This window comes from Sylvia atricapilla, chromosome 1 (assembly GCF_009819655.1).
Source record: "Sylvia atricapilla isolate bSylAtr1 chromosome 1, bSylAtr1.pri, whole genome shotgun sequence".
NCBI lineage: Eukaryota > Metazoa > Chordata > Aves > Passeriformes > Sylviidae > Sylvia > Sylvia atricapilla.
The window spans coordinates 120152923-120297101 of record NC_089140.1 but is presented as its reverse complement, the minus strand read 5'-3'; the positions used below and the strand labels follow the sequence as shown (position 1 = coordinate 120297101).

Genomic DNA, 144179 nt, shown 5'->3' with positions numbered 1-144179 from the left:
TGAAACAGTAATTTCTAACTAGAAGGATGTGTTCCTGTTGCTGCTTCAAAAGTCACTCAGATGCCGAGACTTCCATGCCATACCTGTTTTTTTCCACTCCCTGTCCTGATGCTATTTGAGTAAATGTGGAAATTATTACAATTTTAAGTGGGTTTTCTAGTCTAAAATATGCTTGCAGATACAAAGGAGAAGTATTTTGATGTATACATAAACTCACAATTTTCTATGAATACTTCCAGGGAGAAAGAGAAAATGTGAATATTTAGAATTAAAATGAAAACTTTACAGATCAGGTATTTCATGTTCAGCTACTGTAATGTGCATCTTAAAGACAGTGTGCAGCAATCACGTGGATTTCAGCAGCTTTTATAGAGACATGCTCTTATAAATTTGGTCTCAAATTTGCCATGCATATTTATGTGATAGGTCGAACCCTAGGTGTATTTAGCAACACTACCGACACCGAACAGATCCAGCACTCAGCTTCATCCCCTTGACATTGGCTTGCAGGTAAGCTAGAGCTTCCCAGCAGAAGGAATGTTGTCTGTAAGAAGGATCGCTAAGCCAGTAGTGGAACTGCTCTACCTGTGTTTAAAAGAATTATGTTTCCTTAAGACAGTATTTTGATGAGGATTTTAGTCACCAACTCACCCTTTTGCTTCTGATATCTTTGATGGTTCTTGGCATGGAGCATTTCTGTGCAGCTCACATGCGTGTTCTGATAACTGTATGGATAGTAATCTCAGCAGATGGGACGTTCAAGTTGGCACTTAAATGTTTATAGTACTGGGTTGGGCTGTCACTGGTATTGCTCCTACATACAGAACAAACTCCTAGATTTAGTCTGTTATTTTACGTGGGATAATGAAATATAAATTCCTCCCAATTTCAGATTTCTCTGAAATATTCATTCTTATTGTTGTCCTATGGTAATAGAAAATACAATAGAATGACAAAGAAATCCTGTTTAAGTGCAACTTTCAGTTCTGTATATACTGACCTCAGATTAGTGGATTTCAGAAACATGATGTTTAAATTAATGTTATTTTGGTGTGAGTTTATATATGTGTCTGTGTGTGTCTGTGTGCATGGAATGTATTAGATTAAATTAAGTTATGTTCCAGCTTTTACTTGAGGAATATAATTTTATTAGTAGTTAATAATGTTAATGCCATGATTTTCTCATATTATGTTTACATATATGGCTACAGTAAAATCAAATTATATTTGCTGGGGGTAAGATTAGTCAGTCAAGGAGCTGTTTACAGGAAAAATTAAAATTCAGACTTGGTAGGAAAGGGATTCTTCTCTATTTCTGTCTGCCTTTCTGTAGCTGTACTGTCTAGACTGTCCTGGAAGTCGTAGACCCAGTGGTCTCGTGGTCCATGCACAGCACAGCAGCAGAGTCTGGCAGTGAATACAAAGCTTCATAGGGATTTCTCATCAATCACATAGAATTTGTCATTTCAGCATTTTTGGCATTCAAAGCCTTATATTCTGCCACCACCATTCACATAAGATGGACTTTTTATTGTACTGACAATGCACCTCTACAACTGTGCAATGCAGCAGATGCCAGAAAATTTCTTCTCAGTGTCTATGGAGGTCAGCTCCTACCCCAAAGCACAGGATTTGATTACCCTGATTACAATTTACAGAGCTATATAGGCTGATAATGTCACGTGTCAATGAATAAAATTGCTTGAAGATTAAAAAAACAAAAAAAGGTTTTATCTTTTTTTCTCATTCTATTTTAAAAGAAGAAAGTAGGAGAGTAAGTGATTTCAGACACACTTTCATACTTCCCTTATGCTGTGGAGTACTTTTAAAATACAATCTAGGTGTTGCATTTGGGCAAAATGAATGGGGATTCAAAGAGTGAGAGCTTTTAGAGTAAGCAGTGCTTTGGTGCTTGTAGATTCAGGAATTTGCTCTTGCTGAATGTGTGCTTAGTACTGCAGATATTTTTAGAAAATAAGCATGATCTATTTTTTATTTTATTTTTATTCTTAATAATTGGACATATTTTTCATGTTTGACCACCCTTTTAGGCCTGTAAATAATTTAAAAGATCTAAAAGTATCTCAGTATTCAGAATCAACTAGTTAAATGCTTATGTGCCTGGCTTTCACCTTCAGTTATATGTACATGAAGAAAGAATCTAAATTTAGGGTTGCCCTGTTCCACTTCTATTTTTCTACTCTAGTTTGAAGCATTAGTTTTTTGGGGAATAAGCAAGGTGTATTTAGTGGTAGGCTGATGAATACCTCAGGTCTTTGTCCTTTGCAACAATACCTTGAAGAGGGAGAAAGTGCAAGATCTATGTTATGTTTTTCTCTGGTTTTTGCAAGGCTTTGTAAAAGCTAAGTGGCACATCAAGCAGGTTTCTATAGTGCAGACACTGCATAAATCCTCTGCTCAGTCCCTGTAAGGGCTGCATGCTGCCATTATGCTTTCTATAAACAGAAGACAAGCACACTGCCAAATCCTTGCAGCAGTGGACATCAGCTCTTTCTGTTCTTAGCTTGTCTTGTTTAGTGATGCTCAAAGACTGTCTTATTTGCCAGTATTGCATCCGCTTTTGATTATCAGGAGCAAAGAGTATCTGGCACTTCTTGGTAGCTTGGAATCTCCATCTTTGCAATTTCTTCTCCATCTGCAACTTTTTAATGAAATAATTACCTCTGATGAGTGTAATTAATTTGACAGCATTTGAGTCTGACTAGTGAGACTTAAAGACAAAACCTACTCAGAATCAGACACTTTCAGAGCTGGACAGAAAAACAAGAGCCTCGTATGGCAGCTTGAAGAACCTCAGAGTGAGACTGGCAGAGAAGAGCAGGAGGTAAGTGTGTGCCACCAGATTGGGTTAGACAACATAACTTAGCGTGGTGTTCTGCTTCTGACAGGGACTTGTGGCAGACAGTTAATGACAGTAGAAGAAAGAGAGCAAATCCTGCTTTTGAGAGGATGGGGGATACATCCAAACATTGTGTTTAATGCTGTCCTTCACGAACTTGCTTTTGGATATGTGTGTGCTTTGATTCTCTGTAGTGGTAAGCTCCACAAGTTAATTATGCCTTTTCAAAGAATGTGGTTTTGTTGCTTTGTGCTTGCTGCATAATAACTTCAGCAAAAACTTGGAGTTGTTAAGTTTTCCTGGCATAAGAAATAATGACTTGTCAATCTCTGTTCACTTCCTGCAGTCTCTTTCCTGATTTGGTAGAATTCTCTTGTTTTCATGACACAAAAGTGTCTCTTCCAAGCTGAAGACCCTTATTTTTTCCTGAGGCTGCTGCTGAGCTTTGTGAGATATTCAAGATGTGAGCACTCTGGCTTTATGATGTTTTCTGTTTTACTCTGTGTTTCCTTCCTAATAATTTTAAACTCTACATCCACCCTTTTGGCTGCCATTGGCCATCGAGGCATTGTTTTCAGAAAATTATTGGCAACAACTGCAAGATCTCTTCCTTGGGAAGAACAGATAATTTAGCACTTATCATTGTCCATTCTCAGTTTGTCTTTTACTTTGTATTTATCAACACAGATTTTCACCAGCTCTTGTCATGTGTAGTCACCATGAAAGCAGTTTTCTGTGGGCAGATTTACTTTGAGCTGACCTGAGTTATTTAGCAAATTTATAATCTTGCTGTTTGTCATCTTTTCCAGGGTATTTATGTTTAATAGACCAGGTCATTTTGGAATTCCACTAGTAACACTGTGAAAACTGCCCACTTACTCGGTTCCATCCTTTAAATAGCAATTCATGACAGACCTTTTATTTTACCTTATGACAAATTGTTTAAGAGCTTTTGGCTTGTGAGAGCTTTTCAGAAATCTAAATATACTACATTAACCAAATCATCCTTATCCAAATAATCATTAACTTCTTACAGAAACGCAAGTAATCTTGACGTTATGACTTCTTTTTACAAAGCCATGCTTTCTCTTCCCCATTACATCATATTCCCATGTGCCTACCAATTCTCATGTTTATTATAGCAGCTGATTTGATCATGCTTCCATTGTTTTAGAGCTCTTGGGTGAACTCTTGAATCTGGCTGGTTTGTGTCTCTTCATTTTGTTAATCCAAAGCTTCTGCTGATACTTTGTTTTAGAGCTGTCTTCCCTTCTTGGATAGTGAGCATCATGCAAATAACTAATTTAGCTATTTCTGCAATGGTCTTGTCTTGATTGAATTTTCCTTTGGTACCACAGTTAAATGTTGGCTTTTTGCATGCTTTTCATGAAGTATTTATATTAATCTGAGATAATGAAAAATGGTTCTTCAGGGTTGGGGTATTTTTTGCCTTATGTTTTCCTGGGTTTGCATTTGAATCTACAGAACATGAGCCCTTTTCCGGTTTCAGGTATTTAACTGTAGTATGTAGCACTCAGCTTGTGTGATATCTCTGATGGACATTCAGAACCTTTCTCACTGAAGCTAATCAGTTAAAAAAAATCTTTGAAGCTGAAACTTTGTATGAATTTGTGTTGAACTAGGTTAAATAGTTTTTGCCAAAAAAAACCCAACAAAAAACGCCAAAAAAAAAACCAAAAACAAAACCAAACCCCAAACAAAAACCAACCAACCAACCAACCAAACCAAACAAAACCAAACAAAACAAAAACAAAAACAAGCAAAAAAAAAAAAAAAAAAAACAAAAAAACCAACAACAAAAAAACCCAACAAAAAAACCCACAACCCAAAAAACTGGGGGCACTGACATCAGTTGCAAATCAGGAAGATGTGATTCCACCCCTTCTCCACTGTTCTCTGTTGATTGTTCTTTGGGATGTTTGCCCGTGAAGGACAACTTGGGCCAAAGCAGAGGTGAATGAACACCTCAGCCTTGTGTTCAATTGTTCTACCCACTTGGCTACAGGTGAGCAACTTTTTCCAGACAAACAAGAGGAATGGTGCTTTCCTGGAGGAGCAGTTTGAATTCTAGCTCTAATCAGGCAGAAATGTGGTTTAAGCCCACTTTTGCATTCTTTGGCTTGTAAGACAGGGTTGTAGGAAACACCTTATTCAGCCACCTACACCCTTTTTCTGTTGTCACCCAATCTTTTTATTAAAAGGTCTGTCTCCAAAACTTTCTTCTCCCCTTGCTGGTAAAGTTTCTGGATAGTTCTGATTTATAGTCTGACTCAAAAGGGTTAGACAGATAGGTTTTGGGAGAATGGGAACATAACCTTCCAGAAAAACTTGCATATGGGAATGTATTTTGCTTTCTTTTTGGAACCTGCATCTCACTGACCAAGGAAAGATACTGCTGGGAAACATTCATTTGTTTATATAATATTATTTTAAGGTCAATTAGTAGCTTTTTGAGTTTCAAAAAATATATGTCTTTTATATCTAGGGGAAGATCAAAGACCCATTCTGGCAGGTGGCACAGAGAGAGGACAGAGAAAAGCAAGCTGTCACTTAAAGAAATTGCATCTTTAGTTTAGAGCAACATACAATGGAAGAGTAAATTTTAGAATTTTAATCCCATCTGTTCTAAAAGCAAATTCTGAGTGTTGAATTACTTAATTTACTTTTTAAAATATTGTACTTTTAAATGAAAAATGAATTTATTTAATACTCTCAATAAATAATTCAGTGACTATTTTTTGTTGTCTTTTGGTTGAACAGATGCACTTTTTGAAGATGAACTCTTATACAGGGCTTTGTTCCTGCTGTTAAAGATCAGTAACCAGTAAGATCTATTGAGACTCAGGCCTCAGGTAGTTTAGCACCCCTGCCTTCAGTGGGCACTTGCAGCCAGTGCCTGCTGCAATGTTGCTGAATAAATCTTAAAACTTGGGACTGAAAAGACAGACTGCATCATCACTCCTGTGCACTGTGCCTGAATCCCGAGCAAGTTGGCTGGAGTGCAAAATGTGGGATTCTGCTCTTACCTTGTGCTCTTTTCTTTCTCCACTTTATTCCTCCTTTTCCCATATCTGTTGCCTTCTGTTCAAGAAAAGTGTGTCCTAGTTAACAGACTTGACTCCTCTAGCATGTGAGTTGTGCATCCTCAACTGGCAAAGGTGCTAAAACCTAAGCCTTACGCTCTCTGGTACTAGCATAGTTTGGTAGATCTGAGAGCAGCTGATAAGATCATGCGCCCAACATGGTCAATATATTACAATTAAAGGTGGGCAGGTGACAGAAGCTGTTTCTATTTTAATTATAGCTCCTTCTACTATTGGTTTGTCTGGTTCTTTTCCTTCAATTACAAGAGATTGGGCGCCAGCAACATAGCAGCTCCAAATCCCTTTTCTGTCTCTTCCCAGGCTTCTTCCAGGGAAGAGTTAATCCAATGGCCAATGGATTATAATGACATGACAAAGATTTTATCCCCTTGTTGACCTCCCCATGAAATGTGTTGGCATATAGTGGGAAGAGAGCAAGAAGTGTTAGCAGAAAGGAAGCAGTTGTAATACCTTAAAATTCTGAAAGCATTAATTGCTTTTCTTTATTAAAGATTTAAACAGTCTGTGTGTGGATCGTTATGATGGTGGGGTGTGATGACTCCTTTGTACTTGCAATGCCAAGATGTATTGACTGCTTATCATGTAGTGAGAAGGGTCATTCCAGCACCTTTGAATCCCCAGGCCTTTTAGAGCATCTCTCGTGTGTTAGAGCTGTTACCTGCAAGTTAAGGTGTTCAGCGTATTGTGCAGGAGGAGGTTGTGGTGAGCAAAGGTGAGGAGGAAGGAGGGAACTGCACTGTGTAGTGTAATCCAGGACTGGGCAATTAAATGCTGTGGAAGATAACACTGAATGCGAAGTGAGGCAAATAAATTTGAGAAAAAAAGGATAAATCATTTGCTCCTCTTTACCTCCAACTGAAAGTACTCCTCCACTTACCTACCTTTCCCAGCCTTTGACTTCTCATTTTTGTTCTCACGTTTTACTGGCATGGAACGGTCCTTTATTTCAGTTGACTAAGGATCATAGCAGCACATACCTGAAAAATTATTTGTGCCTCTGAGGTCTGCAGTCTTTTATAACCTGCCATGAAAATAAAAATGGATGTTGAATATTTTTCCAGTGTGACTTTGAGAGTTATCAATTATGTACTTCTGCTGATGAGCATTTTGACTATTTGCTTACTTCACACTAATGCCAGATTTACACTGATGCTGTTTAGGTCATCGTGACTCCTTTCCTTGAGCACTGGTACACCTTTGGCTTTACTCCCATTGACTGTCAGCTTGTGCTAATAATAAACTGTGGATCTCAGCTGTTTTTTGCCAAAAAGCCAGTGCTCTTTTGGTGACTTTTTCTTTTTTTTCCCCCCCAGCACTCATCTTTTTCAACCACTGATGTTTTGTGCCGCTCTAGTTTCTCATTGTCAGTGGCTAAGTAGAAAAACATTATTTGCTGGGAAGTGTTCACAGGCGTTCAGCATTACAGACAGCTGCTAGAAATAGAAGTCCTGTCCTTCTTGTTTTTGCTGAGCAGTTGTGGATAGTTTGTGTCAAATGAACTCAGTGGGAGATTTTATGTTGTTGTTACTGCTGTTACTTAGAGAAGACTGCAAACTCTTGCCACATTTTTTATTGCACATGGCATTTACTGTCATAGAGTTCTGGTCTTAGTATTTTTCTTTTTACAGGGTTGCTTGGCAAATGCTTAGTGCTTAAATATATTTAATACCAAATCCTTGTGAGATACTGGTTTAGAGGGCATTATTATTCTGCCTGTAAGCCTTGCACCCTGCTGAGAAATTGCGAGAGTTACATTTATAAGTCAAAGAGGATTGTCAGAAACAAGTGCTGCTGACAAACCCAATGTGTTTTGTGCTTTAACATTTGTTTTCTGTGAGTAATTTGTAGGTATAAAAGTAACATTTGAGTAAATTAAGTGATAGGAAGTGTTACACAGGACCTGTGTAGGTCTGCCAAGAAAAATAAACACGACTGTGATGAAGTGTGTGATGGTGGTGTTAGCAGAGCTGTAGAGGCTCTTGGAGGGACGCTAAACAAGCATCATTGGGATCATAAACAAGCTGACCATGTGGCGTCCAGGAGCTGGGCTTCTGAATCAGATTCATTCTCTTAATCTACCACAACCTTTCATTTTACTGTTCATAAAGGAGTTTTAAAACTTTTTTTATTTTTATCAATTCTGAATCTGTCAAAATTGGAGGACTAGATGTAACATATGATGTGTTTAATCCAAGATCTTTGTGCTCATCCAAACCGTCACTAGAGATTTCATGATTGCTCTGCTGACACCTTTTAAACATCTGAGACTTCAGTAAGGAGGAAATGAAATTTCTCTGCTTTGAGATCTCTTTGTGTAATTGGATGTAATGTTCTGATAGTAAGGAGGGTTTTGTCATTAAGACACCAGTCTGACTGGGAAAGGAATCCTCTCCATGGCTGTCCTGCAAACTGCTTGTATGACTGTGATGCTGTGTTTTGTCTGTTCTTTGTCTGAAAAATGGGACAGTAACATTTTCTTTCTCATCATATTAGTCTAAATAATTTGAGCTAGTTGTGGTAAGCTTCTGTTATGTATAGACGTTGCACTAAGCAACATCTTATAGTTCTGAGCATTGAATTCATCCTTTTGAAAGTAAAGTGAGAGTGCCAGGCAAGAAAAGTGAACTACTCTAAGCTTTTCAGTAATCAAAAGGATGAAGCTCAAAATACTCCTGTGAAGATCTCTGTGTAAGTGCTCACAGCAACTGTATTCCAGTGGGCAAATACAAAACACACAGAGACTGACCCATATGTTTTTGAAGTGATAAAGATCTGAAGTCTAGATTTGAACACTATATTATCTGTCCCCATGGAGGGAATGGGAGTTGTGTTTGCAAAGCTAAAGCTGTGAATTTGATACAGAACTTTCTTCTATATTCTGTAAAAGCAGTAATTTCTCTTGAGGCATATTATTCTGTATGACTTCTTCCACTTTGTGAGGGCACACACTTTTTATCATGGTTGTAATACAGCTTATGCAAAAGGGTATGCTTTGGAGCTATTTAAATTCTAGAGCAATTATTTTCTATAGCAGACATTGACATTTTAAAACGCTAGGCACATATTTAAGTGATATGATTCACTATGCTTTCACTTGTCACATTTTATTCTCATCTGGTCAGAATATAGTGAGATATTTTGTGATAACCCAAATTATAGAATGTATTCAGTAGTTTTTTAGTATATTGAGTAGTTTAATAAAAAGCTGTACTGAGAGGCAAATGAAGAAAATGCCAGTATAAACAAATCAAATTTATATTTGATCTTTAGCTGCTTTTAAGATAGGACAAAGTTAGTAGTCTAAGTCATCTGCTGTTGCTACTGTGTACAAATGATACTACATGAACAGAGGGCTACATGATGCAATTTTAATAGCAGCAAGAATCTATCATCTTGTAACTTGATGGCTTTTTTAAACAATGCAAATTTTAGAATCGTTATTTTTAAATTATAAATATAAAGGTAGTTGCCGCTTTTATTTCTCCTATTTAATTTATATTTAAACTGTGCTTGCTCTATTAATCTTTGTTTCAAACATTAAATGCCTTCCTCATGGCAGCTGTCCATTCACTAGTACCATGAGTACTGGCATGTTAAGTTCAAAGTGGAATGTCTTGGAGAATGCAGATAATATATTTAGTTCCTGTCACCAGACAGCACAAGGCACCAGTGCGTCTCGTTCTCAGAAGAGAAAGACAGATACTTTCTCTGCAATGTTCTCCTTCAGTTAATATCATTTGGGAGGTTTTTTTAGCAGAAGTGGTAATCAAGTCTATCAGCATGATTTTTTTTTTCTGTAATCATTGGTGTTATGAATCCCTGGAAGAAAGTTTTAAACAAAAGAGTTTTAAAACCAGTGCCAGAAAGAATATGTAGGAGATAACATGGGGGTGGGGAGGGGTGGGGGGGTGGGGAGGGAAGGGGTGTTTGGTGGGGTTTTTTTGTTTGGATTTTTTTTCCAATGCCTAAATATATATGTGACAAAAAAAAAGCTGGAGCTGGAGTGGATGCAGGAGAACTCTGGGTCTGAATGATCAGCCATTTTAAAACAAATTATAGAAGCTTATAGAAGAGAAAACTTTCCCAAGAGCATACTGAAAGGCTTAATCCATATTTCTAGAAAATTGCAGCTGTCAGGCTTTCTTTTATTACCCTAGCAAAATGCTGTGTCAGGTGTTACAAAGAAGTTTGGCCAGGCATTTAGAAAATTAATAGCTTCCTTACATCAGATGTGTTAAATAGAAACATGTCTGGTTGCACAGCCAATTGTCATATTTTGATGTTCCTACTGAAAATTCTTTCTTTCACTGAATAAATTATGTTTGATAATTTAGGAAAGACTCGTCTTCATTCATGTAAAAAAACAGTTATAGGATGAGACCAATGATTGCTATGCCAGTCTTGCTGCAAATAGTACCAGCTGCTCCTGAGAGTGTGCCATTCAATCACAGGGAATTTCAGTGTGGAACAATAAAAAATTTCAAATTTGCCACAAGGAAAAAATTGGTATTGACAAATTCATATGTATCCACAATAAACTGTGTTCAGTTGTCCAAATTGGCGGCCAGTAGAAGTATCTTACACTGAGTTTGAGTAAGTTCAACTTTGTCCTAATAGGCTTTCCATCTTTCCAGAGCTTTCATCTAGCCATAGATTACTACTTGCTTTAACAGCTTAAACCTCAGATTTTATGAGTTTTATGGTTTTTTCAGTCCATGTTATGATTAACATATTGAAAACTGCACCACTGTAATGGTGAATTCTTTTCTTCCTGTGTGTAATTTCCCATGTTGAACCACATGTTTATTGTCTCTTGCCTTGTCATTGCACACCTCCAAGAAGAATCAGGCTTCATCTTTTCCTTATCTTCCTACAAGGAAAAAAAAAGCAGTAAGATTTCCTAATAACGTTCTCTTCTTCAGGCTGATCAAAACGAGTTCTCTTGGCCTATTCTCATATGGAATGTTCCCTCTAATCTTGATAGACTCCTGTCAGACCCTTTCCAGTGTCTTATACTGGGAAGGCCAAAACTGGACACAATAATTCAGATGCCGTCTCCTAAGTGCCAAGTAGAAGTGGGGAAAACATTCTATGATTTGCTGCTTGCACTCTTGCTAATACAGCCCCCTGTTCTTTGGCTTTCTTAATTTCTCAGAGCTGGTCTTCAAATGCTCTCTCGTCCTTTTCTGTAAGTCTGCACCCAGTCAGCTCCCAGCCTGCGCTGTTGCATGGGGGTGTTCTGTCCTGGCTTGGGACTGGGCATTTCCCTTTGTTGAACTCCGTGAGTTTCCTGCAGACCCATATCTCCAGCTTATCAACATCCCTCTGATGAACCGCAGCTCTTGTAAACTTGTAAACTTGTAAACTTTGCAGTCTACAAACTTGTTGATAGTATACACCACCCCTCTCCCTGTTTGTTTGTAAAGATACCAAACATTATGGACTGTATTATCAATGCCTGATAAGATGACATTGGCACCTACCTGTCAGATGGCTTTTTCATGGCTGATCATAAACCTTTAAGCCCAAATGTTCAGCCCATTCTCCACCTGCCGTATCTTCTACTTATTTGTCTGAAAGGACACCGTGAGAGGCTTGCAGACTCTTGACCACAGAGCCAGAGCCAGTTGTTTCATCTTGCAAACAATTAAGTCAGTTAAGCACAAATCGTCCTTGTTAAATCCATGCTGGCTATTCCTTTCTATCTGCTTGTCCATCCAGTGCCTAAAAATGGTTTCTGAAAGGATTTGTTCCATAATCTTCCTGGAGACTGAGGCTGTATTGTCCCAGAGTCTTCTTCTTCTTCTTGATGTTGATATTGCATTACTTTTTTATGGTCTTAAGGAGTTTCCTCTAATCATTGTGACCTCCCAGAGATGCTCAGTGATGCTACTTTCCTACCTTCATCCTTACACGCTCATGCCGTGTCTCTATACTCCTCATGAATAGCCTGTCCTTGCCTCCACCCTCTATGTTCTTCATTTTTGTGTTTAAGCTGAATGAAAGTGTCTTTTTCATCCATGCTGGCCTTCTGCCTTTCCTACTTAGATGCCTACATGTTGGAAAGGACACTGCTTTGGGGAGGTTGTCGAGGGTGAACCATCTTTCCTGTGACCCTCTGCTCCCGTGGGGTCCTGCCAGCAGGACTGAATGATCAGGTGAGGGAGTGGGGCTGGGCTATGTTCCTGATTTCGTCCATGACTGTGCAGTACCCCCTGCTAAATCTGCCAAACCTGCATTGCATTCAAACCAGGAGGCTCCCCACGGCAGCCTCCTCCCTGCCCTGCTAATGGATTTGAGACATGCTTCTTTGTCCCAAGATGAGTACAATTTTTGAAGGCCACTCTTATCCCTAAGCTTCAAAGGAAATAGCTTTAAATAAACAAGCATTTGCCGAGAAATTGGCAAGTTCTTTTAAGCAAAAAAGAAATCAAACAGTAAAACATGACTGCAGATTGTGGATGCAAGCCCTAGCTGGTTAGGTTGGGAAATTGATCTAAGTGTGCTCTTTTCTTTTTGTTTTCCCTTTGCAGAAGAATGTGAAGTAATTACTGTATTTTGAATGACTATTGTTCCTGTGTAATGCTTATGGCATAAACACACCCCTTGTCTTCTGAGACCATGATAGAATTTTATCAATTCCCAAGGGAAGTTCTTGCTTTTGAATGACCAGCAATTTTCTGTCAGTTTATCTAATTGATAATGTTTATGCCTGTACACTGTACATAACAGAAAACTGCTTTTGTGGCAAATTCTAAAAGCTGAAACTAGGCTACAAAATTTGATGACCGCAAAAACTAATGTAGCTAAACGCCAGGGCCCAAGTATTTTCCCATTATATAATGCACAAAACAAGTTCAATACCCACAACATTAAAACAATGCTTTTCCCTACTTCCTGGGATGCCTCTAGTTCCCTGCCTTTTATCTTGAGGATTTTTTATAAGTACTCCATTTGTTGCTCTTGTCTGCAGGGAAGAACATTAACCACTAAATTAGTAAATTTAATAATACAGTGACAAAAAGCTGTAACTCTTTGGTAACTGTCAGTGGACTTATCTTTGCTCACATTGCGAGATAGGTTGTGATAAGGAGTACAATACTGAGTTCATGATTGAGACATGAAGCTGAATATTGCAAAGACTGAGTTATGTAGATACAGGTGATAAAATGCAGTTTATCTGCCTTCTTCACCAGTTTATGCTACTGAATGCTAGAAGTAACATGGTTAATTCTGAAATTGTTAAGGAGGTACTTCAGGAACAATTACCAAAAACTAGTTTAAAATCTGTAGTCTCTTCTGACTTGCAGTCAGGTTTCCGTCAAGTAACTTCTGCCTTGTTGGCCTTAAGCCTGGGGATATGCTTAACAGAAAATGCTATTTGTGTTAAATTATTAAACCTTAGTTTTATAAGTAGCTTGCCTTATGTAGGGCTTAAACTGGGTCCATCAGAGATACTTCCCTTAAGGTCTTATATTTGCTGAACTGAGATGTAAGGTTTCAAAGTGACTTTATTTTCTAAACTATGCAAAAATAATAATGGTAAGAATAGTAATAGGCCTGAAGTTTCATCTCTTCTTGATCCTCTAGGGGTAAGAATTGGACTTAGTGGTTTCTGGAATGGTTGCGGTAGTTGAAACTCCCATCAAGCAACTTGAAGATCTTAATAAATGAGAGGTTTTAAAAGACTACTTAAGTTACAAAAGGGTGTCACTGATGGCTTTTTAAAAATAATATTATGCCAAAAACTTTTTTGGATCCTTGTGGTTGAGTTTCTCATTAATAAAATTTATTCAAGTATTCACAAAGGGAAAAATGAGGCATGTAGTTGAATATTAATGCAGTTGTTTTTCAGCTGTGGTAAGGCTGCAATTCGGCAGTATCCTTGATGAAGTGGTTGATTTTAAACTTTTTGTTCCAGTGACTTGCATTTTCTGTAAATCGCACCTGAGTAAAACATAAATTTTGGTACATGCATATATAATTATATTATAAAGTACATATGTATGTTATATATTTTAGGTAAACTGGGAAGATATTTAGAAAACTTCTCAGTAGTACTGTAAGTATATCTATCAACAGTAGAAAATGGAACTCAAGTTTGCATAAAAGAAAACTGATCTATTAAAGTAAATTTTGTTTTAAAAAAGAATTGAATTTTTTCAAATATTTGTCCCTAAACCCTTGCTTTAATTCTGTCTGTATAATCTTTTCATCTCAACAGAGGCAAAATGTTGCAATCACAAAAACCCCTCAAAATTAGTACATTGCATCTCCCAGAAGGAGACTTGTAAAAGGGACTTTTACACTTAACTTTTCTGGGTATCTGATTGAAAAAAAGATTATCAAGGAAACTCTGCTAGTGCTAGGACTCATTTTTAAGGTAGTTGATATTTCTGAACCCCAGCCAAGGTGAAGATTAGGCAGATGGTTTGTCACGCTGCTTGATTTTGCTTGATATTTGATTGTGACTTTTCAGGTCATACAGGGAAGATCTTCAGTATCAACCAAGTGTTAAACGAAAAATTCCAGTGTTATTATAATTAGTCCTATGAGCAAACGGTGCTTTTGCAGACCTTGCTTTTCTATTTACAAACTAGTATTAGTTTGTCATAATACAAACAACATGCATTTAGATAAGTGTGACGTCTAGAGCTCTAATCACAGTCTATGTATTCCTAGGTGAATGAAGAAATAGGTAATTATTTTTAATGATTGGAAGCTAATGCAAATATCATGAGAGAAACTATGACTTTGTTGAAATCAGCAAAAGGGTTACCGTTGATTTCAGAAGGACGAGCCTCCCAATTTTTTTTGCATCATTTTTGCTTACTTGAGATAATTCCATGACCCAAATTCTTCCCTTTTATATATATAGCAGTTTCTACCAGTTGATAATTAGTTTGTAGTGGATTAGTCTATTAGTCTGTTGTGCATTTCAAAGACTATAATTTTGAAGTCTATCAGATTAAAAGTAGACCTTTGGTGAAATTTATGAAGCTCAGTTTTCAGTAGCTGTCTCCTGCATAGATTTCCTATTATCTAAAATCTGACTGAGGTTATGAGGCAGACTTTCCATTTATGGGGAAGGATCTCTTCTCTTAGATGTCTCTGTCCCCTAGCACTGTAGAAGCTGCCCTCTGTCTATCAGATTCAAATGTTACTGAGCAAAGAATGACAAACACATGGCCTACATGACAGTAAAATTCTTGGGGGTTTTTCTTTTTATGTGAAGTTGGATTTTTGTTTGCTGTGGAATTGAAAAAAATAAAAATGAAAAAGCATAGTAAATGTTAACATATAACCTTTAACATAATAACATTTTTCTCATGTAAATATAAGATTTAAATAATAGGTATGTCAATTCAAACCTTTAACATTATCCTGTGTTGAAAATGCATGTTTGAGTAAAAGAAAATAGATGTCAAGTAGCATTCCATGGCATGTTTTTAAGATTCAGATCATATATATGTTAAAAGGAAACTTTGGATCTTTTACACAGTCTAGTTATGAAATTTATAACTGGGATAACACATCTTGGGACAGCAATTGCAAGTTATTTAAGATCCCAGAAGAAGTAAGATGGGGAATGTGGAGAAAGAAGGCGTAATCTCCACTGTGTGACTTGTGTGTCCCACATGTTTTGGTGGGAACTCATGCAGTATTTCTGTGTGTACTACAGCAGCTACTGAAAGTGAATTACTGATGTAATAGCCAGCATTAATAGTAAGAAAGAAATTTATTGGAAAGCAACTAATCAGGACTTCATAATTAAGGAAAAAAAAAAAAAAAACAAAAAAGAGCAGGTCCTAACCAACACAAAAGTGATGCAGAACCATAAAAATTTTGATGTTTTCAGGTTTATTTCTCTTTTTGTTATACTAAACAGTGCTAAATAGATCAATAGGCATTTAAGGTTCATCTGCAACTGTAAGTCAGATAGTTAAAACTAATTACACCTTATCCAGATATTTGTGGGCCATATTCTCACTTGCAAGGTGCCGTGTTTCTTTAGGTACGTCCCTGAAAATTAATGTACAGCATGATTGATTTTATTTGATATGATTTTCTCTTTCTCTATAAACACTCTGTGTGTTATGTAGATAACAATGTCTGGGGGATTTAGATGAGTGTGCCTGGAAGACAGTTTTAACCATCCTCTTTCAGATGAACCAGAAGGGACAGGCTGACTGTCTTGAGAAGCAGAAAATGTTTCTATGTCTAGTCAAGACATAGAAATTTGGAGGGATCAGTGACCTAATTAAAGAACATGAATTCTTCTAGTGTTGACGCCTAAAGTTCAAATGTTCTTTTTATACAGGAAACTCGCCTGCCTGGCTGCTACACAAATATTAAAACAACTCTGTGTGAGACCAGGTTTTTTGAGCATCTGGTCTGCAGCACCATGAGACAGTAGCTAAATCTTTGCTATGCAAGACCTCCTTGTCAATCTTGAGCTCAAAGATAGTAACCAATGTAATAGGATGTTTATTAGGGGAAAAAAATAATTAATGTATTGAGATAAGCTCCTAACAGAGACTACATTCTTCCTGCAAGTTGTTCTAGGATGACTACTGTGTTTTCTTCCTGAGTATATTCCTTTCAGGAAGAAACTCAGCATGCCTGCTAAAGTCATTTGTAGCCTTGTCTTCCATATAAATGAATCTCAAGGTTGAATGAGATAACTAATGAGTTGGACGATTTCATACTTGAACACCAGAAGAGATGTAGCTCCAACTTTCCTTCCTCTAATCCTTGGTGGCTTGCTTGTATTCTCATAACTTTTTCTCCCAACAAACTTCTCACTGCGTGTTTCTGGAAAAAAATACCTTATCGAGGGCTTATCCAAATCAAATCTACATCTTTACCACATTCACCTTGGGAAAAAAGCCCTTGCAAGACAGGAATAAAATATGGAAACTGTGGTTTCCAATGGTTCTAAATCTTTACATTTTTATAACTAAATATTAAGTGTCTGAAATCTAACTAATAAATTGAAAGCTTTCAAAATAACAACTAGGAGGTATGCTGTGCCTTATAGCACATGTTTTAAAAAGGAAATGACTGAATAAATTAAAACATAGGAAGACAATCTGAGTTACATAATAGCTATATATATTAAATCATTCAGGAGAAGTTGCAGCTGAACTAACACTCTGTAAAAATGAACTCTCTGTGGTAGACTCTTCACTCACTGAACTTATTTAAAATGTAACAGAGATGAGAAAATGGTTGTACAAAATGGAAAATTGCTGCCATGGAAGAGATATGTTCAGATTTATTCCTTCCAGAGGAGAAGATGATGATTCAGTTACATACAAGGGAGAAGCAATTAACTGTATCTTTCAGTTTAAATCTGATGCTTATTTGAAATTACATTTAACCCCTAACCAATTCTGTCCCTCTTATCTAAATGTTCATCTATAAAAGGAAGAAAGCATGATCTATTCATAGAGAAGACGTGGATGTAATTAGAAATTGTTTACGGTCTGCATAAATGCCAGGTCTAAATGCTTTCCCCATAAATGCTCATTTAAGCATCCCATTGATCATTTTTTTTTTCTCAAAATGTTTAATCATGTTTTCACTTCAAGTACATGACATGACTACAGCCCAGCTAAAATTAAAGTCTTAATAGCCTAATATGCAGTCCCTTACTGGGGCCCCCTTACAGACCAACCAGCCTTATGAATTCAGATCTTACTGTTTTATCTAAATTAGAAGCCAATGAGCTGGAACACATAATTTAATTTTATGATGCACTGAAAGTATTTCAGTAAGTAGTCATACCAGACTTCTACAACACTCAATCTCGGAAGGGCACTTACAGGTTGTCTGTAAAACAGATTTTAAAGGACAAAAGCTATCTCTTATCAGAAAATGTAGAAACATTTTTCATCTGGCAGAAGGGTACCTTTATTGTTTCTTAAAAACCTTAGTTTGAAAAATATTTTGCCATGTATCTACTCCAGTTAGTGCATGGAGAATGAGGTCTCTTTCTTTCTTCTCTTCTGTTTTTCAAAAATGATACTTGTCAGAGCTGCTTTCTAGTAATCTTCCTTTTGTAGCTGCTATAAAAATATTAGCTTTCATTTTGTCAGAGAAAGAAATATAGACATATATCCAATCCCCTATATTCATTTGCTAAAAGCATTAGTATTTCATTTTTGCACTAGAACTTACAAGTTCAAGGGATTGTCCACCCACGAATCCATGCATCCTGGAAAAATGAATTCCCTTACCAAGATGGATGCAATTGGTAATTCTGTAATCTACAAAACTTTTGCTACAAAAATTACTTTAACTGAATTTACTTATTTAGAAGAAATGCACAGAAAATAGTAATATTAATTGGAAGGAACCCATTGTATTTCCTGTCTTGCTTTCTAATCAGTAATTTAAATAATATCAGAGATATTTTGCTGAGATTTCAGAGAAGAGCTTTACTGTGTGAGATGGCTTGAGTGGTTGTTTTCTCTCTTCCTGGCTGTATGCTGCAGCTGGGGCAATGTCAGTGAAGGAGGAGAGCACAAATTCAGCGTGTCCTGTATTTCCCAATGTCTTTGATGGAGCAATCAAGTTTAATCCATTGCTGTTAGGCTCGTGAGAATGTAGAATTGGCTGAACTGTGAATACTTAAGTTCATTTCATTTAACAGGGTTCTAAATTTTAAACCAGAGGTGAATATACTTCTTCACTGTGGGAGCCCCATCCTAAAATCCCTAGGGATAAAAAACTGTCTGGAGTCCGTTGCATACTCAGGAGAATCAAAAAGAGAAGGAGTGTGATTTCCCAGTAAGAGGTGAAAGAAGAGTCCCGGTGCTCCGTAGAGTTGACCTGCCTTGCTTCTGAGTCCCAAAGCAGCTGAGGAGTGTCACCTTTAGCAAACTGGACTCTCCCGGCAATATGGATTACTTGGCAGCCCAACCTTCTGCTTGCCTTTCTATTTAGCTTACTATTTAGCAGGGAAATCCTTTGAACATCCACTTCTGTCTAGTACCACATCTTGGCCAGCCTTATCTGATTGCTTTAAGAATCTGAGTCAGCTTAAGCATTAACCTCAAGAGTAAATGGTCTCATTATAATCAGTGCAGCTACCAACAGGCTAAACTTATGGTTTGTGATTTAGGACCCTCCATTAACGGATGAATAGAGTGAATTCTAGTGGTTCCATATGTCCATTCATTTTTTATTTATTGAAGGGTACTGCACCAGCCACAGTTCAAACCAAGTAGCTTTACAACACATTATTATAATCTATTTGAGCCAGGAGCACACAGTATGTTGTGAGGTTAGACGCAAGCCTTGTTCATTTGAAAAAATACAGTTCATGTGGGAGTGAAATGAAAACATGTTTATTGCATTTAGAATTCCTCTATGTTCCATTCAAGGATTGAAGATTATTTATTTTGCTAAATTTTCATGAGTTTGTTCTATTAAAATCAATGCTTGAAACTGGGACTTACTATTTTTAGAGATATAGAAGAGTTTTGTTTAGAGACACTTATCAGGAATGGGAATACTCTGTTATATAGAAATCTAAGGAGGATAAAGTCCATACAGTAATTTAAGTGGTAGTGCTAAAAATGATACAAGACAATTCCTAATCTTGTTATCAATACTTGCTTTACCATTTATCTACAGGGAAAATTTCTTATATGTATATGTGTATGTATATGTGTGCATATATATATATATGCACATATTTGAGGCCCATGTGAGACTAATTATCATTGATCTGTGAATGAGAATAAAATAACCCTTTTACAATTTTCAATGGACTTTTTCTTCACTGCATTACATACCACCTGACTGTAAAATGAACAATCTTGATAGAAGCATGGATGAGAAATTCAACAGATTGTTTCTGTTCATTACTGTCTCTGAAGCAGAATCAAACATCTTAATTACCATTGTACCACTTATCTAACATGATGGTGGAGTTTGCTCCATTCCCATTTCACAGAGGGTAATTCACTGCTTTTTAGGAATCAGTAAATCACATTCTTCTTCTCAGTTTCAGTTTTCTTTCTAGATCCATCAACCGTAGATCCACTGAGCTCAGTTCTTTAAGCAATTCCTGATAGCTCACGTCTCCTCAACTTGATTGTCTGTGTTGCCCTTTGTAAGGTTCACATGCTGGGGAGGATTACTCTGCATGTCACAACAAGATAAACACTTTTTTTACACATATTGCTTAGATTTGATTTGTGATTGTCTCCAAAAACATTTCCCCACAGCTGCAACTTAACCAGTAGTGCCTTTCTCATATCTGTGCTGTATCTTGTTCAGATGTTGTAGGTGTTTTATGTATTAAGTATCATTTTAGTTGATGATAATTAGAAGAAATTAAAAGTATAGGCTCAATTTTCTCACCTGACATTTAGGGAATTCTAAAAATTTTCAGTGAGAATCTTGAATTTCAACTTTTTCTTTTATTTCACTTGATTTTCGTATTTTATGACTGTTGTTGAAATAAATGTTCAATACAGTGAAGCTTTACCACACCTAGAGTGAAATCACTCAGTCTGCATTTGAAATGGTTAAAACTTACATACTTTTTCAGGGCCTTGTGACTTTATTGCCAGTCCCTTTTTACTGGATTTTTTAGTGGAAGAATTGGAAGGACATTTATTTTTTCTGGTAATTTCTATACCCGATTTATTTATTTGTTTATGTATTTATGTATTTTATTTTGCCATCAGCTCTGGCATAAACTTTTGGTTTTGATTATGTCCCATATCACAGCCGTGTTTTTGCAGATATGCATTTGCATCTAACTAATGTGGTTGAGGTTGAAGTGGTGTACAGTTAAACATGTGTTTGTATCTTTTGAGAACTAAGTCTTTACTTTGAGGTCTCCAGGGAAGCAAACAGTCTGCTATCCTCCCTGGAGAATGTCTCATGCATTATAACAACAACAAATAATATGAGGAATGCGTATATTTTCTTATTCCAGCATATTATTCAAGTGCCTGCAGATTTCTTTGGCAAATACTTTTGTTGTCTGATGACCTTTCCATCATTAGTATGAATTTCCCTCCAAGGCAGGCATTTTTCAATCAACGGTAATTTGCATATAATTTATCAAGAGAAAAGAAAAACAAAATAATTTTATTTCAAGATTTCCCTTTGTTTTAAGTGTCATTAGCAGTTGTGACTAATCAGATTTTTACAATCTCATCAGGCGCTTTTAGAAAATCTCTATGAACTCATCTAGAGGATGCATTTATTCCTAAGTGTCCTGTATTGCATTACAGCACAGTAACAACTCACCGACTGCTACAGATGTTTATGTGAAATGCAATTAACACTCTGCCAATTTAGTTTTTATAGGGACACAATCAATTTTTATTCATTTTAAAGCTGGAATGCTTTCTTTTATTGTGTGCTGCCTCTCTGCTGATTATATAGCTAAACAAATTATTCTGTTTGTAGTAAATGGGAGTGTTTAGGCAGACAGTGCCATGGATCACATATAAAAAAGGAATGGAATATTTGGATTATGTAGAATTTGTAGGAACTAAGAGCTAATTTAAATGTGTTTAAGTTATCTTTATTGTCCTAAAAAGTCACATAAAAATGTGATTGCTGGTATTTAGAGACAGTTATTTAATCTCAGTTTTGATCCTCTGATGTGCTTAGTGTCCACAAATACCATGGCTTTCATTATTAGGGAAAAAGGAAACTCAGAGGCTCCTTGAACAATTACATTTTCTCAGGCACTTGACTTAGGTAAAGTGTTTGCAGTGAACAATGCTAAATTATTATAGAATAATCTTTGCTGCATAAAGAAACTCAGAATAAGTGGTATGCTCAGGAAACATGGAGATATTGTTGTAGGTAAGAGCTTTCAAGGAGTTGTGAAGAATGGAGTTTTCTGAATGGTCACTGTTGGGTAATATTTTTGGATATACAGGTGACGTCAAGTCAAGTAAACAGAAGTCAAAAAAAGATGACTGGAGGTGGCAGGAATGTAAAGTATTAGGGGAAAAAAATTGCTTAGAATGAGTTATCTGCTGCTCTTTGCAAAATTTTTGATAAAATTGGCTTCTTCTCACACAGAAGGCATTTTTTCTAGATGTTGGTTTGACCCTAAATAAACACCTCTTACCCTGGCCTTAGTGATGCAGAATCTGTAAAAAAAGCTCCTTCTTACTTTAGCCACATGCCCATATTACTTTCTATTCCTTCCTCACGCATTCCTTTGCTTTTCTTCCTTGACTGTTGGGATATGTTGATCTGCTCCTAAGAAAGCTTTTCAAAGAGTTGCCCCCTGCCTGGCCTCAGTGTGTCGAGCTGTGTCACCAGGCTGCCCACAGGCCACCTGCAGGCAGCCTGTGCTTGGGAGGGCACCAGGTGATCCCCTGGGCATTCCTGTTGTTTCATACTCCAGCAAGCAGTCTCAGCACTGTCCTTCTGCCAACACTGATGTCTCTTTGTGAGTGGATCCCCCTGATCACTTTTCTTTCTCATGGTCAGTTCTAGTGTTCATTCCTGGGATGTTCCCATCTCTTGTTCTTTCATTCTCCAACCCCCTTTCATTCATTGCCCCTTGCAGCCCTGCATCCCCATGTCCTGTCCTTACTAATCCTTAGCTTTCTTCCTTCCTCTGCTCGTTGGTCTGCCTATTCTTCATGCTTTTCTTAGCCACAGACCTTATTTTCTCTCTCAGCTACTCTTCTTTCCCTGCATTTGCATCAACTTCTTTCTCTGACCTTTGTAAATACAAGATAGAGAATGAGGGGAAGGAAGAGATCATTAAAAACAAGATAAAACCCATTCCTGACCTAATTTTATGAGACAGCCCTCAAAATTCCTCGAAGCATGCCAAGTGTGAACAGATTGGTCCATAGAACTGACTTGCTAAAATGTAGCATGTTGTCAAGTCTCTCCCATTAGCTGCAGTTTTCCTGAGTTAAATATTTTTCATGAGATTCATAGCAAAATTAATAATTGCTGCCCTGAAATAAATTTCATGTTCCTAATATATTGCTCGACTTAAAAAATTATATTTGTTTTGAATATGGGTGGAATTACTTTCTTTCTTATGATACTAGAAATGGCTGAACACTTTTGCTTGACATTTTATATCAGCTTGATATTGGGAAGCTGTCAATTTGTTGTGGGATTCGTTCACCTAGCAGTTAAAACATGTACACTTAAGCTTTCTAGGCTTCTACCAGCCAGGCTGGGAAGTAAGTTGAAAAGCCATTTCTTCTGCAACTGCCTTACTACCTTTTCCCTGTCAGGCTGCAAGGCTTGTAAGTGTTTTTATAGTCCCTGTCACTCAGAGAATGCTTTTATTGTGCCTACTGGCAGAACCACCTCTGTGTAACCTGTGTAACTATTAAAATACTTTTAGTTTCAGAGAACACAGAAAGCACGTGCATCCTATGTGTGTCTAAAGCCCACATTTATATAATGTGAATTTTTGCTGTGTATTTTACAGAGGTTTCAGTCTAACTCCAGATGTATGGGTGCTTGGAGGCAGTCTTGTCTTTTTATTTGCCTGTCAAGTGTTATGAATCATTGTAGTTTTGTTAACCATACCAATGTTAATTTACTTAGGATGCAGTACAGGTATGTTGCTGAATTTTCTTGACCTCAAGCACTGAGACAGAAATTCAGCTTAAAGCACAGAAGTAGTTTTCTTAAATTTAAACTGTGACTATAAATAATGCACATTCTTTTGTGTAATAAAATAATTGATATTTCCCCCCAAATTTAGTTATAAACTACTAAAGTTAATTTTTTAAATCCAAGATTTCTATAAAATGCATCGAAGAACTTTATAGAGGATCACAACACAAATCTAAAGAAAGTATTTACCATTTATATTAAACCCTTTACTTTAGATTGATCGTATAAGGATGTTCATGTGTTCAGAGCAAATGTACAAAGGTTTTGTTTTCTTTTTCCTGTGTTTTTCACCTGATCTGGCTTTTTGTGACAAGTAACAAAGAATTAGCACCTTTGGTGCTGAGACTAATGGCTCTCAATGCAGAGTTTTCTGAGGCCTCCCTGCAGACACCATGAAGGCTTCTCGTTTCACTTCTTAAAATTTATTAGTGTTCAAGTTCAGTGAAGCCTAGATGAATAATTGCAGAAAATAAACACCCCTAGGAAGTATGAACAAGGTGAGCTGTGGAAGCTGCTCTTACAGTGAAATCAGATGAGATCTGCATTTGGTTCTTTCATGTTTCTCCTGCAACTTTTCAAAGGGAAATGGTACAATGACAATGACCATTTTTAGTAGCATGCTGTAATTGCCACAGTTAGGACACAAACTACTGTGGAGCAAGCAAAAACAAAAGGAAAAAAGAAAAAGGCTGGAAATTACCAACAAGGACACTTCAATGAACACTTCAATGCACCTCAAATGAAAACCAGATGTTCTTTGTTAACTTCAGCAGTAAGCCTTCTGTTCCGATTGAGGAAATTGTACCTTCATTTTTTTTTTTTTTGTATGTTTAATAGATAATATGGCAGAGGTATGTTTCTATACCTTTCTGAACCTTTATGGCATATTTAATGTTGCTGATATAAATAACAACCCATGGCGCCGGACTTTTATCATTTGAACAGTACAGTGCTTTATTTAAGAAAGCCCTGTAACAAAATTTGCTTAGCAAATGGAAAATATTTCTGCAAAATCACTGTTGATAAACTACAAAAAACTACTATTTCCTTACCATTTCACTGCACCAGAAGGAATACTGCAAATAAGACGATGATGCAAATAGATTTTCAGCATAATTTTGATTCAATAGATCATAAGTACCATTTTTAGCTATCTATTCTCCAAGTTCTAGTGGGACTACCTAGGTCTGGCAAATCAGCTGCTGAGAGGAAACTAAAAAATTCCTGGGAGAATTAATTGCAAGTATTTATGTGCATGTGTGTATCTATATCAGTGCATACCTAGACATTCAGAAATATATAGCATTGCATATAATCCCTGGACTTTAAAAGCATGTTGGCTTGTAGAGCACCTACAGCTGCTAAGTCAGGTATTAGGTGCTTCAGTTACCCGTGTAAGCCTGCAGTTCTACTGCAAACACAAATTCAAGGACACTGCTGGAGCCTGGAAATGTTAAATCTTCAGCCTTTAAGGAAAGAGTTTAATCAGAGCTGATTCTGGAAACCCATAGCACTTTATAAGTTCACCTCTCATTTCTCCAGGTCATCAGGTTGCTTTGCAGCACATGGTGTGTGGCCACCTAAATCCTTGGTAGGTAGCGAGAATCCTGTCCCTGCCCAGAAATAATACAGATAATTTTCGTGTGCCATCTGTTTCCTTTCCCATGAGGAAAAGTGAAACTAGAAGCACAGAGAAGTCATGGTGAAACTATCTGCACGGTGTTTCATTACTTGTTGGACTGTGTTTCAGGGTGGGCTGCTGTTTGTTTTAGCTGGAGGTGAGGAATGGAGAAGAATAGTCAACTTCTTGGAGCTGCCCCTCTCCACTGTGTCTGAACATAGTTTTAGGATTATGTATATTGTACTATTTCATGAATTACTAATGTAATATGAATCATTACAATCTGCCAATCAAGGCCTACTGAATGGAAACGTACTGTAACATGCCAAGATCTACTGGGAGACAATTTAATTTATGGCCTATTGACTAAGATTTGTTACCATTTTCTTTTGGGCTTTTAATATATGCCAAGTAAGGCTTTGTCAAGACACTTGTTCTATAATAAGTGGTGTAGGAAGTCTGAAAGACTACCATGCAGTGGCTAATGCTAAGCAATATACTAGAGCTAGGTGTTCTGGCTTTGCGCATTAATTCCTCTGTAATTAATATTTAATTATTTAGCCATTTATCTATTCTAACAGTTAATAACTTAGAACACTAGGATTATAGGAAAATTCAGTTTGGAAGGCAATCCAGGAGGCTCCACATTCATCCTCCTGCTCAAAACAAGATCATCCATAAAGCCAGACCAAGTGGCTTAGGGCTTTATCAAGTCCAATCGTGAAAAACTTCTAAGTTTTTAACCTCGGGATGAAAAAGATTTTCCTGTTATACAGTCCAAAACTCCTGAGTTTCAGCATGTGCCCTCTGTCCTGGATCCCCCCACCAGGCATCAATCCATGTTAAGAGCCTGACTCTTGTCTTCTTGATGACCTTGCAGTTTCTGGAAGGCTCCAATTAGGTTCTCCTTTACCTGCTAAACTTGGAAGATACTGTGTAATTTATTCTACTAGCCAAGCCACATAATATTTTGAGAAATAAAGACCACATTTTAGCTTTTAAACCACTCTAACAGCTCTCTGTTGGCATGTTTAGGTCCTCTAGATTTTTTGCCCCCTTTGTTTGGACCATGCTCATCTGTGCTGTGCCAGTGTTGGTCTGACATCAGTGACTGGTTCTGAGTGTTGTGCCCAGAGGTTCAGTTTGGGGAGAACTAAAATATGGGGAGAGAAGTTTAGGTTGTGGATACTCAGAGTTCTGTGTTGCATGCGTAAGTTTTGAGTGTCTCTTCACATGATAGGGGTAATCTGGCGTTTATATTAAATCACACAAGGTTCCTCCAAAGGTCAGTGGCTCGGCTCTCTCCTCTCTTCTACAGTTCCCTCATAATCTATTCAGGAGGACATCCTGTCTTGGCATCCTTTTTGCTTTCTGCCCTTTTGATGGGATTTTAAACTTAAAATGAAAGTCAGATGTACAGAGCTACTGGGAACATGAGTTTATCTTCAGAGAACTTCTGTTTTGCTGATCTTCAGCAGATTATACCATTTAACTACTACTTAGTATTTCATAAAACTCCTAGGACATCTGCTCCTTGATGGCTATCTGATTTGCTGTGCATTTCTTTAGCACAGTTAATTTTCAACATGAGGTGTCTCAAAAATATGCATACTATGAAAAATGTCTCATCTATTTTTATGAACATTTATCTTTTTTTTTTTTTTTTTGCAAATGAATTATTCTCAGCTTTCTGAGGACATATTTCAAAGTTGTCATTGTTGTCATTCATATGTTGCTTCACATTCAAGAATACTTTTTGCCTGTGTCTGGATTAAGACTGGACTTAAGGGAGGAGGTGGGGGCATTCCCATACATGCTCAAAGGGAATTAAAGGGCGTGTCTTGTATTTGTTTCAAAGAAAAATGCTAATATTTACAAAGCACAATAATTTTATGTATCAATCCCATTTTTTACATTTCCCATTTGAAACAAGAGATCCTGTATAAGCCTAGAGAAAGAAGTAAAAATCTGTTTCTTTCCAGCCAGTAGTTTAAGAATACAGAACTGACCTGTCCAGCTGAATTAACAAGTTTGCAATCACCAGTTACAGCACACCAGAATTACTTTATGTAAGGTGTTGGAAAGACCAGATTCACAGATATTTTTGGAGCCTTTCTCATCTCTCACGACTTTATGCTTGGCTGCAACGTTTCTGTCCTCGTAGGACAGCTGAGAACTTGTTGAGCTGGGTTGTGAGAAGCTGAGGCTTTCGTAAAGTCTTAATGAAATATATCCAACAGGTCATTTCTAGTACAAACTGTTGGCAGAAAACATAAAGAATTCCTTGAGCGTCTCTGATAGTTTTTGTTTGGTATCTAGATTCCCCCCCGCACACGCAATTTGTATTATTTCTACTGTAAAGACTCATTTTACATGGTTTGGTGTAGAGATAGGAAGTTTTCCTTTTGATTTCTGTATTTGTGGAAATGAGGGGCAGTTTAGCATTTTGTTCTCATCCTTGGAAGACTTGTAGGAGGTTTAGTGCCACTTGAGACTGTGGAGGGATATACTAGATGGAGGGGCAGAAGAGCATGGGGAGGAAAGCGAGCAGATCTCCAGATCCTTCTAATATCAAAAGTTGTGATCATTTGGATTTGGCAATAGCTACTGATGAACAGGGTCAACGTATGGATAGATAAATAGTTTCCTCTTTGACCTGAGTAGTTGACTTTTGTTTGATTGCATCCCTACAGTGCCTTGGGAAGGGTTCATTTAGCAACAGGTAACCAGTCCAAGTTCTACAGATTTGGATCAGTTCTACCAGAGAATCCCTTCCATGCTGCAAGCAGGAAAAATATTAGTGTTTTGGTTTCTTTCTATTTTAAGTAGATTTTTTTTCTCCAGCGTAACTGAAGTTTTGTTGTTCATTATGCCAACTGGTATGTCTCATGGAGAAATGAGGTCATGGAAATCGGCTGGGGAAGGACTTCATAGCAGAAGGAAGGAGTCCAGAAATGGCAGTAAAACTGTGGTTTTTCATTTGGTTATTGAGGCCTATTAAGTTTATGTTTAACTGAGCAAACTTACAAGATATGGATTGATACACTGAGGAAAAAAAACCTCTGGGGTCATTCCTGTATTTCAAGTCATAATAATTGAAAGTGTAAATCCATGTGCTATTGCTTTGGTTTTTTATATAAAAGCTAGGCTGAAATACTGATTCATAGGACTTGTGGAAATAATAAAATATATGCTTATTTGGGAAGTCATTCTCTGGTTTAATTTATATCTTTTAAATAGGTCCTGCAAAGTTTATCCCAATGTCATCATAAATGAGATTCACTTCCTCTTGAAGTGATAATACTGCAGCAAAATTACATTCACAGCAGTAGATTTCAAAAGAAATATTAGATAAATTGCAAAATCCCCAAATGCACAATAACTTAGGCAGCGATGCAGTTTTAGAAATGAGTTTTGGTTTACCTTTGAGAGGGCCATATCAGATGTATTTCGTCCATTGCCTCCTAGTTCCTGTGCTTTGAGGTTCAGCAGTGCAGATGTGCAATAAGCAGAGCTTCACGAAGGCATTAACTGGTGCCAGGCACTGACTCCTCACTAGGAGATGCTGAGGTGTAGAATCGAGTTAGAAAGCAAGCTGCTGATGCAGCTCAGTTACAGTATTTCCATACTGTGCTCTGGTGATTTGGCTGTTTTAGAGTGCATGGAGCCACTGTTGTGCCACATGTGAATGTTAAATTTTGCAAGTACTGGGGTGTAGCATGAAAACTCTGACTGCCAAAGCTTGGGCTTTTAGGTGGCTGACAGGATTGCTCTTAAAGAAAAGAAGCCATGAAAATAGAAATTGTACTTCTTAAGTAGATTTCCTTCAAAATATCTCCATGTTACTTTCTTATTTGAGTCTTTTTTTTTCCCTTTTATGACTGATTGGAATTTTATCATACAGGCTAGGAAAGCAGGACCAGATTTCTACAGTGAGTAGAAATCACAGATTGTAATTCAAATCTATGGTATAATTATTATTGCAAAGTTTATAGAAGTCTGCTGAAGTTTCGGGATTAGAAAACTAGTTTCTGGAGGCAGGGGGAATGAATTTTGTGACTTAATAAGAAAAATAGGAGGTCCTACTCTTAGAAAAACAAAATTCCTCTGTCCCAAATGCCTTAAAATTTGGATACCGGTCAGAATATTTCAGCATTGAAGTTATGCTCCAATAAGATATTGTGGAAATGCAATCTGAAGAAGGAAAAAAAAATTACTACTGCATTTGTCCTGTATTTTATATAAAACAGGGGAACTCTCAATTTTATAATGCCTTGTGTGTTTTAGCTTGGTTTACTGGAGGTCTCTTTTACTGGAGATCTCCTTAGAGAAGATGGGAAGTGGATGGAGAACTTTATTAGCTCTTGAAGGACTATAATCATCAGAGATCTTACTTCCCAGCCATTTGAATTGAATAATCTGTAATAAAATGTACACAAATATTTAAGCAGATAACTGTGCCTGAAGAAGTTTGTTTCTAGAAAAGAACATCTTAATTTGAGTACATTATCTCTCAAACTCACTTCATAGACACCGAGAATATCTAACTCTCATGGAAATCAGGCTACTGGATTCTGGGCATGCTAGACAAAAAACGTAGCCACTTTCACTTTCTCAAGACATGTATATTTTTGTTTGTTTGTTTGTAAAGCAATAAATGGAAGAGGGTATCTTATAAATGGCAAAAAATATTTTGTGGTAATTTTTCTTAGGATCCTTTTGCAAATCGCCACTAGAATAAAAAACCATCCAGTTATTCCTTTTTGTAAAAGCCAAAGCATTAATCAGTCAGGCTATTTAACTGTAAGAATCTACAACAGTTGAGAAGGGAAGAGGCACTACATCTCTGTAATCACTGGTGAATGATTCATTTGTGTTAGTGTAAAATTAAACACCTACTTTTTATACAAAGTGAGGAACTGTTTGTGTTTTCAATGCTGAAGGAGGTGCTAAACCAAATAACCGAGCAGCAGCAAGAAAGCCAAATGGCATTGTATTTGTTCAGCTTAAGAAGGGGGTGGTCAAAAAACATGAGTAACAATAGTGAAAGCACTGAGACATATTTTTGTATGAGGTAACCAGTGAGTGTGGAAGTGTAAATCCCTCAGTGAACATATGTGAGACACAATGAGGTTTCTGCATTCTTTGTGTGAGTCACTGAGAAGGTGAAAAAAAACCAGACAGATACAGAGTATCTGGATTTTTCAAGAAAGGTTTAGATTCTCACAAGAAATTGTTCAAGAAACATATTAATGCTAAACTTCCATGTGTATTGAAAAGTGTCTGGGAGAGAAAAAAAAAAAAACAAATAGAAATAGGAGATTGATATCAATCATGCAAAACCTCTAGCATCTATAATAAAAGTGCTTTGATTAATATACTTATTAATCAACTAAAAATAGGATGACTGGAGAGATGGCAAATTTAAGACAGGATAATTTAGGTGAAGATTAGGAAAGGCTGAAGAACTCCTGTGGGACCTCATACAACTGGAAAATATGATGCAAACTATTTGGTACGACAACGTGAGCTGCTGTAGTCATGGCTCCTAGAGGCATTTAAACATAATGTTTGCAGCTCATTGCAGCTTTTGCTCATAGCATAGCATCAAACAAAAATTAAAATTGTTTCATTGATAATAGAAAATGTTTTCTTTGTGCAAGGGATAGGCCTGTGTGACAGAAGAGAAATCACTTTTAAGGTTCAGAAAGATTTAGAAGGGTACTAACAAAGGTAAAACAGATAATAAGAGCAGCAATAAAAATATTTATTTATGTATGTTACATAATCCTTATGTTTCAGAAGGCAAAATCATGGACAGCTGTATCCCTCTGTTTTTCAAAGAGAGTGATTGTTATCTCTCTGATAAAAATATCTGGTACCATCAGACAAACTGTAAACCTGCAGTGCTGCAGTGGTCATTGTGTCCAGGGTCTACCAGTAAAGATAAAAGTTTCTAAATGAGAATGCTTGTGAGTACAGGTCATTGAAAAGTGAAAGTTCAGATTGCAAACTCTTCCATTTAGCTTTTGGATATTTCACATTTATTGTGTGCAAGGTGACACTTCTCTCTTATCTGTAAAGATATAACCTTCAGTATTCATATTAATTCATAACTGATCACCTGCAAATGAGCTAACTACTTAGACTTGTATGGTTTTAGTATCCTACCCTAGCTAAGTGCTTCTGGAGACTTAAAGCTCAAAACTCAGCCCACTCAAAAAGCTTGTTAATGGGTCCCACGTGACACAGCTATCAATTTTTTAGTATCACATATACATGCTGTATCCATTATAACTTTCACTTAGGGGCAGGCTTGCCCTAACTGTTCAGAAGCTTGTAAGGCTTTGCTTTTATTTTTGGTCTGAAAAGAAGGGGAAAAAAATAACTGTACTATATGAGAGTGTAACTGCAAATTGCAAAAGGCAATATTGACTGTGTGTCTGGCAGAGAGAAGGCCTGATGCACTGCAAAGGCTTGCTAGATTCTCTCTCTGTTTTTAACATTTCCCGGGTTGTTTAAATGTGCATTGTAAGCAATGATAAAATGACAAGTTATCATTGATCTGTCCTTTCCTCCATCTCAGAGGGATTCATTAAATAATGCATGTACCCATGTGAATTACCCTTCTTCACTATACTATCCCCAGACCATTAGCCAAATATAGCATCAGCAGCATCTTTCAACCCCTAAGAACCCTTTGGCTTTCATTTAATTAAATTATCCCATTATGAAAACTCTTATAATGAGATTAAATTTAATTATTTATTAGACACTTATTTGCACTAGGGAACCTATCAATTATGCATGGTTGTGCTAAACATTTTTCAATCCATCACCTTTTCTTTTCATGGAAGGTGCAATTTATTAAGTGCAACTGAAGTACTGTAACAGAAGAGCTCCAGCAGAAATGTGTGTGCCATATTAGTTCAATTAATTGCAAATGTAATAGGAAAACAGAAATATGAAAATTTATCCTCTCTCCTTTTGAAATAAAGAACATTGAAAGTATTGCATATTTTGCAATTATTTGGTGCATCTCATTTTTACATCCTGCCAAATAAAGTTCATGGATAGTCATTTTAAATCATGATTTTGGTTTGGCATTTTGTGTGTTAATGGTTCCTACTTGCACAAAAATTCAGGCACAAAGCCTAATTAGAATAGTTCAAAGAAAGGTTTGTAGCACACAGTGACTTCTTGTTAAGTACACACAATAATTTCTTAATTGTTCATAGAAGACACTAATGTTCTCGTAATATAAATTAGACAATCATAAAGATTAGATTTTAGACAACTTGTTAAGTCATATAACCATAAAACATCATCAGTCACGTATCTTCTTGATAAGCGTTTGGATGCGAAGGCAAAAACTGTAGGCTCCCAATAATTGTTTTCAGCAGAATGACATTTTCTAATGAATTTTAAGAAGATATAGATGTCAATACAGCTCTGAGCTTTTCTTTTATAAGACCTTGTCAATATGTAATTAATTATTCAACTGGAGTTCTGTGTGGCTCAGGGCAGCTTTTCAAAGAGCTTTCTTTTATAAATCGCAAAGTCATCATAAGATTGCTTTTAGTTGATTCTCCTTTTTTTCTATTTAGAAATTGTGTGTGTATAGAAGCTCATGGACACGTGTGAGGTGGCATATGCAGTGCAATGATAAAATGAGGAGCAAGAGACTTTTTAGTAACAGTGGGCTTTAGCATATGCTTTTAATACATTGCAAAATTCTGCCTTGCTTTTAATGTGCTCGTGTTTCACGTTCAGATTTGAATGGGGGTCAAACAGAAAGATTTATTTCCTTTTTTTCCTCACTTATGCATGTAAGAGGATGTTTGCTTCATTAACTTTGAAATTCACTGGCCAAACAGACTGCATATTTTAGAGGATTTAAGTAAATGTGCCCCAAAGTTCACACAAATTACTATAGAGCATTTCAGTCCTCATCTTGAAGGAATGAGACATGATGCATCTGTTAATAAAAACAGAAGAGTACTGCTTGTATTTGGCAAAACAGTCATATTTTGTGCTTAAGACTTTATCAATGTCACCTGTTGTTATTATTTGGTACTTTCTTCCTGAATGTCAGGATAGTTAATTAAATCTCAGTGTACCCTAGTGGGTTTCATAGGATGGCTTTATTCCTGTGAGGGAGATTACATTCATTAGGACAACTTTCCAGACGATATTCAGAATGTAAGTTTGCTTCTTGGTATGCTGCTTTTGCCAGCTGAGAATTTACTTCTTATTTTTCCAGAATAACCACTCATCCCCCATTTGGATAGATATGGTCATGTGTAAAATTGGTGGATAGTTACACAGAAGCTGTTTCTTCTGTTGAAGTACCAAGATCATATAAGCAAGTGGTGGTACCATAACTAGTAATTTTTGGTTTCTGACACTTCCTCTGCAGAACCAAACCTCTGAATGAAGCTTAAAAATAGTGTCTAGAGGAAAAATTTTGCAACATTACAGTACAATGAGATTACCATCTGCAAATCCTTGAGTAGTAAAAGGGTGAGTAAAATCTACATCTCCTCAGTCTAAAAGCAGCATTTTAATATACTTTTCAGCAAGTTAGAGCAAAAACTTCATTTTAACTTGGGCAAAGATTGCTGTATTTTACATTCTGAAACCTTGTTGCTGCAGTTTGCTGTGGAACAGCCCAAATTTGTCTGTGTTGGGGGCTGGTAAATTGGCATTGGTTATTCTCATTTTTCCCACTGTATAATCAATTGGCAGCTTTGAACTCTGCTTTGAAATCTCCTTCAAGGATCATGTACACTACACACTACATTATGTTAGCAAATAATTTTAAATGCATACTTGAGACATGAAAATGAGATTAAAATAAAAATGAACATGAAATGGCATGCTTGAGATATGACATCTGTCAGCCACCTGCTGAAATTATAGCTATCCTGTCAGGCCAGATGTACTGGTAGGTGTACCCAGTTTTTACACCTATATTGCATGAAAGTTTCAGTGTTTGCAAATTGACTGTGGTTGCAACTCTCCATATGCTCCTCTCTTTTATATGTGATGATACTTTTTTTAAGTGGTACCAAAAAAGTGAGATTTCTAAGAGCTTCAAATGCTGAAGCATTACAGGAATCCTTAAACCAGCTTATATTGTGGAGCAGGGCTTTTTTGATACATCTTCTCAATACTTTGAATACAAGTTTTAACAGTTTTAATTGAGCCAAGACAAGGAAAAGTGGAATTTTAGTGATGAATTCAGCATTGGTATCATGACCTTGTAGGCAGGCTTTTTATTTACAGCTTGTTAAAGACTTTCTTCAAATTCCTTTATCTTTTGCATTTAATAAAGACCACCATTTGTAGAATAATGCATTGGTATCAATATCTTTAAAATCTACCAATGTCAACTGTGTTCAGGTTTTGAGCTTTATTTTTAACACTGATGGTGAAAACATATGGCCCAGTCTAGTTGTTTCTAATCTCTGGTCACTTGTCTTTATCAATAAAGGGCAGAATCAATTGAGTATGGTTCTGTATTAATATAATCTAAAAATGTTTTTAAAGAAAGATATTGAGTTTAGTACTAGTATTACTTAGAGACATGGAGTTTCCACCTTTGTTGCTTTTTTAGTGCTTTCCTCTTCCAGAACTGTTTTACTAGAAACAGGTTTCTGCAGAGGAGTTAAGATAGTAGTAAAAATAATGTTGTATAAGATAGTAGTAAAAATAATGTTGTATAAGTAGTAAAAATAAAGTAGTAAAAATAATGTTGTATAAGGGAAATTATATTAAAAAGGAAAAAAACTTGTTAAAGCTGGAAGGAAACATGGATTTTCAGAAAATTACAGGACATGGTAGAATTTTTAGGACATTCTAAATGCAAAGACTTTTCAGGTTTTTTATTCTTACAGCTTTTAACATATTTTTAGATAGGGAAGACTTTGTTTAGTTTAGGTGACAAGATTCCTGATTTGAGACTTGCTTGTTTCAGGAAAAAATCCTTTTCAACAGAACATTGATAATTTTCCCAAATCAGATAACTCTAGGTGGAAATAATCAAGGTATCTGGTCATTAAGTGAGGACTAAAGACTCTTGCTTCACCTCTCCCTGATGCAAACCTTTTTTTCCCCCCATTTTAGCCCTGAGGTTGCCAACAGTCTTCCCTTTTGTTTTAAAACAAGCTGACAGCCTCAGGCATTCCAGCAGACTGTGTAACAAGGCCTTTTCAAGACCTTCTTGGTGGAAAATCAGGTTATTCATGAGCTCATACATGGCGTCCGATCTTGTTGGCTTGTAGTTCTTTTCTGGTGGTCTCATCCTTCCTTGCATTGCTGTGGTGCCTTTGATTTTATTTTTTAGTATCCATCAAAGTGGACTGAAAGAATGGGTGAAGAAATATGCTCTTCATTGACATCACTCTTACTTATCTGCTGCCACATGGTGAAGATGATAAAGTCCACCTGACCCACATATGAGACAGCATAGTCCAGCTGTTGGCAGCATCAGGTCTGAGAAAAAAAATGTCAAACAATCTTTAATATAAATAAGAAGTGACTTCTTGGTTGCTGGTCCCTGACAGGAAGCTATGCACAAAGAAACCAGGGAAGGGTTTTTTGTCTGTAGTGTTGTCTTCCTTCCTTCAGCAGCTCAAGAGGATGAACCTGGTTTCTTGAGGTGCAGTTTTGCTTTTGTAGGTAGGGACTGAAAGGCTTTCATGTGACAACTGACAGATCTTACCCACTGGGGAACTGTCTTTCTATGTAAAATAGAGTTGCCTTGTCAGCAAAATCAAAAACTTCATTGAAATAGCTGAACAGAACTTTAAATGCAGATCAGGCGGTTTCTTGTTATAACCTGGTTTCCTAAAGGAAAAGGCTTTTGCAACCTCATTATTTGTATGTGTCTGTCTAGTTGCATGTCCCCTGATAGTAACTTTTCAATTTCTTGGGAAATCTCAATTCAGTCTGATGGAAAGCTAGCCAGCCTCACATGTGTCACACTCCCTTAAGTTTTAGGGAGACACAAGGATGGGTTGTGGAGAATGTGTGAAGGTGTCCTCAGCTGATGAGAGGCTAAAGACAAATGTATCTTTGGATGGACATCTGTGAAACTCAAGGCTAGGGCTGCCATGTACTGATGGTGGTATGGAGACACGCTGGTCTCCAGGACAGGCAAGCTGCCTTTTGGTCCTAAAGGGGTTGCTGATGATACAACCCCTTGTGTTGCATCACATCACTCTCCCCAGACTGGGGTTTTGATAAGAGGACTTGCACCCTAAAAGCCAGACCCTTTCCTCTCCAGAACTACACCAATCTCATCAGCAAACCTCTCCTTCTTCCCTGCCACTTGATTCTCTTTGCTTAAGCCACCCCAAGACCTTCTCTTCAAGTTTCTCAAGTGGAAGCTCCAAACCCATTGCGGCTGCTCCACCACTGGATTTTATCCTGACTCAAAGTGCTGCTTTGAGTCAGCTGAGCTCCCGCTGCCTGCCCGTGTTCATTGCCTCTGCCTCCATAGGTACTGGATGTCTTGAAGTTATCTGTGTGGGGAAAAAAGTCCTCCCTTCCCCCATTCCTGGTTTTTAGGAGATGTGAAAGAAACTGGTTAGAAGCAACAACTGTGAAAATTGAAGCCTGTGAGCTATAAAACAGAGGGAATCTCTGGCAAGGCCCTGTAAGTAACTCTAAGCCTGTAATTCTCTCTACTCACAGCCTGGCTCTAAAATACCCTGGCTGACCTTCCTGGCACATTGTGGGGAAGGTTCAAATATATTCAAATGCAAAAATCTTTCATTTATACTTGCTGTCATTAGCTTCTGGGGCTAATGTCAAAGCAGTTTTTGGACTGCTTGATGGGTTACGGGTTGATTATCTCTTACTCTAGTTTTAGTGGGTCTTTTGATCCTAGTTTTGTTTTGGTAATTGTACTTTTAATTATTTTAGAAGCTCCCAGGATACTGATACTCTATGCATCTAAAAGACATTTCAGCAAAAATATTAATGGAAATATCCTTAGAGATGAAGATTAGGAGCAGCACGAGGAATAGAGTAACTCTCATTAGGCTGGAGACTTTTTCTTCTGAGTATAAAATGCTAATGGAGCATCCTGAAGTGTCTGTATGAAAAGACTCTATGTCCCTTCTGTATTTATAGATTGCAGAGTGGGAGATGCAGACAGTGCATACCCAGAATTAGACAGTTATTTTAGATGGTGGAAAGCAGGAGGGAAATTTTCAAAATAGAATGTGAGAACATAACCATGTGACTTATTCAAATTAATAGGAACTGCATAGTGTAGTCTCTATGCACCACTTTGAAAATTTCCCTAGGTGTTTTTATGCAATCAGAATAATATGCAGGTGATGAAGCAAAAGCCAGTGTAAATACAAAGTGATCACATAATTTTGTATGTTTTTAATTATTGACATAAACTCCAATTTTGTCCAAAATAAACAATACATATGAACAAAGTAGCTAAACAAAAAAGAAAACTGTTTCAGCAATTATTTAGAAAGGAAATATTTTTTTAATTTACTTTCTAATGAAGTCACTAAACTTCCTTGCGCATTTAGCAAATATGTTTTACTCCCATGTATGTATAAACCCCCCCAAAACACAGATTACTGCGTCACTCTAGAGGAGATGTTTATGTCAATCAGATTACCAGACATCAAACAACCTTCTGGTAATATATCCAGAGTCTTATTTTGATCTCAGTATTGGGTTAAAATAAGTCTTTGTATTCTGAAGATTGTAGCTGCACTGAAGGATGATATTAGAAAGGTGAAGGAGGTAAAAGGAAAGGCCTCTGCATTTGCTTCAGAGCCCTTCTATCCATTGTGTCCTGTGTCCAGTTACTGTTAGCTTAGTAAAAGACACATGGTGCTTATCGTTAATTAAGTCATGAATGGTGTTAATTTTATTATCCACTGGGCTTTCATTCAACATCATAAATCCAAAGTGAAGTCCGTGGTTTCTGATTGTCAGTTCAGCTCAGGGAAAGAATGAAAGATGAAGTGGTTATGTCTGAAAACAAATATGATATACTGTCTGCATCCCCTCCAAAACTCAAGAGCCAGAGAACTAATTTCAGCTGTTAGTATATTACTGTACCACCTTGGCTTTCCCAGGACAGATGCAGCAGGTCAAAAAATGACAATGCCTGTAAAATGAGAATAATTCTGGGTCAATATAATGCTTAAAATCTGGCATGAAAAGTAGATATTCTGCAGCTTTCCCTGTCTACCAAGTGGTTTTCACATTTTGAAGTCTTGTCAAACCAAGCAGCAATCTTCCGCCAAATGGTTCCGTCACCAATTAGTCTGTCATGGGCCTTGTCAGTTCATCTTAACTTCTCTGCCCTATAGACTAAGTGCTGGATGCAAAAGATCAGAGAAAAGAAATGTTTTGCTTTCTCTCTGTGTAACACAGCTTTAACCCAAAGGTCCTCAATAGCTGAAGCTATGAAGCAACAAAATTCCTCCCCAAGACTCCAAACTCAAAAAAGAAACAATCACATCTCCAGCAGGACCAAGTGAGTCTCACACCCTTCCTAGCAAGATGTGGTGTAGGAATGGTTAGAGGGGTAAGGAGAAATATATAACAAATTGATCAGTATCAGAGAGAGTGATCCTCTACGTGTCACAAACAAAACACAAACACCTTCTTGATACCATAGAATATCTCAGAGAATAAATTCTCCTGACAAATAAGTGTGGGTATTCCCCCAGAGAAGAAGAGTTTTACTGGCTTGTGTAGAAAAAGAAAAACTGTAATTTGAGTAATGAAACAGTAAATTGTGAGAGCTGGAAAATCATGCAAGGTGAAGGTGGGCATCCTCACCTGTTGCTGGCAGCTCATGAACAGCTGGAGAGCAAAACCTTGAGCTCGTGATGCCACAGCAGTGTCCTCTCTGCCAACATAATTCAGAATATCACTGATTCCTTCTTCAGGGGTTCGGATCAAGAGAAATAATAGAGTGAACACAGAAGTGGTCTAATAAATACATCCACTCCTTTCTCTTATCTTCAGAGTCAAGAGGAAGGAAGTAAGAGTCTGAGATGCCTTAGGGCAGTCATTCCAGTGTGGGAGAACAAACTCCTGGGAAGGCATTTGTAATGAGGTTAGGGGCAAGACACTGGTGTGTTGGACAATGCATTGACTTCTCTGATAAATGTTTTCTGAAAAGTAATTTCAGAGCTAGCAAGGAATCATGTAAATGGAGAAATAATCAGATAAGTTGATCAAGAGTGAAGAAATTAAACAGTCTTTCAGGGTTCAGTTATGAAAAGATGATTGGAAAGCATTTACCAGTATTCAGCTAATGAAGTTGTAATTGCAGGCAGATGAGGAAATCAAACAAATTTTAAATGATAAACCAGTACTTATGATTTTTTAGACTTGGAGGAAGTCAAGACTTCCTTTTTTTTTTCTTTGTTTGATTTCTACTTTGTCAATCTGTTTTCACATTTCAGAAGTACATTCTTTGGGATTTTCAAATCATGGAGCTAACCCACGATCAATTCAAGTGATTAAAATTTACTGGATTTACTTCTTTCAGTAGAACCAACCCTATGGAGATGTTCATTTGGATAGCATGGCATTTGATTTTAGGCAGAGAAGGATGCTGTGGCTTATGAGTTCTTCTGGGATGGAAGGAAACACATTCTTATATGCTAAAGGAGACATTAAATGTCACTCCCTTGAGCACACATGACATCTGTGTGGAAATCTTATAAAGTCTGGGTATCACTAATTTTATTATATATTTGTTTATCACCTTTCCACTGATGTCTGCCTGTGTACTTTCATGTTTATTGACTGTTAGATGACATCACTGCTTTCTGATTGCAAATACTTTGCATTACTATTACTTCTCAGCTATTTGAGGGAAGATTTATCGGGAGAAAAGCTACACATGCTTTAAGCAGCACTAAATTTGGAAATTCAGCAGGTATCCCTAAGCTGTGTAATTCAGTTTTATTAAACTAGAGAAACTTATGTCTTGCAAAGTTACAAGCAAGCTTAGGCAAGCGTAAAAATTTAGCAAATCAGTGTCTCAAACCAATCTCTTAAATCTCTGTAATTTATTGGGTTTTTATTCATAGTCATGAATTTCTAAACCAAATGTAAACAGAAGTCTTCAAACCTCTTATTCAGGATTTCTAAAATCCACTTCTCTTACTAAATTAATAGGAAACATTTTTACTGCATATTAACTTACAGCTACTTTCTCACTGCCGTTCATTTCAAGTCATTTTATTGTACCCATTCAAATTTTGAGGAACTGGTGTCTTGGAGAACTGCAATGCATCCAAACATGAAGAGATAACTAGACCTGTTTCCAGCAGCTTGGACTGTGAGGATAGGCTCCAGCCAGCAGCACATAGCCCTCTTGAGGTCAGAAGGACAACTGATAAAGTTGCTGCTTTAGGATGCATGCTGAATGACTATATACTATTATTTACTTACTGACCAGAAAAATGAGAGGCAACTGCTGTAATTCATCAGCTTGTAGAGAAGGATTTGTATAAACCTCCTGCTGTGCTTGGTATACCAGGTATGTCTGAGGCCAGGTACTGTGATGCTGATTCTGTTTAATTCAAGCTTTAGAGATGCATACACAATATTTTATAGTATTTTGGAGGTGAAGATATTAAGAGTGTTTTCTTGTTGGAAAAAAAAAAAAAAAAAAAAAAAAAAAAAAAAAAAAAAAAAACACCAACTGAAAATGACTAGTATTTTATGAGTGAGGAAATTGGAGAGGAGAATTGCACTCTGGGGCTACCATTGGTGCTTTGTGGCAGCTTTTTTAGGTTTCTCAGAGGAACAACAGCCAGCTGAGGGGCAGCCACTCTCCATCCCTTTTTCAGCTGTTTCTGAGACCACCACACAGTTTCTGAGATTAGTTCTGAGTTCAAAACCATTCTAGATACAGTTAAGGGTTCAGGAAGGCAAGCCTTCATTCTGGATGCTTGAGGGGAGAGTAGGCACTTTGTCAGTGGCTGCAGGGGCTGGGTAATGCTTTAGTGTATGGCCAAAGCCCATTTGGGCTTGGTGGAGCAAGAGATGTCCTCAGCCAGGAAAATTTTATATTTCATTCCATAAAAGGAAGCCCTTGTGTTCCAGGTGCCATAAGGCATCGCATGCAGCATTCAGTCTCCAGCAGTTTAATTTTGGGATTTTTCAATAACCAGTCATCTGCAGTGGAATGCATTGGTGGAATATATTTCAAACTAATGCATTTTCAGGCTACTAAATTTTCCAAGGTGTCTCTAATTTATGCTTTTGTGCTTTCCAAAAGAGCTGTTAAAAATCAGCCTGATTACAAAAACTATCCTGCTTGTAATTACAGTGGCACTAGATTCACCAAAGACCAATAAGCATTTCTGAGTTGCACTCAACACATTCCTTATGCAGATAGCAGATAGATTGCAATTTTTTTAAAAATCAAATTACAAGAGTTAAAACCAGGTTACTAAACTTTGTTTTAAGTTCTTCATGCAGTTGTTTGCTGTTGTGTGTAGCTCTGTGTCCTGTTTCTCCTTATGATATTGCATTTTTTGGGTACCACTGCAAGAAAAGCATTCTGCCTCTACCCAGTTTGCAGCACCTGTGCTGTGTCTCTGGGCTCATAAACTGCCATCCAGTGCAAGATGCATTTTCATTTGTCTGTGCCTAGTTTAGCAACATTGTTTGATGGAGGTGGTTGTGTATGGAGATTTCTGTGCTGTGGAAGGCAAGGCATCCCTAAAGATGCATTTTCAGAACTTCCTCAAGTGAATCACTTGGGTGGATATGAATGCTTCACTCTTTTGGGCATGCAAGACAGAGAGGCAAGGTCACGGATTTGTGTTTTTAGATACTGGAATCACAATTTTGCTCCTTCTTAATTCTTGTGAAACTCACTTGAAATCATTGTTTTAACCTATTTCCCTCTAAATTAATGACAGGTCTGCATGGGCAAAATTTCTGACTGCTCTCTGTGATTTTTTTTTTCCCTTGAGCCTAGGTTTGAAAGGGATTTATCACTTGTGCTTGTGGGCTCAAAGTGTAGGTGTAATTATGAATAATTGGTTTCGGAATGAAATAATTATTAAGAAAGGCAGATTTTCAAGCAGGATATATATGTAGAAAATCCGTGTAATGCCCTTAATTAAAAAAAAAAAAATCCTTATTAGCAGCCTGGAAGTATCCAAGCAGTAAAAAGAGTTTAAGCTTTGTTTACATCTTGGCTGCAAGAGGTGCCTCTCTTTAAGTATTTAGATAAACAAACCAAAGCTGCTGTTTTCATTAGCATGTGACACAGAGCCCAGTTTCCTTACCTGAGAGAACGTTAAACTAAAATTCAGTGGCAGAAAGCAATTTGACCTCTTGCAAATATGAGTCTTGATAAACCTTACGCTATGGGGAAAAAAAAAAAAACCCTAACAAACTAACCTTCTAATTTTGTACCTATTGACATTGCTTAATAAAAACATCTCTGGTGCTGGTGCTTCTGGGTGTGTTTCCAATAGCAATGTGATTGCAAGGCTCCCTGGATAAAGTTACCAATCCTTTGAATTCTGACCTTCAGTCTAAAACAGCTTTAGAGGTTACTCTTTTTCCTTTTTGTGAGATTGCAGAGAAAAAGTTAATGCTGCTGGAAGGAAGCGGGGGAGGGAGCTGGGCTTGGAGATGAGAACTGGGTCTTTGAAGCCATCTGAGAAGTTTTCCTCTGGCCTTGATTTGTAACAACAAATATTGGCAGTCTGAGTCAGTAATTATACGAAGTTTCAAAATAGAGCCGAATCCTGTATTTTGAAACTTCTGTGAATACAATGACTATTGAGACCCAATTGGTTCCAAGGGAAATGATGATGTTGGGTTCAACAAAGTCTGGATTCTTGGGACAGCTGTAACCATCAAAACCTGAAAGTAGCTGAAGTTCATCATTGTGTCTGCAGGGAGGGGACACCTCGAAATTGGGTCCCTGCATTGAGTGGAAGTGTCTCTCTCCCCTGAGGATGAGGGTTTGGATGATCACCTTTGACTAAATGCTTAATTTTAGATGGCTACACATAGGTGAGAATCTAGTTTCTGCTGAACAAATGATGGTCATGGTATAATTACTGTAAGGTTTAGAAGAATTTAATTTGTTAAATAACTTAAAAACAGTTTCTGGGAAAAACATCATTGCAGATATAAAATAAATCACAGGACTAATTTTACTTAGACTTGCACTTTGTCCTTCCACTTTGTCTACAAGGCCCACAGTGGGGATAATTTATGCATGTCACTTTTAGAAGGTATCTCACTGTTCCAGATCACCATAAAAAAAATTTGTGTTACTGAATGTTTCAAAGTTAAGGATGTACATATTTACTGTATTCAGCTAATGCAAGGTTCATAATTTAAATGTGTGTTTATCAGTCACTTATATTAGTCATAAATGCAGGCTTGTCTTAATAATTTGTCAAAGTGAACCTGGGTTGCTGTTCTTTCAATTTTCTTTCTAATTCTAAATGCTTTAATCAATAATTATTTTCTCTAGATAATATTTTCAGGGGGTTTTTTGTGCAGCCTTATATGTCAGTAGCTGAAAAATTATGTAATAATTGGCAGAAATAACTAAAATACAGTAATGATCCACTGCTCCATCTACTGTTGAACAGTGACATGAATAACACTCCAGAAAAAAAAATACAGAATGCATTTAGGAAATTATAACAAATTGGAATTTGCAACAAAAAACCCCATTGTTTCTGTGGTTAGTGAACAAATATCTTTTTTCTTGCAGAGCAAAGTATTCTGAGTATGACTTTAATTCAGAGCTGAAAAACAAAGAGGAATTTTCCGTCTTCCTTTTCACCTTATAGGAGGTGCTGACAAAACTGGTTTTGTTCATGTTAGTGGGAAAAAGTTGGAGAAAAGACAGTCTAGGATTACTGAGCTGACTCATGTCATACAGTGCACTGCATTTATATCACTGCCAAAAATGTAAGTTACTGCTGTGAAAAAAAATTTGCAATGGTTTGTAAGTTCTACCTTTATTCTAGTAGCACTAAATGAAAGATGAGGAAGGCCTAAACAGTTGTGGGAGGATGAACCATGGAAAAATGGCATGTGTGTGAAATGATGTGTTTTATAGTCTTCACAGAACAACAGGACTTGATTATTTTGTCAGCTCACTGGTAATCTCTCATTTGTAGTGTGTTCTTCCTGCAACCCAGCCTCCCGGAGAGCTATGATCATAGCTTTTATCACCTGTTAGAATGTAGCAAGCTGCTCTTCCTCATCAGTGGTGCATTTGATTTGACTTGTTCATTTTTATAAGTAAATTATTATTCACATATCACAGTGAAGGATGATTATTTTCAAATTTTAGGCAGTTATGTTTCCATGCTGAGCTGGAATAAAAGCCTGAAAGTCAATTAGAAAAATTAGCTCTTTCTTAAGGAAGCTCACGGATTACAATTTACTCCTTTCATTTCACCCTCTATCTTATAAACAGATAATTCTTCAAATAATATTCTTCAGACACATCTATGTGGTCTTCAGCAGGACTTTTTTATAGTTACATGCTTATGTGTGTTTTAAGCAGAGGATTTTGTGCAACAAATACAAGTAACACTCCATTGATTTTTAGGTACTGTGGACAGTATTTAAAGTCCCCCCATAAAACTCTTGAAATTTATTGGAAAATGGAAGGTAATTTTCTATAGTTCAATTTAGCTAAGACACTGCTAAAATGAAGACTGGTGTAGTTGGAAAAGCTCCATTACTCTTAAATCTGGAGTGGATCTCAGAGCTCTGCCCTCAGGACATCACAGACCTGATGTCTCAGTCTTTAGGGAAAAGCCATCACTTTTGGGTAGAGCATCTACTTCAGATGATCTGGAGACCAAAGCTTTTCAATATTTTTGTGTGCCAATCATTCCCTTCATGAGATTTCTAGAAGAGACAACTAATGCAGAGTGTTTAGAAATACCCAAAGGGAAATGATAGTATTAGATACATCTAGGAAACCTTTCCTTCACCCTACCAAACTACTTTTGTATTTTGCAGTTAGAGTGCTAAGTATATATATGATTTACACTACTTGTAAAAAAGGTGTAAAAATAGTATATATATATATATATATATATATACACACAGTATTTTTTCTTCTCTTTAACATAGTGCTTTTAAGATGCAAGAAACCTACTGAGGCAACAAGCAGACTTTCACTTTGGAGAGTGAAAAATTGAGATATACTAAAGTACTGGCTTTCAAACTAGACTTTGAACGCTTCTTCTGTGGACAATCTGCATTTGTTTATATCGTAGCTGTCAACTATTTCAGAATCATATGTACATCATGCATTCATTCAAAAAAGCTAAAGCAGCATCTACTTGAGATTAATAAAAATTACTATTTCCTATTTTAAATTATGCTAAATCCTTCTGTAATTTTTACTGAAGTGATGAATTGAAAACAACTACAATTGCATGTAAACTAGTGAAACTAGCAAACTGGGGCCAGCAGTTCATATGTGTTTTGGTTAAGGATGATGGTTAACAGCACATAACTTTCCTTATAACACATTGCACACACAGACCTTAATTCAGTATTAGTTTTATTCAATATGTCTTGAAAGAATATAATTAAACTGTTTGTCATAGTCACACTGATAGTTACTGGACAGAACACTTAAAATGGTTGATTTCTTTACTATTTGTATTTACCAAGGTCTTTCCACTTTCACTCGTATGAGTACCATGAGACAATACAGGCTCCTGTCAAATGCTGCAAACTTCTGTTCCAGCCAGGGATGTCTCTAGGCAACAGCTGCTACGTGTAAGATAAAACTTGTATGGAGGCATAGGAGGGATATTGCTGCTTCAGAGGGTTCTGACGTTGCACTGCAGTTGTTTATGGGAAGTGCCAGGCGGTGGCTTTCAGGAGCAATGGGATACATACATCTTTTGCTTTAGTGAAGTGTGGTCTTCCTAGGCCTAATTCTGATATTAAATATTTCAGTAGTATTTCCTACTTGGAGACAAACATATGAACATCCCACTGTTCCATATCCATCTTACATCCCATTTTTGTTAATTACCAGAACATCTGTAATCGTGGCACCTAAGCACCCAGTAAATGTTGTGTTCCAGATGGACCCATTTTACTTGTGCTAAAACAAGTGTGTGACACTGCATATGAAGTTAAAACCATATTGCATGGGTAATGGTTTGTAATAATATACCCAGTAGCTTGTTGTGTATTTGATATTATGTAATAGGCCTGGTCCTTTACTTCTTAGGACTCTTGAGATGCCAGCTGCATTAATGGGAATGCAGAATCAGGGCAAATTTAGGCATGATGTAAACATATGCAAATCCCACTGAAATCTCTGTTCCAAACCCAGTGTTAGTGCAATTGTGGTTTGAAAATGATGTTGGGTGCCAGTGACCAACATCCCACTCTGCACTGATTTGGTATGCAGTTACTGGGAAGAACAAACCCCAAAAGATAAGTAAACAAACCTCTTTCAAGTAGGTTTGAAATCGGTGCAGTACTCAGCCGTCATAATTAGATTACCTATTGAAATAAAAAGAACTGCACTCACTTAAACCAAATGAGGATCTGGTCCACAGTATCAGCTGTAGGATAAGTTCATAGGTTAGACCCTATCACGGGGTAATGATATACACTAATCTGAAGTCCAATCTTCAGACATCAGATAAAGAACTTTAAGGCACTGTTTAATGGCTGTATAAACACAGAGGACCCTACTTTATCTCATATCCCCCATCTAGATCATTTTTATGGCTTCAGTTCTCATACTGCCTACATGCCATACTACAGAGGAGATTAAAAATTCAAAGGTGATTCTTTGCTTGCAATGCATCGTCAACACCCTTTTTCTGATCATCTTAGCCTCTGTGTAATTTATCCCATGTTTATCCTCACATCATCAAGCTCTGTACGTGTGTGTGTGGAGATCCGTCTTATTTTAATTAAATACAGAGACTGGGCACACTCCTGAAGTTATTACTCAGATATAACTCCCAGTAGGGACTACAAACTAAACAACAATAAACCTGTTTCAGTAATCTTTACATTTAAAATACTACAATTTACTAATACATTTGAGCTATTTAGCGGTTTTTTGCAATAATGGAATGAAATAGATTTATGCTGAAACTTGCATGCATCATTGAAATCACAGTCTTCTTTTTAAATATTTTTTTTTATTTCCATAGCATCATTTAAGTATCACTGTTTTTAAGAAAGGGTTTTGAGTTATATTTTCCTGTGTTAGATTGTACCTCACAACAACATGATTTTTTTGAGTTCTTCTAGGAAAAAAAAAAAGAGCTTCTGCTTCATTAAACTGTGTGCCTGATATTATTCATTTAATAGATGTAGCTCCTACAGGCAGTGAAGCAAGGTGTGTCTTTATATCTGATTGGGTAGGGCTTTTAAAAAAGAATCTTACTAACACTGGTAAAGAATTCAGTGGTAAGCATTTTCCAGAAGATGGTGGCTGTTCCAAAAAAGCGTATAGTTCAGAATGATTGCATAGCCTTATGTTTCAGGGTTTCAGCGACTTTTACCTGACAAAACTGCCTGACTCCGTAATAACTAATCTGTATTCCTTTCACAGTTTAATATAGAACACGACAAATAGTTTTCTTGGCACGAGATGTGGTTTGTGACTGTGAAGAAGCGATGGGATTGTGTTTGTGCTGGCTACGCAGACGGGCCCAATCGAAAGCTGCTTATTTTGACCTGGGTTCCCATATATGGTGTGTGACTGTCCCGAGATCCCTTTTCTCCGCTAAACAAAATGAAATCCTAGGTGCGTTCTCAGCTCGAGGTTGACTTGTAGCTTTGCAAACCGATCTGCTTCCCTGAAGTATTCCCAATATACTCGCTACAAAATAATGTCTCACTTACTGGGATGTAGTAGCCAGAAGATATTTCTCTTCTAGAAGTATTGCTTTCATTCACAGATTAGTTAATTGAAGGTAAGGATATATTAGCAGTGAATAACCACAGGTTTTTGTAAAGAGAAAAAAGGTTCTCTTTCAATCTGTTTATACAGTATAAAGTTGGGGGGTTTGTTGATTTTTGGTTTTGTTTTGGTTTTTTTAAAATTTAGTACTTTAGACCTGGCGTGGTATTAAGGCTTCTTTTTTGGTACTACAAATCGTTACGCTGTTTTCCTCATCATATTTGGATTATGCGCACTGGAAAAAAAAGTATAGAAAAAATTAGTGTTACGTGAAATGAAAGATACTGTCTGCATAGTGGAAATGCTCTGGAGAATGTTGGTCAAATTTTATTGCTATGTATGTTATAATGTTTTTTAACATAATGTATGTATTTTTAAAAGAGTAACTTTTTTTTTTTTTAAATTATGAGCAACTAAAAGTTCTGTAATAGAAAAGCATCATAAGCCCATTTCAGTTTAATGGCTTACTAATTAAATTACTTAATTACCTATTGATTGGTAAAAGCTAAGGTTACTTAATGCACAAATTTAACTCTATGCAACCATCTCTCCCTTCTTTGGAAAGATTTGTACGGTCTATAGAAACCTAAAATACAGTTTTAGTTTTTAAAATATTAGTAAGTGATTAGTGGTAATTAAAATACAAATTTGACTACATTTACAACTGGTTTTAGGCTTACAGATATTTAATGGTTTAAGTGGTTTAAACCATTTTAGAAGTTCTAGATGTTTTATTTAACAAACACCCTTCAATTGGAGAAGGCCAGCTTAAATAGTTTTAGCAGACCCTTTCTTTACAAGGTTGCAAGAATCTCAGATATTTGAGAACAAATCTGTTACATATCCAATCAAAACGGCATGTCCGGACGTGCACGCTGGTTGTGCGCTCTAAGAGCCACTATGAGTATCCCCATTTAGCTTCTCTCATTGATACAATGTTGGTGTAATTCCAGTGATTCTATTAGGACGGCTTTAGTTTAAACCCAGCTTACAAGAGGGGACGCGTCTACGCACAATTCAACTTTCTAAATGAGGAGGGATTTTCAGGATTTTTTCTGGGGTGAGGCTGGGAAGGTGTAAGGAAGGGGGGCCGTGTCGGCCGGCCGGGGGGCAGAGGGGGCGGCCGGGGGCGCGCAGTTTCCGCGGCGGAGCGCGGCAGCCCCGGCTGCGTTTTGCCCGAGCAGGAGGGTTTGGTTCACTTCGGACCGCGCAAGGCTCACTGCAGTTGTTGCTTTTGAACCAATAAGGTTGGGACAAGAGAATAGCTGCGGTTTGCATTACAGAAAACAAAAACAAAACCCAAAAGGAAAAGAAAAAAAAAAAAAAGGCAGAGAGAAAAAGAAAAAAAACCCCAACAACAACAAAAGGGCGAAGGGGAGTGAGGAGGAAAGCGGGCGCGGGAGCGGCAGCGTGCCCGCAGGCAGTGCCTGGGCAGACTGACGAGGCTGAGCACACAGACGGCGGGGCTGCCGCAGCCTCCTCGGCCGCGCTTTGTCCGCCCGGCCCCGGGGCGCTCCTGCCCCGCCGCGCCATGGGAGGCGCGGCCGCCGCGCTCTGACCCGCGGAGCTGCGCCGGCACCGTGAGTACGGGGCGCGGGCGCTGACGGCGGGGCAGCGGGCCGGGACAACCGGGGGGACGGCAGCGGGGAAAGGGGCCGCTGCGGCAGCCCAGGAGAGCCGGGACCCGCGGCGGCGGGGCCGAGAGGCGCGGAGGGGCAGCGGCGCTTTCCGCGCCTTGTGCCGCTCCGGAGCAGAGAGGCGCTCAATTATAAATCACTGGGCGCAGCAGTTAATTCTGGCCGTAGTTCAGGCTGGGGTTTGTAAGCTTCCCGCAAAACAGATGTTAGGAGGGTCTGTTTATTGTGATCAGCCAGGTTTGGGGATTCTCCCGTTGGATTTCTTCGAGTGCTGATGGTTCTGCAGATGGGAGTAACGTGATGGGGAGATGTTGAATGCGGGGTGGAAATAGACGCGTACGGCGCGAAACCAGCAGACCTTGTTGAAAGAGACATGAGAGCGTGAGAAAAATACTAAAAAAAAATTGGGAGGAAGAATGCCTGACAGAGACAGGAGTTTGACAGTGCTTTCTGAAGCAGGAAATCCTTTTGCCTAATATGTTTAAATTTTCCAAACACCAGAGAAAACATGCAGATCCCCACAGGAGAACTTTTCAAGATGACAGAATAAACATCTACACATCGGAAATATTTGACGTTTATTGACACTTTAGGTGGCTTATTTAGAACGGTGATCTTAGAACAAGGAAGTTAAAGACCTCCTGAGGTGTCATTAAATTTACGTCTTGCTTTTGATCAACCAAGACCCACCAAACATTCTCTCGGTGTTTCAAACACCAAGAGGAAGGACTGCCCTTTACACTGCAAGATTGATTCTGGAAAAGTAAAGGTGTTGGTGCGCTTAAAAATGTTTCTTTGAAGGTGGTTGAGTCTTGGCGTGTTTTTTTGCTTTCTTCTGTACGCAAACATTCAAAACTGAGGTAAGCGGAAGAGATAAGGGCTTTCCGGGAAAATAAAATGATAACCTGTTTCATGTAGTTTGTTTAAATTTAGAAATGAGCACCGGGAGAAATTTGGAATAAGAAGTGGAAATGTGGTGTAGTGTATCACTGGAAGTTTTTATCATTAGATACCATGTATAAAGATTATTTTATTTTCCAACCCGTACTGAGATGGTTCGCAAAACATCTGCCAGAACACAGACTACTGGTTTGAGGTGTCATATAAATTAATAATATGTATATGGATATGCATGTGTGAAAGTACATATATGTGTGTGTGTACACATTACAGAATTTTAGGTATAGAAACACATATGCACACAGGGTTTTCATGGTGCTCACAAACCCGTGACATGCAGTTTTTAGCCAAGCACCTCACTGCTGTCAGAGTTTTCCCAAGGCCTGGAGGGGTCTGGAAATGAGCAGCCATCCCCTCTCAGCAGTGCTGAGCAGTGACAGACGGCTTGAGTCATGCTTCACCTTAGGAGAAAAAAAGAATGAGTAATCATTTTGTTTGAATTGTAATAAGTATGAAATATTTCTCAGGAGCCAAAAAAAATCTTGGAAAAGCAGAAAGACATTCTTAAATGGCTGGTCATAGTAGAAGCATTGTCACATTGTAGTACTTCTTTCTTGAAGAGAAGAAAGTGTTGGGATTTCAAAATGTTTCATTCATGAGTGTATGAAATGAGCACACAGGATAGCACTTTAGAAGAATTTAAACTGGTAATTAAAAATTAAATAACTGCAATTACCTGCTTTTGCTTTAATAAGTACAATTTGTCTTTGATGTGACTATCTAGTGAAAAAGCCCAACCTCTTCCCTTGGAGCCCAGCGATACATGATTATTGGAAGAGTGAAAGCATTACCAGTTTTCCTGGGTTGCCAGCAAGGTGCCTTTCTGCAGCCAATTTGCATTTTAGTTTTGTAACATTTTGGCTGTTGAAGCCATTGTATCGGTAGATACTGACTGCATCCTTCTTTTAGGGAGGTAAAGAGTGCTGTTGGGAAAAAAGTCCCTTTCTCTCCCTCCCTCCACCCCTTCCTAAAAATGACAGATTTTTTTTTTTTCCTAAGGAGGAACACCCTCCTTTGAAAGCTGCTTTTATCTTTGAAATTTGTTTCTTTAAAGTAGAACTGCATTTTAAGAGAAGATGTGTGCGCTGGCTATAGTTTTCTGGGTTAAATTCTTATTTTCACTTCGAGAATTTCTTTTCAGCTGGAAAAATGTTTTAAATTATAGCCATTAAAAAAATTGCTCCTAGCAAGCAAAAATACTGTGGAAAAGCTGTAATTTAGACAAGTACCTACATTTTATTTGCTTTGTGCTGCTGAAATTTAGAATCCCTTCCCATTTACAGTTTACTTTTCACAGAACATTATTAACTTTTTGGCTTCATACATGATCTTCTGTCAGATGCTTTTGATTTGTAATTTAACAAAGTATAATAAACAGTGCAAAAGTCATGAATTTTCCTCTGCATCCTGAGCTCTGTGGTAGGGAAAATGTGATAAAATGTGTACCTTAAGTCTTGTTTGATGATCTCTCAAAGCAAGTTTGCCTTCTGGAAATAATTTCTGGGGTTGAAGAGCATGGTATTAACAGATTTAATGTGGCTATTCAATGGATTGGTGGAGTACTATGTGAGGTTTAACAAAATGAGAGAGACAAATTGAACATCAACAAAACCTACATCTGTGAAGAATTATAAATTTAATTAGAAAAAAGGGCAAACTTAAAAGACCTCATTAACTAATCAGAATTTGATGTTACTGATTTAAGATTCTTAAATGGATGAATTTTAAGTAGCTTTGCTATCATTGTCCTTTTTTTTCTCACTGTGTACTACATAGTGCCCAATCTGCAGTCTGTATTAAGGAGAAAGATGTGAATGTTACTGACAAAAATCAAATTATACAGTGTAATGTTTTTGAGGTATTAAGAAGAACGTGTATGCCATTTAGCATATAAGGCTTTTTTAGTTTAAGCAGAGCACTGAGTATGAAGGGGGTGTGACAGCTCCTTTTTTTTTTTTTTTTTTTTTTTTTTTTTAATGACCCATTTCTGTCTGGGTAAGGCAAAGCATTTCGGGTTTTTTCCCCCCACATTTTTTTTTCTTTTTTTTAGATGTGAGTTATGTTGCCAAACTTCGATTATCCAGAAACCTGTTGACAAAATGGGAATATATGAGAGAAAGCATAAGCACACACCACCCAGAAATGTTTTTATTCTATGAACTAACTGGTCGTCACAAGTGTGGTTCCTTACTACGTTGTAATTTTGTACTGCACATAAAAAACTGAAAGCATGTGAAGTGTAGCATTTTGTAAACTGTAACTAATTTCACTCACATCTGTGTCTAATTGTTGTCTGCATTCGCATTCTTGAGAGTAGATTTATTTTTCCTGGACCACTCTGTGGATTCAGCTGACCAGCCTAAGTGAGGATTAGTTGTTTTAAAGTTATTTTGATTAAAGAGTCATTTTTAAATTTGGTAACGTGCAACACATGGTTTAAATAATCCTTGAGACACAAAGGAATATATCTAAAGTATGTCTAATGAAAATGAAAATTGTGGATATGAACTTTCACAAATCATAGCGTGTTGGAGGACATTTAAGGTATATATTTAATTCACTTTGAATGAGCTGGTTATTTTTTTTTTTTAACCCTGTCCAACAAATACATAAATGAGATCTTTCTTGCTGTGCACATACATGAATATGTATATATGTATATAATGTATATATTTTCAAATGTACAGAAGTTACTATTTTTGTAAAAATTGGTACTTAAAATAGTGAGGATTACATTTTTTTTATTTTAATCATGTATGAATAATTGTGTAGTGCATGTTGGAAAATATCTTTTAGTTAAAGCATTCATTTGAAAAAGGAGGTTTTTTCTATTATAAGAGATGGATTTTAAAAGATCCTGTGCAACAGGGAGTGAAGATAGCTCTGTAGGCAAACTTAGTTCTCACCTATAATTTTTTCCAGGTGTTTAGAAGTAACAGCAGAAGCATATCCTAAGGCACTCTGCAGCAGTTTCTGGGGTAAAGAACTAAGGGGGGAAAAAATCCTGAAACCAAAATGCACAGTTTTGACTGTATCTGCTAGTCTAGTTTGATTTGGCATGCAACGATGTATTGAAAAGCGTGTTATGCAGTACTTTAAGTACCCAGTTATAAAAAGATTGATGTTTTTCAGCATGCATTATTGCATGCTTCTTGACATCATTTGTAATGTTCTTCCTTGCCTGACTGCCCCTAGCAGTTGTTTACTCTTGCTAGTAGTAATTCTGTCTGTGATTAAAAATAACAAAAAACCCACCCTACAGACACATAAGTAGGATTTGCTCGGATGATTTTTATGGCACTTAAAATGCCTCATCTCCCTTGTCTTTGCTCTGTGATCATTTAAGAGATGTCGGTTCAGGTTGAGTGGAAACGCACAAGAAAGATCCTCAGTGCAGACATTAAGAGCATATAGACCTTGCCCAGAGAAGCTTTCGTGTGCTTTTAACTAACAGTGCCTAGCAGTGTATTTCCACCTGAATTTTATCACCTGGTGATGATTGTTACTGGCTGGAGTTTGTCAGTAAAGCAACAGTATTTTTCTGATGGAATATGGAAACTATCACTCACCTGAGTTACAAAAGGCATAATTTTATTAAAGTCAAAAATTATCGGTGGGCTTCCCAGTGGAAAAAAGATTCCTTTTCTTCATGAGTGACCTCACAGGTAAATGCTACAGCTTCCTCCCATTTATTTACCCAGAAGTCTCATTTTAAGTAATTTTATTAGAAATCTCGTTAACAACTGGAATTTTTAGGAGTAAGAACTGTGCAATAATGCGTGGAGTTTTTATTTTAATTTGACCTGGCTGGAGATGGTCTTCTTTTAGAGATGGTCCTGTAAGGCTGTTGGCTATATAGCGAAGGTCTTTACTATCGGTAGGCTTTCCCCCTTGTTATTCTCTACCCCTCCCCCCAAAAATAACATCAGCATCTCCAGTTTGCCTTTGGGGTGGGCTTGACTTGGGGGGTTCCCTGTGGCCCAGGCGCAGAGGAAGGATGGCCAAGAGCAAAAGAAGAAGAAAACCGGTGTGATGAGGGCAAGGATCTGTCGAGCCCGAGGGAGAAAGGAGGGATGAGAAGAGGCAGAGCAGCGGAGGATGCTGAGGGGCTGGGGGCAGGAGCAGCTGGCGCGGCGGGGTTACCTTTGCGGGGTGCAGGGCAGAGCCGGGCCGTGCCGGGGGAGGGAGGAGTGAGCCCCTCTGCAGCTGTCACGGGCCCCTGATGAATCACTATCCCGTCACTTGGCTGCCGTCCCCTGGCGCGGGGAGGAGGGAGAGAGACCTGCCGGGGAAACAACAGTTAAGCCTTCAATTTAAAGACAATATGCCTTTCAGGGGCACCGCGCCCTCCTCCTCTCCCTTTGGGTTTAAAGGACAGAATTGTCATCCGTAGTGATATCCTTTCTTTAAATTAAGGCCTCATAGTCAAGTGGAGTAATAGAAGCTTCTGTTTGTTTCCCTGGTTTACAGGTGCAGAAGTCTCAAACCAGTTCAGATGTTGCTGTTTCCTCAAGCTGCAGGTAAGGATTTGACTGAAAATTGCTAATTTTTTGCAAGCCTTCTATTGTTTTTGTTGTTTTTTTTTTTTAACTTCAAGTGATAAGTAAAATATTTATTCTTGTTTCTCACATTAAGCAGATAAGTAAGTGTTGGGAGCGTAGCTTTTAAGTGTGTGCAACCAAGTCTGTAAACCATGAGCACCATGTAACCATGTAACTTTTTCACTAAACTGATTGAGTTTATATTCGATGCTAGCATTTTGAACTCGTTGCAATACCAGCTTCTTCTTTTTGTGTAGATTGTTTTAGGTAGAGAAATATTAAGTGAAGGATCTATGTTTAGAAGCTGTGAAAAAATTTCGGTTAAAATACAAAAGCTTCGTACCTGAAATGACACTTAGGATATTTTTACCATTGCTGCAGGAGTAATTTTATATATAATTTTAATAGTCTTTAAAAGAGCCTTAGCATTTCTTTTAAACTGAAAAATTACTGGTTCAAATGCCTTGGGGCACAGTAACCTATGAAGTTTCTACTGGGAGCAATTACTTAATATGAGCACGTCAAATAACAATATCAAACGTTTTTAGGTATAAAGGAACAGAAGGATAAAATACTGCAGTCATAAGCCCCAACATCAACCAAGGGATGTGTCATGGTGGTGATGACCGATGGCCTTTTAATATAAGGCTACTGAAAGCACAGATCTTAAATATTCAGCTGCTTTTGTGATGCTTAAACATTTAATTTTTGCTTTAGATGGGAATTGCTCTTTTCTCATTTTGGCCAAGCGACAGCTGCTGAGGTACAGCAGAGTGCTGAGGCACACTAACGCCTGTATGGAGTCACTGTATGTCGGTCATATCCCTTTCCAATTGGGCACGCTTTATGTAATCCACAAAGAAAACAAGTGAGCAGACATAATAATGTTTTAATGCTGCATTTGTTTCAAAGGAAACAGAGGAACAATTAAGTAGTTTGCCAGAGTAAACGCGTACATCAGGAATATCTCATTCCCTGTCAGTAGATGATAGGTTTCCACAATTGCTTTGAGTGTTTTATTTGTTTTGGAGTCCCATTATATTGCCACTGAGTGGTAAATCTTGAGAAAGCAGAGTGTTAATTTGTTTTTAAGAGAGCATATGTCTTCATATGTTGGTGATTCCATCTTTGTATATATTTTAAAAATCCATGATTACATCAATTTTTAAAGGGCAGTGCTTGGAATCTAAGTTTTGTTTAATTGCAAGCTGCAAAAATAATTACAGTAGCTGGCCAGTCGTGTGGGGCTACAACATGAGTTAAGCACTGGAAAAGATCAAGTTGGGAGAAGTAGTTAATTTTTTACTAAGTGTTTCTGGGATGCTGATAAATAGCAGGCTGCATCTCATAAAGGCAGTTCCTCGGTAATCCATGTTGACTTATGTCACTAAAACTAGTTGCATCTTGTTTTCAGGTCTATGGAAATGCAGGATCTAGCCAGCCCACATAGACGACTAAGTGGTAGTAGTGAATCCCCCAGTGGTCCAAAACTTGATAACTCCCATATAAATAATAATTCCATGACACCCAATGGCACAGAAGGTGAGCCAGCCTTTTTTTTTTTTTTTTTTTTTTTTTTTTAGTGTTTCATGATTTGTTTTTTCTCCTTGTGTCTTTGGTGTTCCTATGGTCAGCAGGCTATATAATGTTTTACTATTTTAGGTGTTCTGTGTTTATTCATATGGTACATAAAGGCAATGTTCAGTGTTTATCAGTGGTTACTATTATCAAGTTTCAGCAATAGTTTTCATTACAGGTTTATGTTTCTTTCATGGAGTTTGAATGGACTGAGTGGGTAGTAGCAGAGCTGAAATGTTAAAATAAGTCAAAAACTGAAAAGGAAGTTTAATGATAAAAGAATTTGATGAGTTTGATAAGTTTAATGATGAGATAGCTTTTTTTGCTATTTTGGTATTCGTGTTCTCACTTTTTGCAAGCTCCTAAGGCTATGAGAATTTTGTCAAGTAGGCTAATAAAACTGAGTGTTGAAAGTTCCTCAGGCTAGCTTGCTGCTCTGATGGAGTGGCCAAAATTCAAACAGGTGTAGTAATTCAATGGGGTAAACTGATACCTATTTCTCAAGAAGCAGTCAGGCAGTTGATAAGTTATGTTTGTTCTCAGTAGAATACTAACAACAGAACAACCTAACAGCTTTGCCAGTAATATAATACATCTATAATACCTATAATAATATGTATAATGAAACACAGAAGGTTTTATACAACAAGCAGCAAAAAATGCTCTTTCCTGTGCCATTTCTATGGCAATAGTGGGAAAGATCATACATGAAATTTGACTGGCTGTGTGAACAGAGACTACACATTACTAGAAAAGAGAGTCAACACAGATTCAGTATTACTCTTCAGTATAAATGTATAGGTAAACTGCTACAGCTGTTGTAGCAAAGATAGGCCTTTTTTTTTTTTTTTTTTTTTTTTTTTTTTTTTCCTGAGAACTGGGTTGTAGTAGTGCTGTCAGACTCTTTAGGATTATGGACATGTGTCGCATTTTTCCAGGAAAGGCACATGTCAATCAAACAGATGTTGTCCCCCCCTCAATTCCCCAAATATCTCTGTTATTCATTGTAATTAGAGTCCTTGGTAGTGGGGACAGTTTATGGGTTATCAGATTAACAGGAACTTGTGCTAGACTTGTGTGTAATTTACTTTTTGCTATTGCTGTAAAAGTATTGCTTCAATCAAATATTAAGCCATTTGAAAAAAATACCTTTGTAAAGTATAAATAAAATGCTTGCTGTGCTCATGTAGTTTAAGCAGGAAAATAGTTTATGTCCATAAATGAGTCTTCTTCCTTTAAAATACACAAGTATGTTATTATATTTTTATAGCATATTAGCAGGTATGTGCCACTTTTGGTACAGGATAAAATTGCCCTTTCAGATTAAAAGTCCTTTAACTCACAGAAGCCTTTGTTGTAAACTTCATGAGTTTTTCTACCTTTTATATAATTTGAATAATTTGTTCTTTTGTAGCACAAAAATAGGGGCTGTTCCTTGAAACATTGAAAGATGTTCATCATCTGACTTGACTTTTTATTTGACAGGTAGTGCTGTGTGCATACACTCTGAGAAATGCTTATTATTACTTTGTCAGGAAGCGAGGTGTATGTTGTGTCTATTTGTTAATACACTGGCCTCAGGTAGAAAATAATTTCGGAAATAATATCTCAACTTCTAGGTAGGTATCAGAGTTTATTGAAGAAAGTTATTTGAATCGTGGTAACTTACTTATCTGACACTAGAACTTTCCAGTTTAAAAGAATTTGGAGTGAATTCTACCCAGAAGGTTCTAACTTGCAATACATGTTTGCCTCCTGAGATGAAGCCAAATGGTTTTCTTTTGTTTGCCCTTTTCCCTCAGGTGACATGACCCTCCTCAGCACTGCAGACTGGTTGCTCAGCCCTAGCACACAGAGCCCCGCAGGTTTGGGTGCTGCAGGCGTGGGCACTCCGCATGCGATTTCGGATGTTGCTCCAAAAGTGTCCTGAGAGATAGCTTGTGCTTGGCCGTTCTGCTCTAAGCTCTCTAAGTTGAAAATTCCTGTCTCTGATTGCTCTTAAGTGACAAAGGGAAAGGTTTTCAAAGAAACTAGTAGAATAATTTATTTCTGAATGAGATATGTGCCAAGAGACAAAATTTGTGAGTGAAGCAGTTGCCTAAGGACCTGAAGGTGGAATTTTTACTGCTAATCTGTTTTATCTTGAGAAAATGTTTTGTTAGGCTCTTTGAGCTGCTAAAGAGTCTTAAGAAAGAGTGGAGTGAATGAAGCAATAGTTTTCTATTATTTTAATGAAGGGTGAAGTAGAATTATTTTTTCTGAGAACTGAAGCAGAATCCTGCTGAGACACAAGTGGCTGACTGTAAGGATGCAGTTGTAAGGACTCACCAAACACCTCTTTCTAGATGCTTCAGTGTGGTTTGTTTGTTGCACATGGAGTGGAGATGTGGGTTGCTGAATCTTCACGTGTCTAATACAGTCTGTGAAACCAGCTTGTAGTTGCCATGCACACATTCTCACTAATGTGAAAGAGCCCTCCTTCTCTAGCATAAGAGATCTTCACGTGACTGAGAAGCAGGGCGTCTAGGTATTTGCATGTTATAAATATCTTGTAAAGATATGTTAAATTTGATTTGACTATGGGTGTGATTTTGACAGGTTTCCATACCCTGAAGCACAGGATATGTTCTCTAGATGAGGGGAGGGGAAGAAAAAAGGAGAAGGAGAAAAAAATACCTGTCCCAAAGTGAAATGGCTGCATTTCAAACAAATGTTCATTAATTCCTCTAAGGCACATTTTCAGACTTGTCTTCTATTGATGTTTTTCTGCAAGAGGATGTGGTTGGAAGATAGGTCACTTTGTTAGCTAATATTTTTAGCTTCACACTTAGCTGTAAGTTTTCAAAGCACTGAATGGGGATTTAGTTGTGCGACTGAGTCTGAATTTGGTCTCTACATGCAGCTTATATATAATAACTCTTTGTGTGCTTAATTTCACTTCGACAGAGAAAAAAATCTTCTCTTGGCCAGGCAGCATAGTCTTCACTGATGGGGAAGTAACAAGGAAATTATAGACCTTGACCAGACAGAAATTTCCCAGGATCAAATGCAGAGAACTAAAATGTCTGGCACTCAGAAAAACTTATCCTAGTATGCCAAGGTGATGCTAATTATACAAATACTATAGTATTTGAGGTTTTTGCGTTCTCTTTAAAAGTATTTTCACAACATATCCTCTATTGTAGAAAAGAGCAGGTGCTGGACACCATAAAAAATTATGTCCCTGTACAAATTTCCTAAGAAAATCTCTTAAAAAAATGATTGGAGTAGACATCAAAATGTTCATAGTTTTGCCTTATCTCTAATCTTCCTTTGTCAGTGAACTGCCATGGCGAGTTGATACTGAAGGAGTTAAGGGAACAATAACAACAGAAGCTCATAAAATTGCCATTCATTAAGTTTTATCAGACAGCTGGTGGCCATTCCAACACAGTGCCCACTTTGGTAGATACCCTTTCAAGGGGAAAGGCCGTGAGTAATCAGTAAATTTGAAAGGAGTGGGAAATCTGTTTTCCATGGCAGACAACTGCATCCAGTTTCTGCCTATGGAGATCTTTACTTTTATCTTAAGAGTGTAAATCAAACCTGATGGATGGCGTAGAGTGAGAAACAGAAGCCTGTGGCCCATCATGATGATGTTTTATGCAACTGGAATGGAAAAGAATAGATGAGGACTGGGAGAAGGAGCTGTTATTTTCTGAGCAACTACTCTTCATTCATTTAAGGAATACAGACCTGCTACTGCCCTTTTATTTGAGTGTTCAAGAAGGAAGGAGGGAAAGCATTGTCATATCAAGTGGGAAGGGAAATGGATAACAAACTGAAGATCAGATTTTCAAAGATACATAGAAAGGGAGGCTTCAAAGGGAGTTGGACATCAAAAATCCTTTGGAAAAAAATTATTCTCACTCTTTGAGTACCTGCTGCAACATGAGAATGAGATCTGACACAAAGGCAGTCAAAGCTCTCTACTACGAGACTATCTGATTTGTGGCCATTAAAAAGGTTGTTTTAAGTCTGGTGAACATAAATCCATCTTCAGGGTTTCAAAAAGCACTGTGTGGTATGTTTGCTGTTAAGTTACAGTATTACAGAATGAAGAAAAAATTGTTTTCAGTATTTCCTAAAGTAATGGGGGAGTAAGATGTTAAAATCTATAGAGAGGGTTGTCAGAGCTGGTTGTTGTTATGGCATGTGAGGTAGATTTCTCTAAGTAAATGTTATTTCTATAAATGATATTTTTTGCAATTCTAGCAATATTTTGTAGCACTCAGAATAGTCTTTCAATCTTGCATTTAAGCAATTCACATGGGCAGTGAGTGATTTTTTATTTATTTCTATTTTTTTACATTTTTAATATTCTTGTGTGCTTTGAGATGCAAAGTTGTGGTAGGTGATGGTGATCAGACAATTAGAAATCAGCTTCTTTTGGTGATTCTGGTTGGATTTTGGTACCTTTTAATTAATTACTCATTACTGAGTTCCTGCTAATTATATGTGCTGAAATTTCTGTACTTGTGTTTGCAATAAGGAGTTAGATGGTATGAAACTTGTAATTGATACCTCCATATTTAGACATCCTGAAATAATAGCATACTAAAGGTAGATATAATATTTGCTTTTCAGTAGGGTATTAGCATCAAGAGTTGTGGATGTTGACTTCTTTACTCATCCCAGAAGTGTACAAGAGGACTGTTGTTTGGCCAGAGGCAAAAACTGCAGAGGTCCTGGGCTCCCAAAAGCAAGCTGGGGGTCTGTAGAGGCTAATAAGAATCTTCCACCTGATGTCACTTCTAGAGGATAAAAATCAGATGCAGTCGATTTATGTGAAGGCAAGGGGCTGACTTGGACTATCCTTTCTTCCCTGCTCTTCACCTTTTTTTCCCCTGCTGTATTACATTGGCTTCCTTCCAGACTCTTTGTCTTACCTGTGCTTTTATTCTCCTGCTTCACCAAGAGGCTTTCTGTCCTGAGCACATGTAGCATAATGCTCTATTATTCCTCTTTCATAGGCACTTGGCCAGTGAAATGACTTGTCCACTTCTCTGCTGACTCAGTCGAGCAACTCCTGTTGCAAGGCCTTGGGGAGGAGACTGGCTAATAAATATTTATGTACTTACTGTCTTTTCTATATGTATGTGCATCCATTTTTGAAAGAGTCTCTATTTCAGTTTCCTCTGTAAGTTTTTCCTGAAAGAAAGGACCTCATTTAAGTGATAAGTTTATAAAAATACTGGTTCCTACAGGCATTTGAGGTAAACAAAAAAACTCCAAATTACAAATTACTTAAAAAATAAATCTTAGAAGCACCATTATTTTAATATAATCTATTTTTGAAAACTTCTCAGAGATGTTCACAGCACATGCTGTTTCAGACTTGGATGAAGTGTGGTAGTGTGAGAGCACTCTCTGAGTGTGTCTGAGGGTCCCAGAGCTCCCTGTGCACAGTAGTGCACATGGGTTTCAAGGACCTGTGAGGATGTCTACTTCTTTACTGAAAACTATCCACAACACATCATTCTAGGGGTGGTGTCTTTCCAGTGGGACCAGCCTGGTACACATGTGTGTACCATTGTGATTCCTTACAAAAATGTCATGTGAAATGCCATGTGTTATACGTCTGGCCAGTAATACAGATGAGAAGGAAATCCAGCCCCGGCTGTCACTGTGCACCTGCAGAAGGAGCAGAAGTAGAACATCTTAGTCAAAGACCACCCCTTAACAGGGTAGTATTTGAAGAGCCTTAGCAATTTCAGACTTGTGGCTTGATGATTTAGCATTTGCATTTTATAATCTTCTGATGGATTTTGCTTGCCCCAAGTAGATAAAAAAAGCACGAAACGTGGTTACACTTCAGGGTTGGCCATGTCTTTTGACCCCTGGTCAGTGAGTGAAGTACCTGTGTACCAGGTTTGATGAAACAAGCTAGGGAATTTGCTGCTGCTGGTGCTGGCCAGAGGGGAATGGAAGCTAGCACTATCCTGCTTTGTCTAGGTGAATTTGGCTTTAAGTCTGTCAGTCCTGGAGTTCAGACACTGGCCAAACGTAGAGCATATTTCCCATTTATGAAAAGTCCCACCTTCTTTGTCATTGTGCTTCTGTATTCATGTGATAGTCTTGTGGTTTTTACACCTAAATGGCAGAGCAGGCTTGACTTCCCCATGCTGCTTTCCCATTCACTTGAAGACCTCCATGTTCCCAGAAGGTAGTAAAGACAACCTTCTTTCCCCTTAATGGCCAGGTCTGTGATGTTTTGTAGCTATTTTGTCTGGCTTTGGTTAAAGAATGTGAATAATATTCATGACCGCTGCAAATTGTTAAACATGTGCATGGTCAGAATCCCAACTGAAAAGAGGAAAAGAATAAAAGGAAATAGAATAGTCTATGACGCTTCTAAAAGGATTGGTTTGGGATATATGCTGCCTCCATTTGAGATACAGACATTTGGTGTAATTGGGCATGTGAGTGTGAAGGGATAAGAACCTTAGTTTGACAAAAATACTCTCATCTCCCAACTGCAATGAATTTTAACCCATGACTGTACTTGTCAGATAAACCTCCAAGCTGAATCTTGCTTAGCTGCTATGAATACTGTCCACCCTTGTCTCTATCCAGATGTTTTTGAATTTTCTTTCTGATTTTGCACTGTAGCAGTGACACCATTTCTTTGTAAATTTAAGGTTTTTACTGCTAGATGAGGAAGTATGAGGATGTTAAAGCTCTTTCACCTGAAATGCATAATATAAGAGGAGGATGAGGGTCATGGGAGTATATGTGGTAAAGCCTAAGTATTAGCCACAGCCCAAACACTGGAGAAGTTTTGAAGCCTCTCACATCAGAGAAGGGGAAAGCAGGGAACAGTCTGGGCTTGAACTAGAATGTGCTGCTTTGAGCAGGGACTTTCTTTGAAAACCACACAAAAATTTAGGCTGGAAATTACCTTCTGGTAGTTTCCAGACAATGAGATTCAGGAAGAGTTCTCTGCTTTGAGAAGCAGTAACAAGTAGGTTTATCAGGCTTCATGGTCAGAAGCTGATGATTTGATATTCTGTGATAGAAAGAGAGAATAATATCCTGGATAGGAAGTAGTATAATTGAGTAACCTGTAACCTTTTTATAATTGCAAAATTCTTCACTACAAACAGAGGACTGCTTGAATAAAATAATGGAAAATATCATCAGCTTAGGGGTTCAGGGTAGAATTTTTGTCTTGTTGTTAGTAAAAATTATCTTTATGCTTCCAGGTGAACTTTGGGCTTCTATAGTGAGTACAGCAGGAGGATAGTGTCAAGCAAAACTGTGTGAATAGCAGTTGATACATAAAGTACTTAATCAAGATTTACATGGTATTTAATTACTGCTATTATTTGAAGATGAGACCAGCCAAAATAGGGCAAGAGATTATGTTTTTATGTATGTGTATAAACAAACTAACCACCACACTTACTTTGTTTAGTCTCTTGTAACCCATGAACGCTGAGAGCTGTTAGCCAGGAATCATTTCATTTTGCCCACTTTTGTGTAAAACACAAAGAATATAACATCATAGTGTTACTTCAATCTGAAAACTGCAAAATTAAAACTAATTTAATGATAGGCATGTTTGCAATATTTCTGTTCTGATTTAATGTACATGACATAGCTGTCAACAAAGATGAGTTCAGTAGATCAAGCTTTATATGTATTTAATGTAATAAAAGCAATATTTAAAAGATATTTTAAAACTTTACTGTTTGCATGCTGGAAGGTGCAAATCTTTATGAGGTATTCCTACAATTTCTATGTTAGGAGTAGCCAAATACTAGCTCTCAAAATCCATATTTACAATAGCCAGCATCTCATTCCTCATAACACACTTTACTGATATATATACCAGGAACTTCATGACAAGCTGTTGAACTCAGAAAGTTGTTACTTGGCCAATGAACCACATGAACTTGTGGGTTCTGATCTGAAGTTCTCTCTCTCAATAGAATAGAAACTGCCATGTAAGTCATTTTTAAAGCACGTTTTGCTATACAGCTGACAAAACAGGGCACATTGCACTTGCAGTCTCTGAGTTCCTTTAGAAAAAAATCTTAGCAATCTATATAATATTAGATCAGCAGTTGTGATTCTCTGATTTTTTTCCTTTTTTTCTCTAAGTTAACATTTGTGCTGTTATCTGCTACTCCTATTTTTTCTACTGTTCTGGGTATTTTCTTACAGTTTCTTTTTGTCTTTTTAGAATCTCAGAAATGACTAGAAGCAAAAAATAAGGAGAAAAAAAATCTCTTTATTGACATAATTTCTTAAGCTCCTTGATATATAAACCAAATCTAAATCAGTAGTTCTAGATAAACACTGGCTTTTTGCAGCAGATTAAGACGACATTGGTCTGCTTCCTAAACTTCTTGTTGATAATCTATTACAAGAGTGGTTTGGGTGGCACTCAGTAGTACATTGCTAAATCAGAGTTTGTCTCTAGAATTCAAGTCTGATGATTCTGCACCTTTGTAAAGGTCAATTTTGATAAAGGAGCAGCAGAAAGGGGAACTTCTCCTGTGTCACTTTCCACAGTTTCTGCCACAAGTGAGCATGGTCTTGGCTGTTACTGGCAAGCTTGCAATGTGTGTTGTCTAGCTGTGGCAATATTCCCACTCATTTCCCAGTGTCATCCTGTGAAAGCTTAGGACCCGTCACAGAAATGTTAATTGTCATGGAAAATGGGAAGAGTTGAAATCCAGAGCACCCGTAAGCAGCATGTGGCTGAGCCAGATCTGTGCTCCTCCAAAGCCTAGATTCCTTGGACAGCTCCATATGTCTCTCATCATAGATATGGATGACTTATGTGCTGCTGGGATAGACTGTGAGACTTGTATTTTTAGGCAGTCCTTTTGCAGTTCTCTTTCCCTGTGATTCTGGGGTTAAATATACTCCTTTGCAATCCATTCTGCCTTGGACACACAAGAGACCTTTCTTTGCAGTAAGGGTACATGTAAATATTTCCAACAGGTAAACTCATGGCTATTCTCAGTTTATTTCTTTGTATAGCAAGATTTCATCCTCTTAAATGTGCTTAGGCTGATAGAAAGAAGGATGCAGTAATTTTCAGGCATTTTGATGAAAGTGCTTGGGGAATGGAGAGTTTTTCAGTACCTATTCATCTTTATTAAATTCCTGACTATCTGTGACAAAAAGGTTCATTAAGGTTGTGGCTTTTTCTAAAGACAGCATTTTAGGGCATATATGGTAGTTTCTGAAAAATTACTTGGGATAGACACTTTGCAATAAATATTTCATTGTGTCTGTGTGTTAGACTTCCAGTACTTAGTCATTAAATGGATGGAGAATAACTTACATGCTGTGTCTTTAAGAAATACCTTTGTATTAGAGTCGTGGTTCAGATCATGAGCGCATTATTGGAGTGAATCTCGTGGCCACCTTTTCTTACCACATTAATTCCCCTTAGGGAGTGTCTTGGACTTCACTTGTTTCAAAAAAGCTGCTTTGCAGAAGTGCAGCTAATGTTCTCAAGCTGAATAGCTGCTCTCAGAAATGCCTAGCCTCTGGACACTGGGCCTTCTGCCTCAACCATTTCACTTCCCTAAGTGGACTGCATTGCTTGTTAATGTAGACACAGCAGAGTTTTGTATGCAGCTAAGCACTGACCTCCCAAATTAGCAGACCAAAGTCCTGCATGAGGGTCAAAAGAAAATAATGGATGATTAGTAAAATCTTGAGAGATTTTTTACAAATCCCATGGAAGAGGCTTGGTGTAAGAAACAGAAATGCAGAAATAAGAATGTGGACTGGCGATGGAAGGCAAAGTCTTGTGTGAAAAGAGGGAAGTCCCTCTGCCTTATCCCTTCCAAACTTGGTACCAAAGGTTTCTGCTAGTGATGGTTGTAATTCCTGAACACACATGTGTATGTATAGGGAGTAGCTATTGGAGCCTGTTTTGCATACATGCCAAGTCAGCCCCATCCTTGCTCTTTGGATCAGGATACTGTCCTGATCTTAACATTACAGACTTTGCACTAGACTGATAGAAAGGGAAATGGTTTATTTACTTGAGGTTTTATTTAAAGTCATTAATTGATTATTAATTATGAATCAGCATGACCCAGGCAATAGTCTGTTGGTCTCTTTCTTTTTTACTCTCAGACAGCTGTCTTATATTGTGGGTACAGAGGGATAAAATGTAAAAGCATTCTTTGAAGTATTTGGTGAGGATTGTCTTTTTTTTTATTTTTAACCCTCTTTTTTTATTCGGGGTTGTTGAGTATAAAGTTGCTTTTCATTTTGAGAGGAGAAATCTACCACAAGAAAAGTGTTTTACTTCATCACAAATTCTTAATTTTCCTCTGAAAAATTTATTTAATTGGAAACAAAATTTGAACAGCCCTCAGCAAAAACCATTCAAAAATTATTTCTCTTTTTGTCTTATTCAATTTTCTGTCTTTCAAGCCTGTAAATGCTGTGTGACCTGATCTAAATGTGGATCCTTATTGTTGGGTCTGTAGGATTAAGAGGAATCAGGACAGGTGCAGGGAGTTGCATGGGGACTTCTGGTTTGTTACAGTGGCTCTTATTCCTTGGGGACAGGAATAACCCTCTTGATCATCTTATATTTATGTGTAAATCATAGCTGCCAGTGTTTTGCATTGTTTGTATACACAGATACATAAAATGCAAAATACTGATAGCCATGATTTAGAATGTTTTTGGCAGATTTTTGTTTTATTGAGTTTGTGTTTGTAGTGAGTGTGTGTGCATGCGCCTGCAAAAATATTAGGAGCATATAGAATATCTTCTGTTTATATTTCTATAGTTAAAACAGAACCAATGAACAGCAGTGAGATCGCTACTACTACCACAGACGGGTCTTTAGACAATTTCTCAGGATCAGGTAAGGAATAAACAGAAGTTTCAAGCTCAGCATTTTTTTCATTTATTATCTTGTTATCCCACGTGGTCTAAACCTGTGCACCTTTCTTAAAAAGCCTTTTGTACTTTCCAGCTTATGCCTATTTCTGTTCATTTTAGTCTAAGTCAGCAGGAGTTTTCCTCAAGGAAGGAGCATTACAGTATCAGGCTTATTAATGTCCATTGGTGTCTTTGGTGGGAGTCTCACTGGGGAGTATTCTGGCCCAGAGTAATTACTTTTTGTTTTCTGTAAGTAAACACACATGTCTCTGTGATTATTATTCTAATTGAGGGGTAGGCCTTCCTCATTTATTGTAATTTATTATTACCAAAGTATTCATTCTTTTGTCAGGCTTGTTTTCTTAGAGGAAGCCGAATGCATTTTAGCTTCTGGCATACAGGATACAGGCACTGTGAGAACAACCTAAGGTGTGGACTGCCTGTGGTATTTCTGGCCCGCTGGTTTTATGGTGCAAATCAAATCAGAAAAGGCTCTAATAATATATTGCGGGATTACATTTCCGTAGTAGCAAAATTTGACATCTCTCAACCAGTCAGACTCCTGGTAGCCAGCCCTTCCCTGGTCGTGTCACAGCCTCCATTTTCTGCACAGGCTGTTGAATATGAAAGCATCAAGCCTGAAAGCCCAAAGAAAGTTTTCTGAGGTATTTTAATTCTCTGAAAGAAGAAAATGTTGTGTACCTAATAGTAGCTACGTACATCTGTGGTGATCTGAGTAAAGGTTGGACATTTGGCATATCTGCAGCCCCATAGGCCACAGAAAAGAAAAATGATCGAGTGTAGAGGGCCCAGAAAGAGGCTCCCTGCTTCCTTCCCAGAGTGTAAAGATGATGGATTTTCCCTGTAGCTGGCCAGGAAGGGGGTAGCTGGTGAGGAGTAATTACGCATGCCTTGTTTATTTCCAAGCACTTAGCAATAAGGCCTGTTGTTTCTCGGGCTGTCTGATTTTACAGTAGTCTCATAACCCGCCGGTGACCCTTTCCTGGCAAAGGTCTCCAAGCCCACCTTGGGACCTAGAGGAGAAGTGACACCCAGACAGTAACCAGAGAGGCAAGGGCTCCCAGAAATACTGCCTCGAGCAGAGGAGGCCAGCAGAGCTGCCACGCTCTGAGCAGCACCCAGAAATGCAGAGAGAAATGAGCTGTGTTGGTGGGAGGCTCCGTGTCAGCAGCGCTGCCCAGGGAGGGGCTCTCAGTACAGCCTCCTCCGCTTGCATGTTTCACCAACAGCATCTGCACCCTGGACATCCTCATGCGATACTGATTTGAAGGGCTGAAAACATTTTAGACAGCAGATAAGGTGGGAGAAAATAGAAGTGTAATAAGGTAATACAAGGCATGTATTAGAAATTATTTTCTTTAAAAAAGAGGCGCGTGCTCTGATGTGGGCCATATGTTTTCAATTGAGGCATGCATAAAACTCCTTCATAAAATGTAGGTCCTAAAAATTCTAAAAGTTAATAAAATGTTGCACTTGAGATATCAACAATCCTTTGAAAATATGAAGGGAAATGTTTCTATCAGGAAATAGGTTGTTTGCATTGAAAATGTTGCCTGTGTGCAACCAACGAATAAACTATGGCTCAGGAATTGTACAAAGGGGCAATTTAGTATTTGAGATTTGCAATCAAGATTTTAATGTTAAGCATTCCTATATAGTTCCTCATAAAATATGATTTTCTATCTAAGGTATCAGTGATATTTGAATTTAATTAAAATCTTGTTAATACTCTGAAATTCTATTAGGAAAAATAATATTTATCTTTGGTGTGTGTATTTACACTTCTGTATGCTTTCTTTTCTCCTTGGTGCAGCAATTGGAAGCAGTGGTTTCAGCCCAAGACAAACACACCAGTTCTCCCCACCACAGATTTACCCTTCCAAGTATGATATCTTTTTAAAATAATAATAGTAGTAGTAATAATAATAACTGGAATAGGCAGATTTTAACCTCATTTAAAATAATAATTGAGTCCATCTGTTAAGCCATAATTTAAACCGCAGCAGCTTCTAGGGAAAAAAAGATTATTTTTTTTAAAAATGCTAAGAATGTATTTGAAAAATATTTGTAAAGTTCTTATTTCACTTATTCTTTTATTATTGATTTCTTATTGTTTTGTCTCTTAAAGTTTCTGTTGTGTAGCACAGCCTATGATTGTGTGTTAATGAAGCGGCAGGATTATACTAAGGCTAAAAATAAGTGCAGGCATGTCTGTCTAACGCAGTGTCTGTCCTATTTTCTGTCATTTGTAATCAATAGCAGACCCTACCCACATATTCTCCCTACCCCGTCCTCCCAAACGATGGCTGCGTATGGGCAGACACAGTTTACAGCGGGAATGCAGCAAGCCACAGCCTACGCCACCTACCCCCAGCCCGGCCAGCCCTACGGAATCCCTTCCTATGGTAAGAAATCTCCGCCAGGCTCTTTTATCCCCGAGGTAAATGGGGTTTTTTAGATCAAGATTGCGTGACCCTTCGGTTAGCGCTTAGTGGGCAGCCGTGCTCCAGAGCATTTCTTGTGGAAGGCTGTTAATTTTCCCACCTTGGAATGAGTGATGCTTCATTTATGTATTAAAGAGATGCAAAGATACCCAAGAAGATGAACCCATTTTGGGATCAGGAGAAGAGATTCATTAGGTTTTTTTGTTGGTGGCATCAAAAATACAGCAGTGAAATGGGAAAAGAGATTTTGGGGCTTCCATAACACAGGCCCAGCCCCTGGAGACTTGCTCATGGCTCTGCTTCCCAGCAGTGCATGGGGTTACATCAGGATGCAAAAGTCTGAATTTCAGCTGATACACATTACTAGGACCCAGATGAATCTGTGAGACTGTGCTGATTTTCAGCAGGCAAAAAAACTGTGACTCAAAAATGCTTTCATTAAAAAAAAAATCTCGCTTTGCAATGTTTTAAAACTCCCTGGAGGTGAAAATTGAGGTAAATTGCCACTAAAGCTCTGTCTGCCTGATGAAGGAGATAGTACTAAGTAGCAAATATTTCCAAAAAAATTTAATTTAAAAACAAGCTGCCATGGGTGAGACCATTTTCCTGCCAGACTGTCTGCTGGCAGACCACATAGCAGTGCAGCAGCAAGGATGCATTATTAGAAAATAGGTCTTATATTTCTCAGGGGGAATACATTAAAAATATACAATCCATATGCTTTGAGCAGTATATTTGTAAAAATACGTTCACATAATGTAAGTTTTATACCAAAAGGACAGAACTCACCATACAAGCTGTTCACTTTAAAACTGTTAGAAGTTTTAAGTGCAAAACTGGTGAATCTCTCATCTTGAAGCCTGCAGGGTGAAAATCCACTGGATCTCAAGTATATCCTATGGCAGATTATGGTGAACGCTCGGTAAAAGAAATACGTTATTTTTCCCCTTACCTTAAAATAGGTTTTTAAGTACAAATTGGATATTTCAGTTTCAGTTTGAATGCACGTATTTTAAACTTACACTATAAGATGGAGAGTCTCGGACACATGCACAGACATACACACACACACACAAGAGCTCCTGTTGGTGATGAGAGCTTGTCTGCTAATTCCATCTGGATCAGGTGGGATGATAACCTTTTCCCCACCCTGCTTTTGTTGACCTGTTTCTCCTGTGGACACTTCATGTTAATACTTGGCTTACTGATAGGCTTGGGCAGCCCCAACAGCCCCCTGACTTTTTTTTGGTTTTTTGCTTGGTTCCTCTGGATTAAACATGACCTCACTGAAGTCAACTCTAAAATTCCCACTGACTTCAGCCAGGCCTTGATTTCACTACTTGAGTTTAGCTGTCTCACTGTCGTCGGAGCTGTAATTGAGAGTTGCTTTACTTGGCAACTGCTTGTGGGGGTTAACATGCTTGCCTACTCTTTTGTTTTGGTTTGGTTTTTTGCCTAGTCCATCCCCCATGCCTAGGATTTCAGATAAATTTGCAATGTTTTACACTGCAGAGCTACTTTTGACCACTGAAATCCTCAGCTCCTGAGCCAAGAGGATTTTTATGTGTTTTATTCTTTTCAGACTTGTGCCTTGTGGGTGGTGCTAAGGTGCTCCTTGCTGATGTATTTTATAAGAGTAATATTTAAAAGCGAATAACTATTAAAAAGTTTGGGGACTTAACATATATTTTTGCACCCTTAAGGCATGCCATGTAATCTGTGCTCCCAAATGAAATTTGGGAGCATTAGGACACTCATTTGCAATAGGCAGGTACTGAAGCCTTGCTTAGGGCCAAAATTCTACTCTTCGATCTGCAGTTTAGACCCCGTGTACCCTCTGTCTTGCCTTTCTTTCATCCAGGCAGAAATCTCACAGCAGCATAAAGAGAGAAGACTTATGACTATGTGAAAGGAAAAACTGAGTTGAGGCCCCTTTTGTTTTGTTTCTTTTCTCTGGGTTTACTGGAAGAAAGAGTACTTGTGAGTTCCTGTATCAGCCTGCTTTAAGTTTTCTCTCTAGAGTGGAGTTTGGGAAGGTGCTGTCTCAACTGTAGGCTCTTCATTTTTCCAGTTCCCCACCTCCACAGCCGTGCAGCCATGCAGGCAGGAAGGGGGGCGGAGGGGAATGCCATTGACAGCTGCTGCCCTGGGGCTCCTGGCTCTGCTTCATCTGCAAAGCCCCCGAGGAGGCTGGAGAATTTCCTGAAGCTCTTTCCTCCTGCCTGCTCCAGCACCAGCATCTAGCAAAGGCTTTGCTTACCAACTTTTTTACTTCCCAGATCCTAGCTGTCCTCTTGTGTCACTGCCCCTTCCCACTTCCTTGGGTACATTAGACTTGGGAGAAGGGAGCATCAAGGTTTGATGAGTGAAGGCTTTCTGGATGAGAGCAAGTGTGAGAGTAAGTCCCAGGAGATGAAAGGCTCTTCATAGCATGGAGGTTTGCAAAAGGGCAAGTGCCAAGTTGTCTTCACTCAAGTGGCATCCTGCTGCTGTTGCTTTTGATCATCTCCTCTTGCTCTGTCTGAGATGGAGAGTTGGATCAGGCTGTTAAAGGAAACTTAGACTAGAAATTTAATGCTTGATTTAGTTAAACTTTCTCTGAGCCATATTTAATCAGCATTTCAGAAGTCCTTAAACAGATAACAAATAGGGATTGTTGATACCAAACCATCCATAGCAGGAATTTCCCCTTGGAAATGAGGTGTCAGGATTCATCATTTGAACTGCTTAATTGTAACGTGAAACAGAAGAATCAAGTAAGTATCAGGGAAAAACAAGCAAAAAGGTTTAGTTCAGCAGTTAGAAGGTCTGGCAGAAGGAATTAAGGTTAGTTAATGACAGCAATTGAAAAATAATTACTTTTCTACTTAGATGGTAGAAAATATGCTGCCATTTGTATATAGGGAGATATTAAAGTTTTGCCAACAAAGTAACTTCTGAGCCTCCTACCTTGAAACATTGTTGAATATTGTCTAAAGAAAATCCAACTAGGAAATGGACTTAGATTAACAGTAATTTTCAAAGGAATGTTACTAATTCACACTTAGTTAATTCAGTTCAAATATTGTTGGTTTCTGAACAATGAGGTATCACTGACTGCCACAGTGAAACCTAAGAATATTGTATCACTTTTCTATTACTTTGACTATAATTATTTTTAAATGGTAGTTCATGTTGGGACAACCTTGTAATTAAAACTAAGAGACAGAGGCTGAATTGTGTGCATTTCCTCAGTATTTTGCTTGCTGATATTTCCTTGCTCATTGCCTTACAAATTGAGGGAAGAATCACTGAAACTGGGCAGCAAGTCATTCATTGATCAGACTTTGGATTCTTTTATAACTAAATTTAGAAATGAGAGAGTAATGTGGTGTGTAATGGATTTCTCTGTCAGTGCAGATTAATGACTCTGCTATGTTTTTCCCAGTTCAGGAGCTTGCTTCAGGAATAGGTCCTGTCTCCTAGGTGCTTATTTGTTAAGAACTGAATTAGTTTTTAATTACCTTTGAAAAATCATCATTGCACTTAATACTCTAGTTCTCTTTTTCCACTTCTAATTCTTTAAAAAAACCATTCCTGGAGCTGTGTAATTTTCATGTAGGAATAATATACAATGCAATTCTCAGTTATGTCGTTAATGGGTAGATGGCAGGAGAGCTTGGCTATGCTATGCTTCATTAAATTCATATAAAGTTGCTAATCTACCTCTGTGTAATGTCATGAATATATGGAAAAGTTTGCCTCTGGCAAAGGAAAGGAAAAAAGGAATAATGCAACTTCCTGTTCATGTATAAATTTTTTTTGCAGTTATTGGAAACACAGTTTTGAATTTAGCCTCTCCCTGGTGAACTTCAGTTTTCAGAGTGCTTTTAAACTGCCCTTACCCTATTAATTTATGCATGCTCTCAGTATTTGTTCTCTCAGGCAATAGTAGGTATATGTTAAAATGGCTGTTAATTAAGTGATTTTATTTTCCATCCCTGTTTGAATATGAACAAATAGATTTGCTGTCACTAACTGATTTAGGTGCATTGTGGGCAGGCATCAAGACAGAAGGTGGATTGGCACAGTCACAGTCACCTGGACAGACAGGATTTCTAAGCTACGGTGCCAGCTTTAGCACACCTCAACCTGGACAGGCTCCCTATAGCTACCAGATGCAAGGTCTGTATAAACAGATATTACCATGAATTAGATATAGCTAATGCTATGGTGGGGCTTTTTCCTCCTTGTTTTGTTATATTCCTAGAATAAAAATGAGTGTTTGCTTGAGCACTTAACTCTGGTTTTATTGCAGTTGGAGATGAAATGATGATTGCCTTTGCTGAGAGAGCAACAGGCCAGCTCTCAGCAGTTTGGAAGATCCCTTGCTTCATTAAATTTTAAATATTGAAGTGTTCTAGTGTTATTACAGTAAGAAATGTATCTCTGAATAGCAGTAGTTTAGCAAATAGTGAATGAGACAAAGCTAGTCCTGTAAAACGTGACAGGATTATGAATTTAGGAAGTGCCAAATATAATTTGACACCTGAGCGTGTTCGAGGAGGGAGAAGATAAAAATACCTACTGCAGCTGTGGAGGTAGCTAAGTAATGATTGAAGTCTATTTCTTTGAAGTCTGTTTAGAAGCTGAAAGTCTTTGTATATGCAGGCTATTATTATCAATTATATTTTGTAGCTGTACTTTCCTGTTTAGTTTACTTAATGTCTTTCCACCTTGTTCTCCCGATTCATTTTCCCTCTTCTGTATTGAGAGGTCACTGAATGTGCCTGGTTCAGAATTGTTCACCACTTGATGGATATTTTATAAAATCTTTGTTTACTAGAAATAGCTAATTTGGGATGTCTACTGCCTTTTCACACCTGACTTGGCAGTAGATATTGGGTGTGTTGTGGATTTTGGAATTGTTGAAATAAGACATCAGTCACAGAAAGGGACTACAGTTTTTTATAAATTTAGCACCTTTGTATAATATCAAGCTCAGTCTAAACTGTGTGCCACCAAGCTCAGTCTAAACTGTGTGCCACCAAGTAAACACTCCATGAAATGTCTTGAGACAGAAGTGCTTTCAGAGACTAAGTGAGTAAGATTTTGCTTTTGTTCCACAGCTTTAAGGATATATAGATCTGAGTCCTTTGCTCAGACACAAGAGAGATGTTTTTTGTGGCATTTTTTTTAATCTCCTTTTGAGCTACATGTTGAGTAGCTCCATAGGGCAGAAGTGGCCATCTGACATCTCAAATACTGCTGACTTATAGTATATTCTGAAAAGCAAGAGGGACAGGACCAGAGTAGCACATGGATTTTCATCTATGTGCTGAATAGTGATGATCTTCTCCTCAGCCAAGTAAATGTAACCAAACAAGGTTAGTGGTTTTGCTTTCTGCAGGCAGCTACACAAAAAACTCAGACAACAAACACAGCTCCACACCCACCTCTCTCCCCCAAAAAATCCTACATCTCTGTAGGAGAGAGCTCAAAATACTTGCCAGCAGCGGCTAAAATGAACTTCCGAATCAGCATTTCAGCTTTTAAGGAACTGATAATTCATGGTCATTCGGAAATAGTGTTGTTGAAAAATCATGTCTGTGCTGCCTGTAACTTCTATTGCAGAAGTGCCTTCATGCCACAGTCATATATTGGGATCCTGTTGTGTTAACTTCTACAGGTAAATAAAAATATAGTCCCCATAGAAGTTGGAGGCTAAAATTAAACATGCAAGCTAGAAGATCCTAGTAAAACAATAAAGCTGACACTGTTTGTGTATAATAAACAGTTGGTACCCCATACTGGTTATCTAACAGATCTAAAGGTGTTTTTTGTAAGATATTGAGCAGAGGGATGTCAATAAAAAGGGATTTTAGGCAGGACAGGGAAATAGTTTTGCAGATGTCTATGAGAAACTCATTCAACAGTGGGAGGAAAGAGGGAGCAGCATAGGATAACTTAGAGAGTGCTTGGAAAATCTTAAGTGAATGCTGTAAGTAATGTGAATGCTGGCATTAATAGTGTAAAGCTAGGAGCCTGTCAATAGATTGCATAGAGTCTGCCATTAAGGGTATTGCTTTTATTGTTCTGCTATATGCAAGATATTTATAAGATCAGAATTGTCAAGCTCAGCAAAGGGTGACAGTTGTCAGGAGATGGAACAGTAAGATCTTGGAAAGAATTTCAGCTGTATAGTTTGAGAGGCAAGGATCTTAACATATTCTGCAAAAAGAAGTATATTAAAGATGACCCAGTTGGGAAGCTCTGATAAGAAATGGATCAGAAGCATTGATTTAATGATGGAATTGTCTGCAGGGCTTAGGGAGGAGGGGATCTTACTCTGTCTTCTGCTCTAGCTGTGCTGTGCTTGAGCTGAGAGCTGCTCACCTGTGAAAGTCAATGGATCATTGACAGTCTGGGTAGGGCAGAAGAGCCACAGGTCAGAGTTGGAGGGTCCCTGTGGTGTGTATATCCTTTTTGTTGTGCTCATAATCAGTACAATATATGGGTGAGGGAAGGACTGGTCTACAGAAACCTTAGCAACCATAAGAATGGAAATAAGGAGAATATTTCAAATGAAAGGACTGGTGGAGTCAGTAGTTGCTAAGTAGAAAAGAATCACATTGCTGAACAGGTCTTTCTTGTAGTTAAATGTTTGACAATATATGTCTATACTATACATGAGAATATATGCCTTGATAATATTTTCATTAAGTTAACTTTTGTATTTGAAACAATTCCAAATTGGCTTAATTCTCCCTTTTGATTGAACAACTGTTAAAAGTAAACAGGAACATTTGTTTCTCTTTCCTGATTTAATTTTGGAAGGAGAACCTATTCATAATTTCAACTATTATTTAAGGACAAAATGGATTCAAATGACAGAAGAGCGGGTTAGTGCTGCTGCTGTTCAGTTGTTTGTGCAGAAACCTCCAGAGAGGAAAATGAGTTTATTCTCCCTTTTCACTCTAGCAGTATATGGGCAGGCTGCAGCCTTAGCCTTGTCATGGCCTGCAGTGGCTGTTCTTCATCTCCTTCGTGCAGCTGCTGAGCTGCTAAATGGGGATAATGGATCCCACAACCTACTCCACAACGGAGCGCGTTACATGACAGCGTGCTCGGGGCCCTGCTGGCATTCTTGCCTGCGGCAAAGGGGATTTCCTAGTGGCCTTGCAGTTGTCCTGCTCGTGTTCCCTGACTGGGGTTACCTCGCGCTCCAAAGCTTTGGAGTTAATTCTGGTTCTTCTCCCCGCGATGTAGAGACGCTGCCTCGCGGTGCGTGTGCAGCCAATTAAACCCAGCGCTTTTCCTGACCCTGCTAAAATTACAGCGTCATTAGTCACCAAACAATAGTGGGGGGAGAGGCTGCCAGCTTATAAAAATTATAAGAACTGCTGCCTGTGACTCCTTGCTAAGTTTATTCTGGTAATTGAATTTTTGTTTGTCAGTAATTTATAATCTCTATAAGGGAGGGTACATAGGGGAGAGGGTGAGAAGAGGACTCAGGCGGTTCTGCCACCAATCACCCCACTTCCCTCCCCCAACTTTATTTAACAAGTGTGTTCCTTAAGCTGTTTTTCATATAAGTTGCTTCATAGATGTTGAAAGACCACTTACATGACTAATGGCTTTGGGAATGGGCCGTTGTTCCTATATTGGCACAGTTATAAGGATTGTACAGTGAGGATAAATGGAGTGGAGAACGGCTGGGGGAAACAGCAAGGGAAGAACTCCATTTGCAAATGTCTTATTTGAGTCTCCTTTGACTGTGATAAAAAGCATGGTTTTTACCCTCCACCCGAGTACCCTGCCACTGGAAGGGTGCTAGACCTGTGATGAGCACTGGCATTGTTTTAGTTACCAAGGCTGTGGTGATAGACAATAACTATCTGATTGGCTTGGGAACTCAACTGTAAAAAAGTAAATGTTAAGGTATTTGGTTATTATTATACAGTATAAAAATATTGTGCTGGGTGGCTAAGCAGTTACTAGGACAACAAGGAGGAGTTTGCCAAGGATTTTTAAACACTGTAAGCAAACGGAAGAAACCTTGAGTTTAAATAGCCCATCTGGCCGTCTAAGGCTTTCCCAAGAGAGCTACACTAAACTTCTGCCACATACATTGTACCCTGATGATAGACATAGCCCATGGCAAGGAGACTGAGCTAGGAAAGCAAATGGGCTTCTGTGGCCAATACACGGGGGAGGACCTTACCCCATGCCTGTGGCGGCACAGGGCGCGCCCCGCGCCTGGAGCGCGCCCTGGTCCCAGCAGGGTCCGGCCGCCTTCTGATGCTGACTGGGATTCCCAGCTTTAATGTGGGTCAGAGCTCTTTGCAAAATAGACCTTTGACCTGCAATTTACAGCTTTTATCACATTTTTAAGCTATGTAGCCAGCCAACATAAGGCAGTAAATCTCGCATGTTTTGTAGTGATTCTCATTTTTGTGTTTGCTCAGCTAAGACAGGATAGCGGCTCTATGCCATGTTATGGCTGAATATTTAAAAAACAACTTGCAAAATCATGAGTATTTTAAAAACAACTTCAGGCCTGTAGTTCTGGGTGGCCCACAGAGCTGTTTCTGAGAAACCTGCTTCATGTTTGTTACGGTCTAGGAGACCCTTACCCCTCCTCCATAGAAGCCAGTACTGACCATGAGATGAAAGAGAGAGATCTGCGTGTTAGTGTGTGTGTGTCTTTGTCTGAGAGTGAGAGATGCTGGCTGGCATGTAATTACTTTTCTCATTTTCTCTTGCAAATTATTTTCTAAACTTTCTGAGGACAGATAATGTATTATTCAAACAAAGTTTGGAGCTTTTTCTACTTATAACTGTGAGAGGCCTTTTATATCTTTTTAGAGTGGCTCAAACTGTTGCAGCTTTAAAACCTGGGTTTGAATGTATTATCACTCAGAAAGCCCTACAGAAAAAAGAAGAGACACAGTGACTTGTATTCTTCCACCCAGAGCACTATTAGAAATAAAATGTAATTTCAAAGTTTTGCAATTTAAAATATTTTTCAGCTGTATTTTGGCTTTTGTGTTTGTTACAATAAAAAAAAATCTGTTTTCCAGTTTTAAATTGAAACATGTTTTTCTCATTAGTACTGTTTATCTGTACTATCTGCTAAACTTGGATGTCAACTCTTCTGCTGGAGTAATCTGATTTTAGTTCACAGGATTAGTAGTATCTATCAACAATCAGACAATTTGCACTAGTAGAAGATAGAAGAGAAAGATTTACAGTCATTTCATACCTTAAGTTTAAGCTTCATCCTTTACTCCCACTGCTGTTGGACTACTCATCTACTTCTTTGAGGCTTAACTCGTATGTGCTTTATTATCTTTTGTATTCAAAACATATTAATATTTTTCCTTCTGACGTCTCATAGCTAGAATACCTATTGCTTTGGTGTTTTTTTGTTTAAGAAAAGTAAATACCTCACAAATGTCCTTCAGGGGTTGCAGTAAGTATGGACCCCTGCCTTCATTCTGTCCTCTTTGGAGTTGCAACAAGTATTGCTTCTCTCAACCTCTTTCTGGATTTGGTTGTTAATGGAGTTGTGTTGGGTACATCAGAGGATTGGCGCATCTATGTGCCTGACTCCCTGTTGATTTTCATCCCTCCTTGTCTCCTCACATGCAAGTTTTGCTCCCAAGGTCTCTGTATATCTTTGCACTGAGGCAGATTTTGGTGGTGAGGGAGGCTGTAAACAACCTGCGCACTTTAATAACCTGCGTTGACTGGGGCTCTCCTGATGGATGAGTTCAGTAGGTTGCCTCATTACAGACTTTGTGGTGGCTTATGTAGCTTCACCCTGTGCATCCATATGTCTCAGCTGGTGCCTGTGTCCCTCCTGGGTTATAACCAGCGAGGGCAAGACAGCTGAAAGGGGGTTGCTACCCTTTTAGTGGAACAGCTTCTCAGGTTGGTTATTAAATGAGAGCCCCATCTGTCTATTTTTGGTGGTTCATGAAAGCTGGAGGAGGGAGATGAAGGCAGTAATTCAGTCTCTGGGCTAAATTCCATCTTGAGTCTCCCTTCTCAGAGAGGTACTTTTTTTCTCTTGTGTCATGCCCGGTACACTCTGTCAAAAGAGGAAAGGCTTGCAGCCCAAGGCTGTCTCTGATCAATTAGTGAGTCCTAATGGCCTTGCAGTCAGACTGAGATGAGAGGACACAGTTCTCAAAGGTGGGAGGAGAAACAGAGCCACCACACTTTCATGAGGGGAGATGGTGTCTTTCTGGACAAGGCTTGCCCTGATTGTTCTACAACAATAACAACAGCAAAGTAAAGAAACCCTCACTAATTCCGCAGTGCTGGGTGTTATTCCTGGGGTGCCATAACCTAATTTTCAATCAGAGCTGAGGTTGGTTCAAAATTCCACTCTAAATTTCAAGGGTTTTTTTAATGGCAATAATGAAACACAGAGTGAATAACGAATTATCACTTTCTGCGTATTAACATGTTATAGAGCTGAATCGGTCAACATATGGAAAATATTACAAATATGCCATAATGTTATGATATAATCATGTGATAGAAGGTATTTTCCAATACTTTGTTTTAGTAATTCATATAATTTTTCATTTCATTTCAGGCAGCAGTTTTACAACATCATCAGGAATATATGCAGGAAATAATTCACTCACAAATTCTACTGGATTTAATAGTTCACAGCAGGTAAATTTGTAAATAGGAATTCAGCAAACTTTGGCAAACTTTGAATTCTCATTCACTGAAAAAATGTAGCCCTTAAATAGCTTGTTGAAAGAAATTGTCATCCTTTCAAGTTAAACTAAAGTTTATAAATGTTTTTCTTCAATCTGTCATCTTCCAGTACTAGAATTAATTGTCTGAAGTTGATGTTCTTATTCACACATCTTCAGCAGTGTATCTAATAAACTACTTGTATGGAACACTTACTAAATTATGTGTAATTTAGATTTTGTTTTACTGCCTCACAGTTTTAGGTCCTACAGCATCCAGTCCAGGAAGCAAACATGTTCGAAGTCTGACATGTGTTTGTAGTTATATTTTGGAATTTATAGTAAAAAGAAGCAAAACTTTGATGGACTATTCAGTTGCTTTTTTGTCTTGCAGGAATATCCCTCTTATCCCAGTTTTGGCCAGGGCCAATATGCACAGTATTATAATAGTTCACCATATCCTTCACATTACATGACAAACAGCAACACCAGCCCTACAACACCCTCCACAAATGCAACATACCAGCTTCAGGAACCACCATCTGGCATCACCAGTCAAGCAGTTACAGATCCTGCAGCAGGTAATTACATGGATTTTATGGTCCCTATGAGGCACGTTTTTGTAAGTTGAAAGGGGATTGAATTGGATTTTTTTTTGTGTGTAGTTGTTGATTTTTAAAATTTTTATTTCTTAATCCTGTGCCTGTGGCATATCTTTGACAGATTTTAACAGAAAATAGACTAAAGAAAAAAGAGGATCAGTAAAAATTTTAACTCTTATCTGGAACACAAGTTGTTTGTATTTGTAAAGTGTTTGTGTTAAAAATTGCATGATATGGGTAAGTCTTTACAATTAACAAGAACCTGGTGCTTTTAACCTCTGTATTCATTAAGATAAACCCCTTTGATTTTTCTCAAATAAGACTGAAATCAAGAGGCCTTCAAACCATAACCCAGCTCTCTACTTGAAAGAGAGCTTTTGAGTTCTTTATTTCAGAGGACATAATAATGCTTGCAATGGAGAGTTGAAATTGCACAAGTGTTTCCATTTTAAGAAAAGATTTTCAGTGGCTTGTTCTTTTTCCCAGTCATTTTACCTTCCTTGGTGGAATTTGGCAGCGCTATACTAGTTGAGATATTTTTTGAACATTTATGCCAAACTGCTCCAGCTGTTTTTGGAAATGAGGGGTGAAAAATACTTTCCTCATTATTAAAAAAAAGTTAAAATCCATTTTTTTAACAGATCAAACATGTCAGTTATTAGTAGATGGCAGAGGTATGAAGTCTGCCAGAGAGAAAGTCCAATGCTGCAAATGTGTTTCTTAGTAATGCAGGAAGAAACAGTTATGACTTGGCAGTGGTATCAGGTGGTTTTGTTTTGGACTTCTTTGGGATGAGGTTGGTTTTAGCTCTCTTGAAGCACTTGATGGGACTGATCTTTCATGTGCACTGCTAAATTTTAGTATAATTGCCTAGGCCTCTGTTGCTTTTCTGCATGAGTGTGCACCTGAAGAAAATGTTATGCAGTGTTGTCTCTTTTGACACATTTGCTGCAAGTAGGGAAGAAAATACAGCTGGTGTATGCATTGACATACACAAGGTCACATGTGTACACTGCATTTGAGAAAAGAATCTTTCTAAATACATGAGTGCTTATTGGGGTCTGTGGCATTTAGATATGGATGGATATTGATGTCTGCATAATTATCCTGCTTTTTATTTTTCACTTTTTTTTTTTGCTTTTGTTTTCTTGTGATTTTGTTTAGTTTTCTTTTTAAGTTGGAATCAGTTAAGTTCCTCTTAGCCTAAAACCCTAAGGTGATCAAGTTTTAGCTGTTATGAAGATAGTAAAATTTAATCATTGTATCATCTGTGTCTCAATCTTTTGAAAAGTCTTTTCAAGTGTTTTTTTAAAGTCATTGATCTTTACTATAGCATTTACTTCCTAAAAGCTATAGTAAATGTGCATATGAAAAGAGGAGGTATATTTTTCCCAAGCTCAAACTTAGTGGCTTAAAGGCTGTCCTCCTATTTGAATAGTTTTCTGTGCTCTATAAGCCTGAACAGAGCTTTTCTCAGTTCCTTTTTAAGAAGTCCTTCTTTTCTCCCCCACATCTTTCCTATTCTTGTTATGACAGTTTTGTCTAAAACTTTGAAGGAATTTGGTGAGCTTTCTCGTGGATGAGTTCTGTACCTAATCTTTCTTCTAATTTGTTGTTTCATGTGTTAAATGCTGTACATCCATGGATGCCCTACCACTGCTTGCTTAGCTCTTGCTTGGACAAGTGCACATCTCTGGCATTGCTGGGGCTGCCATTTCTTTTTCTCAAGACATTAACCTTACTGATCTAACAGTTCTGAAAGTGTTCCTTCTAGCAGTTGGCAAATAACAGCTCTTAATGTAGCTGTGGGGTTATCATGGGCTGGCTGCCTCTACCAGAGGCAGAGGCACATTTAGGAAAGTACCTGCTGTGGATCACTCTATTAGAAGGAGCTGATGAAAGTCATCTCCATCAGTGTGGTTGCAATCAGCAGAAGGTATAAAAATTTCTGCGTTTTTCTTTATGCACTTTTTTCCTTTATGCAGTTAAGTTAGGCTCCTTCTGTATTGACTGGAGAGAGATGAGCACTTCTAATTAGAGTTCAGTTTAACAGTAGTCTTAATCCTGAGATGCCAAAGCCTCTGCAGTGGTATGAAAGCAGTTTCAAGTGGCTGACATACCAGTGCTGGCTTCCTAAGGAGGAATTAGGCAAGAATCTTTTGCTGCCTCACAGACCTTCAGTGCTGGTAGAAAGGAACGAAAAAAGGGAAGAAGGGACTTGATCTGTCCCATCAAGTGCTTCCTATCAGTGAATCCAGTGCTGTGCTTGCCAGTTCTCCTTGGACACTTTTTTGTACTTTTGTACTTTTTTCTGTATGCTTGTACTTTTTTCTTGTTGAGATTTGTTGCTAGCCCTCAGTTGAGCTCATACACAGTCTGCTTGGAAGAAAAAGCAAGGCTGGGCTTAAAGAAAGGAGGGTTCAACAAGTAGGAAGGAGATGCTGGTGGAGTGGGGACAAGTGGAAGGGGTATTCAACAGAATACAGTTGGGTCAAAAACACAGAACAAAAGAGAAAATCTAAAAAAAAAATAAAATATTACAATTAGTAAAATTTCTGTAGGTTGTTTTGCCACATCTTCTCAAGTTAGGCTGCTGATTCTTTACCACAACTGGAATGCTTCATATGAGGGATGGTGAGGAGCAGTGCAGAGGCATCACATTTAGTAGGATGGGCTCCAGCTGCTGAATTGCAGCTGTCTATCCTTAGACATCTTTTGTATTTAAAAAAACCACATGTAATCCGTGTGGTTATAAACTATGCCAGGACAAGCATAGAACAGTTTTCAGACTTTACAGAGGCACCAGAATAATTTGACAGACATAGGTGGTTTTTATGAATTTGGGCCAGTAAGTGAAACTTCTCTTTCTGGTAAGAAAAATGTGAAGGAGTGAAAGTAATTATGTGCTCTTCTGACATTTTTAGTAGAGTTTTGCAGACTCAGAAATCTGAGATAATTTCACTTGAAATATGTTTAATTCCTTGTCCAAATAGAAAATAATCCTTTTATGGTTTCCCTCAGTTACTAGTTAAATTTCAAAGTTTTTGCCATGCAATCCAGAACATGCAGGTATCCTTGCAGAAAAACCTAAGATTTCCAATACACAGTGTTTCTTCTTTCTCCTGACTTTCAGGATTTGAAACTTTCTTGTACCACAATCAGGACAAAACCATTCATTGCCCAGAGGTTTATAGTCTTTGTATACATAAATCAGATATACAAATTCGTGTCATTTTTTGTGAACAAAAGCCTGTGTTTTTCTTAGTGATGTAGTCAGAAAGTTCCTGATTTTTTGTCTAAACTGTAGTATCTAAGAGAAGTAATGATAATTAAAATTATAAAAGAGAATAGAAATAGATAAATGAGCAAATATTAATTCTCCCTTGCAATATTCAAATTAATTGAAATAGATTCAGAGTGAACAAAAGCAGTATTTTTTATGTTTCATGTAGGTAAGCTATGTAGCTCTTTCCTGCAGGATACTGTGGATCCAAAAGGTTATGCCAGTTCAAGCATAACTGTGACAAGCTCAAATACTAGATTTACACAGACAACAAGAAATTCTTGATGCACAAGATCACTGGAGACTGGGGATGAATTAGTGCTGTGTGGATGTCTGTCCTTTTTGTGCTTTCTTACTTAGTTTCCAGCTGTTGGCCAGTGTTGAAACTTACCCTGGAGAGATGGAGCTATGTCTCCATCCACTATGCCCATCTTGATGCTCAAAATTTCTTGGAGTAACATTCAGAATATGTATTTCTAGGAGTTAATATAGAAAAAAACACCCTGCCTTTTCTAAAGCCATTATAATTTTCTCTTGCAATATTTCAGCTCTGTCATCACAGCTGGTAGTAAAAAAAATTCTTGATTTGTGCAATATTTTTTTTTCATTCAGTCAGGAAGGCTGAATTTATCCTTCTATTTCATATGATGATATATTTATAATTTCTTAAACAGTGTTTCTCACAAGAGAGACTTGCATTGTTCTTGAGATTCAATCTCTTTCATTTTCCTTGGTTTCTGTAATAAGTGTGTTTAATACATTACTGGAAGGTTCGGGGGTTTTTTTCATATTACTCACATACTTCACAATGCAGATTAAAAACTTCACGAGGGCTGTGCCAGCCAGCAAAACTTGGTCTCAGACACGGATCACTATTTTGCTCTAGAAGACTAAAATTCTTTTTCTTTGAGTTCTATATAATGTTTAGCATTACAGAAGGGAAAGCAACTTTTTCAGTTTCTTCTTATTGTGTTTCATAACAATAAATTAGAGGCAGAAAAGTGAAAGAGGGCAAATAGTTTATGTAGACAACTTTTCACTGATACCTGTATGGAAAGAAATGCATCTATATTGCCAGTACATTTCTGGTATTCTAATGTTTGTTCTTTTTCGTAAATATAAATGAAGAGTAAATCTAGAGGATATATTTATACAAGGAAGGAAAATCACAGAAAATTCTGTAAAAACGGAAATTAAATTGGATATGATAATGAATGGCAAAGTGCAGTTCTGGTTTTGCTTTTCTCATAATGCTTATTCTCCTGGGATGTTTATCTTTGGTTTTGATGGGACTAAAAGTAACAATGTTTTCAAATTCAATGTTTTAGAACTAATGAACAAGGAAGAAATAGCTGTAAAGGACACAGGTGCTACTGGCCCATTATGGATTGATTCGCTTTTTTTCTTCAACAAAGAATGCTGGAGAAAAAAATCTGGACCACTTCAGGTTGTGGTCATATATAGTTTATAAATACTGTTATATATGATATTTTAAATATGCAATCCTAAATCAAAACCAGGCTTTGAAATAAATAATCATTTTTTGCCACTATTTTTAACAGACTGTTGAGAGCTTCTGTCAAGTTTATAATAGCATGCTCTTAATTCTTAATATACAAACATTAAATTTGTTTTTCAAGTGAAGATTTTGACATTTTGTCAAAACAACACTAGAGATATACTTCAGTGATAATGCCAGCAGGCGTTATTGTATTTCTCGCAATACTTAATGCTTCTACTTACTACTAACACAGTACTATTTTTTTAATAGACCAGTTAAAAAAATCCACAGATACACATGGTTCTGCTGCATTTTTTAATCCTGGTCCAGTTGTATGCAAGTAGAAGTTTGTATAAGTGCTCATGGAATTTGTGTTTAGTTCTATTTATGCAAAAGGAAATTTTAATTATGCAAAAGTAAGAAAATCGTAGTGTGAGACTGACATATTCAAATTACTTGAATCTTATATTTTTATTCTGGTACACAGGTGTTGAAATAACACTGGCAAAATTAAGTATAAGATTTAAGGGGAAGCCATTAATCTGGGCACAGTCTAAATGGAAAATGTTGGTATATAGCTACTTGCAGACACATTTGACTGTACTCACTACCCTAGACCCACCTCATCCATGTAATTTACATTGTGACATGAGATATGATTACTTTGATAATGTATGTTTACTCTTTTTTGCATTACATTTTGGTGTAGTAGGGAAAAAGTCTGAAAAAATTTGCAATGCCTTTGTCTACAGCAAAAGGTCTACCCACACACTCACCAGCTGGATTTACCCAGAGCCAGACTTGATTTTGGGCTTTCTGGCATAGCCACTTTTCCCCAGATTTGTCACTGAACTCTATTGCTGTACATCGAATTCAACAGTAAGAAAATGCAGCAATTACTATGGGGGGAATTTGCTTAACAAACAAAAATGATTTGCAGAATATGGTGTTGCAAATGCTATCTCTGCAGCTGTACTGTCTGTTCATAAGTAATCAATGTGGTTTTGGTTTTGAGATGAAGGAAAATTGTCCTGGGTGACAAAACCATCAACACTGCCTAGAGTGATGTATAAAGGGAAGTATAAGCTTGTGAATTCTAATGTCAAGTTGCAGTTTTATGGTGCCTTGAAGCATAGAGGAAAGTCTGATACAGCATGGTTCATGTATTTTAGTTAAGCCAAAATGTAAACATATTTCATTCCTTACAGTTATGTTTTTGTCAGGCTTGATGTCACCGTATACTACAGGGACTGCTGCCAGGTCAGAAGCAGGGGGGTAACAGTCACACCTGGAAAATAAGATATTTATAGAATCTGGGCTTAAAATGGTTTTTTTTTTTTTGTTTTTTTTTTTTCTGACTGACTGTAGAAGTCAAGAGGGGATCTTTTACACTTATCCAAGGTTCAGAAGAGTGTGAAGCAGAAATAAGCTATAACATTTAGTGTGTACCTGGAGCAAAGTACAGAGGGTTGCCATAGCAGGGAGATCTAAAATGAAGTGTATGTCCATGGATGCTGAAGAATAGCTGTTGCTACATTGTTAATACAGTTTGGTGAAGGCATTGCAGAACAGAGGAATGGCTGTGACGGTCTAGACTGATGGATCCACCGGGCTGTACCCTGCCTGCCACAGGGGCCATCAGCAGGTACCTCAGGAGCATCAACGACAGGCCAGGCTTGTGTAAAATTTGCCCTAAGCACTTTTCCAGATCCCAGATATTTTTTGTCTCGGGGGATTTCCAGACCTGCAATTGTTTGTGTGTTTAGAGTGTGTCTGCATTAGCATTTTAATTTTGAGTAGGGTCTTTTTTGATGCGAAGCTTTGGCTTAGCAGAGCAATCCTAGGGCATCCCAGTGGAGTCCTTTCAGTCAAAGCTAAACTGTCCTCCAGAACAGCTCCTAATTCCTCCAGCCCCTACTGAGGATGCCCAGGACACCAGATCAGAATGCAGTTGCACTGAAATAACCTCTCAGAAACAGCCAGAGGAGCCCAGTGTAGTTGCCACTACTTGCCTGATCCCACCGACCCAACTTGCTAATGTGGGGCTGCTGTAGCACCCCTGAATGCTTCACTTCCAGGGATGTCTTCAGGCCTTTCTTGAACCCATTTTGGGAGCCTGGCATGAGGGGTTTTTTTTGCAAAGTGTGTACAGATCTTACAGCTTTTATCTGAACTCCTTGTATTTAACCAGGCTGCTGCCAGCTCCCTTTGGTGATCTTGCTTTTGTGTTGGGCAGGCAATGGATCTGACCCTCACCCCCTTCTCTGCTCATGAATATATGGAGGTCAGGGTGTTCTCCTGCACTTACTTGTGTTTGTGATGCTCAAAGACAGGATAAAATTGGATCCAGTGTTTTAGAAAAATCATCATTTCACTTGGCTAGTATTAAAGTATGTCCGGTACCACGAAGTCGGCTGAAGTTGAACAAATTAACCTTCTCTTGTCAGTGATTATAGAGTAATAGGTATAGTGATAACATGGTTTGTGGCTATCTAAATTGACTTCAGCAAGTCTTTTGATGCCCTGGAAGTTAAATCTTTTCACTTAACAATTTTAAAAGCAAACTAGGCTAAAGCAGTTTGGCAGGAATTACAGCAGAAGCTGTACATAAAAAAGCTGTTTAGGAAATCATGTCCAGAGATAAGTCAGTGAGAGCTCGCTGTTAAAATAGAAGGGTGGCTACAGCAGCATTCCTCAGTGTCTGCCTTGGGCCTAGCACCAGACCACATTTTCATTAATCATTTGGGTGACGGAATAGAATGTGTTTGCCTATTAAATATGTAGATGACACCATGCTGAGAGGGGCTGTGAGGCCTTTGGAGACGGGATGAGAACTCAAAAAATGGAGATGTGATCTGAATAGGAGCAGGTGTGAGGTATACATTTAGGCAGGAATGATGAACTGCACAAATGTGGGATGGGGAATGTTGGCAGCTTCTTCCAGGCTCTACCTTTCCCTGTGGACTGCTCTCAGTACTCCAAATATTAGTGGCACAGAGAGTACCCTCAGCCGCTGTTGTTTTTCTTTCTCCAGAATTTGTCAGGGCTTGAGCTTGTTGAGGCTCAGGGCTCAGCTGGACACTGTATTCCTTAGCTGGGTTTCCTTATGAGGCCCTGAAAGCAATCATTGGACAGTGAGCTGGTAACCCAGCCATGCACACAGAGGCACGTACATGGAAGAAGTTTCTTGCACACAATGTCATGTTTTCCCCCCATCTGTCACACCCTTTGTAACACTGATCTCCTGAGTAGACTCAGAAGGTGCAGGAATTAGCAGTGTCGTTTACTCAGTTGTGCGCAAGGTTTGGCTAGGTCTTTGAGAAACAACCAGTTCAACGTCACTTATTCCTCAGAAGATAATCTAGAAATGCTGAATCTAATATTTATGGAAATACTGTAGAAAATGTAAATCTTTTCCAGCCAAGTGGTGTCCAAGGGAGAATGCAGAACATTAAGGAAGTCAAGCTTTGCTTGACTTTGCTTTCCATTATTTTGTCCAGTTTGGTGAGACTGTAGAGAACGAGAATCGGAGCCTAGCAAAGAAGAAGGGTTAATCTGACAACAAAGGGAATCTGTGAACAGTCTTCAAATGCATGCAGATCCAATGAAGGGAATATCTTTTCCCCCACTTTCACAGATGAAACTTCTACTTCTGTAATGAGTGCTGAGTTGTACATTCTGATGACACAGCTGTCCAAGCAGCAGAGCTTTCCTGGAGAGATCCATAAGAGCAGGACAGACAAATCTTTCCTGGGAATGATGGAAGTACAGTGGTCTCAAGAAGGGGTCCTGGGGTGGGGCTGGGAGTCTTTCTGTCAGGTGAGAGTCTGATGCATCCTGACAGGCTACCTGTGAAGGGGAAATGGAAACGAGCCTCCACCCAGACTTGCAGCAGCAAGTTTGAAATTTTGAATGAAGTATTCATAAGTGAAAGGTGTTTGCAAAGATGGAGAGCTGGATGTCTCTTACAGACAGACTTTCTCCCCTGCCCCCACCATGCTCTGCTCCATGTCCTCACTCATTTAGGTTTGCTTGTTTGTTTATTTGTCGTGAAGTTTAGTTTATACTCTTTCCATCTTACCTGTTCCCTATTTTTTTAGTATTACTCCTGCAAGTTTAGTACTTGAAACTTCTAGCATGTTTGTGAGAAAAATTTCTAAAACTGAGAGCTAAAGCCACATTCCTAAAAACAGTGTCAGAGACCAAAAACAGCTGTAATTTAAATTAATCAATAGGAAATGCAATTTTTCATTACATCCAAATATTAGAGTATGTATTTAGAACATCATTACCCAGTGTACCTGTTGAAGAAATTGTGGTCTGTTTATTTTATGGGGTTATAATTTATTTCAAGGCTTTTGTGCGTCATTTTCTTTCTCTTTTCTTTTTTTTTTTTTTAAGATTTTAATAAGCAAAATTGTGTAGAGCACAAAAATTAACTGGGAAAATTTGTACTATTCGTTATGATTTCTTATTTATGGTTAAATACAGTAGGCAAAAGAGCAATCAGCATTCAAAGTTTAAATACTTTAAATTAATATTCTGAAGCATGCATTGTCAAAGGAAAAGATATATATTATTGGGATGTGTAGCTAGATGTGGCTGGATAATTCTGTTGCTTGACACATATAGAATCACTTTTCTAGTATAGGTCAGATGCCTTCAGAAGATTCTGTGCTTAACCTTGATTTACATCTTAACTTGTTCTGCTTTGTTTTATGTAGCCTGAAATATTTATGTAAATATATAATGTGAAATATGTAAGATATGCTAATTCTCAATAAGTGTAGATTTGAAGGCTGAGCATGAGAATTTCAAGGCCTTTTCCTTTCATTCAGCGCAAGCAACTGTTATTATTTTGAGTAATTGTGCATATGTGGTGTTACACAGATGTCTCTGAGTCTCCTCCTTAATCTAACCTTTGACCTCAACAGGATGTTTTCCTAGGAGAGAGAATCCCTTGTGTGAGAAGTATACCTGTCTGTTCAAGCTGGAATGCCATGGTCTAGGCAGATTCAAATGAAAAATTGTGTATCTACTGTACTCTAAAGAGTAGTTAACATTAACTGAGCAGTAAAATTGAGAGAGATAAGGAATTGCAGCTTCTTTTACTAAAGCAGTGTTTTTAGGAAAAACAAAATAAACCATCAAAATAAAAGTATTTGTGAAATTCAGACTATGAAAGGAAGTTTTAAAAAAAGATTTAAAAATGTGTTGTTGCATTTCTAAGGACTATGGTACTGCTAATTAAATTAATGGGAAGGATAAGCGATACTAGGTATCTGCTTTGTTAATATACAAGCATTCCCTATGATAGAGTCTATGGATGTTAAGAGTAGCAAAGTATCTTCAAACCAGCATGTTTTTAGAAAAACTCTGTTGTTCTTAACTATACGAATCATCATTCTTTTTTTGTCATTTCAATAACAGTAAATATTCCTGTGAATAAAGGTTGCTGAAGCATAATAACTAGCATACAATACTGCTGGTAAAGATTTGTATCCTATCTTGAAGGTACTCACTGGAACTGTTCAGTCTTGAGTAGGTCTTTGAAAAATACTAGAAATATCATCTTTATAGTTGATGCATATTTAATGCTTTTTATTTTAAATTACAATAGGAAAATAAATACTGTGTTTCATGCTATATTTAGGAATAATTCTATTCTTCTGGCTTAAATGTAATAACCTAAAAACGTCTCCAACCAGATTTGGATAATTTTTCAATTTCTCTATGGAGTTTTTTCACACCTGGTTGGATTTTTCTTACCCATCACCATGGCAGTTATTTTAAAGCCTTTAAGGTCTTAAAGTTTGAAAAGCTAGAGTTAAATTATGTTGTTTTATGAAAGGCTGGTATCCCTTAAAATTGTTTGTTTAGAGTTTAATCTTGTAATAATTGCAGGAATGAAGCAATTAAGTTTTTTTTTCTACTTAGTCTTTTATAGGGGTTTACTGAAATAGTTTATCACTCTGTTCTTACCTATAACTTGAGCTAGATTTAATTAATTTATGAATCAATGTTACTACTTACTGTTTTACATTTAATTATGTTACTTAGAACTGGGTTTGGTGTAGGAAGTAAGTTGAACATTTTGAACATAGAAGGGAAGGGTAAAAGTGTTCTTTCTTTACCCCAACAGAGTACAGTACAATCCACAGTCCCTCAACCCCCATTAAAGACTCAGATTCAGACAGATTGCGTCGTAGTTCAGATGGGAAATCGCGTGGACGTGGCAGAAGAAACAACAATCCTTCACCACCACCTGACTCTGATCTGGAGGTACTTTATATAAAATGTCTTTGGCCTGTTACAGAACTTTATTTTTATCATTAATTTCCAGAAGGAAGTGTTATTTACGCATCAAAAATAAAGGGGCTTTGAGGCCCCCTTTTGCCTAACAGCATTTTCATAGAAAATAGGATTTTTCTTCTAAAGAAAATAGGATTTTTCTTCTAAAGAACCTTTCTCAGGAAGAGCTCCTACTTTCTTAAAAAAATACTTGTGGGGGGGGGTGGTGGTGGTTGCCTTTTGATTAAACAAAGCAAACAAACAAATCAACCAAAACAAACCAAAAGAAAAAAAAAAAAGAAAAAAAGAAAAAAAAGGAGCATGCTTTTCCCAAGGCAAAGAAAGGTTTTCATTTGGATAAGAGACACTTCTAACACAATAGTAGGGTTTGTTCTCTCATGCTATGCTCACATTCCTCCCAGTGGCCCATGGTTTATGTTGAGAACATATCTCCAATGATGTGTTCACACCACAGCTATGAGTGTCCACACTGCATTACTTTTCCTTTCCAGAAGCTTACTCCATTTGTCATCATGGGAAATACAATCTCACCAGGATTTAAAATACTTGTATTTGAACACTTTATTTTTCATTAAGTTATCATTTTGTGTGTGGTCAGAGGACAAATTTAAAACACGTATTTTCCATTGTCTCTAAGCAAAAGAATTATTTACTGATGCCATAAGTTTTATACATACATCATCCAAGTTCGTAGTTTTTGTTCTTCAGCTAACTAAAATGCATTAAAACTAACATAAGGGAAATTAAGTGCTTAGCAGCAATCTGCTTTGTTTTGGTTTTAGAGATAATTTTCAAGGGCACTTGCATGAATTTTTGTAAGACTTTTGTTGTGTAAGACTTGCAGAAATACAGAATTCTATCACCGAAGATATAATTTTCAGATGCTTCTCTTTATTTATTTTATTTCTATCTCACATCAAGCTTCAAAACAAAAATTACATTGTAGAGTCTCATTTTCTGTGTATATTTGGCGGTCCTATAATTCTATTCTAATAGAAGGATTTGATATAGTACCAATTGTAGTAAAAAGCTAACAGATTGTGTTACCCTGCCCCCGAAAAAAAACTTTGTTAGTTTTGAAAATAAATGGCGAGGAAGCTATGGTTTTAATATGCAACCACTTCAGTACAGCTTTCCCATTTGTGTGCTTGCTGATTCAAATTTTAACTTTCCATTTCAAGTATTAGCTTCACAAAGGAACACATTGATTTGATTCTCTTTTTACAGAGAGTATTCATTTGGGATTTGGATGAGACAATCATCATTTTCCATTCCTTGCTTACAGGGTCCTATGCTAACAGATACGGAAGGGTAAGTGTCAAGAAACTGATGGAAATGTTCAGTGATATTTGTTGGTTTATGGTTGATACACATGGAATACCAGAACATTAGTTGATTTTTGGAGGCAAACTGGTACTGGCGCTACAAGACAAAAAATATCCAGCTGTTTCACACATCCATTCTTTGTACTTAGTCAGCTCTTGTATTCAGTACATATTTAAATAGTGCTGGGAGTAATGCTTTGAGCACTTGAGTTTGGTTTGTAGATACAGGTTGTCTGAAACCTGTTGATATCATCAAAATCTACAAAGGTCTATGTCCCCTCAGAGAGTGAAGAACTTCTAGGAATGGTTACTATGATGGATTGGCTGTGCTCTGTATTGAGAAGGAAAGAGGAAGAATGCTTTTGGGCATGGCCAGATTAGTCTAAAACTTTTTACCTTAGATTTTTTTAATCTAAGGTAAAAAGGACTGATGCTTTTGAAAGTGCTTATGAGTCAAATCTTTTTATTATGCACAGTCTGTAAATCATAACTGAACTGATGAATATGTCTACAGACAGCAGATTTCCTTGGTAATTCTCAGAAGAGAAACATGATTTTAGGTGAATAAGAACAGTTTATGAAAGGAATGTCCTTATGAGGTTAGACTTCTTTTTTTCAGGATTGTATTTGAAAGTTAACAGCTTGTGCTAAAATTTGTTATAGCCTTTTATGTTCACCTCATGTGAGTTATAACCAGAATGTGATTTTTTGTTAACCTCGAAAAATTCTGCGTGTAAAAAGCAACTGCATAGTTTTGTCTGGCTTCATGTAATGCCTCTGTCTTCTTGTAAAGCTTCTAAAAGATTTTACCCTACAGCCAGCTGAGTGAAGGACAAAGCTGCCCCCAGTCCAGTCTGTGCCTGGGTCAGATTCTGAGTTTCTCTCAATAGCTCTTTGCACTATAGAAATCTAAAGTAGTACTACTTTGCAACCTTTCATCCTTATTCAAGTAAGGTTTGTTTGCAGAAATACTTACTGTAATAACAGTGTACCTATTTGAGGAACATAATTAGGTTTCTTTATTGTGTGTCAGAGAAGCTAGTTAATTCAGCAGCTTTGGTTTCCTAGGTGTTGTTAGTTTATATTTAGGTAATAAAAAGAAACTAGAACTTAAATGTTTCAACAATTATATTATGGATATGTATGGACAAAAGCATTATAGAAGAGTATTAAATATTTACCAAAAGTTATTTTTCAGACTAAAACCAGCTATTGTGTGATATCCCAAAATCTATGACAATTTATTTCAGAATGAGGAGGACAAATCCCAGTGCTCACAAAAAAAGCTCAGTGATGACAGAATCTCACCACTCACTTTTTGGGAGCAGAGTAGCGCTGGAAAAGCCTGATTAATTAGTCATTGCCATAGAAGTATTAATATGAGCATATTTTTTCCATTTGTTGCTAGTTCCCTGTAGTGGATTCATTAATTGGGGCCTGAACATAAACACTTTATTGCTGGATGGTTGGAATTGAGGAGAGTGGCGGGTATTCAGTTGCAAAGAGATATAAATACGTATGCTGCAAGGAGAGGGCTGACTGCTCCATCCCTGTTGGCACTGTTTACATAAGATGTAGCTTTTGCCTGGCTGGCTCTGCTGGCATGGCATCTGGCCCAATATTCCTGCATTGCTAAGTGACAGACAACTGTTGATGTTGAGAGGAGAGATGGCATTACTGCTTAATCTTTGGATAAATATGAAATCTTTTTGGTGAGGAGTAGCAACATGCCTGTCCTTGGCTCTCATGAGATGGTGACATGAAACTGTGGCATTCTGGTTTGGTTTTCTTAAGGTTTCATTCAAATCAAAGTTTCTCTTGGGTTATTGACAGCTTCAGACAGCAGTTAGCAGTTTCCAAGGATGTTAGAGAAAGACAGTGCCAAATGTTCAAACATTCTAAAACATGAGAATTTTAGGGTTCATTTGTAGCAGCAGAAGGTGCATGTTCTTGAAAGAATGTTTGCCTGTGATTACTGGCCTTTAAAATCAGAATTCCAGACCATAAATTAATCTGGAAAAAAAAAAAAAAGAAAAAAAAAAAAACCAAACAGTTGAGGGAAATTGCTGTTCTTTTCACCTGTATTCTTGTTTTTGAGCAATCTAACATCATGTTCTCTTATAAATCTCCGTGGTAAGGGCTAGAAATGCCCTTTTAAAAAATTAAATCTAGGATGATCACATAATCATTAAAATACAAAAGCTGGATCTTCAAGCAAACAAAAATGTCCTAATTAAATAATAGGGGATTTGGCAACTTGGCATTCAGCTCTTTTCATAATGCCTGAGCGAGTTTCATGGTGAATGATTATGAATGATCTGTGGCCTTGCTGTTGGATGGATTGATTTTCTTTGCCTAATTCTCAACCTCATTCCTCCTAACTTCTTCCTTGTGCCACCCTTTCCTTATCTTCTTACTTTTTCATCTGTTTTTATCACCTGCTCTCCTTAGCTGCTATTGTGCTCTTTTTTCCTTCAGTTTTGTTGTAACAAAAGAACACCATTATTTTTCAGTTTGCCTAGTCATGGCAAAAATTACTCCATAAATCACTACATTTTTATTTCAGGATTATTTAAATTTAGTGAATTTAATGGAAATGTATGAAACTCTAGGAATATGCCCTTCCAGAAGATTAGACAAAGAAACAAAGCTTTTGGATTTTTTAGCTATGTACAGAGAGTGATATATATTGATCAAATATAAAGTTACCAGTTTAATTGACATTAGGGCTAATTAAGTTTTGGAATTTGGAAAAAATTGGAGCCCTTTGTGATCTTGAAGCAGGTGAAAATACATCTCAGAATTGGCACAGAACACTGTGGTCTTTTACATACATTTCCATCCTCTGTGAAAGCAGTTATATGCAGAGGTTTTAAAGGAATTTTCCTTTAAATTATAAGCTATTTTATTGTGGTTTAATATACTTTAGTGATAGAGAAAAACAAAGCCTGGTTTCACTTAACCCTTCATTTGTGACCTGTAGGCTTAAGTGGAAAATGAGCCTTGTACCCAAAGTGAACTTTCCTGTTTTTCAGCTTCTTGTTTCTCCACAAAACAAAGAAATCAAGTAGGTAGAATTTAGAAATGACATACAGGCAATGTTTTGGCTCCAATGCCAGTATTCAAAACAAAAGGCCTACTTAAGCAGTTTGACATTGGTATTTCTTTTCTTTAGTTGAACTGTACCTCCCTCAGAGATTTGTACCTGATTTTGACCATACCTGAAAAGACACTGACTGAACCTGCAAATCCCAGGCAACAAGAAGAGATTGTTAGCTTTCCTACTTATTGTATGACACCTCTCAGTAATTAGTTAGCAATTAGTGGCTTAAAATTGCAAAAGAAGGTTGGGTGTGGGATTGTTTTTTTAAAACTTTGCTCTAGCCTTGTCGTTTTTTGAAGTTTGCAGCCCTCACTGTAATGTCTGATGACAGTGTTTTATGTACTAGGATGCTTTAAACCAAGGTTATTGTGCTTTTCATTAGAGCATTTGCAAGATATTTAAAACACTAATGCAGATAAGGTTTTTGCTTCTGTTAAATATGTAGCTACTGAGAGCCACAGTTTAACATAGTTTTTGTGTTAAGTGGAACTTCCTATACAAAAATATTGTATTTAATCTAGCAGTTAAGCTTTCTTTGAAAAGCAGTCCATTTTGTTTCTTCTTTTAGCTTTTGTGTTATTTAATCTGACACTTTCAGTAGGTGCCAATGAATTTCTTATAATTTTTTCTGCCTAATTAACCTAATAAATGACACTATTTTAGTATTACTTTGGAGAAAACCCTTCTGTTTTATTTCTGCCATGTAAAAATACCTTGGAGTTAAATGTTTAGAAAGCTTTACAAAACCCTCTTTTTAAAGACTCAGAAATGTGATTAAAATGTTCAACAATAAAAAAAGGAAGTCGTGTTCTCTGAAATGTACAATATTTGTTTTCAGCCATTCGTTTAAAATTAATCAAATGGATTCATAACCAATATCATTCTCTGTTGCACATTTATTCTGCTTTTCAAAATAATGTTCCTATTTAGGGATGGAAGTCAGATGGGAATTATTTCTACCTTGTTGCATTAGAAGTTAATAATCAAGATGTGGCTAGTCATCTTCATTTGCCTCTTAGACCTTTAGCCCATCTAATTTCTTTTGTAACCAGAGCAGAGGCTTCTGTGTTGTGGCTTCTGTTACTGCTCAGGCTCAACAGAAATCCTTGCCTGCTTAAAAAAAAAAAAAAAAAAAAAAAAAAAAAGAAGCCTGATGAACTGTGTAAAATGGTGAGGTTCTAACTGGGCACAAAGATATGCAGAAATGTCAAAGGGAGAAGAAGCCTCAGGCCTAGCTAGAGACAAAATACCACCTGCTTTCCACTTCACATTCCTATAAAAGTAAAGCAGAGGAAGATCTGGGTCTACAAATAGAGCAATATTAAAACAGAGAGATTTTGTTCATATTTGAAAGTCTTTCCATTTGAATTTAAAAGCCAACTTTTTTTTTTTTTTTTTTTTTTTTTTTTTTTTTTTTTTGGCTGTGTCAGTTTAAATAAAAGACTTATTTTTAAGGGCAAAGTTCATCAAAATAGCACAATGCAATTTTTTTCCCCATTTATAAGGGCTATTTTTTTTTTTTTAAACTTTAAAAACTTACTCTTAATGGATGTGAGTTCAAGAGCTGATGTTTTGTCTGCTCAATGTAGCTTTGTTTTAAAATTTCAAAAATTCTTCCTCTGGATAGCAGTTCTTGGGTTTTGGCATTTCCAGAAGGCAAACAAGCTGCCAAATCACCATTCTTTTCCAGCTCGTCCCAACAAATTTTTCTTTTTTAACCAGTAGTTACAGAAACATATTTGAAAGTTCAGAGATCATGTTGAAGTACCTATTAATTTGATTGAGAGGTGGAAAAAGAAACTAAGGACTGCATCTCTTGCTTTTTAACTGTGACTTGTCATCAAGTTTAGAATATGAGCTTATTTTAAGTAAAATATGGGTTGTCACTTCTTCGGTTCTATTTAAAATGTAATTCCTAACAAACTAACATTATTAATAGAGGCTGTTATGGGATAATATAACATGTTTTTTCAGACTCATGCTCCTGTGCAGTTGGATAGACTTGGATTATAAATGGGAAACTCTATATCAAATCTATGTATTAGGCTCTCTTTTTGATTTTTCAGATTGAAAATACATAAAACACCAAAAAAAACCAAAACAAGACAAACATCTGTAATGCATTTGGTAACCACAATGCTGAACATGCTTTTTAAGTTTATTAGCTCAGTAAGGAATAAGTTGTTATGGTAATTTCTGTAGAGAAGTTAAAGTGTGTTATGTATTAATAACAAACAATAGTTTTGTTCACTCTGCATGGGTGGGCCAAACTGGAAACATAATTAAAGCATGGTTTTGTGGACAATCAAGGAGTAGTTTTAAATATAATTGCCATTTGCAAATAAAACATCAATAGTTCTTCGCTTTAAAGTCACTAGGTATTCCCAGGAATGAATCCTGTCATTTGTGACCAGTGAGAGTTTGAGTAACAATGGTATGTATTATCATACCCTGGTTATCATAAAACTTGTGAACAATTGTAGCATCTGGAGAAGTTTTAGGTAAGATGGATTTGCCCTTTCTGCACAGAGAGTAAAAGACCAGTGCCAGGGATGCATGAGGGTGACCACAGAAGTCCCACTGCAAAATCAGGGAGTCAGTTGAGTTAGTCTTATTCTTGAGTGTTACTGGGAAGTGTTGTAGTATGGGATGAGAGTTCCTGCACTGAAACTGACAAAGCAGATGTTACATTTAATACAAATAGTATGTGATGGAAAGCTGTTCCTCCAGTCTGTATTTGGGTATGTATGTTAGGCACGGTATTGATGGTGTGCTTGCTTAATTTCTTCTTTAAGGATCCTCCCACTTCTGTGTCCCTTGGACTCCGAATGGAAGAGATGATTTTCAATTTGGCGGACACACATCTATTCTTTAATGATTTAGAAGTAAGTGTTCATTCTTTTAAAACACAGAGAGATTTACTAATATTTAATATTTGTCTGGTTTTATGTGTTGTTAGATGGTTTGGCAATAATTTGCAGAGTTTCAATACGGAAATGCTTAGAAAAGAGCTATATCATTTAGTCATCAGGATATGTAGTAATGTCTACACTAAATGTCTGCACCGGTCTTCAAAGATTACTACAGTTTAAATGGTAGGGTTTTGTCCTCACAGGTTTTAGCACTCATGATGACAGTAGACAAGTTTCAGAGGTGAATACACCGAAAGAACCTACAAACATACAGAATTCAATAGTCTGCACAGGCCATTAAATATTAAACTCCAGCTTCTATAAACAGTTGATGGCTGGGTACAGATTTCTTGCTTACATCCCACGGTGGCCAAGAGTTACCCTAGCCTTGAGGGACATCGTTAATGTTGTATGGGCTGTCTGTGGGCTGTTCCTGGGGCTGCTCTGCCTGCAGCAGGCACGGGGTGTTCTGTGCCAGGGTGCCTCTGCCTGCAACGAGCCTTGCCAAGGGCTTTTTTAGCCTACACAGCCTATGGTTTGGCAACACTTGGGAAATTGTTCCAAAGCTCTCCAAACTGCTGAAAGAGACTGTCACTGTAATGCCTGGCTGCTTCATCTTAAAAGGGAAAAAAGCAATTTCTGATCGCATTTTAATAATGCAAAAACATGAAAACAGTCAGATTTCTTTCCCATCATAGTGAAGACAGCTGTTTATTTAAAATCCAGCTGTTAAGCAAGCTTGTGGTGGGGCTGCCAACACACATTAATCATCAAGTTGTTGTTTTGCTAGATTTTAGAATAGTGTGTTATTCCAGACAGCAAAAGAATCTAAAAGATTCAAATGCAACTTTTGCTGATCAAAGTTAATTGGCAGCAATTGGCCTTTAAATATTTCCTGATGTTTCCCTTTTCAAAATCAAGCAAAATACACCTTATTCAATAGATGAGCCAAAATAATTTGAAAAATGCCAGTGTGTGATAGACCTCAAATGTGGTTTGTTCAACATCTGTCCTATATTTTGATTTCTTTTCATCTAAAAAAGAAACCACTCACAGATGATTTGGCATCTAAGAATGTAATGAAATTATTGAACATGCTTTTTTTTTTTTTCTTCCATTCCTTAGAGCATTTATTTTTATACTTACAGTAAAATAGCTGGTTTCTTTAAATTTTAAAGTAGCATTTTCTTTCATTAAGGTAGATGTATTCAAAGATATGATTGTTTTGGACATAAGAAGGACCATCAATGAGTTGCATGTATAGGACTTATTTTTCAGATTTGTCTAAAAATATAACAATGCTAGTTATTTTCCAACTCTGTTTCTGATTTCTGGTTATATTTCATTTTAACCAGAGCAGAATGAAAAAGTAGTACTCTTTCCCTATTTTAGCAGTATATTTAATAAAGTTCAGTGTGTTTCCATTTGCTGTGCAGAGCCAGATATGTAGCTACTTCATACATGATTGTCAACCTCACTGACCTTAATGGAAGTTAATCAATCACATCTTAGGGATTATCTTCTGCTCATAGACATGTTGCAGCCTTAACAAAACAGCACAGTAGTTCATTCACTCCAGGACTTTGAAGCTGTGTGTGAGTAAATGACTGCTCCAGGTGATTCATGAAGGCAGAGGAGCTCACTGATAAGCCTGATTGTTGCATTTCCACCATAACAAGCCAACAGGTTTTTTGTTGTATGTCCCAACTGAAGTCTAATAGTGTGTGTCTATACCCTGGTCTGTCTTCCTCATACGTAGAGACACTCAGGAGTGAGCAGTTGTGTGCATGTCCTTGTACACAAGCTCTAATCCTTGTGTCTGGGGAACATGAGCTCCAGTCTGAAGGACCATGCCTTGTCCAAGGAGTGAAGAGCATGTTCAGTGTGCATAGACAAGCCTTTAGAGTACACAGTGAAAGGGTGTGAGAGATCCTGCACTTTGTGGGAAGCAGCATGTAAGGACTAGACCTCATCACAGACTGAGACAATGACACTCTTTTTTTGAACATGTTGCAGATGTGGTGTTCTTGAAGGAGCATGTCCTCCTGGAGCCACAGTTTATCATTCTTGTGAGCATCACCATTTAACTAGCAGGGCCTGGCAGTTTCCCAAGTGCTGTGACCTCAGGACAGATTCCTCAAATCCATCTCAGAAACTCAAAAGTCCTTGCTTGGTGGTTTGGAAGTTCTTCCAGCTTGACAGTGGACAGTTTTGTTTGGATATGCCTCAGGGTTAAAGCATCTCACTGATGAAGGACAAAGTCTGAAAGGTCTAGCTCAGGTTTAAGCTTTCTGGTTCATGAGCACAAGTGTCTGGGCTGTTTGGATTGAAAATGTTTGTAGGCAGCATCGCCAGTGAGCTGCAGAGCTTGGGTGTCCTTGCCCAGCAGTAGAATGAAGAACAGCAAAGCAGGATTTGGAAGATATCTAACCCACAGAGTAGATGTGTCTTTGAGTCTAGGCCTAATTCAGGGTGGGAAGCTGAAAGCTGATGCCCTCTGTCTCACCCAGGCTCAGAGGGAACCCTTCTTGGCACATAGAGAGGCCGCTTTTAAAGGCAGGCAAATCATGTGTCATAACTTTGGCCTATGATGCACATATTTCCAGATACCACAAGTCCATGTTTTTAAATAAAAATCTTCTTTTATCCAACACATTCCAGAAAACTCTATAATCAGAATAGCTCTCCTGTGTTCCAAGTGAAAATACTTTTTCTTCTTATAAAATGCTGAAGACTGATAGAACAAAGGGCAAAGTTGCAGCAGTGACCTCTGAAGCATAGTTTTATTTATGTATGACCAACTGGCTTTTCAAAGCTCAACCTAGAGATTTAGTAATGTTACTAGGTTAAATTCTAAACTTTGCAGTCAATTTTTAGTCCGTATAAAGTGAATCAATACCAATGTGTATCAGTTGAATTTAGTACAAGGGGGTACAGCTAGGTAAATTAATCATCTATTTTTATGTATGTTTTTCTTTATGTAAAAGTAATAATAATGATAATAATAGTAATATTTGTAATTGAAAATTTCAAACTCATTGAAAAAATTCTGTCAGATCTCACTATCTAGTTCTGAAGTCAGTGTTCTGTGTCTGGATGGGTGAACTACAGTTTGATTTCCACCCTTGTACTAGTTCTTATTTTATTGCTTTGTAAAAAAATGAAAAAAATTGCTTATTTGCTTCACTTTGCACAGATTTACTTGGAGAAATTAATTTCAAGGGGATGCAATAGCAAATAATTTCTGATCTTTGGGAACATTCCTTAAACAGTGTGCTAAAAGGACTATGACAAGATTTTTAACATACTGGAAAGAAAAACATTAATGTTTACTTATGTATAATTTCATTTAAGTACTATAATAAACAGTGTTTTCTTGCATTAGCAGTAATTTCATAATGAAATTATAGTAATATACTAGGCTAAACAGTAGAAGATAGTGCAGTGTTCTAAAAACTTAGATTCCAAATTCTGCATCTGGGCTTCTGAACAAGAGCTTTAAGTTTTCAGTACTGAAGTTTTTTATTCAATTATCCTATCTGTTTTATAGTTGAATTTTAATTGTGTGCAAGAGGGAATAACTACATTGATGCAGTGCTCTCAAGAGAACCACGGTTACCTCATCTGAAAATAATGTTTGATTTTACATGCTGATTATGTTTTGATAGGGATAATAAGGTATAATATTTTAAATGTGTATCTGGAGCAATTATATATATTATGTATTTTAGGAGGTATGCTCCGGTGTTTTAGGGAAATGAGCAGCTTGATGATAGGGCTGAAACGTGACATGCACGGAGGTGGTGAGCTCTGGTGCAGGTGTGTTCTGCAGCACAGCAGGGGAACGTGGCTTACAGGGAGGTTCCTCAGCCAGGGAAAACCTCCAGGGGAACAGAGAGACCCACCAGGAGCTGGCAACCCTTAGGAGAGTGGCTTACTGTCCTGGCATGTGTGAGGCAGGAGTAAGGGTGGCCAATCCGCCTGCCCAGAGCAGGCAGCCCTGGGGAGCACTGTGGCCAGGGCGGGCAGACAGGTCCTGGTGCGGCAGGTGGCTCGGCAGGGTGTGCAGGGAGGATGATGGCTCAGGGGAGGGACATCCACTGGCCAAGTGCAGACACCTGAAGTCTACCGCCAACCAAACATCCTTCTTTAGCCACCTGCAGAGCTCAGGGGCACTCATCCCACCTGGCTCCCAAGGCAGAATGGTGGGCACTCATCTGAGAGCAAAGGCTGCAGCTCTGGTGGGGGATCTGCTCCATCTGTCCTGACTGTGGCCAGTGCATCCACACAGAGAGGGCTGCTGAAGGGAGAGACTGCAGTGCAGAACTGAGACTGCAGAAAGAGAATAGAGGTTTCTCCTGAGGCAGAGCAGGACAGCAGACCTTCCTGCCAAAGGTTTGCCAGGTGGAGGAGCTTCTGTGGCAGGTGGCTAAGCTGCAGGAAGCAGTGGGAAGACAGCAGTAGCATCAGGGTGGCTGAGAAGGAGTTGTATAGCTGGTTCAGTGGAGTTGGATAGCTGCTTCCAAGTGCAGTCTGCAGTGCACCCACAGCCCATGGCCAAACAGCCAAAACCTCCCCCACTGGCACACACAGAAGGGAGGGGGAGCAATAACACAGCAGAATGTAAGGTAGCTATGGCAAGGACCCGCAGGAGAAAGACGCCTCCCCAAAACCTGAGGAGCCCTTGCAGAACTGCTTCACTTCTTTCTCTCTGAAAAAGAGAGACACTTCACATGGGAGAGAAGCTGGAGGAGCTGAGTAAGGAGCCTGACCTCGTAACCCCCCAGTATAACAGTGACAGCAACTTGACAGAAAGCAAGAGGTGATAGTAGTAAGTGACACACTTCTGAGAGTCTTATTTGCCAACATCAGGTGCTCTCTAGACAGGTGTGCTGTTTGCCAGAGCCTTGTATTAGCGGTGTGTCTCTAGGGGTGTGACCCCAAGACAGGGTGTCACCAACTTCTGTCTGCTGCTATTTCACACGGGCACCAGCAATATGGTCTGAGGAAACAAAAACAGTCAAGGTGGATTACATAGCCGTGGGAGGAGCAGTAAGGGATTCTGGAGTGTAGGTAGTTTGTTCATCAATCTTCCCAGCCATAAAAAAGGAGTTTGAAAGGGCCAGTTGAACCTGGAAAATTGACAAATGTTTGCAGAACTGGTACTACAGAGAGATGTTCAGGTATTTTAGAGCATGGGACTTGCTTTAGAAACCTGGACTGGTGGGGCTCCATCTGTCAGAGGAGAAGAGCATCTTCAGTCATAGGCTTGAGGAAGAGGGCTTTAAACTAAAATTGCTGGAGGAGATGAACCTCAGTCCATCCCATTCCTACCAGTCTGATGCCTATGGCAGCCATAGGTGCCCAGAGTCTGGAGTGGGATCACAGGTCAGCAGAAGAGCACCTGAAGGAGCAGCACGAAGGAATTGCAGCCACTCCAGCCAGTAAGCTGGCATCATCAGGGGCCCATCTTAAATGCTTCTATGCAAACACACCCAGCATGGGGAGTAAACAAGAGGAGTTAGAGGCATGTGCATGCCTACAGGTCTGTGATTTTATTGGCATCTCAGAGACTGGTGGGATGACTCTTGTGATTGGAGTGTTGGAATGAAAATACGCAATATGTTTCAGAAAGACAGGCAGGGGAGACAAGGAAGGCCTGTAACCCTCTGCATGAGTGGATGTCAATACTGGAGTGCATGGAGCACTGCCTGGAGATAGGTGAAGAGCTGACTGAGAGCTTACGAGTCAGGATTAAAGGGAGAGCAGGGAACAGGTGACATTAAGTTAGAGTCTGCTACAGACCACCTAACCAGGAAGACTGAGTGGATGAGGTCTCTATAGACAGGTAGACATTAACAATTCCTGGTCCTCATGATGAGCTTCAGCCACCCAAATATTTCTTGGAAGTACAACACAGTAGGCTGTAAGCAATCCAGGAGGTTCTGTGATGCGTTTATGATGACTTCCTTCTGCAAATGATGGAGGAGACAACAAGGAGAGGTGCTGTGCTGGACCTTGTTCTCACCAACAAGGAAGGACTGGTGGGGAATGTGAAGCTCAAGGATTGACTGCAGTGACCATGAAATGGTGGATTTTAAGATACTTGGGGCAGCAAGGAGGGTGCACAGGAAGCTCACAATCCTGTGCTTTGGAAGAAGACTTTGGCCTCTTCAGCAATCTACCTGGCAGGTTTATAGGATAAATCCCTGGAGGGAAGAGGGACTCAAGAAAAGTGTTTAATATTCAAGGATCAGCCCCTCCAAGCTCAGGAGTGGTGCATGCCAACGAAGAGGAAGTGGTCAACACTGTGGAGGGAAGAGTTGTCATCCAGATGGACCTTGAAAGGTGGGCCTACGCAAACCTCAGGGGGTTCAGCAAGGCCAAGTGCAAAGTGCTGCATCTGGATTGGGTTTATCTGGAGGAGACTGGATTAAGAGCCGTGCTGGATGAAAGGACTTGGAGGTTTTCACTGACAGGAAGCTAAACATGACCTGGCAATGCGTATTTGCAGCCCAGAAAGCCAGTTGTGTCTTGGGTTGCATCAAAAGTATGACCAGCAGGTTGAGGAGGTCATTGTCCTCCTTTACTCTGCCCTCCTGAAATCCCACATGGAGTACTGTGTCCAGCTCTGGGACTCTAACTAAAGAAGGGCATAGAAGGGACCACAAAGGTGATGAAAGGATTGGAGCATGTCTCATATAAGGAAAGGCTGAGGGAGTTGTTCAGCCTGGAGGCTCCAGGAAAACCTTATTGTGGCCTTCCAGTACACAGAGGGGAGAACAGGAGAGGGACTTTTTACAAGATGTGATGTAGTGACAGGCCAAGGGTCGATGGCTTTAAACTGAGAGAGGGTAGGTTTGGATTAGTATTAGACAGAAATTCTTTAGTGTGAGGTTGGTGAGACACTGGAACAGGTCACCCAGGAAAGTTGTGGATGCCTCATCCCTGGAAGGGTGCGAGGCCTGGTTGGATGCAGTTTTGAGCAACCTTGTCTAGTGGAAGGTGTCTCTGCCCATGGCAGGGGGCTTGGAACTGGATGATTTTTAAGGTCCCTTCAACCAAAACCATTTTGTGATTCTATCTGCATCTTTAAAGATTTTATATGTTAGTACTGCTACTTTCAAAAGTATTAGTTTATTCATCTTTTCGCATATCAAGTGCATTTTATAACTATGCATGTTAAAGGAATATTGGTGACAGTGAATTATTAGAAACATCTTATTTGAAAAGGGTAGTTCAGTGCTTTGCAAACTTTGTACTAAACTGACACCATCTCATTGGATCTGTTCCTTTAGAGATATATTTATGGGAAGCTGAATATGTCACTTATTCCTTTTTTGTCTAATCTTGCCTAACACTTGGAATACTTTTTCTTTTGTTTGTGTTGAATTATACTGAAGTAATTAAAAGCAAATTAATTTGTAATTTTATTTCATGGGATTTTTTTTCTCTTATGACTTTCATTTCTGTTCAAATTTTTTTGGTGTAAGCTTTTGTAGGAAGGTTCAAAATAAGATTCTAATGATACTATGAAAAAATCAATTTTTCCCACCTTTGACAAATGCGTAGACGCATGGTCATGATTATTATTAATTTTCTGCCATTTATGAAGGATATATAATGTACACCCATGGATTCACAATTCTCTTCTGTTCGTGGAATCTATGCGAAGTGGTGATATGTGTATGGGAGTAATTTATAATGAATGGCAGTGTGGTTTGAGTTTTCAGGCTTCATTAGTTGATATATTTCTCTAAGTGATAAAAGATCAGGGAATGCCATAAGGTACTATTGTCAAACAGTAACTTTGGTTCTTCAGGAAAAAAAATTAGAATAGTCAATTATTTTCTAAAAATTAAGGATGATGACCTTGATTCATTTCTTCTGAGGTTGTTACTTAAAATCCATTAGGTGTTCTACATCTAATATGTTTGTGATGAAAATTCAGAGCACAATCTCTTCTGTATGTCAAAAAGAGCTGCATAACCTTGTTTTGATATAAAGAACAGGGTGTTGCTTCACATTCATGAACCTTTAAGAAACCGCATTACCATATTACTGTGCATGGACCCCTCTGGAAAGCTGCCTGTGTTGGAGTTGCACATGATTTCCGTAAGTTGCAGCTCTGTCATTAACCACACTGGCAGGACCGTCAGCCCAGGGCAGGCAGTGGCCGAGGTGCTCCCATCCCAGCCTGGCTGCCAGGCAGCACCTTCACTCCTCTGTCCTGCCCACCTGCCACCAACAAGGGCAGCCAGTCCTCAGGCACCAAGGAGCAGCACAAGGGCAGCCCATCTCTCTGTTTGCTCCATTAAATAAAGTTAGATTAATACAGGAACATTTTACAAATCCTGCATTTTTCACATATGGGAACATTTCCAGCTTTTAATGAAGCAATTGAGATGCTGTCTTCCACAGATTCATGTTCTCACAGTTTAAAGTGGAGAATAAACAGCATTTATGTCCTTGCACTCTCATGCTCTGTGTTTGCTTTGTAAACCTCCTCCCTCCACCCACGGGGCAATAAATCCTTCCAGGACTTCTACAACTCTGTAACTGCTAGCTTGAATTTACTCAGATCTAGAAGTTCATAGAAGATTTTAGGGAGAAATTAACTATCAGGTTTTTTTAAAGGAAAATTGCTTTTTGTGGACTGTTTTTTGTATAATTTACTATGTGGAAGTTCCTGCTCTTGTTTGTGGCCCCCAATCACTAGACTATGAGTATTATCAACTCTACCTTTTCCTATTCCTTTTCAAGCTCAATACTGTGTGGAGGACAGCTTTTTTATTTGAAATGTGATGGAGTTGTCTGACACCCAGCAGTATGCTGAGCCCTTCTGTTCCCTAAAGGAACATAAAGGACCCCTAAGGCCCACATTGCAAGGCAGACTCCCATGTCACTAAAGCAGATGGTGATACACTGTACTAACACCAGACACTACAGGGATTTCCAAGATGGGAGATCATTGTCAGAGCTCAGGGATAAGAAAGAGAGCTAATACCAAGGAGAACATCCATAAAGCCTGATCGTGGAGCAGAGCTCCTTGAACATTAGTTCCTTTTTGGCCTTTGCCTTCAATTCTTACAGGTGAAACCTGGCTGCCTCCCTGCTGCTGGAAGCAAATGTACTCTATAAATCACTTCTGGCCCTCAAGGAGACCTTTTTTCATGACAGGGACATATATTCTCTTTTCATCAGCCTGAAAATTTCTCCTTTGTAGGTATCAGTAACACCACAGGAGACTAAGTGACTTTCCTCACAGGTCCTTCAGTGACCGTGCACACAGCTATGTCCCCAGTGTACCACACAGTGCCCTATAGGAATGCCTTTGAAGGCATACAGACATATGTTCTGTCTCTTTAATCTAAAGGAGAAAGGGAAACTATTTCCCCTCAGACCTGGGTACTTTAATACACCACAGACTCAGACTCGTAACTTTTGGCACAGTAGCACTCCAAAGCATGGTTTGGGATCCTGGGCATTATGATAATACACATTATTGAATTCATTACTGCAATCAGCAGGCTTACCGTATGCAGGTTATTGCACATCTCAAAGAACCATGACCACTGTAGGGTAAAATGCTCCTCTTTTTGAAAGTATTTTAGCACATCTGGTCCTAGAGTCAAATAATCTAACAAATGAAGTGTTTGGATGCAAGCCAGCTCTTAAGTGCAGACTTTGAGCAAGCTCCAGAGCAAGCTGGGAGAGCAGGTTGGCCACTATTAGCAGTGCAGAAGTCCATCATTTATTCTTCCACACCTTGTGGAAATGTCATGGAGCCAGCTTTGGACAGCTGTGACAGGTATGATGTTGCCTAGATTTAAACTTAACTATGTTGATTGGAGATCCACAGTCAGTGATAGGAGTTGGGGGAGCTGCAGTCAGACCAAAGCAGTGCAGAAGGAGGATTGTGAAACACCATTTCCAGAAAGAAAAGCTATCTCAAATTCTCAACAAAATAAAATCAGATCAAGGTCATTTTGTGTCTAAAGCTGTACTCCAAACCCTCAATATGGAGCCTTTGCTGGCATTAGGTACTAATCACTTGTCTGGTGCATATTTTACATGCATACTTACGTAGATGACACAACATGAGGTCTGGGTTTGTGGTTGTCAGTACTTTGTAATTCCTGATTGCTGTGCCTTAGTCTCCTCATCATGGTGATGGTAAGGATGGTATCTGCAGATACAAGGATCATAATTCTGTCATAAAGTACTCAAGAGAGAAAAGCAGCAGTTGATTCTGGTGATTATAGCAGTGGTTATTGTGTACAGTTGTAGCTGGCTTTCTAACAAAGCTTCAGCTTGCTCTCTTTAACATTAGTCCTCAGGAACATACTGGCACAACTTCTCCCTACTGACACAATTAAGAAATATGTGTATTCAAACAACTTAAAAGAAAAAAAGTACAAAGAATTGAAAATAGCCAAGAAAAGTTTCCAGTTTTCTGTTATATGTAATTCCTTCTCTATTGTTGGGTTGGTGCTATTTTGGGGTTTTTTGGGTTTTGTTTGTTTGGTGTTTTTTTAATGATTTTTGTAAGTTGAACTTGTTTCAGTTTAAGTTATTCATGCATTTCAGGTAAGGTCTGATTTTCAAAACCACAGGTTAAAAAATACCCCAACATTTAGGGCAGATGGGCATCAGTCATCACTAATCATGACAATGTTTCAGGTGTCTGTACTGGTAAGCTACTACCTAGTAGGAACTCCATGTAGTCAGCTTCTGTTTGGCATGCCTAGATTTTGCTGTAGTACAAATCAGCTGAAGGCTAGGCAGGCATGCTTTGTGAAGAAATACATGGACATGCAAACTGCCCAGTATAGGATAGAGCATTTCATGGACTCACAGAATGGTTTGGTTTGGAAGGACCCTTTAACAATAATCTAGTCCAATCGTACTGCCATGGTCAGGGACATCTTTCACTAGACCAGGTTGCTCAAAGCCCTGTCCAGCTTCCAGGGATCCACATCTACAGCTTCTCTGGGCAGCTTATTCAAGTATCTCACCACTCTCACAGTAAAGAATTTCTTCCATGTACCTAATCTAAATGTGTCCTCTTTCAGTTTAAAACCATTATCCCTTATTCCTTGTCCCATAAATACAGACCTTGTCTGTCCCCATCTTCCTTCTAAATCCACTTTATATATTGAAAAGCTGCAGTTAGGTCACCTCAGAGCCTTCTCTTCTCTACACTAAACAACTCCAGCTGTCTCAGCCTGACTTCAGAGCCTGCCTCTCTTTCCTGTGCTGAGGTCCCCTGAGCTGGAAGCAGTTCTCCATGTGGGATCTCACCAGGACAGAGAAGGGGAAAAGGGAAAATCACCCCCCTCAACCTGCTCTTCAGGCCTCTTTGGTGTAACCTTGTGTACTGTTGGCTTTCTGGGGTACAGGTTACATCCGGGGAATTTTATCCACTGGAATCCCCAAGTCTTTCTTAACAGGGCTACTCTCTCTCAGCTCACCACTCAGCCTGTACTGATACAGGTGGTTGTCCCAGTCCAGCTGCAAGACCTTGCACTTTACTGCATTGCATGATGTTCATAGTAGCCCACTCCTCAAGCCTGTCAATGTCCCTCTGGATGGCATCTTACTTGTCGGTGGAATACATGCTAGTTCAAAAAAGTTTGTGGTAGGCAGCAAGCTAAATTTAGTAGTATGAGACGCATCTCCAAGATGGTATACTAAAAGTAATTTCTATCAAAATAACAAAACATGTTTTGTCTATATATTTTCCCAGATTAGGTATTCAAAGGTGTTCCTTCCAGTGACAGAGCTAACATTCTTGATCCTTTTCCCAGGAAATATAATACCAAATGCTGGCATGCTCTTAAGGTAGCAATTGTACCTGTCTGTTACAGCTAGGTTCTGCAAAGTCTGAAATATCAGATTTAGGACCAGCCAGTTCAGGAGATAGTGTTTTGAAGAGCAGTGGTAAGGTAGCTGGAAGCCATTGCAATGCCTCCATCACAGCAGTATATAGGCAGGATCTTTTTACTGGAATCCCAGATCAACTCCATGTATGTCAACTTTGATTTTAGCAGAAACCTCAGTGCTGGGCTGCAGAGGCAGGCTCTAACACGCAGATTGCTGTGTCATGAAGAACATGTGACAGCGCTTTGAAAATTCTCTTACAGCCAGTAATGAAACAATAGAGTTGTTTTAAAAAGCTTAAGACTTGATGGAAATCAAGAGATGCAAAACTGTCTGCAAGAAAAGTAACAGATGGAGAACTTTGCAACCATTAGCAGATTTCAAAACACTGTGCTATGTTATATTGCCAACACATAGAAGCGCCATTAATGAATTTTTATTTTTGAGAGATTGCAAAGTTGCTGATATGTGTCACAGAGCTTTTCTACAGTGCAAATTGTCCTCTAAGCACAGATGCAATCCACTGCTTGATGGTTCATCATATTAGATCCAAAACTAAGTAATAATGTGATTCATCCTGAGGGCCTCTTAGTGCCAGAATTGTCATTTCAGATTTGAATAGGTTCATTGTATTAATTAAATTATCTGAAACAATAGAGCAGTAATGTCAAATAAATTATTAAATAGTTGATACTAATGGTAAAAGCAGTTAATGTATTAATTATTATATTGTTTTCCTTTTATTTTTGTCTCGAGAGGCTTCACTTTGGCTTCTAATATTTCATGGAACTGATGTAAGCAACTTTTATTTAAATAAAATAAACTATTTTATTTAAATATTATGAATTTGATAACGCTGAACAAAATCCTATGTACTGCTGTAGATGTCAAGACTGTAGTTACGACTTGTTCACAACACTAAGTATTCCGTTATTATTTTATAATCTAAAAAGTTTAATAAATTCAAATAACATTCCTGAACAGTAGATTTGGTGTTTTGGTCTCTGATTAAGCTGACAGATGTGTAAAATCTCATATAGCCAGTCAAGTCCCTGGTGCAGCTGCAAGTGCTAAAGAGTGCAAGTTATTCCAGCTAAGATCAACATTAATTTACACTCAAATATCTTTCACAGCCTGCCCTTTCTATTCACATAATGAAGTTATTTTGTGCTGATTCCACTACTTTGTGGCAAAATATTTTTTTCTCATTGGGCTCTTCCAATACAAAAGCCCGGAAGGCAAACTAAAGGGAGCATAATAGTCACCTTTAGAAAAATATCTCCTGATTACCATAGGTACCATTTTAAAATCTCAGATCTGAATTAGTCAGGTTAATTTTTCGAGTGATCAGTCTCTGAAAATTACATAATGTAATTATTTTAGGAAAGCTACGTCAAACTAAGTGTCATCCTTACTATGCTATTTTGCAGGATGAGAGTACATTAGCCAATCCTCACATAAGTACAAAGATTTGAAACCACAGCTTAAGCATCTTAGCATGGTAGGTGGTTTCTATCAATTTTGTCAGCCTAGGTTTAATTTTGGCATGGATTTACAAAGTTGTTTACAAGTTGTTTGATACCATGAAAGCCACTTATGCTGGTGTGGTTATGTGTGAGTGCTATGATTGAAGTTTAAATGTTAAGAAAATATGCATGCATATGAATTTTAAACATATCTGTCCTGAGTTTTTAGGTTGTTTTGTTTGTTTGGTTGGTTTGGGTTTTGGGTAGCAATTATATTAAAATGTTTCCACAGGGCAAAAATTAAGAAGTTTCTTTCATTCAATTTCTTACAAAAGCACTGAAGGAGTGCTTGAAGTTGGTTCCCAAAATGTTTGAGTTTCACAGTCTCAGGAGATTTCTACTGTTTCAGTGTAGTTACAATAAGGCCTCTATCTGAATTTCATCCAGTTCAATGGTCTAATGAAACTGTAAAGAATGGGGGAGAGCATTATTTCCTTGCTCATTGCAGTATCACTTCCATTTTTGCATGGTTTAAAGTAAAATTTGACTGTTGCTAATTTTGTTACTAATTTTTGTTGTTAATTGCATTTATAAAATTTTTCTTTAGATATGTTCAGGAGGCTGGGTGATCCTATAGTAGACTCAAAGTGTGTTGCTAAAGCGTGAGGCTTTAATGAGGACTTAAAAAAATGTAAACAAGACATTTAACAAAAGAAGCAATGAGGTATTGAAGGAATAGAGCATTGATTTTTTTTTTTGGGGGGGGGGCGTTTTCCAAGATCGTTGTGCGGTCAGAACAAGGCAGTCCAGGCATTATGTGAAGGTTTCCTGTAGCTCTGTGCAGTCAGGAGATGAGAGCTCATGTGTGTTCACTGACAGCAGGGACAGACTGCTGACACGAGGACTGGCTCAGCTGAAATGCTGTTATGAGAAAGATCAGCTTTATCTAAGCAAATAATGCTTCCTGAACTGTAGAAAATCACTTCAATCAGTTAAAAGATCTCATCTTTTTCTTCTGCATATTTGTATAATTCATGCTGCGAATGTGAAGTATGGATACACAGGGGAATAACTCTTTCCCCAGCACTGCTGGGAAAGGGGGAGAGACAGTTTTAGCAGCAGTTAGAACACGAGAAAGAGGAGTTTCTAGGAATTTTCTTCGACTTTGAAAAGTTTAAAACCAAAATATTTGAATTCATTTATTGGAGCAAAATGTATATATTTTTCTTAAAGGTGCGTTCAGAAGTCCAAAACTCCCATTATTGCCTTGATCAAATGAATAAAGCATAAATCAAGCTGTTATTACCTCCAAACAAAGATTTACAAGTAGAACAAAATAGACAGTGAAAACATACACCACTTTTTTTTGTTGTTGTTCCATCAGTTTAATAAATTCAGACAGAAATTTGAATGCAAGCAATACAACCTCTGACTCCCAAACTGTCAAGAGGATTAACTAACAGAACTAATGACACTTTCTTGAATCTAATCTCCACTAGTTTGGTGTTTAACACAGCAAATATAATGATTAGCAGAAGTATCTTCCACAAAAAAAATTATAAAGCAAACAGGTTTTGTTTCTAATTTTTTCATTATATTGTAAATTCGTGAATCTTTTTTTACCATAGGAAAGTAGAAAACATAAAAAAGTTTTGTATGAATGCAAATTTTTACTTTATAATCAAAGCCACACTCAAATGGTATTAATATTTCATGTATTGAGAAAGAGTCTCTAATTTTTAATACAACTATGTATACTGAGAAAAATCCCTTAATACTATTTGACTAATTCAAATACAACCTTTTTAAAATTATTATTTAAATGTTATTTAAATGAGGTACTGTGAAAAGATAATTTTAAAAACTTGCTAACAACAGAAAAGCTTTTACTAAGAAATCAAATACATAAAAGTTATACATAAAATACAGCTTTTATATATAAACTATGAGTGGTCATGCAAAGGGTTAAGCTGTGTGATTTCAGGATAAAAGGTTTCCTGAGTTGACTGTTATTCCTGTGGTCTGCCAACAACTTTGCAATAAATGGAATGATTTTTTATGGGAATGTGGTTATTCACAGCAAGACTACAGTTGGTGTCAGTATGAAAAATTCTTCTTTAGTAGATTCTCTCAGCAGGAATAACAGATCTGAAAGAAAGGCAAAAAGTAGCTACAGAGAACTCTGGCTGGTGTTGGTGACAAATTATGTTTACAAAATGATGTGGAAACCCATTGAAAAAGAAGAAATCAGAACAACAGTAAATCAGAGTATTGCCCCTCTAGGTACTGCTGTTCCAAAACATGTTGCTTGTGATTGTGAGTATTATTTAATAGCTCATTCTTCTTGACCATAAAGCAAGTGAGACCTCTAGGCTTTCAGTTGCAGGGGTGTGAAAAAATGCTTCAGAAATCAGTAAAATTATCTCAAAGTCATACCAAAGTCCACGGCAGAACATAAAATATTAGTAGATATGAATTAAAATAATTCAGGAGGAAGGAAAAAAAATCACTGTATTAGAATTCAATATAATTGTATAATTATTTGCTATAATATGTTTGCTAATATAAGTTTTAAAAATTCTATTATTTCTCATATCAGTTGTCTATTTTTTATATCTTGATGGTTTTTGAAATTATATTATTAGCAGAAAATTGTGATGGAGAATGCATTAAAATATTGATGAACTTAGTATTAACAATTATCTAATTTACATTTGTTTTGTGATAAGCTTTAAGAATGCTAAAAAGATTAACCCATTGATTAGGTCTGCAGCACGAGTACTAGAGCTGGTATTGTCTTCCATTCAAAATGAGGATTAAAGTTACATAGAATTTAATAATTCTTGTACAACCACACAGCAACCTTGTGAGTTTTAGTTGTTCCACCATTCCTAAGTTAAGTTGTTGAAATATGAAGGGGGTTGTTATTATTTGTGTTGTTTGGTTGAGGTTTTTTTTAAAACCAAATAGGTAGCAGCTCTTTTAGAGAAGTAAACACAACAGCTTTGAGTATCTCCTGCTCTTTGTTTTCTTCATGGACAATTACCCCAGTTCTATTTTAAACTTTTGATTTGCAAACTTGTCTAGGAAAAGCAAGTCTTGCAAAACCTCGGGTATTTTTCATTGTAAAAACAATGAACAACAGTCAAAAACCAAATTTGTTTATTGTGCTGGGATCATCAATGATGTGCCAGCAAGGAAGAAAATCAACCTAGATGTGTCAATGTCAGTAAAAAAGAATTCATTATAAAGCAACTGTGTTGTTGATAGATGGAGGTCAACCACTGTTGAAATAAAGGGATAGGTTTACTTGCCTAAAAGTAAATATTGATCATGATGATGCCAAAGAAAATAAATTTCTTAGAAAATTACATTTCACTTTCTTTCAAAATAGAAAAATAACATGTACATTCTTTAATATTCTAAGAAATGTTTCTTCAATAGAGATATTTTAAAAGCAATCTATGAAAGGAAAACTTTTTGCTTGAGAAGAGTGTTCAAAAAAATATGATAAAGATGAGTTGAAAGTGGAATCAGCACTTGGTGGCTGTTAAATGTAATCATTCATGATTGTTTCTGCCAGATGACCTTCATTTAGCAATGAACAGTGAACAGAAGTTCATATTCAGACCTCTAGGTCTAGTTCTACTGCTCTGAGAAATACCTGTTTTCCATGAAGCACAAATGTGATTTTTAGCAGAGTTCTTCTGATCTCGCTGTGATTGGAGGATGGATCCTGAAAAGTCTTAGCAAACCTTTGGCTCTTCATTTCTTAATTGACTAGCTAGATGGTGAATAAGAAACACCAAAGGTCACTTCTTAAAAAAAACAACAACAACAACAAAAAAACACCAAACATAGAAAGGACTGTATAACATACTGAAAATAGATTTCTGGACCATCAGACTCAAAAAAAAATAAGCAATTAGAGGAAATACTGTTGAATAAGCCTAATTCCTGGTGATATACAAGAAAGGGTTTCAGGGAGAGGTAAGCTTCAAACAGAGCTGACTGAACTATTTTCCTGCCACCCACAAATACCGTAAGGATGGCAGCTGAACAAATCTTTGGTCACCCAGAGTGGAGTCATCAGGTCCCTACAGAGGAATATCTATTCAAAAATTACTCTTCTCGTTTGGTTGAAATAAAAATTCACCTCCTCCAATGTTTGGGATGTCTGTAATGGGAACCTCCTGTCCAGATAGTGGCTAGGGATGCTTTATGACAAGCATGTGAATCAACTTCTGATAGTTCTCCTTCATCAACAGAGAGTTCTGGGAAAGCCAAATGTAATTATTCCAAAACCTTTTAACAGCATTATATTTATTTTTAGAGCTATAAACCTTATTTTTAAAGCACTTTAAGTTCTATAAAGAGTTGGCAAAGACAAGTTCACTTTCTTAGAAACCCATCAACAATTGTGAACTCCCTTCCAGCAGGCATCACAGCAGTTCTCTTTGCACATTCAGGCTGAGACACAAAGCCCATCTATTTGCATTTAATTTTCCACAGTAGCAATTCAAGAACAGCTCAGCTGCAGTGCAGGAAGGAAGGGTAGAGAGAGGAAAGGAAATACAAATCACGGCACAGAGTTTCCCCTAATACATGTGTGAGGGAATGACTGGAAACAGTTTCTCATCTATGTGATACTACTACCAAGAGTGACTTGTAGAAAGTTCATGAAGTTCCACTGCATCAATGTGTGACTAAATGACATCACACATGTAGCTGTAGGTGAATGAACAAAAATGCAAAACAAAGTCTTCATTCAGGCAGAACTGTGGCTTTGCTGGTGTGTGCAAAACACAGCTAAAAGCCTCAACCCATCTGAAATGCAAGATGCCTGGCTGTTGTGGAATGTGCTGCTGTAGTTCCTGAGTGTTAGAGCTACAAAGAATAACAAATATCTCCTTTGCTCACTTGAGAAGACCATTCCTATAGGCTTATGCAACTTATTAACCACTTAATTTCTTTCATATGGCAAATGACAAGTATGTTCATGCTAGGTGCCACTAAAAATGGAGCCTATACTATTACCTTTCTAAAAAGGATCACATGGGTTGTTCTTTGCACATGTACAGCTGAGCTGAAATACCCAGGAGCCTACCATGCTCATAGACTCACTTTATCACTTTATTTAGCTTTCTGTTGCTTCTCGCTGAGTTGCCAGCTGGGGTTAAACCACCACAGGCTGTAAGATGGCACAAAAGCTCTTATCTCTCTAGCTGGCACTTTTAGAGCTCTGGCAAAGGATAGTTGTCTTCTGCTCTGGCTGGGCAAGGCCGTGAAGACTCAGCTCACTCCCTGCTTCTGCCATTGAGCAGAAGCACAGAGGCCAACATCTGCCCCACAACACTGGGAGTGGGAAAGAAAAGGAAAGAGAAAATTCAAACTGTTGTGGAAAGGTCTTCAGGCTGCCCAAAGAAGAAAGTGCTTTTGCTGTCCATACTGGCAAGGTTAGCAGAGAGAATTTTAAACCCTGTCTTTGCCTTATTAGCAGACACTTACAAAGATGGGACATTCACTCACTCAAAGCATTGCAGCTTTCATTTTAAACATATGCATTTAGAAGATTATCAGCAGCACCAAGGCCCTGCAAGTTCCTCTGGAACTGAAAGACACAGCTGTGAAAATTTCCACATGAACCCCTCATTTCCAGAGAAATGAGACATTTTAAGGCTTTTGTGAAAAAAATTGTGCTTTTCATAAGTTGAATTTTTAAAATCTAAATATATTTTAACAATCTTTAGTGTATGGTTTCAACAAAATGTTGTATATGTTCCTAAAAGTACACTTTCAAGTTAGTGAGTTTGGGAATAATCCACTACATTCTGTTGAGATTCATGGCTTTTTTTACTTCTTAAAATAGCTTCATATCTTATTTTCACTGTCTCCCATTAGTCATAGAATTCTTTTCTCTTTGCAAAAGTATATATTAGCAGATAATAGGAATCATATAATAAAGAAAGTATTTGCATGTGAAGTGCTGCACTTAAAATACAGTTAATTTGACACTTTGAACTTAACACTGTTCTCTCCAGGAATGAGAACAGACTCTTCGAGCAGATACACATGAGTTTTATTTAGCTGTTTCTATCTATTGGTAAAACTCTATCTTTGGCATCCCCCCTCTTCCCTTCACTTTTCCTGCAAAATATAAGGGAATACAATAACAAATTACTTGTCAGAGTTGGAGCAAGAACTGATTGTTAGAGAGGCACTCTATTCCATCCACTGTAGTTGCCATATAGATACTTCTCTAGGTCATGTTTTATTTTAAATTGGGTTCTTCCAGTTACAAGGTGTAGTTGAAATGAAAATGTAAACCTTGGTTTTAGCATAGCTACTTCAATAAACACACTTCTGCAACAATAAAGTTGCAGAATAAGATCTGTATTTATTTTGGAATATACACTGTTTACTTTAGGAGTATCATATTTGATCCAAATGCATTTGTTGATGTGAACAAGCAAAACAGGATTTTAATCACCTTTTTCTCTTAGAAAAGAATGGCATCCCTTGTGTGCTATAAAAGGGTTACATGTTCAGTGCAGGGGAGTACTTTAAAGTCATTGGCTGTGAAAAAAGGTTTGCAAATAATTTCAGTTCTTAGTCCTCAGAGTTTATAACAGCTAATAATTTATATAGATAATAAATTTATTGTTTTGTTCTGGTGTTCTGTTTAACAATAAAAGATTTTGGGGGGTTTTGGTAGGGTTATTGTGGGTTTTTTTTACCCTATAAGCTTCTCTTTATAGTCTTAAGTTTAAAATGGGAGCATTTTGAAAGCCTTCACAGCCCAATTTAATTCCTTAACTGTTCATCCACAAATTGTCAGACAGAATGAAGTGGATTTCAAGAACTCTCTTTGTTCTTAATATCCTGTGCCTGACCCACAGGTAATCTGCACCTTTTTTCTTCAGCACTGAATAATTGTGGTGGGAAAGAAGAGAAAATGTTAGGGTCACAAAGTGCAGGCTAGACAGAGATGACAGGTCCTGCCAAAGGAGTGCCAGGGCTGAGAAGCTGCGAACTGCAGTCCCTGCTCTTTCACATGGATTTGTGCCGGGTGCTAACAGGGGCTCCGCGATGACGGGTGAGCAAGTCCAGCACTTCAGCCTCTGTTGCCTCGGCTCGAGAGGAAGGGCAGAGGCTTTAGTATATTTAGCAAGCACAGGAGTACAGTAGAGAAGCATTAGGCACAGTTCATACTATGTATATATATATATATATACACACATATATACATATATACACACACACACAGAGGATATAGATGGGCTGTTGTTCGATTTTCCAGCCTCTACGTACCAAGGATTTTATCCTCCTAGTCAAGTGAAAAACAGAGGTTTACTTCTAAAGCCAAATGAACGCCGGCAAATAGTGTTGGGGTCCTTGCATGTGGTCACAACTATGAGTAAAAAAGAATGAGGAGGGGCGGGGTTACTTGGTTGTTCACAAACTAGCCTTGAAATACGGTATTGTTGCCTGGAAAAAAAAAAAAAGGCAATCTGTAACTCTGTGATTCCCAAAGAAGCATGATGTGATGGCTAATAGGAGTGATGAGTATTTGTAGAGTAGATAATAGTCTTTAAGGGTATATACAACTGAAAGGGTATATATCTTACTCCTGGAAAAGACATAAACAGAGGTACTGCTGTCGTAAAAACCTGCATTAAAAATACAGCAGTGTACACTTGGGGATTTTTTTTAATTTTATTTTTTTTATAACAGATACATCACATTTATAAAGGATTGCATCTTTAACTTGTTTTGCTAGATCTGTTCTCACATGTACATGACCAAATTTCTCTACTGTTCAGTAGGGAAAATGAAACAGTGGATATAATTGCATAATGACAGATATGAGAGGAACAGAGAATCCCAGCAATCATTTCCTGTGAGTTGGCCAGCTTCCAGGATGTCTCAATGGGCCCGCTGATGTAAAGGCAAAATGAAAATAGCTCATTCTGAAGGGTAGTTGTTGGTCAGGATTTTTTTCCGTCTCTCATTTGACTTTGCAGACTAAGGTATTGGAACAATTAGTTGGCAGTGTGGTGTTAGTTTTCTCACAGTAAATTAAGAACATTAACCAAATGTGGAAATGTATTTTAGCTATAATCAGCAGATTTGAAACTGTAATACTTCAGCATCCTCTGAGGTTATGTTAATATTCTTCACATTATTCCTCTCTATAATGTGCAGACTTTTCCAGAGTTACCTTATGTCAGTATTTATTCAAAGACAGCAGAATTATGAGATTTATTTTTGTTAGTTTTGTAACACAGAAATGTAGAGGATCAGCATGCTAGCTGTTGCGTCACTCCACTTGGCATGAAATACTGGCACGGGTAAGAGAACTATTATAACAGCCTTAATCTCTTTTTTTTATTATTGTTGTTATTAATTTTCCTACAGTAAATTGAGTAGGGAAGCATATTTTACATAATTATGGCAGAAGTACACAACCTGACGGGTGGTAGTCAAGGAGCAAAGTAATATAAATATTTGCAGAACATTTCTGCCATAAGTTAATGCTTTGCATATGAATCTTTATAAAGATTCTAAGTTAGTTTAAAGGCATGATTCCAGAGGACTACGTAGGTCCAGGCATTTTAAGAGCTGTGAATGATGACTGTGGAGCATCTCTGGGAGCTTTTGGCTTGTCATACAAAAACAGAAAAGAGAAGGAGGAAAACTTAGCAGGAAGAAGTTAACAAATGCTTTGGGAGTGGAGGAGGGAGAAGACATAAGCTTTCCATGTACAAATCTTAGGCTAGACTCACCTAGTCACTCATTTTTGATTGCTGTTTGCCTTTGGCTTGCTGCATTTCACTGGAGACACGCACTTAGCAAATGATTGTGGCAGCTTTAAGTTGCTCCTGCAAGCAGAGATCTGCTGCTGCTTCGAGCCCCAAAGCTGAGCTGATGGAAGGGAATGGAGAAACAAGTCTCAGTTATTCCATGCAACATCTGTTGGTTTAATTGAGCTGCTGCAGGGGATTCAAGCTAAGCTACCAGCTGTGGCACAGAAAGGTCTGAGGGACACAAACACATGGATCCATGCAAGCCAGCTGCATGAAAGAGCAAAAAAGGACAGCATGGGCAGTAACTTCTTATGAAGTAGATTTGCCAGGTTACACATGCTGATACTCCCATTTTCCCTGAAAGTATTCTTTCTAAACAATACCAAGTGCATTTTGCTTTCCAGGGATTGATCCGAAAGTGCAGAGCTGCATCTCAGCCTGTCTGACTGAAATACAAATCTTCAGTACAAACGTGTTATCACTTGTAGTTCCTCCTGAAGATTTTAGACTGGATACACTGAAGTTGCAAGGTCAACACATTTAGGAGCAAAACACAGCTAGCTGCATAAGCTTTATATGTAAGCCACAGGATATTTTGTTCCTCACTTGCCAATTCAGCCTATTTTTAAAGAGAATCCCACAATTTTAATTTTCTGCTTTGGATTTGACTTCTAAACTGATTCTGTCATAATAAAATACATCTGCATAAATAACAGTGTTTCTATAGGGACTTTCAGTATTTGTTTGAGAGATCACTTTGCCAGAGAAATTAGGGAGAGAATTCTAGTACTGTATTTCCTATGAAAATTTCACAAAAATGTCAAATACATTTGTGGAAGTTTGAAATGGTGAAGCTGCAAACAAACTTTTGTTGTTGATGTTTCTGGATGGCCATTTTGCTGTAAGTCAGATCCCCTCACAGAAGCTTTTCTGAGAAGTACTTGAGGATTTTAGAGTCTGTGTGTTTATATATATTTGGGAAAACATTCTGGTCGGAAGGGATACTTTATTTCTTGGGCAGTGTTTTACCATACCCCTGATTATGGTGCATATTGAGCTAACTGCTACTTTAAGTTGTTGACTCTGTGTGTGATTGTTCATATCTGGTCTGAGCAGTGTCTCAGGTAGCTCACAAACAGAATGTTCCACACAGAAACCAAGCAGGTGAAAACAAATACAAGGGGTTCTGAAGGAAGGATGGACCACATCAATTAATGATGGGAGGGTAATTGGCTTCTTTGAAGAATTACTCCTAAATAACTTCCCTGCTAAAAGAGCAATTGCTAAATGAGTGTTTTTCCTTACCATGTTCAGGGGTTGAAAAATGCAGCCATCACTCATTAGCTCAAAGCCGAAGTCAGCTAGACAGCGTGAAAAAATACCTGGCACTCAAAGCTCACATTTAGCCTCAAAGCCGTGCCCTGCCACTCAAAAGGAACAAAACAGTCCTGCACTGTTTGTGACCTCCCTTTAGCTGTAACACAGTGTCAATCACATTGGGCTTTAATCCTTACCAAATTATAACATGTATCTCTTGTGCTTTGTTCCCCTCCAGACTTTTTTGCTTCTTTTGTTCCTGACAAAAGAGGACTCTATCTCCCTCTTACTATATTCAGTATTTTGTCTGAAATTTGTGATGCTTGTGACATTTTCTTCATTTTTCTTGCTTTCTTGACACACTTTCTGCACCTTTTCCCTACCAGTTTTTAGTCTCAGATTTATTTCCTGGGCTTTCTCTCCAAAATAATTCTTTCTTCTTATGCCACAATTTCTGTTTCTAATGTATCACTGCAGTTCTCACATTCTACCCTACCAAGCAGGAGGTTAGACAGAAGGGGATGTCATGATACAGGGCTTGTGACGGTCCTAAGATCTTGCACTGTGAATTAAAGTTCCAAGTCCCCAGGTTCTCTCTGGTATCTAAGATGTAGTGGTCTCACTCTTCCTGCCTCTATCTTTTCCCTGAGAGAGTTGAGTTTGCAAATTTTTTGAGTTATTCCTTCTTCTATCTGCTCCTTTGAGAGGATGACCTTCTACTCCTTCCTTTAGTTTTGTGGTTACTAAAAAAATAGTTTGGTTTTCACATATTTCCATTTTGAGTCCTCTTCTCTGGTAGCTTGTAACAGTTGTCATTCATAGTTTCTAAGCTGGAGAAGGAGAAATCACTGAGCAACAGAAGAGTAACTAAAGTGGGAAAACTAATGAATTCAGGAGGGTGTTGCTTTTTTAGCTTACACTCAGCTCATATTTGAATCGTTAATGTGGTATGCATTTGGATGGGCATTTGCTCTAGGTTTTAAACAGAAAAATAGTAAAGAATTATGTGAATTTGATAACTTGCTGAAGAAGCTTCTGGCTCCTTTTTCAGCCAAGTTGATTTTCAAAGCCTGGCAACATATGTTCAAACTTGCAGTTTCAGCTGTGTCTGTAGATATAATGCATTTTGTCTGCCTGAGGAGGAAATTCAGTGTATGCTGGTTAAATATGAGCAAATGTAGCACTGTCTCTCCTGTGCTGGTTGTCACTCCTACATCTCTCTTTAGCACGAGCTACCTATGCATAAGATAGAGGAGAGTAAGCATTACAGTAAGAATATGTTGTACAAGTGCAAAAGGCCACGCCTTGTTCTTCAGAACATTTCAAGTTTCTGAGGCATTTTTCACAAACCTATGTTTTCAAAAATCTAAAATCCACAGCCACCATGTGAGGCCACATAGGCTTCTTCAGCTTTTTTCTTATCTGAGGTTGTTGACCTCAGGAGAGGAGGAGAAGGTTACAGGGTCAAAGTCTTTTCCTCCTTGGAGCTTGCTGCTTGCTGGGAGAGGGTTGGCTGGAAAATAGATGTTTTAGAAAAAGGGTTGAGGGTCATGATTTTAATTCTGTTAGGGAACAGCTGGTTTGAGTTTCTTTCCACTTCTATCTTCCCTCCCTTCCTCACAAATCCATGGAGAGAGAAAAATTTGTTCAGAGGAAAGCAACACAAAAATAAAGGAGTGCAGCATTTTCATCTTTAAAATAGATCGTATTTGTTATAGGGCTTCACATTAGGAGAAAGAAAAGGAAATTATTAAAATAATTTAAATCCATTATTGTTACAAGCATTGAATTGATATTGATCTAGAGTGTCAGAGGTTTATTTGTTTTCCTGCCAACAGTTAAAATGTTAATAGTAATGTTTTAATGGGACTTTTTGTGGATAAACAATATGCATTGCAATTTTTAATTTAGCAACGGACAAAGCTAATTTTTAATGTATTGTGTTAGTTTGCAGACAAGCTGCTGAAGAAAGATGGTTTGATTTGGGTATTTCTGTTCAGATTTTCTTCATCTTGGCATGCTGCTTTCATGCACTAAGACCAAAGAGAGAGAAGGAAACTCACAACTCTCAAATGAATGGCAAACTAGGAACAGATTTTTCATCTGCACTCCTCTGAAACACTGGCCTCAGGCTGTGTTGGTGTGTGGCTCAACAGCAATCAGAGGTCATAATTTCATTGGCGGTTAGCATCAGGTTTAATTTTTCTAATATGTTACATTTACCAAAATGTCTGGTTTCAGTTACACTTATGCACTGACTGAATCAGCTTTGAGCAGCATGATGTTTTAAGGTACCTGAAAGGCTACAAGCACGTTTATGGAACACATATGCTAATTGTTTTTAACCACTTTCCTTTCTAAACACAAAAACATGTTTTTGGAAAGCCATTTAACAGTAGTAGCTAATGACGGTGTGCATTTATTCTAAGAAACGAGCACAAGGAATAGGTAAAACAGTTGTTTTAACAAGACTGCCATCTACTGATTTCCACAATTAAAAATATCCCAAATGACTAGACTTTTCACAAATTATTTAATAGCTTTCTTTTCAGGATTTTCAAAATCAAGAAAATTATAAAATCTTTCTGTCACCTTAGGAATGCGACCAGGTTCACATTGATGACGTATCTTCAGACGACAACGGTCAAGATTTAAGGTACAAGAAAACTCATTAAGATAAAAATTGCTTTGCAAACTCCCTCCTGGGCAAGTGACAGGCTGCTGGAATGCTCACAGTAGCCCCCTCCCTTTTCACTGTCTTCTTTGCAATGCAGCCAAGTGTGTAGCTGGTGGTTCAGTGGAGCCTGTTGCCTTTTCTTAATCCATGGGGGTTTTTTATCTCTGCCTAGCACGTATAACTTCGGGACAGACGGCTTTCCTGCGGCTGCCACCAGCGCCAACCTGTGCCTGGCCACCGGCGTGCGCGGAGGGGTGGACTGGATGAGGAAACTGGCCTTCCGCTACAGACGAGTAAAAGAAATATACAACACCTACAAAAATAATGTTGGAGGCAAGTGATTCTGGAGTACCTAACAAACACTGACAAGAGGTCGTAAATGGGAAGAGCTGGTTTCTACTCCTTTTTTATAACATAGTACTGTTTAGTAGTGTTACCACATAGCAATGTTACTGTTCAGTCTGCAGTGTGCGGGAAATTGTCTGAGCTAGTGAAAGCAAAGGAAAATGACAGAGCACTACTTAATACCAGTGCAGACATGCCCTTGTCTTCTCCACAGGTCTGCTTGGTCCAGCAAAAAGAGAGGCTTGGTTACAACTAAGAGCAGAAATTGAAGCTTTGACTGATTCTTGGTTAACACTTGCACTGAAAGCACTCACCCTCATTCATTCGAGGTGAGTATTAAAGAGGATGAAGGAAGATCTCAGGTGTCTGATTATGATGATCTGAAAGAGGCCCTCTGATGTGGTGGGCAAAATGCTGAAGGTAGAGGACCTTATCCTCATTCCTTATTCTGATCTGACCATGCCACACCTTGCTCCTTGGTACAGTGGTTAAAAAAATGTTCTTTTTAAGTGGCAATAATAATATTGAGGCATTCTGATGGCAGGGGTAAGATTTTCCTGCTTTGTTTTGTTTTGTTTTGTTTTCTGTTTTGCTGTGTTAAAAAAGGATATTTGCATTTTCTCTTCCATAGGACAAACTGTGTGAACATTCTCGTAACAACTACTCAGCTAATTCCAGCTCTGGCAAAAGTCTTGTTGTATGGACTAGGGGTTGTATTTCCCATAGAGAATATTTACAGTGCAACTAAAATAGGTGAGCTATTTTCATCATGTTGTGATACATTTAAAGCTGTATTTCTAAAAAGAAAAGGCATTGTAGTCTATATTTAATTATAACTTGCTTTCACTGTAGCAAATACAGAGATTAGTAACACCCGATCATCATGAAACATTGCTAAAGCATCCTAAAAGTGCTTTTCAAATGAGTGATGATCCAGCACAGAAAGCTTTGTATATCTCTATTGCCAGTGGTAGAGTCTCTGTTAGGAAGACATGTAGTTGCTTTTTTTTCATCGTTTCTAAGAACTGTGGGGCTGTGTAGCAGTTGAAAAGGGTTTTTAATAGGCAGTAAGTACAGAACTGGAGTCTCCCTGGAGTAGCAGTAGGAGAAATTCTGTGAAGGTAAGCCCTGGCTTCATTTGTTTTCATGGGCTCTGGAAAAAAATTTGGTGAACAGTTTACCAGAAGCAAGAATGCTTTGCTACAGAATGCAATTATATGTATGTTTCTTCATACTGACTGCAATAAGCTTCAGCCAGGCAAATGTTTATTTCTGTTTTCTGGTTCAGTATAAAAGATATTATTCTGAGTATGTAGAAGTACCCCAGACCAGATGGCAATGGTGTTTGTAGTTTTTAATGTGATTATGACATATCTGTTCTTTCTCATATTCCCTCATAATTGTGGGCTACACAAACGCATTTTTCATGTGTTCTTAAGTATCTATAATACAGCAAGCTCAAATTCTCAAAAAATAATTGTGATATATTTTTGATTTTTTTTTAAACAAGACAAAATAAAAATTGGTTCAGAGTGTTACAGGGAAATTTGAAAGCGTTCCCGTAAAATATGTAAAACTGTTTCCTGAATATTAAAGTTACAATGCCCTCTGCCAAAATTTATAGTTAATTATAACTTTGAAATATAATACTTTAAATACACATTTTAATTAAAAATATTTTAATAAATCTTCACTTGTGACTTCACGTACATGAGATAGAAGGGTGTTGTTGGAAAAATGTGTTCTGTCACTGACTGTAACAGGAAATTTTTGTGAAGAAATTTTTGTAATTAGATTCATAATTGTGTTGGAGGTTTCTTGTGCCTAGTGCTACTGTTAAATGGTATCATTAAGTAGCTTGCCTTCTGTAACGGCTAGAAAACTTCATTTAATTTTCATCCTAGTTTTTCTTATGCTTATTGTTCTTTAGCTAAAATAACTATTTTTAAAAAACACAGTTGTCTTGGTTTAGATAGACAGGTATCTGCCAGGGAAGATTGGAATTTCCCTTGGAATGTAAGCCCCCCTCTTCCCCTTTTCCAAATTATTATAAATTTGCAATTAAAAGGCTGTCATGCAAAGATTTTGGGAATAGTTAAAGCAGTTATTTACTACGGATATTAAAAATACAAATGTTGTAGTACAGAAGAATAAGCAAACAAACAAATAAGAAATCCTAGAAAACTCTGAAAGAGTCAGAAATACAACCTGTCACCCTGTTGGTCAGGGTGTTGGAAACAGTCCAAAAGTAAGCCCTCCTGGAGTGGCAGATGTGGTCCTGTTGGAAGCAGCGATGATCCTGTGGAGCCAAGGGTCCAGAGATGGGTCTAGTCTTCCTTTGGGAGTCCTGTGGGAACACTGGATGTCTGGTGACACTCATGGCTCCTTTTTGTCTAGGTGAAGATGGTTTGGCTCCTCCTCCCTGAGTAGAGTATCTTACAATAGTATGATGTAATGTCACTGTTGAGCTTTAATGGCCCATTAACAGAAGGTATTCCCATGAGGGTAGTGGAAGAATGAACAGAGATAAGCAACACTGCCCCATCTGAGCAGAGATAAGCTCCACCCAGTTTTTAACAGCTGGCTTGTTATCAAAGAACAAATAAAGAAAGAATCTCCCCAATCAGCTTTCGGCCACCTCTTTGTTTGTACTCATAAGTATCCAGCACTTGGTCTCTTTGGTAACTTATGGGGAAAAAATTCTTTAGAGTGAAAAAGGGACAAACCTAACCCCCAACAACAGTTTATCCCATCATTGCTGTGAACACACAGGTTAGCATGTCCCATGGCCAGACTAAAGTGGCCCTCCAGAATAGGGACATTTGAGAAAGCTGAAGTTTAAACATTTGCTTTCTTTCTGTCTTCTCAGTACCATACCTGAAGCTTCCCAGTATGGGAACAGATAGAAAGAGAGGAAATTAAGGTTAACTATTAGGAAGAAATTCTTCACTGTAAGGGTGGTAAGACACTGAAACAGGTTCCCCAGGGAGGTTATGGATACCCCAACCCTGGCAGTGTTAAAGGCCAGATTGGGTAAGGCCTTGAATAACCTGTTATAGTGGTAGTGTCTCTGCACATGCCAGGGTGAGTTGAAATCAGGTGATTTTTAAGATCAGTTCCAACCCTTAATATTTCTATTATTTTGCGGTACTTGTGCAAAGGGCTGGAGCACTGAGATCATTTCCCTAGATGTGTGCAGGGAAGGAATGACTCCTATGAGTGGATCCCGGTGCAGGATCAAGGACATGGCCCATGTATTGGATTACAGGCATTTAAATCTAAATCTTTTGGGTGACCTTTTAAGTCAGGTTACTACTGTTTTAGGAGCTGTGATTAATCATGTCACAGGTTTCAGAGAAAAAGCTAGAATTTCAACCCAGCTTCAATCAATCTACTCAAATCAGGCTACTGGTCATCAACAAATGGTAGATAATTCTCCCGATGATGAAATTCCCCACAAAACCTGTGTTATATTAGGGAATGAGACAAGAAAGATCATAATTGTGGACCTCTAGTATGCTGTCTATGCTGCAGTTGGCCTTGATACACCATCCTGAGGGACAGAATCTTCTCATCTTGTAGCTCTACTCAAGAATTCCAAGGGTTGGGGAGATCCAGGCTAAAAAGTTATTTATTTGATGACATCCCATCACCACCTACCCTGAGTAGCCTGATCTTTTTCTTTCAGGAAAAGAAAGTTGTTTTGAACGAATAATTCAAAGATTTGGAAGAAAAGTAGTGTATGTCGTTATAGGGGATGGTGTCGAAGAAGAACAAGGCGCAAAAAAGGTAATGACCGTCTTTTGGTGAGGGTTGGTTTCAAGAGTCTGGAAAATTGTTTTTTCCTCAACGTGGGATAGCATGCATTGACATTTAGGTTGGATATCTTTGCCTTATAAAATCTGTGTTGACCAGGTCTAGTAGAAAGCCGGGTAAGACTATAGATAATGATTTGCCCTGCTGTTCTCCAAAAGACACATTAAATTATGTATGTTTGATGTATTTCGAAAAGGGGCCAGAAAATGGGCCCTGGCTTTTGTGCCAAAAACTAATAGTTCTGTTTTCCTTGGCAACCCAAAATACCACATAGGATGTTATGAATGTAAGCAAAATATGGTGATTTCCAGTGATCAAAGGCAGTGTGCTGTTTGACTGTATGAAATACGTATATGTCACACCTTAAAAAGACATGTAGGACTGGAGTAGGTATACAGGAATTTCCGTTTTCTTGTGTGTCCATAATTTGGATTCTTCATTCAGACAACAACTTGTGGCTTGGCATGCATTCGTAATCTCCGATAACTGAGCAGAGGGTACTATTTGACTGTCGTATTATTTTTTTGCTTTACACTGAGAAGAAGGGAAAAATTCACTTTTTTTTTTTTATATGTGAATTAAGCTGTATAAAAAGCAACACTTCCCATTCACAATTAATAGGCATTATTTCTAGCCTTGCAAGGTAGTCTGCAGATACACACCCTTTGCTTGGAGGAATGAGGTATAACCCTGGCTATTTGAATAACAGGAGAAAGAGCAGGAAAATGGGCATTTTTATTCTTGCTTCCTTTCACAGATAAATTGCTTTTACACAGCTGCTTTTTCACCACAAAACTCTCTGTGATACTTCTATCTCTTTCCACTGTGACTTTCTAAATTGAAGAAGTGAAACTAATTAGTCCACATGGTGTTTTAACAACCATTGACTGGTTTTGCTTCATGAAATCTGGGTTTTGTGCCCCTGAAGCCTTGCGGGTAGGTTCCCGGCTCGTCCCAGCACTTTGCAGAGTCTCAGTTTCATGTGTCCCTTTGGCGGGCTGACGGGAACAGTTTGCTCCTTTCTCCTTCAGAAATGCCTTTCATCTTTGCAGAGAAATGTTTTCCCGCTGCAAATGATTACATTTTAAAAGCTGTATTTAAGATCGGGGGGTGGGGGGGGAAAATTCCTTCTCTTTGTTCCTTTTCTGTTGCTTGGTGAAATAGTGTTGTATATGATAATGGCAGGAGTAGTCCTTTTGGTAACATTATCTATTCCAATGCTTTTTTCAACAGGAAACATGATTCAGAAAAGCATAAGAGAAAGCCTTTCCAGTCGCTAAGAGGAGTAGCAGTATAGAAAGTTCCTTTGTGCAATTACTTGTGTGTATTCTTTCTTGATGGAAGGAATTTTCAGGTTGAAAGCATGTTAGATGCTCTGGATTAAATTATCTGCTGCAGCAATGCCAGAGAAGTCAATAAGTAGACCAGCAGCCCTGCCGTTCTGCATAAACTATCAATCTGATTTAGGAAAATGCTTCTATGATTATTGTCCTGCTTCTTACTCCAGCAAATAAGAAATCCCCATTTCGCACTGTGAATGCAGGATTTACCTTTTTAGTTTTTTCCTTCACATCCTGCAAGAGCAGAGATCTTCTCAGGAGAGCACACAAACAAAACAGAATCTTTACCTCCACAAAACTACCCAAAGCAATCCAGAGTGGTATAACTGTCCTGTGATGTACTCCATTGTCATGCTTATCCCCTGAATCTTGGGAGTTGGTTCCTTCTCACCTTGCTTCCCATCAGCATGTCAGGTTTTGTTATATTCTCCAGAGAAGGGACAGGTCTTCTGTCACCCCTTTGCACAGCACTTTCCTGCAGGGCTTTGGCCTGTGGTGAAGCCATTAGTATATGTGTATTTCTTTACACTACTTAAACAGTATACCCTTCTTTAGGTAGCAGTTTATTATTTACATGTAAACAGTAATGAATCTTTTCAAGTGAGCATATAAATTCAAGCCTATTATATTAGAGATTTTTTTTTTATCCTATGTTCATTCAGTGGAGTAAAAAAAAAGTTGAACTTTCAGCTTAGGAGGTAAGAAAATTAAGGTCTATAAATGATTTACTGATCATTTATAAATTCCTTCATCATAAAACAAGATTTTCATGTATGTCCTTCATTCGTGGAAAATCTTGAGTCAATACAGCGGTAGGAAAATAAAAGACACATTTAAAATTTTTTTATTATTGTCATTAGTATAAAAATTCGATAATAGAAACTTTTTAATGCCACCTAATGCCATCATACTCTTCTGGATCAGTGCAGCAACCAGCGAGCTTGGCTGTAACACCAGGGTTCACATAAAGGCTGCTACCTGCATATCAGCTTCCCCAGGAAAAAGAGGGAGAGGAGGGCAGGGAGAAACAAGTGTGAAAGTCCAAAGGCACCAGTGCCAGTGCCATGTGGGTCAGAGCCACCACACGCCTGCGAGTGCCACTGTGGTGGCAAAACTGTTCTCAGTATAAAGTTCTGGGGGTTTCTGCCAGAGACTTCATTGTCTCAGCATTTTGGTTTGCTTTGCTTTGTGTTTTGGTTTTGGAGGTTGGTTTTTTGTTGTTGTGTTTTGTTTTGTTGTATTGTGTTTTGTTTTGTGCTCATCTTTTGCCTTTGCTTTTGGAGACACATTCAGGAAATACTAATAAGATAGAAAAATCCCAGCTCCTGAGTTTTTCTGCTTAGGGAAATTCTCCAAAGGATATCTAATTTGTGAGAAGAGACAAAGGCTCCTCTGCACCGAGGAGCTGGATTTTACATCAGGTGATTCGAGAGAGCCTAGGCAAGTGGGCTTCTCTCTTTGTCTCCAAAATGGTCATGCTGCCTTGGAGGAAAAATCATAAATCTTTGTGGAGCAATAAATAGAATATAAATGGGTATCCAATATGCCACTGCTTTTAAGCTCACAGTCACACTGTGCTGGTCAGGTTTGGGGTAGGAAGTAAAGACGGCTGCTTAGCAAATCTGGCAGGAATACAACAAAAATACCATGAAAGATGAAAAAAACTGATGAGTTTTCTATTCAAATCCATCACAAATCTCAGGAGTAAGTTTTTTGTATAAATAAGTATTCAAGGGAAGGAGGATAGAAGATAGTCTGCACTTTTTGGTGTTGCTGTAAAAAAATGGATTCGTTTTGCATGTGTATTAATAGCAATACTCTATTTTGTAGAGTAAAATAGCTGAAGCTTTGTACATTTAGTAGGTACATGCTGAAAAACAAAATTACTTCTATTTCAGAAATAAACTAGCTTAATATCTTAGGTTATTTAATAATACTATAATTTTTAGGCTTACTAAATTTGTAGTTTCCTTTTTATGCTTTTTACATCAAAACCAAAATTTTGCCACCGTATTTAATTTCAAAATGTCAGCAAAATCAAATAATTTAAAAGTTTGTAGATGTTTTACTACTAAGTATCATCTACCAAACAATTCACGATTTTTAAAAGACAAAAGCTTCATATTTACTTGGAAGATGTTGAAATAATGGAATTAGAGTTCCATTAGATACTACTGCATTCAGGTCACCACTTATTTATTAGTGGTTAACATTTGTCATTCATTCTCCCTCAGCAGCCAATGCAAGATTAGCATTTCTTGCTTAGCTCAGAATAGAAGTGTTCTGCCTGATATGTGTGTGCTAAGTGGGATGGCTTTTTAAAGGCAATATTTATTACATATATATGCAAAAGATCTCTTGCTCTCTCAAATGATCTCAAGTAATTTGGTAAGAGAAAATGTTCTTCCATCTCACGGGTGTGTGTTGCCACTTCTGATATGGCTGAATAGTTGTGAATCAACAGTTAACACAGGAGTAATATGTAAGGGTTTGTATTATAACTTTGTTACTTTAAAGATTTTAGTTTCATACAAACATTTCTTATCTTAGATGGGGTGAAAATTAGTGTATATGCCTCATGAAGACACATGCATATATATGAGCACATATGTGTGAGGCGCTATATATACACACAAACATTCAGATATATATAGATCTGTATCAGGTTTGTTTCCCCTCCTCAAACTCTGAAGGCTGTACTGTAGGGTCAGCCTGATAGAAATCTGAATTGTCCATGTTCAGCCATGCCCAGGGCATCAGTGCAGATTCCAGCCCCATGCAGCCACCATGTCCCTGGCATGCTGTATTTCTTGGGAGTGTGCAGCTGACCTTTAGACCTACATGAAGGAGAACTGAAAATAGTTATAATCCTGAGATTTGCACAACCTCTTTTCTTTCATGGGACTCTCTATTGCCATTCCACACTTCACTGCTGTAACTGCGTGGAGTAAATATAGATATATTCCTTTCACAGACATAAATAAAGCAGAAGACCCTTAACTGAATTTGAGATAGAAATAAATAGTCAAAATAATGACTGCCTACAGTTTTGGTTTAAAATCTGACCATCAACAGCTGACCCATAAACAGGGTAAGCCAAAACTCAATATTGCACATGGGCATCTAGCAAGAGGTGCTGTAATTTGATTTAACAGAAGCTAAACCTTCTGTTAAATCAATCAGTCTTTAACTGCCCTTTCTGCCTGGTGTGTGTATGCTCTGTGATGCTGAGGTTGTTACCAGGGAAGCAGTATAAAGCTGGAGCTGCATGAAGTGGGAGCTGGAAGCCAAGAATTTATTCCTACAGTTCTCCTTATTCATTGGTTTGCTGCATGACCTTGGAGGGCATCCATGTCATTGACACTTGGCTTCTGCAGAGACACTTTGCAAATGCAGGTGTCCACCAAACTCTTTGCCACGCCACATCGTAGGTGTGCTATTTACACCTCCCTGACCCATGGCTAAAGCAGACCTGCTGCCAAACTGACTAAGAGGAGGAGCAGGGAGCTATGGCTGGCTGTCAGGGAAAGCAGCTGTGTGGCTGCTCAAACCCCCATGGCAGGGGTTTGAGAGAGAAGAGGGAAGCTGCAGCCTCACACAAAAAGGAGCATCGCTGACCTGTGCAGTCATCTGGCAAACGCACCATGGATTTGCTGCATGCACAAACCTGTGACTCTTTGTTCTTGATGTAGTACCCCTATCAGGTATTTGAAATTCTGCCAGAAAGATCTTGCAGCCTAAGTTAGAGATAGGTGCACAGAAGCTTTTGCAAAGTCCAGAGAATGGCATGACTTGTAATTTTTATTTCGTATTGCTTTTGCTGCTTCATTTCCTGAGCATGATGCAAGAAGTTCATCTTTAGGAAATCTGTGAGTTGGAAAGCAACAGTGTCTGGCCTGACAGAGCCCAGAGGGTAGGCTGCCTGTATAGTGTAACAGGGAGGACCCTGGGACATGGAGTTGTAACTGAGTGAGCTAACTGCATCTGTTTTCTGTAGCTGGTGGAGCACAGAGACAGTACAGTGGAAGTTGAAATTGAAGCTGTAGGAAAAAAAAGTGTTGCAGTTTTTAACATTTGCTTCTTAAGGAAAGGATCCATCTGTAAAAGTATATATATATATATATATATTTGGAAATATCATAAGCATTTTCTTTAAAAAATACCTTTATTGTCTCTGAATTTTGTTTGTTTTGTTCTCTCCATCGTCAGCCATCGCTCATGAATTTATCTTCAAGCTGAGATTCAGTCAGCTGTTTCTGAAGGTTTTCTAATACTCAAGCACAAAGCAAAACAGAACAGAAACTATTACAATGGTGTTTTCTTGGACATCATTTTGTTTTCTTCCTGAAGAAATTCCTTTGCTCTAGAAGCAAGGCATACTCTGATTGTGGGCATGTCCTGATGCGTCCATATTGCATCTTTATTCAGATCAGCAGTGTAATATCAAAGAGGATATGATAGGCTGAGTGTTAAAGTGTTTGCCTTCTGAGACAAGTATAAGAATTACAGTAAACATGCAGCTGGAATCAATGAGCTCAACATTGTTTTCCAAATTTTTCTCTAACTTAAATTTTTAGAGGACCAGAATGAAAAAAGGAGAGGAGAATAAAAGTGACAGAGGAGATGGAGTTTTGCTACTGATTTCAGTGGAATTAGGAATTTACTCAGGAGCTGCTGAAGTAGGATGATGAAAGCCTCTTTAAGAAGTCATAGATAAAATGCTTGGGGAACTTAGAAGCTAATGTGATAATAAATTGCTTGTGGTTTGCCTCCTAAAGATGCCAGGACACAAGCTGACCCAATGAAAAGGTGAACACAATCCTGTTAGCCTCCAGAATACTGTTGAATTGAAACTATTTTCCCACTGGATTTATAGAATAATTTCCTGACAAAAGCTGATGGTTATCTTTTTATCATTATACTTTTTTTTTAATTTACTCAAAAGTTCTTGTTGACATTATAATCCTTAAATTCAAGTATAAAGGTAGTTATTAATCACATTTTTACCCTTCATGAATGAGGTAATATGTACTTTTTCCTGGAATTTGTGTTTTTGGTTTATCCAGGTTCCTTGCAAAAGTATTTGTTCTCCAGACAGATTTTATTACAACTAAAAGGAAAAAAATATTATTTTATTTTAATGTCCCATATGGAAAAGATGTTTTGAGATCAGTGTTAGCAATGACCAATGTTATACAAGCCACTGGGATAAAAATCTTTTCAAAAAGATGTGAGCAACACATGAGTTATTCCGAATCACCATTTCTCTGTTCTTAACTCATCTGCCAGGACTAGTTTTTTAAAAGGATCAAACACATTTTGATAGTAAACAACACTTTCACTTTCTTGATTTTTTTTTCTGTTTCCTTCCTCAAACTACCCACACGCTTCATGTGTATGTTATTTGGTTTATTTTTTTCCAGAAGTAATATTCTCTTCTGCAGTGTTCTGAAATCTGTTTTTCATATAAAGAGATTAGAAGCCCCTCCCTTCCTTATGATCTCCTGATGTGTTTTCTGTAGTTCCTATTGTAAATAGATTTGCTGTTATTGAGAATTTATGCTTAGGGGGTAGGCCAGAGAAACCAGACATAAACATGAAGGACTCCAGGTTTTAAGAGCTCTTTTTCTCTCCCGCAACTGTTCTCTTACCCCTGTAAAAGACAAAGGGTAGGTCTAAATACCAGAATGCTTGGGGTTATTTTTACATGTTGTCTGTGCTGTTCACAGCATGCTATGCCATTTTGGAGGATCTCGAGCCACTCTGACCTTATGGCCCTTCACCATGCCTTGGAACTGGAGTACTTGTAGCAGCTTAGCAGCACTTTCAAAACCTCAGAGCCTCCTTCTGCCCGTGGATGAGATGCCTGTGTCTTGTGTCAGCATTGGGCTACAGAACTTTGTGATTTCAACATGTTGACATACAGCTGCAATTGGTCTTAACCCTTAACCCTTAAACGGAGGAGCATGTCTTTTTCTTCAGAACAGCTGTGGGCTCCGGTACTGCGAGTCCAACGAAAACAAGCCATGCGAGTGTTTGAACAACTCATCTTTACCATATTTGCTACCAAAAAAAAATAGAGAAGGAAAAATAAAATGGAAAAGAAAGAAAAAAAAAAAAAAAAGAAGAGGAAATAAGAGGTTCATACCTGTGAAGAAAAGAAAAAGGACCTGCAAACGCTTTGTAGTATTTAGCCTCTATGTGACACACACCATTTCTTCAACACAGCAAACTTGATTGCACAATGAAGACTGAGATTTTACAAAATACCAGTGGAGTAATTTTCTTATAAAGAAGGTTTACGTTTTGGTTTCTCATACCCAGGGTACTCTGTACATCTTTACTTATTTATGAACAGACTATATTTTGACATCATATAACTGAGGATATGTATAATAGGATTAAAGGCTATTATAAGCCTTTGCCTTATGGTACAGCAACTACTTTTGGTTTTAGCACATTACAGAGTAGTTTAAAATATGTCTAATTTAAACTAATAGGTACATCACTGAGACAATCATGTACAGGAAGAATTTTTTGTGTAAATTTGTAATAATGAATGATTCTTTTACATATTGTTAAGGTAAATGCTATTGAAAGATAGTAATGCCTTGTTGGTGAAGAATGAGGCCACGTGTGCACAGACTTGTGCAGTGCCTTATCAATGTGTTGGATATAAATATGTAGATAATGGATTTTTTTAGATAAATTTGTCAAGACCAAAAGCATGGATGTCAAGTGTCAATAGGAATTGGGTTTTGTTCTCAGCCGTTTCTCTGCCATTTTCTTGTCTCACCCACACTGTTTATGAAAAGATTGATTTTCTGTGTGTCCCCCCCCTCCCAGGCCAAAGCAAATACAGATAAAACCCAAGTGAAAAGGAGGCCTTTATTGTCTTTTTGTTTCCTCTTTTAAAGTTAACATATTAACCCTTTTCTAGAGCATTAAAAAAATTAATTAGGAGAGTCATTCCATAAAGAGATAGAGAAAGAACACAAATATATTTTAAGATGTAATTTAAACTGAAACCTTGGTACTGAATAGCTTTTGTCTCATCCAAAAATGAAGGAAACTATCAACACTAATATTTTTAGAAATTAGAAGTGAGAATATTTTGGAGAAATTAAACAAGAATGCTCATATACATTTAAAATTTTTTAATCCTCTTCCACCAGGAGTCAGATTTTCCTAAGATATAACATCCATTGCCGGCAATGGAAATGCTGAAATGGTTATCACCAAGGAGTTAAAATTTGCTTTTGTCTGTACTAACTTAAAGGACAAACCTAGACTGTGTCTGTCTGTGACTTGTGACTTTTCTGATCTTGAAGGCTGTGAGCTACTTGGTTAAATAAAGTGTTAGTCTGACTTTCTGGCTTGAATTGTACCAATTCCCTTTGCCCAGTTGTCTTATTAAAAAGAAGCCTCACTTTTGCTGGTTAATTTTCTGGTTTTTCTTCTTTCATTTTTTTAAAAAAACACCAGCCTCAAAACAGCTACCTGCAAAGCTACAAAGCACCAATGTAGCTACAAATCAACATCCTTCTCTATTGGAGGAATCACAATGCTGCTGGAATAATATATTTGTGGCTTGCTTTAGTACCAACAGAGAGTTTTTTATCTTACCAAGACTTGCACATGTGCTTTACTTGACCCAGTATGGGTGCTGCAACCCGTGCAGTACTCACATATGTACATAAAGCACATTGTGGATAGTTTTTAGAATTGAGACTATAATTAGCCTTTTTTTTTCCTCAAGCAAAGTAGACAGTGATGGAGGGGATTGGTTGTCTTTTTTTCTTTTTTTTTTCCTTTGGCTCTTTTCAATTTTTAGTCACTCGTGGACTGAAAAAAATAACAGTTTATCTGGGCCTTGTACAAAAAGTGTGTTGTGTCCACAATTGTGTACAGAATTTTTCTTCATTAATTTTGTTTTAAATTAATAAAATTGATTTGTGAACATATTAAATAATTGTCTTGTATGCAAGTTTGTGATATTTCTGCCCTCTGGGTTGGGAATGAGGAGACATCTCTTATCTCTTTGCTGTCCCAAGACACAAGTTGTTCACTTTCTGGTGCCCAGCTGAGATGTTTAATACTTGCATCTAGTTTACAGAAGGCTCAGTTTGATGAGCAGCAGTTGTTTTGCTTAGCAGCAGCTAAAGGTCAGTGCAGAATAAGGCCATGGTGTCTCTAAGTGACTCACACCAAATGCCTGAACTTCTTGGTTCCTCTGTCATCCAGGGCAATCCATGTGCTGAATGGATGAGTCTGCCATTCAGACATCTCACTCAGGGCTACAAGTCCTATCCTCTGAGGTTTTACAGGCCTGAACATCTGGGAATTCAGCACTGGCATTTAACTTTTCCAAGCATGGGAGAGGGCTGCCTGTTACGTTGGGAAGAGTGGCGGTGGCCACCATTTTAAAGCAGACACTTTGTTGTACACACATGGTCTGGCAAAGATCCCTCTTTGCTCCTCTGCCCATCAGCGAGAGTTTGACTACCAGCTGGTTATTCCTTATGCTCACTTTGTGGTCTGGTGAGACCTAACAAATGGAAGCAAACTGAAGACCAGTCAAGGACATGCTTCTACATTACTTGGCATAACCATGGAAGTTGCATGCTCAGAGGTGAATTGTTTGTTTTCAGCACAGCAACAATGATGCTAGAAATCAGTTTGATAAAGTAAGCACTTGAATGCCCCTTGAAGTCAGTGTCTTTCTTTCTGAGCAACTAAATATTGAGAAAAATAATTCTTTTTAAAGGAGCATCATATGGAAACAATTCTTAAATCAAAATCTTGTAAGAAAGCAAGGAGTCATAGAGTGGAGGAGATCATGTAGGCAGCTCCTAGACTTGGGGTCCACCTTTTGAAACCTATCAATCCCGCTTGAAGTTTCCATTTCAGAGATACTCACTGATAAAAATGTTCAGCTGTAATGGTTTTCATTCTAAGAATAACATGCATGTAACTTTGAGGTGGTGCCGAGAAAGTGAAATTAAAAATAGTAATTATTATTATTTATGTCTTTCATAACTGGAATGCATGCTCAGTGAGTGATACCTTTGTCTCAAAAATGCTTGCAATGCAAGCCAATAAAATATTGTTAGAAATTCTTTTTTGCCTTTTCCTTCGGTTTTCTGCTTCTCTCAGTGTTGAATTCTGCCCTGCAACATGAGTAGAGGATGGATATCAAGAGACACATTTCTTTGTGTCATATGCCAAAGGAGAGTCACAGGCCTGTCCCGATCTTCCTGTTCTTTGTCAATGGCAGGGCTGCACAGCTGTCACTTTTGCCATTCTATTTAGTCAGGGACTGGCTCTACCAAAACTGTCCAGCTGTCTTGTGCAGGCAAAGGGCTAGAAGAAAATGGGAAAATCCAGGGGAAAACAGTCATCTCCCAGGTTGGAAAAAACCATAGTGAAGAAGTGCAAGGGTTATAAGGTTGCAACTGCAAAGAGGGTCTGCAAGTAACCAGGGAGGGTCACTGAGTGGAGCACTCAGTACTCCTAGATGGGCCCCCAGCAGCCGCTCAGGATTATGCTCAGGAATTTGATGGGACCAGTGAGAGATCCCACATTCTCTTGGCTACCCTATCCCATCAGCTTCATGGTGTGGATGGCAGGTTGGCCACAGCACGGTGGACAAGAGAACATAACTCAGCGTGGTCCTCAGGGGAGGATGGTGTAAATCAAGGGGGATTGGTTGCCATCCCTCTTCTGGCTTCTCCTGAAATCCTTGCCCTGTCCCCATTACCTCTGTACACCTGGCATGCACCTTCATGTTCCAGAAAGGACACAGCAAAGGTGGGAATCTCTGGAGTACATGTCCTGAATTCCCTCCACAGCCTATTAACTCGAACTTCTCTGTACTATATATGTGCATATATACACATACATACATACATACACCTACATACACATATATACATACATATATAGCTACATACATATAGGAATACAGCTAGATACACAAATATAGATAGACGTATTTGTTGTCAAGCTTTATTATGACAACAAAATTAAAGTGGTGTATCAATGAACCTGTTGCCTAAGTGACTATGCAAATGGTTTGCACTAGAAAATGCCACTTACTTTCATTCTCCAGCACAGCTATGAAAGATAAATAAAGTTCTTACATTTGACTACTCAAATCATCCATCTTTGTAACTGTCAGCATTTCAGTTCATGTGAGTATAAATAAACTTTAATCAGTTCTGATACGCCAATAAATTTGTTTTGGTTGATTTTTACTAATATGCTGTATTGCCATTTCTGGTTTTTAAGTGGCTGTTTGTTCCTGGTAATAGTAATAGAATAACAGCAGAAGAAAAACAAAGTATTTGGGTTTATCTAAAGCTAAATGCAGATATGCCAGTTCTCATGGAGGCCACATGATGTTGCCAGCCAGCATGGAAGTCAGACATAGGTACAAGTACCTTATTAGTGATTTACCCTTCCCATCACTTCACCAGTGCTGGCAGTGTTTTGGCTGGGAAGAAGTATCTGTAGCTTAGGTTTTGTTTTTCACCCTCACTTAGACATGTTTTGCATGGACTGCTCTCTACTGCTTCCTGAGGGGCTGGCCTTTGATACTGTACTATTTCCAGTCTTATGTCTAGGTGCATTGTTTTCTAAAGTGGGAGTTGAATCATTTTCAAAGGAAGCCCCAATGTTCTTCATTTTATTCATTGCCAAGCCATGTCAAATTTGACATGGAACTGAAGTGAGATCTAGATATCACATTAAGTTTGATAGCTGAGACTGCAGTGATAGATGGTATAGTGCAGAGAAGGTAAAAAGTAGAAATAAAAAGAAAAAACATAAATTGATTTGAAAAATGTAAGATAATGAATCCGGGAGAAAATAATGCAAAGCAAGGAGTGAAGAAGAATGCTGAGTTGTCTAGAATGAAGAAAATTATGCTTAGGAAGGCAAATTAATATCTTGGCTCTGCCACAGAATAACCCAAAAGTTGTTAGGATTTAGGCTCAGCAAAGCTAAGTGTCACTGTGGCTGGCCATCTGCAGGTTATGCAGGGCCTCAGCTGGCCGTGCATGCTCTCCACGGAGAGAACTGAGAGCCTCAGTGAGGAGCTGCTGAAGCCAGCTAATGGCACCAGAGCTATGCACAAAATCCTGCCCTTACCAGGAGCTTGAGTACCACATCTTGCCCCCTAACTGGTGGCTGGAATCCTTTCCTGTGCAGGGCAGGAGGATGCCCATGCTGAGGAACATGGCAGGAGATGTCCGTGTCCTGTGCAGCAGCTGCTGTTTCTCCTCTCTGCAGAAGCTTAGTGAGCAGTGACCACTTGCACAGAATACAGGTGACTTCAAACCAAAGCTGTTTTCAACCCTGTCCAGAGCTATGTGAAAGGCTGCCTGCTGTTAATGCTCTTGGAGAGCCAGGGGAGTTCCATGGGAGCGGAAGAAAAGAGAATTGTAAATGTGCAGGCTCTCAGTGAAGCACACATGGATGATGTTTGCAGAGCAAAAACAGTTTTCCTCTCTGTAGCTGCTTAAAGCAAAGTACAGAAAGTCCTGGGAACTGGCACATATATCAGGGCTCCTGTCTCTGAGGCATGAGCTCACACCACTGAATCCAGTGATGCCCTCAGAAAAATCCACTGGGTGGACTGAATACCTGTTTTACTTCCTCTTGTGGTTTCAGTCCAGCAGGTCACTAAGCCCCATGCAGCCACTCACTCACTCCTCTCACATTTGAATGGGGAAGAGAATTGGAAGAGTGAAAGTGGGGAAATTCATTGGTTGACATGAAGACAGTTTAATAGATAAAGCCAAAGCTGTGCGCATAAGCAAAGCAGAACAGGGACTTAATTCACAACTTAATGAACAGCTTCAGGCAGATATTCAGTCATCCCCAGGAAAGAAGGGTTCCATCACACATAATGGTGACAATCCAAATATCCCCCTCTTCCTTCTTCATTCCCCATCTTTATATGCTGAGCATGATGCCATATGGTATGAAATATCCCTTTGGTCAGTTGGGGTCAGCTGTCCCAGCCATTTCCCCTCCCAACCCCTTGGCATCCCCAGCTGCTCGCTGGTGGAGTGCTGTGGAGTGAGGCACAGAAAAGGCCTTGACTCTGTGCAAGCACTGCCTTGCAGTAACTAAAACATCCCTGAATTGCCGACACTGTTTTCAGCCTAAATGCAAAACACAGTCTCATACAAGCTACTGTGAAGAAAATTAACTCTATCCCAGCCAAAACCAGCAGAACACCTCTCCAGAGTAAACAAGTGCAGTTCTCAGTACCAAGACAAGCAACTGAATAGAAACAAAACCATTACATTCCCCTTTACCTCAAGAAATGCTATAATTCCAGAAGGGATTATTAACTTTGTATTAAATTCATGTTCCAGCTCCTAAATCTATCTGTGCAGTCATTATTTATATGTGACTCACTTAAAATTCAGTACAGCATCTGTGTCATAGATATCAGAGGTCTACTTACATGCCATTTGG

The 144179-nt window shown here is 38.1% G+C and overlaps 1 protein-coding gene across 2 annotated transcripts; it reads left to right on the top strand.

Annotated features, from left to right (window-relative positions):
* The first annotated feature begins 55245 nt into the window (after positions 1 to 55245).
* EYA1 (EYA transcriptional coactivator and phosphatase 1) lies at positions 55246 to 138457 on the top strand. Of its 2 annotated transcripts, XM_066332264.1 has the most exons (18): positions 55246 to 55332; positions 56768 to 56895; positions 58734 to 58796; positions 67745 to 67822; positions 69674 to 69743; positions 70120 to 70265; positions 74331 to 74468; positions 80893 to 80975; positions 81396 to 81582; positions 92530 to 92669; positions 93927 to 94010; positions 99923 to 100012; positions 126110 to 126168; positions 126362 to 126522; positions 126749 to 126863; positions 127166 to 127287; positions 130223 to 130323; positions 137420 to 138457. In XM_066332264.1, the coding sequence occupies exons 2-18, from the start codon at positions 56772 to 56774 to the stop codon at positions 137498 to 137500; spliced, it is 1842 nt and encodes a 613-aa protein (XP_066188361.1). In that variant the 5' UTR covers positions 55246 to 55332; positions 56768 to 56771; the 3' UTR covers positions 137501 to 138457. The 2 variants fall into 2 exon arrangements, with proteins under 2 accessions (XP_066188361.1, XP_066188369.1); XM_066332272.1 differs by lacking the exon at positions 58734 to 58796.
* Positions 138458 to 144179: the final 5722 nt, after the last annotated feature.

Excerpts from the sequence above, each read along its gene's own strand:
- EYA1 (XM_066332264.1), top strand. The coding sequence starts at position 56,772 with ATGGAAATGCAGGATCTAGCCAGCCCACATAGACGACTAAGTGGTAGT. Across the intron at positions 69,744-70,119 it reads CCACAGATTTACCCTTCCAA|CAGACCCTACCCACATATTC; the intron begins GTATGATATCTT and ends TGTAATCAATAG. Across the intron at positions 126,864-127,165 it reads CTCACCCTCATTCATTCGAG|GACAAACTGTGTGAACATTC; the intron begins GTGAGTATTAAA and ends TCTCTTCCATAG.